Source organism: Bradysia coprophila, unplaced genomic scaffold (assembly GCF_014529535.1).
Source record: "Bradysia coprophila strain Holo2 unplaced genomic scaffold, BU_Bcop_v1 contig_232, whole genome shotgun sequence".
NCBI lineage: Eukaryota > Metazoa > Arthropoda > Insecta > Diptera > Sciaridae > Bradysia > Bradysia coprophila.
This window is the reverse complement of record NW_023503493.1, coordinates 2,306,031-2,446,807: the sequence shown is the minus strand read 5'-3', so window position 1 is coordinate 2,446,807 and position 140,777 is coordinate 2,306,031. Positions and strand designations below refer to the sequence as shown.

The 140,777-nt window shown below is 38.1% G+C and overlaps 13 protein-coding genes and 7 long non-coding RNA genes across 23 annotated transcripts; 11 read left to right on the top strand and 9 right to left on the bottom strand.

Moving 5' to 3' along the window:
- Positions 1–5,734: 5,734 nt before the first annotated feature.
- Positions 5,735–7,724, top strand: LOC119075890. Its single transcript, XM_037182462.1, has 7 exons — positions 5,735–5,768; positions 5,899–6,253; positions 6,313–6,824; positions 6,885–6,984; positions 7,043–7,132; positions 7,195–7,350; positions 7,411–7,724. Exons 2-7 carry the CDS (start codon positions 5,948–5,950, stop codon positions 7,459–7,461), a joined length of 1,215 nt encoding a protein of 404 aa, XP_037038357.1. The 5' UTR covers positions 5,735–5,768; positions 5,899–5,947; the 3' UTR covers positions 7,462–7,724.
- A 4,728-nt stretch (positions 7,725–12,452) lies between these two features.
- LOC119075912 lies at positions 12,453–17,374 on the top strand. 2 transcript variants are annotated; one of them, XM_037182496.1, is made up of 4 exons: positions 12,453–12,559; positions 12,625–12,774; positions 14,334–14,525; positions 14,594–14,801. In XM_037182496.1, the coding sequence occupies exons 1-4, from the start codon at positions 12,515–12,517 to the stop codon at positions 14,741–14,743; spliced, it is 537 nt and encodes a 178-aa protein (XP_037038391.1). In that variant the 5' UTR covers positions 12,453–12,514; the 3' UTR covers positions 14,744–14,801. The 2 variants fall into 2 exon arrangements, with proteins under 2 accessions (XP_037038391.1, XP_037038392.1); XM_037182497.1 differs by lacking the exons at positions 12,453–12,559; positions 12,625–12,774; positions 14,334–14,525; positions 14,594–14,801 and adding exons at positions 15,080–15,173; positions 15,389–15,538; positions 16,721–16,912; positions 17,180–17,374.
- A 1,958-nt stretch (positions 17,375–19,332) lies between these two features.
- Positions 19,333–21,209, top strand: LOC119075913. The gene is made up of 5 exons (XM_037182498.1): positions 19,333–19,459; positions 19,645–19,794; positions 20,495–20,686; positions 20,744–20,913; positions 21,174–21,209. The coding sequence occupies exons 1-4, from the start codon at positions 19,415–19,417 to the stop codon at positions 20,891–20,893; spliced, it is 537 nt and encodes a 178-aa protein (XP_037038393.1). The 5' UTR covers positions 19,333–19,414; the 3' UTR covers positions 20,894–20,913; positions 21,174–21,209.
- A 2,873-nt stretch (positions 21,210–24,082) lies between these two features.
- Positions 24,083–30,060, top strand: LOC119075916 (putative riboflavin kinase). The gene is made up of 3 exons (XM_037182502.1): positions 24,083–24,289; positions 24,368–24,519; positions 29,781–30,060. Exons 1-3 carry the CDS (start codon positions 24,202–24,204, stop codon positions 29,988–29,990), a joined length of 450 nt encoding a protein of 149 aa, XP_037038397.1. The 5' UTR covers positions 24,083–24,201; the 3' UTR covers positions 29,991–30,060.
- On the bottom strand, positions 26,180–34,335 carry LOC119075927. The gene is made up of 3 exons (XR_005087498.1): positions 34,325–34,335; positions 32,990–32,993; positions 26,180–26,591 (listed from the first exon to the last, which is right to left on the bottom strand). It is a non-coding gene; the product is annotated as an uncharacterized LOC119075927 (long non-coding RNA).
- Positions 30,129–31,688, bottom strand: LOC119075891 (transcription initiation factor TFIID subunit 7). The gene is made up of 3 exons (XM_037182463.1): positions 31,517–31,688; positions 30,518–31,450; positions 30,129–30,449 (listed from the first exon to the last, which is right to left on the bottom strand). Exons 1-3 carry the CDS (start codon positions 31,586–31,588, stop codon positions 30,240–30,242), a joined length of 1,215 nt encoding a protein of 404 aa, XP_037038358.1. The 5' UTR covers positions 31,589–31,688; the 3' UTR covers positions 30,129–30,239.
- Positions 34,336–38,878: 4,543 nt separating the features above from the next.
- On the bottom strand, positions 38,879–39,906 carry LOC119075932. The gene is made up of 3 exons (XR_005087503.1): positions 39,824–39,906; positions 39,116–39,293; positions 38,879–39,055 (listed from the first exon to the last, which is right to left on the bottom strand). It is a non-coding gene; the product is annotated as an uncharacterized LOC119075932 (long non-coding RNA).
- Positions 39,907–42,402: 2,496 nt separating this feature from the next.
- On the top strand, positions 42,403–49,359 carry LOC119075921. The gene is made up of 2 exons (XR_005087492.1): positions 42,403–42,536; positions 48,986–49,359. It is a non-coding gene; the product is annotated as an uncharacterized LOC119075921 (long non-coding RNA).
- LOC119075933 lies at positions 46,685–47,600 on the bottom strand. Its single transcript, XR_005087504.1, has 3 exons — positions 47,518–47,600; positions 46,833–47,010; positions 46,685–46,772 (listed from the first exon to the last, which is right to left on the bottom strand). It is a non-coding gene; the product is annotated as an uncharacterized LOC119075933 (long non-coding RNA).
- Positions 49,360–52,231: 2,872 nt separating the features above from the next.
- Positions 52,232–55,511, top strand: LOC119075872 (ATP-dependent RNA helicase DDX54). Its single transcript, XM_037182434.1, has 9 exons — positions 52,232–52,388; positions 52,513–52,716; positions 52,786–53,134; positions 53,193–53,536; positions 53,652–53,862; positions 53,948–54,147; positions 54,215–54,451; positions 54,517–55,135; positions 55,203–55,511. Exons 1-9 carry the CDS (start codon positions 52,386–52,388, stop codon positions 55,430–55,432), a joined length of 2,397 nt encoding a protein of 798 aa, XP_037038329.1. The 5' UTR covers positions 52,232–52,385; the 3' UTR covers positions 55,433–55,511.
- Positions 55,512–56,871: 1,360 nt separating this feature from the next.
- LOC119075928 lies at positions 56,872–85,752 on the bottom strand. The gene is made up of 5 exons (XR_005087499.1): positions 85,639–85,752; positions 74,055–74,059; positions 71,490–71,498; positions 64,896–64,898; positions 56,872–56,900 (listed from the first exon to the last, which is right to left on the bottom strand). It is a non-coding gene; the product is annotated as an uncharacterized LOC119075928 (long non-coding RNA).
- On the top strand, positions 67,801–68,351 carry LOC119075922. The gene is made up of 2 exons (XR_005087493.1): positions 67,801–67,911; positions 67,995–68,351. It is a non-coding gene; the product is annotated as an uncharacterized LOC119075922 (long non-coding RNA).
- On the top strand, positions 83,045–83,513 carry LOC119075920. Its single transcript, XR_005087491.1, has 2 exons — positions 83,045–83,149; positions 83,233–83,513. It is a non-coding gene; the product is annotated as an uncharacterized LOC119075920 (long non-coding RNA).
- Positions 85,753–89,101: 3,349 nt separating the features above from the next.
- On the bottom strand, positions 89,102–92,997 carry LOC119075898 (dual specificity protein phosphatase MPK-4). The gene is made up of 7 exons (XM_037182474.1): positions 92,829–92,997; positions 92,593–92,724; positions 92,425–92,524; positions 92,258–92,344; positions 90,033–90,102; positions 89,894–89,972; positions 89,102–89,816 (listed from the first exon to the last, which is right to left on the bottom strand). Exons 1-7 carry the CDS (start codon positions 92,953–92,955, stop codon positions 89,302–89,304), a joined length of 1,110 nt encoding a protein of 369 aa, XP_037038369.1. The 5' UTR covers positions 92,956–92,997; the 3' UTR covers positions 89,102–89,301.
- A 2,107-nt stretch (positions 92,998–95,104) lies between these two features.
- LOC119075882 (annexin B11-like) lies at positions 95,105–97,464 on the top strand. 2 transcript variants are annotated; one of them, XM_037182449.1, is made up of 5 exons: positions 95,105–95,284; positions 95,804–95,911; positions 96,044–96,289; positions 96,366–97,272; positions 97,342–97,464. In XM_037182449.1, exons 1-5 carry the CDS (start codon positions 95,273–95,275, stop codon positions 97,383–97,385), a joined length of 1,317 nt encoding a protein of 438 aa, XP_037038344.1. In that variant the 5' UTR covers positions 95,105–95,272; the 3' UTR covers positions 97,386–97,464. The 2 variants fall into 2 exon arrangements, with proteins under 2 accessions (XP_037038344.1, XP_037038343.1); XM_037182448.1 differs by having other exon boundaries at positions 95,804–96,289.
- Positions 97,465–100,457: 2,993 nt separating this feature from the next.
- LOC119075864 (serine/threonine-protein kinase ATM) lies at positions 100,458–111,001 on the top strand. The gene is made up of 19 exons (XM_037182422.1): positions 100,458–100,629; positions 100,786–101,297; positions 101,359–101,582; positions 101,641–101,958; positions 102,019–103,503; positions 103,917–104,547; positions 104,610–104,884; positions 104,943–106,508; positions 106,842–106,970; positions 107,031–107,306; positions 107,370–107,864; positions 107,926–108,228; positions 108,298–109,093; positions 109,156–109,350; positions 109,416–109,580; positions 109,651–110,033; positions 110,099–110,357; positions 110,425–110,697; positions 110,754–111,001. Exons 2-19 carry the CDS (start codon positions 100,793–100,795, stop codon positions 110,945–110,947), a joined length of 8,472 nt encoding a protein of 2,823 aa, XP_037038317.1. The 5' UTR covers positions 100,458–100,629; positions 100,786–100,792; the 3' UTR covers positions 110,948–111,001.
- Positions 111,002–115,485: 4,484 nt separating this feature from the next.
- LOC119075915 lies at positions 115,486–116,490 on the top strand. The gene is made up of 4 exons (XM_037182501.1): positions 115,486–115,834; positions 115,911–116,033; positions 116,105–116,236; positions 116,303–116,490. Exons 1-4 carry the CDS (start codon positions 115,703–115,705, stop codon positions 116,390–116,392), a joined length of 477 nt encoding a protein of 158 aa, XP_037038396.1. The 5' UTR covers positions 115,486–115,702; the 3' UTR covers positions 116,393–116,490.
- A 2,934-nt stretch (positions 116,491–119,424) lies between these two features.
- Positions 119,425–121,290, bottom strand: LOC119075881 (zinc finger protein OZF-like). The gene is made up of 3 exons (XM_037182447.1): positions 119,916–121,290; positions 119,749–119,853; positions 119,425–119,694 (listed from the first exon to the last, which is right to left on the bottom strand). Exons 1-3 carry the CDS (start codon positions 121,063–121,065, stop codon positions 119,477–119,479), a joined length of 1,473 nt encoding a protein of 490 aa, XP_037038342.1. The 5' UTR covers positions 121,066–121,290; the 3' UTR covers positions 119,425–119,476.
- Positions 121,291–128,222: 6,932 nt separating this feature from the next.
- LOC119077179 (cytochrome P450 6A1-like) lies at positions 128,223–128,975 on the bottom strand. Its single transcript, XM_037184361.1, has one exon. The coding sequence runs from the start codon at positions 128,973–128,975 to the stop codon at positions 128,223–128,225; it is 753 nt and encodes a 250-aa protein (XP_037040256.1).
- A 1,387-nt stretch (positions 128,976–130,362) lies between these two features.
- LOC119075880 (probable cytochrome P450 6a14) lies at positions 130,363–133,054 on the bottom strand. 2 transcript variants are annotated; one of them, XM_037182446.1, is made up of 7 exons: positions 132,652–133,054; positions 132,353–132,583; positions 131,405–131,745; positions 131,148–131,340; positions 130,843–131,077; positions 130,517–130,734; positions 130,364–130,486 (listed from the first exon to the last, which is right to left on the bottom strand). In XM_037182446.1, the coding sequence occupies exons 1-6, from the start codon at positions 132,971–132,973 to the stop codon at positions 130,548–130,550; spliced, it is 1,509 nt and encodes a 502-aa protein (XP_037038341.1). In that variant the 5' UTR covers positions 132,974–133,054; the 3' UTR covers positions 130,364–130,486; positions 130,517–130,547. The 2 variants fall into 2 exon arrangements, with proteins under 2 accessions (XP_037038340.1, XP_037038341.1); XM_037182445.1 differs by having other exon boundaries at positions 130,363–130,734.
- Positions 133,055–140,777: the final 7,723 nt, after the last annotated feature.

The following is a 140,777-nucleotide window of genomic DNA, read 5'->3' as shown; positions in this document are numbered from 1 at the left end:
CCTAGTGGAAGTTAATATGTAATGATCCCCATGATGATGAGACTTTAGGGAGCTCCAGCTCCCAAGATATGGGTTGTATCCAACTTTTTAAAATTCCATTCTTATAACCAAAATTTCAGGAAAATCTATAGAAACGTTTAGGAGTTGCTGGATTCACTTTTCCTAACTTAACGTAGGCGATTTCTATTATCTAAAAAAACGAAATTTTGCTTATTTTCATATAAAAATCATGATTTTGAAATTCTTGGCCAAATCTTAACCGTTTGTCACGTGTGATAGCTCGTTGAACTCGTATGGATGCCCGAAATATCTAAGTTTAGAGGTCGTTGAAGTTAAAGTGTAGAAAAAAGTTTCTGTCCAAAAAAAATTAAAAACTTTTTTGGTAGTGGACTTGTGTCACTCCCGCTTACTAACGTGCGGGTATATCTTACAGCTACATGAAGTATACAACTCGAAATGTACTACCACTCGAAAAAGCTCTTGTATACGTACACGTCTCGTTATATACTTCATGTAACTGTAACATCAATCATTTTGTGCTGAAATGTAAAGGGAGTGAAAAACTAGCTAAATTTGATAGTCAAGATAGTTCGTAGTTTACTAACAAGACATGTTTACCGCTTAAAATCTGGTCATCGACAGATGAAATTTGACTAGTGGGTCCCGGACGACCATGTGTGCCACGTGGGTCCCGGACGACCATGTGTGCCGGTTCTCCAAAACGGAACTGAATACAGTTTCGTGTAGTACTCGTGTGCCTAAGCCAGAACATAAAGACAAAGTGGTGTCGCGAGTCTATTTAAGTTTTGCTCAACCACACGGTGGAATTCCTCAACACTAAAAATCGAATTAATCAAGTTATTGTATCTTGAACGAAAAACGGTTACCCACGCTTAACGTTTTTCTTAACTTTCCCACATATTCAATCATAGCGAACTTCATTTTTTACCCACATCCTTCGGTATTTTCTGGCGTAAGACCCTGACTTTCAAGGGAATAATATTTTCTACAACCAAGCTGATATTTATGTGCGCTCGAAGAACACAAGGACGAGTGGGAAAATGGCAAACTTGAATAACAATAACGTCATAAATACAGGTAAAATGAAAAATTGAGTGCTTTTCGTTATTCCATTCTATCGTCAATATTTCAAAAAGGTTTTAATTCATTTTAATTCATAAATTTATGCACGATGTTATCACCCGCGAAGCTAACACTCAATCAATTTGGACTTTATTATTTATTGCAATGAAATATTCAGTTAGGTATATACCATATGTCATGACGTAATATTGCTGCAACACGGTATTCAATTTAAATACAGTTAAATCTAACACATCTGTTGATAGCCAGTCTATCAGAAGTGTTCCTTAATCTCGCATCAAAGCATTAACTACGAGTACGAGTAATTCATAGATCGAAATAAGAAGGACTGAGGGGCTCTTTTGAAAAACAACCGACAGAAATCAGAAGAACAGACCTATTGTGATGAACCGACGCACTTCAAGCGAAAGTGATTATAGTGGAAAGTACTCTATTTTATATGAAATGGTATTTTTACGGTGGTTAACCGTTGTGTGACACACTGTCACGTTTCAGTGCCCTATTTAGAGTTTGACTCATGCTTAAAGTGCGTTGGATGAACAATCATTAATCAAAACTGGTCTCTTTTGACATTCATAAGTGATCAATTATAAATGTCAAAATAGACCAGTGTTATGATCAGTGCGAGAAAACCGAAAACCGAAAACCAGTTGATTATAACTTGCCTTTGGGTAATTGTAATTGAAGTTTTACGCATGTATTTTGGCAGATCACCCAAGGCAAGTTAAAATAACTGGTCTGAATTATATTTCCTTCCCTCAAATCATAGCACTCAATTGTTCATCGCAATAGGTCTGGTCCATCGTACTGTAAAAATGCTTTTGACAAGCCGGAAAAGAAAGAGAGCATCCACAGACCCATAACCTCAACGCTTTTGAGAACATTTCATTAATAATAGATTAAGTCCGTCATTTATACCTTCATCCATATCATCCAAAGAGAACCCTCAACCTAAACTCTGGGGAAAAAATGTAAATTATTTAGCTGCCGTTTAATTTTGTGTTTGTGTTTTGAGTAAACCAAGCTTGATTTGACTACGGACCTGAATTATCTAGTAGCTTTTGTGTTTTTCGGTGTTCATTTGAGTTCATTTTCATACAGTGTAAACAGCCTCGATGAAGCGGGTAACAGTGGCAGAGACGGAAATTTGCGACATGAGAAAATGCGACAAAGTGGTTCTGTCGTAAAATTTGGATTTTTTTTAGCGCAACATTTTTGAATGTGAAGTTTTTAGAATTGGATTTAATTGATTGAATGCAAAAAATAATCAACATATTCCTAAGTAATGCTCACTACAGCTCAAACCTTGTCTGAAACGATAAAATCTAATTTAAATCAGGTTGGTTTGAGGCTTTAAATTAGATTGGGTTGAGGTTTTTGTGCAAAATAATATTCAAAAAAATGTTCCTAGCTAACGCCCGTAATTGTTCATAGCTAATGCTCGCAACAGCACAAACCTGAACTGAGAAAATCTTATTTAAATCAATCACAGGAAATTTTTGGAGAACATTTAGCCTTGGATGTTTATGTTTATGAGAACATTGAACACGGATTTTAATTTTTTGGAGAACACTATACACGAAGTTTACTACAGAGTATGTTGTAAGCTTATTATTGATAATAAAATCACAAATTTTCATACTTTTGTACGAAGAAAACGAAAAATCATCACAATCAACCACATCAAAACAGAACATCTAATTTAGAATTTTCTCAACTGTCACTTTTTCGTTGAACCACTTTGTCGCAAAATGACGCAACGACAAAACGACTCTGCCACTGTTACCCGCTTCATCGAGGCTGTTTAATACAGTGTATTAGGTACCTTATTTGACATTGCAAAAATGAACCGCTACTGCCTGATTTATTTTACTCTGTCTGATGTGTCTAATGTGTAAAATGAGAAGTTTTAATTGTTTCTTGTATGGCGTTAGTGTTTAAGCTCAATATTTTGCAAAAAAAAATCAGTCAAACATCATGTCCAGAGCGATAGCGGAGGAGTTGACGCAGTCTAACCTACAAAAAAAGGACGAAGAATTTTTTTTGAGAGGCGTCAACTATGTATACTATACATTGTATAGCCGAACATTTTAGTTTCTTTCCTTTACCTATATCACCACAAACCCTATTCTTTCATATTTTCAAATACGAGCAAAACGAGCTATCACTCGACTATGTAGGTTTAAAATTACCGGAGATGCATCGTTTTGAAATTGGTCACTTTTCATACAAAATACACCAAATTGACTTTTTCCAAACAATCAAAATCTTTCAACTTACTCTGTATGTTTCTATCTATCTATCGACGGGCTATCTCGGAAAGTAGTCGGCCAATCTCCAAGAAACTTTGCAGGATCCTTAGTCAGGCCATTAGAACTTAAGTTTCATTCATCATTATCCCAGGCCATTTTGCGATGATAGTGTTGTGAAGTTGTTGGTAATTTGGTTGAAATGTCAAAATTCAAAAGTTTTTGAATATTATGGTTTACATGGTGGACAATTAGAAATATTTTGTCACTTTCGTGGTATGTTGGGCAGCTGGAATTATTTGGTCACTTTCGGGGTAGCTGATTTTCACTAAATCTTCAATTTTCGTAAAATTTTCGATTTTCGTCAAATTTTCAAATTTCCTCAAAATTCGTGAAATTTTGCCAAATTTTGTGAAATTTTGCCAAGTTTTTCGAAATTTTGTCAAGTTTTGTCAACTTCCAAAACGAGTGATATCCCAACAATATCTCTACGAGAAAAGTGTGACGCTGTCTTTGTAGTACAATTTCTAAAATGAATGATATCGCTTTCAGCTAATAAATTTTCTTATAGGTCTGTTCCTGAACATCTGCCCCTTTGCGACACAGTTTTTTTTTTTTAACTTTATGTTGTTTTCAGTCAATTTTTTTTTTGTTAAAAATTATTTGGCAGATGATGAGGAAAGCTAAGCCAGCTTGTTTGAACTAATTGGGTGTACAATTTAAAGCATCAACTCTAGCAATATCATTCATTTTAGAAATTGTACTACAAAGATTGCGTCACACTTTTCTCGTAGAGATTTTGTTGGGTTTCAATCCACGCCATTAGTCGTATAAATTTATACGTCAGAGAGAGCTTTTTTCTCCTTTGCTACGATCTGTCAGTTTTTCTATTTTACGATTTAGTATGGAAATGAAAGCTAAAATTGAGATATCTTTGCTGTTTTAAGTGATTTTTCATATTTTTTTGGACCAAAATGTTTTAAAGTGTGTTTGGAATCGATTGACATTAACAGATTGTGTGAAAATATTGTTTTCTATTTTATTATTTTGTTGATGTCAATCGTTTCCAAACACACTTTAGAACATTTTGGTCCAAAAAAATATGAAAAATCACTTAAAACAGCAAAGATATCTCAATTTTAGTTTTCATTTCCATACTAAATCGCAAAATAAAAAAACTGACAGATCATAACAAAGGAGAAAAAAGCTCTCTCGGACATACAAATTTATACGACTAATGGCGTGGATACTAGAACAAAGTGCCTGCTCATTTTCTCTGCACATATTTTCATATCTCTGTAGATGATTTTTGACATTTCAAATAACCTTGGAACATAACCATAGGTTTGTTTCAATGTCATTTCGAAATGTTTAATTTCATCCACAGAAGGGAACTTGACCTCAACTTTCAGGTTGACGAAAATTTTAACGAAAAATTTACAAAGAAATTTGCAAGGTAAATATAGTGAGGAGGTAATGCCATTCAGACGCGCGGCCTAGCGCATAAGTTCGGGGCCATTGATATTTTTTTTTAAATGGTTGACTACGATTTACTTGTATTTCATAAAAATATTTTCGCTATCTCACAACAGATGGCCCGACTTTCTATTCCATTTTTTGCTTTCAACGAAGGGATAAGATGGCGTTTGTATCGAACTTTCGTGCCACCGCACATCTGATTCGGTTATATATGACATTACCTCCTCACTATATTTACCTTGGAAATTTGTTGACGTTTAGGTTATGTTCATCTCTGTGGATGAAATCGTTGTCAAAGTTCGGGTTTACAGTTAATTGGAACAAACATATATGTACAGCTGGTTTTCCACTTATAAAAAAAGTACTACGTGTAAGAGACAACCCTGTTTTGTTTTTAAATTTTTGCTTTGTTTATTTGACAGCTCGCTCTCTCACTGAGTACTTTTTGTTGAGTGGAGTACACATTTTGACATATCACCCATCAAGCTCAGTTAAATCAACTGGTTTTTTCCCACTGTACGCTCTTTTGACACTGCTTAGGTTTGTTCCAAGTAACTGTAAATACGAATTTTCACTGGCCGAACGAACACGAGTTCATCCACAGAGATCGGTTTTCATATAAATTTTGATGAGGTGCTCTGGAAGAAATTTGACTTGACAATTCGTATGGCCTTGGAACAAACTTCCATTTTCAATGATTAATACTCAGAGAGATGCTAATATGACGACTGGACGTCGTGTCGACGAATATGTGTAATATCAGAGAAATGGAAGTTGGTACGCCTGCGGCGAGATATGAGCTGGTTTTTTAGACTAAATTCGATGTATTTTCCCCCGACCAAATTGAAAGTCATTCAATCTATTCGTTGAAACGACCCAGTCGTCATATTAGCATCTCTCTGTAAATACTCAATGTTCAAGAGCAAATTGGTGAACGTAAACTCCTATAGATCATCTTCAAGATTCGGTACTTTGAGACTTAGCCTCACTTATGTTTCGTTAAATGTTTCATTCATTTGTATGAGGTTTTATTTTAATGTGGATGACATTTCAAACGGCCTTGAAGATGATCTATACCTATTTGATTCTTAATATCTAAAGTGTATCGTTAGAATATGGATAAAACGAGAGATTTGGTTCAAGAAGTAAACTCAAAAAAGGTTGATGGCACAGCCAATAATACGAAATACGAAAGCGAAGCGCTGAAGCAAATTGTCAATTTGATTGACTTTTTCGGTAAAGTTTTGGGTTGGAAATGCAGCTACGATTGGACGAGTAAACGCAATCTACGGCATTGGCTTGCGACTGTACTTCTTTCATTCACATGGACACAGTTTGTTTACACCCAAATCAACCATTGTCTCAATGGTGAATACAAGCGAACTTTAGAAGTGTTTGCTGTGTACGGCGGGGGAATATCGGTAATTTAGCTGTAGTAAATGAAGCGAAAACCAAATTAAAATCGAACCACAAATTGCAGTGCACTCTAAGAGTCAGATGCTTCATAAAATTCAACAAGAATATGACGGCTCTACACAATTTCAGTTTCAAAATTACTCGACAAGCCGGTAGCTTGACCGAACAAATTGAAAAGCAGCAACGTCGAAATTTGAATTTGTACAAACTCATTTGTCTGGTAGAAGTGTCGTCGCTCTTAGTGTTCTCGTACAATCCGCTCAAATCCTTCATTCTTCGCGGAGAGTATCTGTCTCTTCTACCCATTGAGATTATCTTCATTGATCAGACGCAGTTGTCTGGATTCTTAATGGCGAATGCTTTCATGGCAGTGATGGGTGTGGTTCTAGTGTGGAAATCTATGTTTATAGCCATGAATTTTGTCGCATCAATATCGAATTACGCGATTCAAGTGGACCTTATCGAATTTGATATTAAGCAACTGGACGCGCTCTGGGAAAACACGAACACAAACAGTTTGTCGGAGCGACATTCGTTCCTCAGGAACATTTGTCAGAAATGTCAGGATAAGGATAAGTAACATATTGTTGAGAGTCTGGTCCCGAAGGTGGAGAGTAACACGTTCGTCATTTATAGTTTCCTTGCCGAAGTTAAGAACATCTTCGACGAAACAATTTTCTATTACTTTGCGGCACAATACATCTCTCAAATTATTTGCCTGTACGAAATCGAAATGGTAAGTCTTTTTAGCTAGACGGTTCAGAGTATGTCACATTTCTTTCGATGAATGATAGGAGAATTGGATTCCCGGCTATGGGATTGCGTATGGTATGTTTGTGGAAATGTTATTCCATTGTTGCTTTGGAACCAAGGTCACGATCGCAGTAAGTGGTTGATGATGTGCTAATTGATGTGAATTGTTTCTAACACGTCCAGTGTGGTTTAGAATGATCGGATGTACTACATCCTAGTTCAATCCAAGTGGTACACCTACGATCTGCATTCTCAGAAAATATTTTTGGACTTATTGAACTCCAATATGAATGCACAAGAATTGTGGATTGGACCGTTGGCACCGCTGTCAGTCACCACTGGAATTCAGGTACATTCTGAATAGTGTTTTGGTCTCAATTCATTTTCAAATTTATGGACACAATTGCAGATTGTCAAAAGCATCTACTCTTATTACACATTTTTGGCCGAAGCAGTTTAGTAGTCAGTAGTAGGCAGAGTTTTCGAATGATTACCACATCAATAATAAAATTAATTAAATTAATCTAAAAATATTGCAACTTACATATAAAGCACAAATTGATGTAGGAGGTGAGGAATAGTGATAAACACACTTTTGATCTGAAATTCGTTTCTAGAGCCGAGTACACCTAACAACCGCTTTAATTCACGAAACAAACATCAATTTGCTTCACCATTTTCAAAACCAAATCAAGTGACAGTCGCAATGAGACAAGATTCTCGTTTGCACCATGTGAAAAACCAGAGTTGAGAAAATAAGTATTTTCTCACCTGAATTGTCATCAGAACGAGAGAGAGAGAGAGAGAGAGACATAGAGCGTCAACAACACAATATCCTCTCACTGTAGTGGAGCAAACAAGGTTGCGGCAATTAATCAACAATCGACAAACTATCGAAAACCATGTGAAGAAGAAATTTTTGCTGCACGTCCGTAGTAAACAATGAAACTTAAAATTTATATTTTAATTGTTGGAAATAAAATGCAGATGAAAATACGATATTAATTTATTTTAAGATAAACGAAAAAAAAGACTGCTCAAATTGCACAGCCAGTAAAAAATCGATCTTTTCAAAAAACAGATGAAAAAAGAACTTAAGCAAAATGCAATACGAAACATTGAGATAAGTGTTTTCTAGATTCGTTTTCTAAACTTGCTTTCAGCGCGGCTCACAACGACCTAAACACTTCATTCCTTATTTTCTTGTTTCGTTACAGCTCACGAGACCTTACATTCAGGTTAATGTAAGAGTGAAGCTACCGTTTTCCTTTTAAACTTACGTTATGATTCGGTTTTCTTCCGTTTAAATTTAGTCAGTAACATTTAACCATTTTCCTAATAATAGTTGCCTCAATATCTGCCAATTGTGACGCAAATTTCTTTTTGTAAAATTTTCTCTCACAATTTTTTGTTGAACGGCGCACTCAGCGAAAAAAAAATGTGAAAAAAACGTTTCTTGACTAATCAGTCTGAATCCTAAAATCTAGAAATCAATCTTGGAACACCTCACCCATGTCGAAAGTAGCCCAAATCCATCAAAAATTCCGATAGAAGTTAGGAAGTGCCAGAGGAATCAGTTGTCATCTCAAAATTTAGGAATCAACCTTTGAACACCGCACTCATGTCGAAAATAACCCAAATCTATCAAAAAATCCGATGGAAGTTAGGAAGTGCCAGAGGAATCATCTCTCATCCCAAAATTTAGGAACCAACCTCGGAACGCCTCACTTATATCGAAAATAACCCAAATCCATCGAAAAATCCGATGGAAGTTAGGAAGTGCCAGAGGAATCAGTTGTCATCTCAAAATCTAGAAACCAATCTTGGAACACCTCACCCATGTCGAAAATAGCCCAAATCCATCAAAAAATTCCGATAGAAGTTAGGAAGTGCCAGAGGAATCAGTTGTCATCTCAAAATCTAGAAACCAATCTTGGAACACCTCACCCATGTCGAAAATAGCCCAAATCTAACAAAAAATCCGATGGAAGTTAGGAAGTGCCAGAGGAATCATCTCTCATCCCAAAATTTAGGAACCAACCTTGGAATATGTCACTCATGTCGAAAAAAACCCAAATCCATCAAAAAATCCGATGAAAGTTAGGAAGTGCCAGAGAAATGATCTGTAATATCAAAATTTAGGAACCAACCTTGGAACATCACGCTCATGTCGAAAATAACCTAAATCCATTAAAAAATCCGGTGGAAGTAAAGAAGTGGCAGAGGAATTAGTTGTCATCCCAAAATTTAGGAACCAACCTTGGAACAGGTCCTCACTGTCGAAAATGATCCAAATCCCTCAAAGAATCCGAAGGAAGTTAGGTAGTGCCAGAAGAATCATCTGTCATCCCAAAATTTAGTAGCCAACCTAGTGGAATTTTATACGTAATGATCCCCACAATTTCCAACAATAAACACATCTCAAAACAATACACACCTTTCACCACATGACTATCCATATCAAGCACCAAAATATACAACACACTCAAATTTGCTTTTACATGGCGATGGCGCTTGTATGGAGACTTTGGGGAGCTCCAGCTCCCAAGATATGGGTTTTATATAACTTTTGAAAATTCTTATTTTTGGGACTTTTTTAGCATAGAACCAAAATTTCAGGAAAATCTGTAGAAACGTTTAGGAGTTGCTGGATCCACTTCTCCATAGGAACTACCTAACTATAACGTAGGCGATTTGCATTATCTGAAAATTCGAGATTTTGCTTATTTTCAAAATGGCTAGAAACACTCAAGGGTGTGTATACTGTTCTACTTAGTCCGTAATTTTGGTAGAGTAAACGCCGTTGTACAACCGCAGTCACCAGCTTCTATTCTGACGATACCACACCACCTTTCACAGGCGGCAAGCACATCAACAGTTTTACTATTTACTTCAATATTCTGAGATCAATTTCAAATCTTGTACTTCAATTGTTTTTTTTTACAAGCTTTATGCTATAATATAAGACGGCATTAGTCACAACTTGTCGGTTTTTCTTGGAATCGTTATCGTTACGCTGTCCGTAACAGGTTCAAAGCTGTTACGATTTGTCAATTGTTTTTCGTGTTTAACGTTCATTCAATGTGCAAGACTCGAAATGTTGATTGATGATTCCGATAAACTGATGAATTAAGTATTCACGTGTTAGATCAAATCAAAATTTATTTATTTTTTTGCTTTTCTTTTCTTTGATTTATTGAAACATTTATATCGCGCACTCATAGCTTTTCTGAAACATTTGATTCGAATTAGGAGATATGGCTTATAATTACTGTTATCGTTTCGAGTGTTTCATTACGACCAGCGATTTTTCACACTCTACCAGTATATTGTCCGATACTGATATGCGGAATGACGAATCGGAGCTGAATATTTTCGTCTTCTTTTGTTGGCCAGAAGTTATTGGAGGAATGGATTTCTAAGAGTTGTCATGTTGTGATGTATGCCAATGCACAGCACACCCCTAAACAACAGGATTTTTCACTAGCAACAATCGAGTTCAACTCATATTGTACCAAAATGATACTGAATTCCGACGCTGCTTAATGCCAGAACGTGACCAGGAAGATTTTGAATAGACTTTTCGAAGAGGTAAGTAAATAAATGAAGAAATTGAATCATGCATGACTCCTCATTGAATCCAAAGTGTGTAACGGAACTCAAGTTTTCGATGGTATTCGAATGCAGCGCAAAAGTTCATTTCATTGTATCACGTACGATTTCAACAGACTTTTGGTAGCGTTGGTTGAAATACTTTTGCAACATTCGAGCTGCACTTATTTTTCCCCGAAACGTGGTTTAAGTTTTGTGATTCGCTGAAGATTGGCATTACCTACCTTCAGTGTTGAAACAAGAACAAAATCGTTATTCTCTTGACTGAAAATCAGGGTCCTACGTCTAAAAATTACTAGAAAACGTTTGTCACAAAATGTTCACTCGACAATGATTGAAATTGCATGAATATATACGATCGAAAACCTTGAATGCATGAAAATGTTTGTCGCACTTAGTCAATTTCTTGAGTAATTTCCAACGAATTTCCAAAAACGTTTTTTTATTCAACGGGGGAATTAGATTCCTTGGACAAAGTTCGTTAATGGAAAATACCGGAGCAACAATCTAGGAGTTATTCCGAAAAGAATTTATCGATTACGACCAGAGCGGAGCGAGTTCCCGCACGTTACACAATTTATCATTCATGGACAACTTTTCAGCTGAAAAAGAATGAATAGTTTATGAGAAAGTAAGACCATTCTAAGATACTAGTAGGAACCGTAGCCTCTAGGGGCTATCTATATGAACGCACTTCGTTCAAACTTTCTCATTAAGAGGTGAGAAATTAAATGACTTCTGAAAGCCAATTCCTACTACGGTTATTTTTGACAATTAATTTTTCATACCTCCGTATTTCCGGTTTCAAACGCGTATTCCCATCAAACACATAATTCCCTCAAACACCCAATCCCGTCAAACACGTGATCTCTTGAAACACCGAATATCGCCAAACACATAATCTCGTCAAACAAGTAAAAACGTTAAAATCCAAAACGGCCGCCAAAAAATCCAAAAAAAAATATTCTGCCACGTGCAAAGGTATCCCGTGGGTCCAGAGATAATCCGAAAAACGTATTTGAAACAGCCAATTCCAACTTCTCAACTTATTCATGAATGTGGCCGTCTTCTACTTTAAAAACTGTAAGACTTTGCCGAAGAAACCAATGTTCCATCCATCTCCTGTAGGTCAAGAGATAATTCCAAAAACATAATTGAAACAGTGATGTTCAACTGCTCCACATTTTTCACGCCACCTACATCGATCCAACGCATAAAAAATCAAATTTTTACGCGCAACAATGAAATGTGATCACAACAGTATTCACAAGTTGTGACCGGCTAATAGAGAGATAGAGAAACAGATAAGCAGACATACATTGGGCGTTTATAATTACTAACTTTCCTAACACTTGTAACAATCTACTTGGAAATTCAGTCAGTCAAAAGACCTGACCCAATCAAAAGGACGGACCTTAGTATCTTCGACTTCTTTTGGTTATTGTTTTGCCACAAATCTTGTACTTCATTTGTTATTTCATTCATAAGACCTCATTAATCATAGGTCATTAATATTGTTTGTAACTACAATTTTAATCATAAATTCTAGCGGTTTATCACCTCTTGAATTTTGCTTATCTTACCAGAAACGGAACAGTGAGATGAGAAAAAGTAGAAATAAAGTTTGCTTACTATCAGCCAGGCTTCGCATACATTTATATTCAAAAATAACTGAAACGATAGCGACCGTAATCAGGACAATCTGCAAAATGCAAACATGCAAAATGATGTCGGAGATTTTTTTGCAGTTCTGCTAATTGGAGTAATTATTGAAGAAGTTCGGTCTCACAACAATATCTCATGCAATGTTTGCACAGTAAATTGTAGTCTTACCTAATAAGCATCTCGTGCACAGACGATTACAAAACTCACTGACGAAGTAAATTTCCGGGTAATTTTCGATGAGAACTTTGCTGTCAATCGCCCTTTGTATTGTTGGTGCACAGGTGAAATGTTTTACGATAAAAATTAAAATTGCATGACTTACAGCAGTGAAAAATCCGTTTTCAAGGCATGGTGGACGGAATTCGAGCTGGCTGGCGTGGACAATTCAAAGGAAGGAATATTTAAATCAGATCTGAAAGTTACGCGATTCAATAGAACGACATACACGTTGCATGGCAATCTGCAATTCACCGACAATATGGAGCAGAATTATGACGTAAATTTTGATTAATTGACTAAAATTGACCGGGATATTCAAAGTTTTTCGATTTCATGTTAAATACTCAGACAAAACAACCATGTAAGAGGTTTTGAAAGCTGTTAAAGTCTTTTGATTTCGATTCGACGTGAAATTTCGTATTTTCAGTTATCACCAACGCAATTCAAGCATGAGTGGTACTCTAAGTTGAAACGGGTCAGTGTATCGAACAAATTTTGGCACCGAAAAAAAATCTGGAAACATTTTTCATACAAAATAGTACTCTATTTGACAGCTGTCACTCGAAGCACTTTTGCTTGAAGTGCGTTGCTAGCACTCAGAGAAGCCTTATGACTGAATATGGGATCGAAAATTATGTTGCGTTTTCCATTGTAATCGGATAATCACCACAGGATACACAATGAAAATCGTAGCATAATTGTCCATACCATCAACACAAAATTTCTCATGTGGCTTCTGCCTAAGATATCCTCCCGTTTAGCCTCTGTTTTTCCGCCGGGCAATTCCGATTTGGTTCTATTACTTCTACTCCGCCGACGGTGGGTATGAAGGCAATAAGTTCGGTATTCTTCGGAAAGCTCTTCAATGCAATACTACATTGATGCATGGAAAGATGGAGATTACGACCCGGAATTGCGAAAATAACTGTTTTCACGGCCACGTTCTGCAGATAACAGAGCAGAGACGTTTAAATCTTTATTGGTTTGGTTCGGTTATTAAGAGATAAGAGCTCTTCTCCGTTCTACCTACTCCGTGCGTCTTACAGTGTTATTCTATGTTCTTTCGTCTCTTGCTTTGTTTTTCGTAATATAAATTTCAGTGTTTGTTTGTCTCGTTATGGGAGCCCAGACGGAAAGTCCTAGAGACTTAAAACTTGGCGTAACAACTTCGGAAGAAAAATTAGGAAGAACGCGAGAATTTTCATTTTCATGCGTTATTTGACGCATGAATTTTTCGCCTGTCACTGTGGATGCATTCTTTAAACGGAGTGAAAACCTATGATGAGTAAAATGACTTTTGACGCGTCGAAAGTTTTGTTTTTGTGAAAAAAAGTCTACTTTCGACGCGAGAGAACGGTTTTGACACTTGAATCATTTAAAAAAAAAAAGATTTTTGACTAAAAACACACGAGTGTCAAAACTTGTTTCTGCAGCATCAAATTTATTTTGGTTTCTTGTCTGTACCATGCGCCGTAAGTGTGCCTAAAATTTGAATTTCAAGTGAACGATTCGATGAAAAAGTGAACGGAAAAGTAAATTTCAACGCATCCTTGTATGAAAATGACGCTGCGTTAGGAAGTATTACGCACTTTCCATTTTAAATTTCGACCGCACTAACGGCGTCAATCACAGAGGAATTCAAATTAAATGAACCAATAATGTCCTTCCTGTAATGGATCATTTTAGCAGTGATCAAACTGCCATATAATGGTCAACTTTCGCAAACGGGAATCCGTAAAATTATTTTCCATGGCAGAACTGAAATTGGTCCAATTTCTCGAAATTCTACACATTTCTCAACAAAATATTCTCAAAAATTCAATGTTTTCTTAACAGTGCGAGGCTAAAAGTTTCTACAGCCGACAAGGCAATAATCAGTTCACTCTTTTGCCGTACAAAATTAAACGAGACAATTGTTGTCAATTCTTCGATTCAGGCTACTTTCGATTAATGGAAAAAGAGCTGGTGGGGTATTCGAATCTACCGAAACGAGAGAAAGGCGTTTTTCTTTGTTATACGTATAAGAAGGTAATTCACGAGAATGATAGACGGGAGTCAGTGAAGAAGTCCACGTAATAATTCTACCATTTTTATAGGGAGTCTATACGCTCAAACCTGATCCGGTCGACAAAAATATATTCGTTAAATACGTTGATCCTGGCACGTACAGAGCAGATATAATCCTTTACAGTAAAGGATCTGCGAAAATTTCGTCAATAATTAGCATCTATTTGAAATTGTACTAAAAATCGTAGAGAAATTGAACGCAAAAGCCCCAGAATATATCAAATTATTGGAATAAAATTTTGTTTTTAAAGTTCCGTGCAGAACAATAGAGTGTTCCAGTTCGAAGAATTAGCACAGTTTTCGAACAGATTAATGTTGTCTCTCATTGATTTAAATAAAAGATTGACACGATATACTGTAATCAGGAACATGCAAAATGATGTCGGAGATTCTTTTGTAGTTAAGTTAATTGAAGTAATTATGAAAAAAGTGCGGTCTCGCTACAATATCTCATGCAATATTTGCACAGTAAATTAGAGTCTTCCCTACATTTATATCTCGTGCACAGACGATTGCAACCCACTGGCGAATTAAATTGTAGAATTAAACGTCCGTGTAATTTCGATGAAAGCTTTGCTATCAATTGCCCTTTGTATTGTTGGTGCACAGGTGAAGTGTTTTTCGATAAAAGTTAATTCACGTCATAAGTGCGCCAAAAATTTAAATGTTTACAACTGACAGTTGAACAAAATAACGCTAACGTCATATAATAAATGTCAAAAATTAAGGGTTAAAATGATCCGCTATGCTGTATGTTTGAAAATAGAAGACGTACTTACGGCGTGATTTGCACGGCTTATAACAGAGAGAAATTCATTTTAAAGGCATGGTGGACGGAATTCGAGCTGACTGGCGTAGACAATTCAGAAGAAGGAATATTTAAAACTGACCTGAAAGTTACCCGATTCAATAAAACGACATACACGATAAGTGGGGTCCTCGAATTCACCGACAATATGGAGCACAATTATGACGTAAACTTTGATTAATTAACTAAAATAGGTTTGTTCCAAGTATCTGTAAACACGAATTTTCACTGGCCGAACAAACACGATTTTATCCACAGAGCTCGGTTTTCATACAAATATTTATGAGGTTATGTCTCTCTGGATGAAATTTGACAATTCGTATGGCCTTGGAACAGACCGATATATTGGGATATTAAAATTTCTTAGATTTCTTGCAACACAAAATATTCATGACATTGTGTGTGAGTGATGCAGAAGCACATTGAACTGACTGACGCGATATTACATACCATCTACTGGAAAATAGTTTCGCGCGCTTCTTTTAAATTTTTTAAATGGTCAATTACTTCTTTCGGGTCAGCCTGAAGTTTTTACTTGAAATGTAATAGATTTTTGTAAGTTTCTATTACATTTCTAGTACATTTGCCCTAATGTCAGCGATCTATTTTTTGTGAACTAATTTCACCGCTTTGACATTTCACCATAGTGAAGTTATTTCACGTGAAAATAGAGCGCAAAGAATGAAGTACTGAAAAAAATTGTGGCACCTCAACAAGCCAAACGACTTTTCCTATTGTCAACCTAACACAACCCTTAAACCATAATACACAGATCGCGAAAAATGCGTGAAAAATAAGACCCATGCAAAATATGACATAAAATGTGTGAGTTATCTAACAAACATTTTGCAAGCCCGGTGTAAACACCTGATGTCTACACTGTGCTTGCAAAGTATTTGAAGTTTGGCTCATACATTTTGTGTCATATTTTACAAGCATTTTGCAGCGCCAGATTTTGAATGCATTTTTCACGAACTGTCTGCTCATCTTTATCATGGCGTATTGAGGGTAAAGTCAAGTTTGTATTTGAGGAGGTTACGCCAATCGCCATTATTATACTGTGCTCGTGTCGCAAAAAAAAACATGGCGGCTGTCGGTAACTCTAACTGCATTTCAGCACGAAATTTCAAATGAACCGAAATTGCGCATCAACTTTGTATGAAAATTACAGCAAAGTTCAGTGGATTTTTGCGATAACGAACCCAGTGATCGGCGTAACCTCCTCGGAAAAAATAAGGTAAATCATGTTGCACACCCGAAAAAGTATTTTCCATGCAAAAGCTGGGTTAAAATTCAATGTTTACCCTTCTCGAGGAAATATTCTCAGAAATTCACGTTTTCTTCACAGTGCGAGGCTAAAAGTTACGTTAGCCGGCAAGGCAATAATCAGTTCACCCTTTTGCCGTACAAAATCTCACGAGATAACTGCTGTCAATTTTTCGATTCGCCCTATTTTCGATTAATCGAAAAGGAGCTGGCTGGTAATTCTGATCTACCGAAACGAGAGAACGGCGTTTTTCTATGTCATACATTTGCAAAGGTAATTCGCGGGCTGAGAATATTCTCATCGCGTCCCAATATAATTATTGCTTATATTAGGAGGTTACGTCGATAGCTGGAAACGTTTTCGCAAAAATCCATTGAACTGTAATTTTCATACGAAATTATAGCGCAATTTCAGTTCACTTGAAATTTTTTACTGTTATGCAGTTATAGTTACCGACAGCCGCCATTTTTTCATGGTGATCGGCGTTACCTCCCCATATACAACCCTGTTCGATGTCATTAATAATTCTGCAATTTTTAGGGAGTTTATACACTCAGGCCTGACCCGTTCGACAAAAATATATTCGTCAAATACGTTGATCCTGGGACGTACAGAGGAGATATAACGTTTTTCAATAAAGGATCTACTAAAATTTCGTCAGTGATGAGAGTCTATTTGAAATTGTACTAAAAATCTTAGTGAAATTGAACGCAAAATCCGCTGAATATATCAAATTATTGGAATAAAAATTGGTTTTTGAATCTTAGAACAGAATAGAGTAAGGAATCTAATCTCGCATTATTCGTTCGTCAAGCGAGTCGCCACCTTATTCTAAACAGAAATAGGCTTGCCCCTCATACAAATATTTTGTTCGACCGCTGAAGCAAAAGTAAATACGAAATGTGTGACAGTTGAAGAGAGTACCATAAATTTTTTGTACTCGAAAATCGGCGCCAGCATCGATTTATTTGGATCATTTTTCAAATTCTGTTTGACGTTCGTTTGGCATACAAATTGCATACAAAATTGGTTTTATTCTCAACCTTCTCTACCATAGGAGCCAGAGCCAACTGTCATTCACATGTTCCTTCAATCTCGCCACAGACGTACCAACTTATAAGTCGATATATCATTTCTCTGATGCCTATGCATACGTAATATGCTTCCAAACCTTAATAGGACCCTAATTGCCCTGAAAGTACAAGCAATCACCTTTCTAATGACACGCCATACGACCGTGTACCTCGACAAATTTCTGTCAGAAAAGCGTAAGTTTTCAGTCTTTTTTCGGTTGAAAACTTCAACTGTACATATCTCAGTGTGGATGAATTTTAAACCCAATAAGACCCTATTTGTCCCGGAAGTTCATGCAATTACCTTTCTAATGTAACTGGAGAAATTTTTGTAAGAAAAGTGCAAGTCTTCGGTTTTTGATGACCTCTTACTAGGCACACAAGCTTCGAAGAATTATTTTGAAAGTGGTTTTGGCTTCTGGGGTCGAATGCCTTACTGGGCACATATAAAACATTCCAATAGAAAATGTGTCCGATTTCGGTCTTCTCGTTTTTTAGAAGAATCCCTCGCATTGATTCATTATACTCCCTGAAACCAAAGTATATAAACACTGAAGGTACAGCAGAACCTCAGGGAATAGCAAGAAGTATATATCCCGACTTTCGGGTGAATATAAGATTTAAAATGTTGCATCTGTCAAGGCTGTAAACTTTGGGCCCTTGTTCAGTATAAAATTTTCTGCGTTGAGTATTTGTTTCTTCCAAGCAACGGTTAAGCCGAACAAAACGAACCGATGTCATCCATAGAACCATAACCACAACGTATTTTTCTTTGTTATTTTGACGATTGTTACTATTGTTGAGGTTATGGCTCTGTGGATGACGGTTTGACATTTCATTTCACCTTTGAAGAAACCTTTTGAACTAAGTGTTGAGTATTGAGATGCAACCTTCACCCGAAAGTGGGGATCTGCGGTACCTTCACTGTTTTTATACATTGCCTGAAACCCTGTGCTTCCACCTATGTAACAATCACACACTAATCGAGCTAACCCTAATCTATAGAGTGTTCCGAACCAAAGTTAGTTTTGACACAGCCTTTTCTTGTAATAGAGTCGCCGTTCCGCGCTCTTTTTTAAAGCAATATCGACGTCACACGAAAAAGACAAATTTTAAACTTTATTTCATTTTTGCACACCAAAATGACGGAGCAACACACAAAAAAACACAGTCACAAATTATTGACTTTCGAACACCGAAATAGTGACAGGAGTCGTAATATTTTCAACACAAAAAATGACATCGCTGCTCATACTTCATTTGATTTATTTTTAAAAGTGTAAAATTTTCTATGACAGAATACACTGTACACTTTTACCACCTTAATTATTGTCCTAGTTTGGTTGCTAGAGTTGCTAGAGTTGCTAGAGAGGGTATTGGATAATGACAACATGACAAAAATGAATTCACCAGAACGTCGGAATCCAAAATAACTCTGATTCGCTGAGGGCTTGCATTACGTTCAGTGTTTATATACTTTGTATTAACCAAGAATGAATGAACTGTCACGATTGCGCCTGCAATCAGGACAATCTGAAACATGCAAAATGATGTCGATGATTTTTTTTCAATTGAGGCAATTAGAGTCTCGCAACAATATTGTACATTAAACAAGGTTCTTCGAAACATTTATATCTCGTGCACAGACGATTGCTCACCACTGAAGAATTACACTGCAGAAGTAAATTTCTGCGCAATTTCGATGAAAAATTTGCTATCAATTGTCCTTTGTGTTGTTGGTGTGCAGGTGAAATGTTTTACGATAACTGTGCAGTTAGACAACGACACATGGAAAACGTATAGTGTCGAAATTGACATTAGAATAAAAGAATTCTGACGATTTTGACACTCAACGTCGCCCATACATCGCTCTCTAAATGGCCAGTAAGAGTTAATTGCACGACTTTTAACAGCGAAAAATTCATTTTAAAGGCATGGTGGACGGAATTCGAGCTGGCTGGAGTGGACAATTCAGAAGAAGGAATATTAAAATCAGATCTGAAAGTTACGCGATTCAATAAAACGACATACACGTTAGGTGGGATCATCGAAATAACTGACAATTTGGAGCAGGACTATGACGTAAATTTTGTTTCATTTACTAAAATTGACTGGGATATTCAAATTTAATTGATTCCAAGTATGATGATCATATAGAAGGCTTAAGATACTCTTCCTCCTCTGTTTGTCCGATTTAGTTTGATTGAGGCACCGACTATCCTCTGCATGCACTACTTTTCTCAAAAAATCCAACGAAAGTTTAACTTTTCGTCCCTGAGTTGCGAAATAGTAATTTATACCATCGAGTGTTAAATGCTTTCTTAGGCACTAGATATGTATGTATAGATTGCAGACCGTTTATTATCATCGAGTTGCAGGCAATATTATTCTCAAAGAAAGCCAACGAAAGTTTTAGTTTTCGTCAACGAGTTGAGAACAATATCGATTTAACGTTTATGTCGTCAAATAAAAGTTTTGTTGTCTTGCGGCCAGAAAATGCCTCATTACTGTCAAAACCGTTTTTTTTTTCAAGACAGGAATTTTTTTTGTTGAAGCGTGTTGCCTTCGTCTCGAAATACAACCTTCACACACCTCTCAACAAAACAGTTAAAAAAAACAAGAATATTTGTATTGTAATGGATCGTTGTCGTATATTGCAAATTGCTATGTAATGGTCAACTTTCGCATGGTATGGACAATAAAAGCATTTTCCATTCCAAAGCTCGGCTAAATTTCACATTTCTCGAGGAAATATTCTCAAAAATTAAAATTTTCTTAACAGTGCGAGGCTAAAAGTGCCGTCAGCCGACAAGGCAATAATCAGTTCACTTTTTTGCCGTACAAAATCTCGCGAGATAACTGCTGTCAATTTTTCGATTCGCTCTATTTTCGATTGCTCGAAAAGGAGCTAGCTGAGTATTCTGATCTACCGAAGCGAGAGAACGGCATTTCTCTATGTAACACGTATAAGAAGGTTAATTGATGTGAATGATAGTGCAGAAGTCATGTAATAATTCTACCATTTTTATAGGGAGTCTATACGCTCAAACCCGATCCGGTCGACAAAAATATATTCGTTAAATACGTTGATCCTGGCACGTACAGAGGTGATATAATGTTTTTTCGAAAAGGATCTGCTGAAATTTCGTCAATAGTTAGTGTCTATTTGAAATTGTACTAAACACCGGCGTAGTGTAACTGGTCATTTTGAGAGCGACGTATGGGCGATGTATAATGTCAAAATTGACAGAATTCTTTTGTTCTAATGTCAATTTTGACACTATGCCCATTCGCCCATACGTCGCTCTCTAAATGGCCAGTAACTCCAAAGCTGTATACTTGGGGAAGAGTTTATCTACGGTGAAGTTGTCAAATTTTAGAATCGAAAATGTATGAAACTGTCAAATTTTGTGTGTGCCACCCATGTATCTGCATGACCTCCCCAAGTATACAGCCTTGAGTAACTGAACAGAATATATCTGAATATTGGAATAGAATTTTGTTTTTTAATCTCTGAGCAGAACTATGTGTCAGCTGAACCGAGACACCCACTCGTGTCTTTTTGTGGTAATGACTAATGAGTTACAGCAAATTTTCTTTCGCTTTCGTCGTAAATTCGATGTGTTCGTTCTGGACAAGATCCATAAGATCTTGTCTTTTTTGGTCTATAGTTTTCGATTGGCAACGCCATCTGTTATCAACTCTCTGTTGGAATTTAATTCCAGAGTAACAGTCACTGGTTTCTCAATAATAATGCATTCTGGTTAACATTAGAGCATGTCACGCAGTACTAGTTTATACTGAAAACTACACAAAAGCGACATCTTTATTTTCATAGCTGAATACGACCGTTTCGTGAAAGCTACAAAAGCACCATAGTCATGCTATAACCTTAACGTGTACAATAGGTGAAAAAGCATATTACGTAGATTGTTCCACTAAAAACGAAATCTCGAGTGCAAAAATGGCGATAAGTCAAGAGAAATGATAAGTTGGTACGACTGTGGCGAGATAGAAGAAACATGTGAATGACAGTTCGCTCCTATGGGAGAGACAGATGGAACATGTGAATGACAGTTCGCTCCTATGAGAGGGAACTGTATACAAAATTTGTTCCATTCTCTCCCACAGGAGCCAACTGTCATTCACATATTCTGTCTATCTCGCCACAGACGTTCCAACTTATCATGTCTCTGGATAAGTCCCAAGGTAGGTAAAGGGAATGTAGAGTTGAGTCGCACTTATTTGATCTGAAACTATACCATCAATTGCACACATCACTTCAGTTCGGCATGTTTTGAGTTTTTTCTGAAAAAAAATATTAAACTATCGTCGTCACATTGCGTGCAAGCAGACAGGCAGATTGAATTGTTTGATGGAATCAACGTATTTAAACAGTGATACATCGTTACAGTGTTTGCACCATTTGCTCTGAAAATTATGGTGAGGTGGACCGACTTTGATGAAAATGGGTATGAGTGGAGAATTTGAGTAGCGGGCTGAAAGGTGAGCTCGAAAATTTCCCGATTGAATAGAATACGGTGGAGAAGTGGAGCACTCCAATTCTATTTTTTTCTATTTTTTTATGGCTGAATTTTCTCCATATTATCATCATGAGGTGCGTATCTTCATCTGAGCGACCTTACCTTGTATAGGTTTGTTCCAAGGCTGTATGAATTGTCAAATTTGATCCATAGAACCATAACCTCAAAAATATTTGTGTGTAAATCTCGTAGGCGACGTTGCCATATTTGTATGAAACATCACGTAGGCGATGTTGCTATGGATCAAATCATCGTGGTTCGGGTTGTCAAAGTTCATGTTTACAGCTATTTGGAACAAACCTATACATCCCAGCACAACACTGCTTCTAGCATGAATTGAACATAGAAAATATTTGGAGACTGATGAAATCACAGTAGGGACTGCGTTTCTTTGTGAAGACAGATGACTTGTTTTTCGTTGGATAAGTTAAAAAGTAGAATACAAACAATCGTAGGCTGTAGCTGTGTTCAATGCTCATGCTAGGAGCAGTGCTGTAATTCCAGTCAACTAAATTTTGCAGTCTAACATAAAATTCACCGTGTAATGACGCACGTCAAGCGCGATAGTGATCATAGTCGACAGCTGTCAAATAAAGTACTATTTTGTGTGAAATGGTTTTTTACAGCGTTTTACAGTTTCAGTAACCCATTAAGAGTACCACTCATGTTTTCAGTGCGTTGACCATATACGATTCACGCCGTTAGTGCGGTCTAAATTCAAAATCTTCATCGGCGACTCGTTCACTTGACATTCAAATTTTCAGCACACTTACTGTGGATTTACATAGCAACGTAAAAGTGACAGATGCAAAAATTTTCTCATACGGCAACTCGAAATTTCATTCATAATTTTAATTTTATGAATGAAATTTCGGGTTGCAGTATTTAAAAAACATTGCATCTGTCACTTTTACGTTGCTATGTAAATCCACGGTTACGGCGTGAATATTAAATGACAGTTCACATTTGTGCTGCACAGTGAAACAGACATTTTTTTTTACTTTTAGCCTTGTCCACTATAGAAGCCCTCGGTTAACCTGAAGAGCCGACACAATTTTTCTCATTGCTTCATTCATTGCGCTCTATTTTCCGTTGATATAACTTCACTCTGGTAAAATATCAGTGAAATTTCATAGCAGTGAAGTTGGTTCACAAAAAAGTGGAGCGCTGATATTAGTAACAGAATTCCTTTAGTTTCCAAACAACACTTCCCTATGTGATCAAATCATAATAGCATGTCAGCACTACCATGTCACTTATCGCAAGCTTCTAAAAGAACAGGTTAAGATACTTCTGAGTTTATCACGAAGGCGGTGACACACACATTTTGACAAATAGATGTGTCATCCGCCTTCGTGAGTGTCTTAACCTGTTCTTTCAGAACCTTGCCTTCTCGTGCATTGTAACTGTGCCTTCAAACAGCGATGCGAAAGTGACAGATGAGAAATTTTTCTTTTGTCCTAATGTCAAAGAACAAAAGAAAAATTTCGCATCTGTCACTTTCGGTGGTTCTGTGTAATGCTTAATTTCTTCTTACTCCGTTTACGCTGCGTTTAGCTAAGCCACGCATCTTTTTTATTGTTTAAAATGTAAACGGAGCGTAAACGGCGTAAAACGAAATCAGGCATAAGCACAGTAACTCTATGAAAGCATTCTAAAGTGAATGCAAAAACGGGTGTAATGGTAGTGGTGGAAAAATTACTCGATTTTAGCATTTTAAATGAACCCCACAACTTTACGACTCCTCTGCATTCGCATTGATAAAGCAGTATTAATGTGGCAGATAGCAGATAACATACTCAAATGTCACGTGTGCCCTAGAATGCATCGAATGCATGCCAGATGTGTGTCAAGACTGTCATGCAAGTGAAATTAAAAAAACAAACATCACGTAGAGCACGTATCAATCGTTTGCCACTTTTTATACACAAAAAAGTAACAGAAAATGAGCAAAAAAAGTCTGCCACATTACGCAGCTGGCATAATAGTTAAAGGATTCGGTCGTGGCTCGAAAGAATTAGGAATTCCAACCGGTAATTTTGACGAATCATTGTTATGACATCACCAACCACAACATAATTTTTACCAATTTTCTAATGTGCCCCTTGAAGCCAATTACCCGCTTGACGTTGTGAAACAATTACCGATTGACATCGAGACTGGCATTTACTACGGTTGGGCTAATGTCGACAGCGGTGACGTACACAAAATGGTTATGAGCATCGGATGGAATCCCTTCTTTGAAAATAAAGAGAAGTCAATGGTAGGTCTAGGTGTTGGTTAAATGAGTTGTTCTTGGTCAAAGTTCATGTCTCGATGGAATTTTCATTTTTGATAGTTTTGCTGAAGCTTCAATTTGAGTTAATCCGAACGTGAAGATAAGATGTCATTCGAATTTTCTTATCTTGTGGTAATTGTACTGAAAATTCGACGACTTTCTGAAGAAATCGCGATCTCCACAAGAAATGACGAGTGGAAAGATACGACGACTTTCTGGAGCTCGCGGGGTTTTTCCAAAAAGTCGTCGTCACTCATGTCGTTGAATTTTACAATATTTGGAAGAGAAAGTTGAATGATCTCGACAATTATGTTTTATTTTCCATTGTAATCGGATATTCACCACAGATTATACACAATGGAAAGCGCAGCATAATTGTCGATCCCATCAATTCAAAATTGCTCATGTGTCTTCTGCCTAAGGAGTCAGTATTTTGACGCACAAGTCCATACTACAGAAATCCCAGGAAACGCAGCATAATTGTCGCTCCCATAATGCAACATTGCTCGTGTGTTTTCGGTTTAATGCAAATTCTCAGCTTATCACAAACAATACGGAACCCAAGTTTCGGGCATCATGTTTAATGTAGCGTTAACGATTTCTATAGATGGAATGTGGTGATAATAGCATAAGTGTTGGAAAATCGTTAGTGTGCTACAATAAAGTGAGCCTGCATTGCACTCGAATTCACCCGAAATTGAACTTGGGTTCCGTGTGTTTTGGTGCAGATTTGCCGTTTAAATACTTTGCGTTTACATATTGTGCTTGACGATGGGGCAAAAATTGAATGTTTCCGAGTCTGCATTTTTAGTGTGCTTCGATGGTAAAATGTATCGAAACGAAACTTGGTTTTGCTCGAGCAAAGCAAGCTTTGTTCGCGTGATTGTAATGTGAAAATTGGCGAATCGATAGTCGTCTTATAGGGCACTTCACGGAACCGTCAACTTCTGGGACAACTGGTTTTTCTTCCAAGTAAATTTAAACTTGGAAGAAATTTTTTTGTTTTTGTCAAGTTATGCTTAGTTTCCTCTTACCAAAAAAGTAGAGAGACAAAATTGAATTTTTTCAATTTTTGCTTTGTTTATTTGACAGCTCCCTAGTAAAAATAAAAGTCTCAAAAGCTCGAAAAGAGACGTCTCACATCTCACAATACAAAGGATTTGAGACTGTGAGACGTCTCTTTTCGAGCTTTTGAGACTTTTATTTTTACTCGGGCTCGCTCATTCACGGCTCTCTCACGGAGTACTTTTTGTTGAGTGGAATGGAAACTTTAGATTTGTCTTATCAAAATACCAAGTGTCCCAGAAGTTTACAGACCGAGAAGTTAGCTATTAGACAGTGTGACTGTAGAATAAACGCACTCTGAGAACAGAATTTAAATAAAAGGCCCCCACGACGTAGTGGTCCAAAATTCTCATATTTGTCTAAGTATAAGTTGGAATAGGTCACGCCACTCGATATTTGTGACGTCGGGGTCGGGAACTTCTGAACCTTCGGGGACTTTCGGACATTTTTATAAGAAAAGTCTGACTTGTCAAAGGCACAAAATGTTCGTCAAGTTGGATTTTTCTTGCGAGAAAAACCAAGTGTTCCGGAAAGTAACAGGGGCACGTACAGCAATTATTATTCGTCAAAAAAAGTGAAAAAGTGAGCAACTATTTGCTCGATTTCTCACTTTTTTCAACTATTTTCAGTCCGTTCACTCACTTTTTTCAAAACCACTTAAAACAGGTTGGAAACCATGTTAGATTTGTGAAATTGGCGCTCGAAACTCTCCTTTTTTTCTAGTCTTGAACAATATCATTTAGAAATGTTACCTCTGCAGTTAGTGCACGTAGAAACTTTGCGTCGACTCCAATCTACTTTTTGATTCCACCACGAGCTTGTGCCATTGGTTGAGTCATTCAAACAGAACGCACGCTTATTATGGTGGAGGGATCTGATCAGAGCTTCAAAGCTGTCAGGTGAGTTACAGGTAACCTGCAACTTTCATACAAATTTTCCTGGTAACTCTCCAGGTTTCAGATCAGGTATGGATTAAGTCTCAATGAAACAAACTGTTGCGCAGGCAACCGATTCCACTGGCTTTCTAAGTAATTTACAGTATCACACGTGCTGTTCTTCAAGTTTTTATTTATCAAAACACTCGTACATATGAAACTTAAATTTTCCTGGAACACAAACAGAGAATTGCCTGACAACTAAATAAAAAATCCACAAAGACAAAGTCTGTCTTACTCTTAGTATTCCAATGAAATCATGACAATATAAGTCTCGTGTGTGGTGCAACAGAAAATTAGAATCAATAAATCAAAATAGCACCACACAATGGTCTTACGTTAATATACTAAATGAAATGAGACGACCGTAATTATATGGAAAATAATTTACACTTAAAATACGCTGATGCGTCCGGTCGCTTAAACAAAATGTAATCGAATGATCGATAGAATGTCCAGTTTATACAAATAAAACGGTCAATGAATCGGGTAACACAAAATACAATCAAACAGATGATTCACTTTAGAACATTGCCGAAATGACGTCACTTTTGTTCAATGTTAGTCCAGGCATTTTCAACATTCTACCCCCCGTTAACAGATCCAGTCTGCTTAACAAACGTTTCGTTGAAAATGTCTAATCGATTGACCAATGACCATGTACCCGATAGCATATTGCACGACGACTTTGAAATTCACCGTCAGTGTGTCCACAAACGTTCGATAAACACTTGAAGGCGTTGATCAGCCAGTCCACCGAAATTTCATGAATGTCTGACAGCTCTTTCAGACACCGACGAGCAGCAATATGTGTGAATGATGTAGCAGTCACCATTGCGGTCGAATTTGTGTTCGTTGACTGAGTTCGATGAACATTAACCAAACTGCTTTCGAAGCTATGTCTAAGGTCAAATTCACCATCCAGAATTGAGTACTTGAAATGACGTTTCACCTTTTTGCGTCGAACCATTGGACCATGTGGCAAAATGAAATCGTGTCCCTTTGTTGCTTTTGGTACATCCTCAATGTACGCAACTGGTAATTCACGTTGCAATCCAATCTGACTAGATGAAACTTTATGTTCAGTCCAAGCACCTTGCAAATTCCAATAGGATACTCGTTGTCGTTGAAAAACATTTGCAATGACATTGAATGCAATGCGTACACAAATTGCACTGAGTAAACTCATCGGTGTCCACCTGCGGGCGAATATTTGCTGCACACGTTGTCCTTTACAGCAGAATCGAAAATTCCACATCGCCAATGTCGATCGACGAAAAATAATTGAAGAAATTGAGATTATGTCAGCAACCGTTGGCGCGTCCAAACAATGTAATGGATTATGTGATGCCGGTACGGTCGATGCCAACCATTCAGATACGATTGATGAATCGCACGATACAATCCAAGCGCACAATGAAAATATATTTCCTGGCCAAATACAGCAGCCGATATGTGATTAGCATGGATAAAAATCGTTGAATTTCTTCGCGTTCGTCGTTGATCTCTTGATGTTAGTGATGTTGTCCCACGATGTAAAGTGAGGTTATGTCTGACAACTATTATGCAAATTCTTTTGTTACAGCACCCATGTGCTTGATGAAATTATCTCCTCACCATAAGAGAAAATTTAAGAATGTTGCGCAGGCAACCGATTCCACTGGCTTTCTAAGTAATTTACAGTATCACACGTGCTGTTCTTCAAGTTTTTATTTATCAAAACACTCGTACATATGAAACTTAAATTTTCCTGGAACACAAACAGAGAATTGCCTGACAACTAAATAAAAAATCCACAAAGACAAAGTCTGTCTTACTCTTAGTATTCCAATGAAATCATGACAATATAAGTCTCGTGTGTGGTGCAACAGAAAATTAGAATCAATAAATCAAAATAGCACCACACAATGGTCTTACGTTAATATACTAAATGAAATGAGACGACCGTAATTATATGGAAAATAATTTACACTTAAAATACGCTGATGCGTCCGGTCGCTTAAACAAAATGTAATCGAATGATCGATAGAATGTCCAGTTTATACAAATAAAACGGTCAATGAATCGGGTAACACAAAATACAATCAAACAGATGATTCACTTTAGAACATTGCCGAAATGACGTCACTTTTGTTCAATGTTAGTCCAGGCATTTTCAACACAAACGTCAAATGAAAACAGCAGACACAAGATCAAGAGTTTAATGTTGAGCTCGAAAATAGTTAGTTTATTGAAATCCTGATGACGGAGGATGAAAGTCTGTTTGATTGACCATAAAAATTACACCAAAGCTTCTCACACGCAACCTCCATTAAAGTTCTGTAGCGCCGTAATTGTTCTATCAATTTCCAACAGAAATGTTTATTTTTTATGCATATCGGGTCCATAACGTCAACAGAAATCGGCACAAAAAATGGGGTTCTGCTTTTCAGTCAATTTTATCTGCCGATTTCTCTTGAACGTTACAAATTTTTCTCAAGCCTTCCTGACTGAGTCATAGGAAATGTAAGAAGTAAGATGGAGGTAACGGATGTCCTCAATGTCCTCCACATCTAAGTTTACGACAACATGCCGAAACCTGGATTCTTTCTGAATTTACAACCATTTTCATGATGATTCGAAAAGTGCTGATATCAAAGTTCTAGTTGAGTTTGACGAATTTAAATTTTTAGAAACTTACTTGCGGAATAACTTTGGCTTTGCGTAAAAACAGGGTACAAATTTCCCGAAAACACACTTTTTTACCTACTTTTAGATCAGAAAATCAACTATTTCTAGCAACCATTTTCGTGACTTATGCTCACTTTTCGACTTTTTCACTTTAAATTCTCCGTGGAATCCCTGCATTTTTGACAGTTTTATCGCAGACATGAGGATAGGAGACAGATGGATAGTGAACTTTGCTAGAGGGAAGCAACAGGAGCGAATGGTGGGACAGGCTTGATTTGCCGTTGGAGCGTGGAACGGACGAGGGCGAATTATGAGCGAATAAAGGAAAATGATAGGAAAATATGATGAAATGAATGAGGCGAATGAATATAAAAAAGGGACGAATGACTGGAGAATATGAACGAATGGCGAATGATGGGCCAGGATTTTTCGTTGTTTTTTCCTTCTCGAAACTTTGACAGTAGTTACTGAACGAGAAGCAATTGCCGTTCGTTCAATTCCGCAAAATCGATTCAAACAACTCCACCCCGGCAAATTGATTAATTGATTAATCGTTCCAATCGTTTCGATTTCCAGGAGACTCACATCATGTATCCGTACAACAAAGACCTGTACGGCCAGGTTCTGAAAGTGTGCATTTGCGGCTACATTCGACCGGAAAAGAATTTCGATTCGCTGGAGTCGTTGATCAGCACCATAAACGGTGACATCGAACAGGCAAATATGGCCTTGGAACGGGATGAATTTAAGGAACTGAAGGAATCGAATTTCTTCAGGAACAGTTGACGGTCGACGGGCTGGCAGTTAGATGATACGATTGTGGAGGTTCGAATTTAGACTAGCAACAAAATGGTGATTTATCTTATCGAATGTCGGTACGGCCGGCGTAACAGGTTCTCGGTTGGTTTACTTAAATTAATTTTTTTTTTACTTAGTTTCGTTCCACTTGTTCAGAGTTTAATTTTGTGTTTTTTATGGATTTTTATTGAATAAAAAGGCGGCGCAGACGCCGTCGATTTCCAAAGAAAGAAAAACCTATTGCAACATTGACTGGTACTCCTGCATTTCCATTTCACGGTCCAGAATCTGACTCAAAATGTTGTCCAACGAATCCTGTAGCCGTTGCCGCAACGCCTGATTCTCAATCGATAGAATTTCCTGTTCCTTCGTTATGCGTTGATTGCGGAGATCGTTCAATTGTCGTCTCAGATCGCTGATGCGTTCGTTTATGCTCTCCTGCGACAACTGTAATCGGAACGTTTTTTAGTGTGAGTGAAACCCTTGCACTCCATGCCGGGAGCCAATACACAAACCTGTGGCACCATATCGTTGTCATTATCGTCCGATTCGGGTCGCTCGTTATCATAAAATTGGCTGCGATGACGACTAGACGATGCTTCACCGTCACCGCCCCTAGACAACGGACTGCTGAACATTGCGTCCGTGAATTCGGTTTCCATTTTCATTTGACTGCTACCGCCCTGCATCGAATAGTCGCTCATCCGGCTGTCATCGGCTGACAGTCGACTGTCGTCCAAATCGACGTTGATATTGTTGTGATGGTCGTCCTCATCGGACGACGATAAATCTTCGCCGAATATGTCGATGTCCCGAGGCATCTGGCTGGAATCATTGCCACGATCGCCCGATCGATCTTTGTTGCCTTTGGACTTTTTGACCTTTTCCGTCGCACCCATGGACATCATTGGATCCTGGGCGTCCATGTCGCCCATAAACTGTTGAATGGATTTGTCATGGTCGTCCTCCTCGGTGATCACGTCCCATTTGCAATTGACGGCCTCGTTGTCGGCCCGGAGCAGTCGTTTAACTTCCTTCTCGATTTCCGGCGCCTCCACAAATTTCTTCTTTAACGTTTTGCGGAACCGTCGCTTTCGCAGGTTCTTGCACGGCGGTGTTATGCCGTGCGGCCACAGAAACTTCTTGTCGACCTTGTTCGGATCTTTCTTTTTGTTTTTGTTCGGCGACTCCTCTTCGACGGTGGGGAGATCGGGCTCCTCTTTGCATATGATCATTTGACAGATGTCGGCTGTCTTGTAGAAGCTTTTGTTGTCAATGGTCTTCAGCGATTCGATAATCGACGGTAGATCGACCACTTTGGCGTGCAGGTGCCAATGGTCCAATCGAACTTCGCCGTAACGAAGATCGTTCTCGAGTTTCACCGACAGCCGATCCTTCAAATTGTTCGCTCCTTCGCGTACCGCCTCTCTAAGCACTTTGGCTGGTTCCTGCAGAACGTAAAATTGAACGAGAAATCGGAACACAAATCGCATGAAATGCGAACAGAATAATACCTCGGGTAATCTGAGGATTACTTGGGTTTCAAGCTCAACGCCATCATCACGTTTCACCTCGACTGGTTTCATAGTTGTCGGTGTTTTTTGGCCTACTTTCAGATAGTTTGTTTGAATGTAAAATTGTTAAACAAACCGCAGCTGAATTTATGATGCTTCAAATGTCAACAGTGTCAACACGACAGTTTTCTGTTTATAATTTTTGTTGAAAGGATCTTAGCAGTGCCATATGGTCAGTGTTGAAAGTCAATGTCGGTAAGGTAGTAAATCAGGTAGTTGAACACGCGGTAAAGATCGAAAGTCTGTGCCAATGCCTTTCGAATATGTTAGTAGTGCCTAGGTGGAATATGGACGAGGGGAGGCCATGCACTATTCCATTAGATTAAATTTTTTGATGATTTTACCAAAAAAATTCCAGCATCAACATGAGAGGGATTCTTCTGAGAAACAGAAGACCGAAATCGGACACATTTTCCAGTGGAATTTTTTATAAATTTTTTCTTCGAAGCTTGTGTGGCTGGTAAGAGGTCATCAAAAACCGAAAACTTGCACTCTTCTTACAAAAATTTCTCCAGTTACACGAGCCGTACAGGGTCGTGTGGGGTGTCATTAGAAAGGTAATTGCATGTGCTTTCAGGGGAAGTAGCGTCTTACGAGAGTTTGATACCATCTACGCTTAAAGATTTCAACTTCTCATATTTCATCGTAGATGCTTTAAAACCCCCATAAGACCCTATTTGCCCTGAAAGTCCATGCAATAACCTTTCTAATGACACCTCACACGACCCTGTACGGCTCGTGTAACTTGGGAAATTTTTGTAAGAGTGCAAGTTTTCGGTTTTTCATCACCTCTTACCAGCCACACAAGCTTCGAAGAATTTGTAGTCTCTTTTTTATTTATCAATAAATGACAAGCAAAAAAAAGACTGCTCACAATGGCGCAGCCAGTAAAAAATCGATCTTTTCAAAAAATAAATTTTACAAATAAATAAAAATCAGCTCCTAATTAGCTCCTAATGTTCCCAAAATGCATGTCGCGTTCCCTCTTTGAATGGCAATTGAAATTTTCTGTAATAAATAATCTGTTGAACGTGGTTCCCCTGAAGCAGCCTTCATGATTGATCCCAATTTTTGAACAAATTTCATAGGTTCTGGCCCCATACAAGCTAAAGTTTCGAAAGCTAACGGAGTGAACAAATAATTTTCTTTCAAATGTTTGTAACGATTATGTTTAAATCTTTCCGGGCGCTAACGTATCCCTAATTGTTACATCCCATAGAATAGCTTTTCCATGACTCCAAGGAATTAAGGTCATACCATCTGGCCTTTTACCATCATCTCTACATATTCCTGGTGGTTGTATAATATTTGGAAATCCTGCTGAAGAGAATGCATGTGAGCAAACTTTGTTAACTTCATCATGTTCAGCTATTTTGGCTTTTGTTATCACCTTGCATGATAGACCATGTAAACCACCCTTTTTGACCATTTCGCCCTATTGACCCTATTGGCTCGATGGAACTACTTGCAGCCACTTTGAAGATTCTTTAGTTGATGACGCAAGGAGTCTTGCAGGTCTTGCACGAGCAACGGGTTCGCTAGATGCAAACATCTCGTCAAACTTACTGTTAATCCTTGGCAGATCCCAATTCTTTTGTTTCTTTTTCTTTTCATCATTCTCTGGAGCGAGATCTCGAAGAATTTCCTCAATTAACTCTAAAATATTTGAATCGATCGTTGGAAAATTGAATTTTCTCAAAATCTCATTTGATAACTAAAGCAGAATAGACAGAAGACAGATAAGCTGACACTGCAATATCTTCGACTTTCCTAATACCTAAGCCACCCAAAATCAAAGGGAGAGAAGCCTGATCCCAAGCAAAACCTGAAACCTTAACATTCGCAATGTCCCCGAGAGTTGATCGATAAATCTCGTCAACCTGCCTGAGACGATCTACTAGAAGATACGCTTTAGAAGAACGCAACAAATAATTGAACCTACAGCTACCCGCAAGGACTTCCTAAAGATACACAAAGCCGGGTGCACATCCATCAATTTCAAGCGATCACACATCATCTTGATATTCTCAACCTTCGATGAAAACATCCTTTCTAAACCTAACTCAAAAATAGGAAAGCCTAGAATCTCAAGAGAAGATTCATCAACCTGTCTAATCCCTGGCCGCAAAGATGAAATTTCATTTTCTTTATTTCTTCTAAGTACCAACCATTCAACCTCGACAGAAGAGAATGAGTCATCATCATAATACCAATACAGAAATCAGGGGGCCCTAACGGATCACCTTGTTGAAACCCAACTTAGGACAAACATCTTTCACTGCTCCTAACCTAAACTTCCTAAACAACATGTTGAAAGCTTCGAAGAATTTTTTGAAAGTGGTTTTGACTTCTGGAGTCGAATACCTTATTGGGCACATATACAAAATTCCAATAGAAAATGGGTCCGATTTCGGTCTTCTGTTTTTCAGAAGAATCCCTCTGACTAAAGTATATTTAATCCAAGGTTCTGAAAGAACAGGTTAAGACAACTCTGAGTTGATCACGAAGGCGGTGACGGCGGTGACATACAAATTGAGTCAACGGCTACGAAGTTTATATGAAAAGGGAAACTTAACAAAAACGAAATTCCGAATTTTCTTAAAAAACACTTTCTTCAAGTTCACCAAGGTTCTGAAAGAACAGGTTTAGGGAAGGGATTTCGGTAGATTTTTTCCACCGGTAGGTTTTTACAGAAATAGAAAACGTTGTCGAAACCAACGTAATTTTCTTGAAAAAATATCAATAAACGAATGAAAACGAATAACTTTGCCTTTACAATTTGGTAGAAGTACCTGGATTACAATATTTCGGTGCATAAGAGTGGTAGCCCTTTGCTAATTTCAAATGAAGTTACCCAAAATCTTAGTATGTCTGAAAATTTGCGTTGTGATATTGTAAATTTAAACAAAACGTAGATCTATTTCTAGCGTTCACTAAAACGTTTCGTCATTTTAGATTACAGAGGCGTTGCCATAGAAGTGATCTACTACTTCCAGTACACAGTTTCTTTTTTGTCCAAAAATTTCACAAGTATAAAAGCACACTAAAAATTTCGTCCCGAATACATAGCTGCGGAATGTAAGCGATTGTGGACTTTTTGGAAAAGTCGAAACCATTGATCTTTTTTAAACCAAGCGTCTCTAGAGCAGCGATTCAAAATGGAATTGTGTCAGATAAAACAGGTACATGTCGTAGCAACCGCCACCATTATTTAGTGCTGTTTTAAGCTTAGGCCTATCATTTAGTTTAGTGCTCATTCAGTGCTGTAAACTCGAGTTTGGGACTCGTTTGGGACTGGTTTGACTCAGTGACCAGAGAAAACCGAACTTGAAAGTATGACATATGGTACTTTTGGTATTTGACTCATTGCTGATAGTTGACACACTGCAATGTGCTCATTTAGTGCTGACAAATGCAACCGGTCTCGAGTTTGGTGCTGCCTGTTGAGCCGAGATATCATACTTTTTGTAAAAAAAGGCATGTCATTTTAGGGGTTTTGGCTCGAAATTGAATAAATTTTAATTTTATATATAGGGCTCAATAAAGTACTTATTTAGTGCTGGCGAATGAGCCACTTTCACTGTAATCTTGAAAAGTTAAATATCTCAGGTCAGATGGCAGCACCAAACTCGAGTGGAGGCTCATTCGCCAGCACTAAATAAGTACTTTATTGAGCCATATATATAAAATTAAAACATTCAATTTCGAGCCAAAACCCCTAAAATGACATGCTTTTTCCACAAAAAGTTTAATATCTTCGCTCAACAGACAGCACTGAAGTCGAGACCGGCCTCAATTAGTCAAATGCCAAAAGTGACATATGTCATGCCATACTTTCAAGTTCGGTTTTCTCTGGTCCCTAGAAGCACCAAACTCGAGTGATGGCTCATTCGACAGCACTAAACGAACACTAAATGATAGGCCTAAGCTTAAAACAGCACTAAATAATGGTGGCGGTTGCAACGACATGTACCTAAATTTAGGACCTTTTAAAGCCCACGAAATCAAATTTCAATCCGATATCAAAAAATTCTTTTGAAATGTCTCAACTCTAATGCATTTTCGTTTTTGATTTAAATTCCTTTAGATTGTAAGAGATTATTTGGAAGTGATGTACCCCACGCTCAACGCGTTCATGATTTCACTACGTGAAAAATTAGGTCGGCCTCAATTCTTAACCGTTCGTATTGTATTTATTGTACATGCAACTGTCAAGTAATAAGCAATATACGTGTTGCCAGCGGAGGTCGCAAGTATTTTCGTCATCAATCAATCAATCAAGAAAGTTCGTCTTATTATTGTTTCCATCAAAATACAACGACAGATTAGTGTCCATTGCCAATCATCTTCATTTTTCAATCGAATCGAAATTCTGGGAATATGATAGCATCTCACGAAGAAAAATAACACACTTTTGATAAGCCGTTGACACTTGAAAAATATGAAAATCACAATCTAAAGAGGCTATCGATGCTACTTTCACGTCATAGGGGATCGATAGATTATTTTATTTATTTTTTTTTGTATAAATAGAGACACTTTCTTCAGAGTGAATCATAATTGCGGATTCTTAAGTTCTGCTTGCACATACAAAAAACTTTAAATTTTCAAATTTAAAACAAACTATAAAGTGAAAAAATGGCTTTCAAAATGTGAGTATAAAATTCGAAAAAGTAAGCCTCAAGTGATTTAATACAGGCTTTAACATTTCAAATGTCTCACTGTCCTTTTTTTTTAAAGAATGCCATTGTGAATTCGCAATGACACAATGAAATTCTCAGAAACATTTGACAGTGAGACATTTGAAATGTTAAAGCCTGTAATTTTAAATTCAAAATAAAGAATTACTCTAAAACTTTAAAATCCACCCTACGACGGACAAAAGCACGTAGAGCCTAGTTTTGGTGATTTAAAATTATTGGAAATCGCCTCAATCGTTAACATTGACCAAAAATTAGAATTCCAATATATTTTGATAGCTTTCAGTAATATTGATAATTATTGGTTAAATATCCTTAAAATTTGTAAGATTTTCTTTATTTTTACCGAAAATTCATGATCATTTTACATGTGATGAGTATTTACATATTTTATAATTTGTAAACTTCATCTAGCTGATTGTTGGATGGGCGTGTTCCAAGAATGCTGGTAGCATTCCCCTGTTGAATGGCCAGAGAAATTTTGTTACACAAAAAATGTTTGGCGCGAATATCACCCGATTCTTAAAATTGATCCTTAAAATTTAATTTAGCATAAAATGGACACCTGACAGGCCCTTTCGTGTCACTTTAATTGAAGAAGTCGTGTAAAAAGGAAATAATTAGTTTTTTCCTTCAAGATCCAACCATAGCTGAGTGAGTCCACTAAATACTTTTGTTTTTCAATCCAGGTCAGGATATTTGGTATTGATGGTCGTTGCAGCGGTAGCGCTAACTAACGCTTCTCTGTCGTATAAAACATCTCTGAGAAACACTAATTCGGTCGCCGTTGGTGAAATCGGTGAAGAAAGGTCATTGACTTATTTGAACGAAGCAGAATTGAATGGACGATGCTGCACACTCAGCGGCGTAAGTTGTTTGTGTTCATTTTGGAATTATTTCTTTTGTTTTGAAAAACTATTTCCACAGTGTGAGGATTTATGTACCTGTACGGAACTGGTGTGTTATGCCAATAGCACACATTGTTGGTGTTGGTGAACGAACGGTTAAAAGTTGGCATCACAACTGGCAACGAGCTTTACCATTATTTTTTTTACATTTCTTTGTTTGATCAAATAAAATCTTCAGATAACCACACAACAGATTTTATTGTTATGTGTCCTGACTCAGCAAGCATTTTCTAATGACTAAATAGCATTAATAATAAGGTCTCAAGACCACGTCTTAACTGGAACATAACAAATTTTGTAAGATGGAATCAGTGAAAGGCTCAAAGTACTAGTGACCCTGAAACTGGCGTAAAAAAGTGTCTCTCGTATTTTTTTTGACTGAAAAACAAAGTTGTTGGAGCTACCAACAAGTGAGTTGTAAATAGGCAAGCAGGAAGAATAGTTTCATCAGTCGATCTTTGGCTGTTGAACAGTAAACATCTCCACCAACTTTCTATCAGTTTCGTAGTCAACTACCAAATTATCGAATTATAAATAGGCAAGCAGCCTAAATAATTTCATCAGTCGGTGTGCAGCTCTCAAACAGTTAACATCTCTACCACCTCTCTATCAGCATGGTAGTCAACTACCAGTTTGGTAGTCAACTACCAAAAATTCAAGATCTAAATAGGCAAGCAGGCAGAATAATTTTGTCAGTCAGTGCGCAGTTCTCGAATAGTAAACATCTCTGCCGAAAATTACGTTTGGTAGTCAATTATAATATTGGTAGTTAGCTCTCAGCTTACTTACTTACTTACTTAGGCGGGCACTACAACCTACTATTGGTTTTGGCCTCTTCCAGCAATCTTCTCCAATCGGACCTATTCCGCACCAACGTTCTCCAGTCGCTCACTCTTAGTACTTTTAGATCAGACTCAATTGCATCTTTCCATATCGATCTTGGTCTTCCTGGTCTGCGTCTTCCATCGGGATTTGTATTTAGCAGTTTCAGTGGTACACGTTCCTCGTTCATTCTTTGTACATGACATAAACTGAAGTTAGGTCTGGACAACCAGACTGCAGAAATAAGACGTAGGATCGGTCTTGCATGGGCAGCGTTCGGAAAACTCAGACTAATTTTCAAAAGCAAAATGAATAATAGTCTGAAACGCAAAGTTTTCGACACTTGTGTCCTTCCAGTGCTCACTTATGGAGCGGAAACGTTAACTTTAACGAAAGCATCCGAAGATAAATTGAGAGTGACGAATCAATGGATTCGACAACAAACCAGGGTCGTTGATGTCATGGAAAGAATAGCATCTCTGAAATGGAGCTGGGCGGGACATATTGCAAGAAGGACAGACGAACGTTGGACCAAAAAGATCATGAACTGGCGACCATATAAAAGACGAGCTATAGGTAGACCACCAGAGAGATGGACAAACGGAATTAAGAATATTGCAGGTACAAACTGGCAGCAAATGGCAATGGATTGTACGAAATGGAAAGAAGTTGGAGAGGCCTACATCCAGCAGTGGATAGAAACAGGCTGAAAAAGAAGAAGAGAAGAAGAAGACATGACCGAGCCATCTTAATCGATTGATTTTGATGAATTTGACTATATCAGGCTCCTTGTAAAGCTGATGCACCAAGCTTCCGATCCATATGCTACAACTTTTTCTAAAAGAAAAAAGACTAAAAATCTGTTGTGTGGTTATCTGAAGATTTTATTTGATCAAACAAAGAAATGATTTTTTTTAAAGAAATGTAAAAAAAATGGTAAAGCTCGTTGCCAGTTGTGATGCCAACTTTTAACCGTTCGTTCACCAACACCAACAATGTGTGCTATTGGCATAACACACCAGTTCCGTACAGGTACATAAATCCTCACACTGTGGAAATAGTTTTTCAAAACAAAAGAAATAATTCCAAAATGAACACAAACAACTTACGCCGCTGAGTGTGCAGCATCGTCCATTCAATTCTGCTTCGTTCAAATAAGTCAATGACCTTTCTTCACCGATTTCACCAACGGCGACCGAATTAGTGTTTCTCAGAGATGTTTTATACGACAGAGAAGCGTTAGTTAGCGCTATCGCTGCAACGACCATCAATACCAAATATCCTGACCTGGATTGAAAAACAAAAGTATTTAGTGGACTCACTCAGCTATGGTTGGATCTTGAAGGAAAAAACTAATTATTTCCTTTTTACACGACTTCTTCAATTAAAGTGACACGAAAGGGCCTGACAGGTGTCCATTTTATGCAAAATTAAATTTTAAGGATCAATTTTAAGGATATTTAACCAATAATTATCAATATTACTGAAAGCTATCAAAATATATTGGAATTTTAATTTTTGGTCAATGTTAACACTTGAGGCGATTTCCAATAATTTTAAATCACCAAAACTAGGCTCTACGTGCTTTTGTCCGTCGTAGGGTGGATTTTAAAGTTTTAGAGTAATTCTTTATTTTGAATTTAAAATTACAGGCTTTAACATTTCAAATGTCTCACTGTCAAATGTTTCTGAGAATTTCATTGTGTCATTGCGAATTCACAATGGCATTCTTTAAAAAAAAAGGACAGTGAGACATTTGAAATGTTAAAGCCTGTATTAAATCACTTGAGGCTTACTTTTTCGAATTGTATACTCACATTTTGAAAGCCATTTTTTCACTTTATAGTTTGTTTTAAATTTGAAAATTTAAAGTTTTTTGTATGTGCAAGCAGAACTTAAGAATCCGCAATTATGATTCACTCTGAAGAAAGTGTCTCTATTTATACAAAAAAAAAATAAATAAAATAATCTATCGATCCCCTATGACGTGAAAGTAGCATCGATAGCCTCTTTAGATTGTGATTTTCATATTTTTCAAGTGTGAACGGCTTATCAAAAGTGTGTTATTTTTCTTCGTGAGATGCTATCATATTCCTAGAATTTCGATTCGACTGAAAAATGAAGATGATTGGCAATGGACACTAATCTGTCGTTGTATTTTGATGGAAACAATAATAAGACGAACTTTCTTGATTGATGACGAAAATACTTGCGACCTCTGCTGGCAACACGTATATTGCTTATTACTGGACAGTTGCATGTACAATAAATACAATACGAACGGTTAAGAATTGAGGCCGCTTCCAAATAATCCCAAATAATCTTTTACAATCTAAAGGAATTTAAATCAAAAACGAAAATGCATTAGAGTTGGGACATTTCAAAAGAATTTTTTGATTTCGTGGGCTTTAAAAGGTCCTAGATTTAGGTACATGGCTCATTGGACAGCACTAAACGGGCACTAAATGATAGGCCTAAGCTTAAAACAGCACTAAATGGTGGCGGTTGCAACGACATGTACCCAGATAAAGCGCTTTCTTTCATTGAAAATTACATGAGATAAACTCTCTCGTTTATTTTTTGTAGGGAAAAAAAATGAAAACTCAGACCCAATTTGAATCTGTGTAGCTGCTTGATAGATGTCTTGATTTCATTGAATGTCGATCAATTTTGTAAATGATTCTTCAGATTAAATTCACAGATTTTAAATTTGAGAATAGGCTCAAGGCATTTAAACAACACGAAAATATAACAGGATGAAGGTACGCTTCGGTGTGACGCAAGTCCACTTTCAAAACTTAAAACAAAAAAAATGGGGAGCATATTTACAGCAACTTTTTGGCTTCCCCTCCTTAACTACAACGTATTCCAAACTTAGATATTTCCATACGAATTCAACGAGCTATCACACGATAAAGTTGGTTACGATTTGGATGAGAAATTTAATTTCAAAATTTTGGTTTTTGAATGAAAATAAGTACGTTTTTTCAGATAACTGAAATCGCCTACATTAGTTAGTTCCTATGGAAAAGAGGATCCAGCAACTCCTAAACGTTTCTATAGATTTTCCTGAAATTTCGGTTAGAGGCTAATAATGGCCCAAAAATAAGAATGGAATTTTCAAAAGTTGGAAAAAACCCATACTTTGGGAGCTGGAGCTCTCCAAAGTCTCCATACAAATGTGTGTGCGTTGTATATTTTGGTGCATGATATGGATGGTCATGTGGAGAAAGGTCTGTGTTGTTGTGGGATGTGTTTCTTGTTGGAAAATGTGGGGATCATTAAGTATTAACTTCCACTAGGTTGGTTCCTACATTTTGGGATGACAACTGATTCCTCTGGCACTACCTAACTTTCCATCGGATTTTTCGATGGATTGGGGTTATTTTCGATATAATTGAGGTGTTCGTAGGTTGGTTCCTAAATTTTGGGATGACAGATGATTCCTCTGGCACTTCCTATTTTGGTTATTTTCGATATAAGTGAGGTGTTCGTAGGTTGGTTCTTGGGATTCAGACTGATTTCTCTAGAATTTTTTTTAACTTACACAAGAATTTTTGATGTTGTCGACATGACATGCTTCCAAACTTAGTGATATCAGTCAAAACACCCTTTAAGGGTAAATGTGACGCAAGTTACTTATCTCCTTATCTTACCTACAAAATAACTGATATCGCTGAGGGTGACGCATTCTGCGCTTGTGCGCAAAAGGATTCTCAACAAACAATTGATCCAAAAAATTTGAGAAAGAAAATTTTACAAAAAGAAATTGCGGCACTATTGTTAGAAAAATGATTAAAATAGAGAAAAATACGTCATGAAAGAATGGAATTCTATGGGAAGAAACCCAAAAAAGTGCACATGGTCATTATGTTCTCAGCTCTAGAACTTAAGTATCCTGAAGGATTTCTGACGTTTTATTGGGTTCTTTTCTGGACTTTTGGAATTATTGAGATGGTTCCTAAAATTCTAGAGCTGAGAATGTCCACTTGAATGGTTATTCTCTACTTTCAGTAGAGTGACGATATATGTTCAATCTTCATGAAAATATAATTTATTTACATTATCATGTGATGGATGCATTAGTTGAGTTACGGTTTCTTTTCTCCGACCAAAGCAACCTGCCTTTTTTTAATTTAATTAAATTAGTGACTTTTTCGTTTTAAGACTTGAAATACTTGATCTAATTTCAAATATTTTAGTTGCGATTGAAATGAAGTGTTTATGACCCCAAAAAAACACCAATCTAATCTTCAAATATTCTGCATTAATTTTTTGCTTGATTGCATGGTACATTGTACCAGACTGAATAATGCCGGCTGATAGAAAGATAATTATTTTAACATTTTTAAGATAAAACGAATTGCGTTTTTGAAAATCAAACAGTAGTTATAAATGAAATGCACGAAATTTCCTTTCAGTTAGTCATAAAATTTTGGTAACTCGAGCGCCAGCTACAATATTAATTTAAGTTAAGAGACCAACGAGTACCTAAACATTAGAAAAATGTTGCGCTTCGATTCATTCAAGGTAACTTATAGGTATAGGTAACATTGAATGTTGTGAAAGTACTTCATTACATCAGGTACCAATTTGGTGATAAGAGCAACTTCCAGAGTGCGTTTAACAGTAACAAGCTTGTAACTGTCTTTTTGACAAGCAAAGAGTTTGTATGTGTACTACATTTGTCGACAAACAGTTATCAAACCATGCTGCTCCAAAAAACACGAGTTAGCGAACATCACAAAATAGACTTTTTCAGTTCGAAAAAAGACTGGACGGTCTGGAGTGATGAATTGACAGCTGACAGCTGTGATCGGTTCGCTTTTGATCACTTTCGTTCACTTTTTATTCAACGAAAGTGAACGGTAGTAATCAAAAACGAACCGATTACAGCTGTCAGTTCTTCACAGCAGACCATATAATCTTCTTTTTTTTCAACGAATTACTAATGTCAGAGGTCTATTTGTTTCTGAACTAACTTCACTGCAATGACGTTTCATGGAAAATCAGAGTGAAGTTATTTCACCTGAAAATAGAGCATGAAGAATGAAGTACTGAAAAAAAATTGTGGTGACTTTACCTATTAGCTTCCATACTATGCACGAGACTAAAAGCATCTCTTAACGAGTGGGAAAATTGGCTTGGCTCTTTTTTTTGCCTTGTGGTTAATTATGTTGTTTGTGCAGGACATAATAAGGAAGAAAATTTTCCATCAAAACAACATTAATTCAACATCAAAAAGTTTACTTTTTAGCTGGCAAAGGATTCGTTTCTTTGGTGACATACGTCAGTCACTAGGTAGGTGCAAAGGACAAAATATAGTAAGGGGAAAGTACCTCAGAAAAGGGATATGGTTGAAGACAAAACCTCTTCTGCTTGATTTGCGACGTCATAATTTTTTTGTCTCACGCAATTTATGAGTGTGTCTCCTTGGATATTAGGGAATGTCAGATTGTTCGAACAGAAACGGAATGTCCAACACAAACGGAAACAAAAACGATTTTTTTTTGGGACAATGTAGCTTTGCCAAAGAAAAATTCGCTTCTGTTTCCGTTTGTGTTGGACATTCCGTTTCTGTTCGAACAATCTGACGTTCCCTATTTATTAGGATTAGGAAACGTCAGAATTCCTGAACAGAAAATACAAACGGAAAGGGAATCTTTGACAGATTTATCGAAAAATAATTAAATTCTCACTGCCGTTAAACAAAATGCCGTTGTGTGCATGCGCTTCTCAGGATTCCAGTAAACTAATTGTTTTCTCAATCAGACCAATATTTTCCTAGAGATAAGACTTTGATACCATTAATACAAACTATTTCAAACACCGAGTTGTGGAAGCAGACCAAATGCGAGGAAATGAAGCCAATGATCAAACGAAGGAAGTGGATCTGGATCTTTCACACCATTCGGCGGCCTGCTGGAAGGCTGCTAGGACTTTCGCGCCGCGTCATTCACAATAATTGACAAAATGACACATTTTGTATAAGGAAGATGTCACTTTGTGAATGATTGTGAATGACACGGCGCGAAATTCCTCAACACCTGCTGGAAGCATCGCGAAAACCGCATTTGAATGGAACCCGCAGAGGACGCGAAAGAGGGGTAGACCGAAAACCACATGGAAGCGAACAGTCGTCAACGAAGCGAGGGAAGCCGAGAAAGGATGGACGGAAGTCACGGCATTCGCAATGAACCGAATACGATGGCGAAGTTCTGTGGACAACCTATGCTCCCTCGCGGAGTAAGGAAGCAGTGATGATGAATATAAATATCACTTTTGGAAATTCTTATCGCGACGTAGTTAATCATGCACTACACTTTTCTATCGCATTGACGAATATGAGAGAGCGAAATAGACAAAATATTGACTTACGCCTTGTTGTAATTTTTTCATCGATGTTGGTCCGATTGAGAAAACAATTAGTTTACCAAACTCCGAACACAATGGCAATCCTAGCAGTCGGAATTTAATTATTTTGCAGTGAATCTGTCAAACCTGCCCTTTCCGTTTGTGTTTCCGTTTGGAATTTCTGGTCTGAAAATCTGACGTTCCCTATTAATGTGTTCTATTTTACTGTCCACCACATGAGAAAGTTGATAAAAAAAATTCACGAAAAATAAATCAACGAGCCATCAGAACAGTCGGAGCGTTTGCTGCGACTGAGCCCCGTACAAACCCGTATATCTATTGCGTACGTGACCCTAGTGCGTCTGTCACCCTACTTTGACCGTAAGCCTATGCGCCGGTTAAATTAGTTAAAGTAAAATTATTATGTAATGTGTACATCTTAGAAATTGCGCATAGCGCAATTACGAAGCCCCGTACGACGTTCCTTTCAAATAAAACAAAAATTTCTAATAGCCCTAAAATGTTAATTTATTGAGTATAAATACACATAGGGCCTAGTATCGGCCTCAGTCCGAGGATCCAATTTTATTTTTTTCAACTACATTTTATTCGGCCTTTGATTACCTTCCAAATGAAACAAAAATTACGAAAAACGGATGAAATTTGCTCGAGTTATATGTAAAATACACATAGGGCCCTAGTAGCGGCCTTAGTCCAAGGACCCAAATTTATTTTTTTTTCAACTACATTCTATTCGGCCTTTGATTACCTTCCAAATGAAACAAAAATTACGAAAAACGGATGAAATTTGCTCGAGTTATATGTAAAATACACATAGGGCCCTAGTAGCGGCCTTAGTCCGAGGACCCAAATTTAATTTTTTTTCAACAACATTCTATTCGGCCTTTGATTACCTTCCAAATGACACAAAAATTACGAAAAACGAATGAAATTTACTCGAGTTCAATGTAAAATACACATAGGGCCCTAGTAGCGGCCTTAGTCCGAGGACCCAAATTTAATTTTTTTTCAACAACATTCTATTCGGCCTTTGATTACCTTCCAAATGAAACAAAAATTACGAAAAACGGATGAAATTTACTCGAGTTCTATGTAAAATACACATAGGGCCCTAGTAGCTTTTCACTTCTAAGGCCCAAACTCACGGTCCACTCACCCGATTTTAAAAAGTATTGTTCTGAGTATTGTTCTACATCTATGATTTCTCTTAGATCGTGTCTTTATTCAAAGAAATCGATGGTGTTGTACAGCGGCTAACTGTTCAACTTCAATTAGCAGCAAAAAATCATCACGGAAAAAAATTCAATTATTCGAAGCAAATTTAATGTTGAAAATTGGGTTCGAATATTTAAATATTTGTCACAAATATTTACAATATTTATGAGAAATAAATTCAAAATTATTTGTGACAAATATTTTAAATTATTTGTCACAATTTTTTTTAAATATTTATGACAAATAATTTTGAATTTATTTCTAATAAATAATTTAAATATTTGTTGCATAAAATATGTGTCACAAATATTTAAAATATTTATAACAAATAATTTAAAATTATTTTATATTTTATATATTTGTCACAAATAAATTGCAAATTTATTTGTTACAAATATTTACATATTTGTGCCAAATATTTATATATTTGTAGAAAATAATTGTTGACAATTTTTTTTCCCTGATGCTTATTCGTGTTTCCAATATCGTCACTTCAAGTGCTGATAAAACTTCTTGTAAAAAATTTGCTAAATGTGTGAAGCAGACGGTCTTTCTACAGATTTGAGTATTCAAAGACCATCGATTTGTTTGAATAGAAACACGATCTAAGAGAAATCATAGATGTAGAACAATACTCAGACTCAAAATAAATTTACATTTTTCCGTCCGCGAATTCTTCCTACGAAATCTAAGTTTCCTACTATTAAAATGATATCTGCCAAAAATGTAAGAAACTTAACATGCAAAAATATGTAGCTGTGGAAAAAATCATTCAAATTTCAAATCTTTTAATGCGCCGGGTAATTAAACGCATCCTTTACTATCTGACAGATTGAAATTTTGAAATGTCTCGAAATACTAAAAACTGTGCATTTCATTTTTGAACAGCCTGTACAACTTTTTCTCAAAGAAAAAAGACTAAAAATCTGTTGTGTGGTTATCTGAAGATTTTATTTGATTTGTAAAACAATGTCTCATGTACACTTAAAATTTTCAAAAATCAATAATAAAAAACTGTTATCAAACAAAGAAATGATTTTTTTTAAAGAAATGTAAAAAAATGGTAAAGCTCGTTGCCAGTTGTGATGCCAACTTTTAACCGTTCGTTCACCAACACCAACAATGTGTGCTATTGGCATAACACACCAGTTCCGTACAGGTACATAAATCCTCACACTGTGGAAATAGTTTTTCAAAACAAAAGAAATAATTCCAAAATGAACACAAACAACTTACGCCGCTGAGTGTGCAGCATCGTCCATTCAATTCTGCTTCGTTCAAATAAGTCAATGACCTTTCTTCACCGATTTCACCAACGGCGACCGAATTGGTGTTTCTCAGAGATGTTTTATACGACAGAGAAGCGTTAGTTAGCGCTATCGCTGCAACGACCATCAATACCAAATATCCTGACCTGGATTGAAAAACAAAAGTATTTAGTGGACTCACTCAGCTATGGTTGGATCTTGAAGGAAAAAACTAATTATTTCCTTTTTACACGACTTCTTCAATTAAAGTGACACGAAAGGGCCTGTCAGGTGTCCATTTTATGCAAAAATAAATTTTAAGGATATTTAACCAATAATTATCAATATTACTGAAAGCTATCAAAATATATTGGAATTCTAATTTTTGGTCAATGTTAACGATTGAGGCGATTTCCAATAATTTTAAATTAGCTCTACGTGCTTTTGTCCGTCGTAGGGTGGATTTTAAAGTTTTAGAGTAATTCTTTATTTTGAATTTAAAATTACAGGCTTTAACATTTCAAATGTCTCACTGTCAAATGTTTCTGAGAATTTCATTGTGTCATTGCGAATTCACAATGGCATTCTTTAAAAAAAAAGGACAGTGGGACATTTGAAATGTTAAAGCCTGTATTAAATCACTTGAGGCTTACTTTTTCGAATTTTATACTCACATTTTGAAAGCCATTTTTTCACTTTATAGTTTGTTTTAAATTTGAAAATTTAAAGTTTTTTGTATGTGCAAGCAGAACTTAAGAATCCGCAATTATGATTCACTCTGAAGAAAGTGTCTCTATTTATACAAAAAAAAATAAATAAAATAATCTATCGATCCCCTATGACGTGAAAGTAGCATCGATAGCCTCTTTAGATTGTGATTTTCATATTTTTCAAGTGTCAACGGCTTATCAAAAGTGTGTTATTTTTCTTCGTGAGATGCTATCATATTCCCAGAATTTCGATTCGACTGAAAAATGAAGATGATTGGCAATGGACACTAATCTGTCGTTGTATTTTGATGGAAACAATAATAAGACGAACTTTCTTGATTGATTGATTGATGACGAAAATACTTGCGACCTCCGCTGGCAACACGTATATTGCTTATTACTTGACAGTTGCATGTACAATAAATGCAATACGAACGGTTAAGAATTGAGGCCGCTTCCAAATAATCCCAAATAATCTTTTACAATCTAAAGGAATTTAAATCAAAAACGAAAATGCATTAGAGTTGGGACATTTCAAAAGAATTTTTTGATTTCGTGGGCTTTAAAAGGTCCTAGATTTAGGTACATGGATCATTGGACAGCACTAAACGGGCACTAAATGATAGGCCTAAGCTTAAAACAGCACTAAATGGTGGCGGTTGCAACGACATGTACCCAGATAAAGCGCTTTCTTTTATTGAAAATTACATGAGATAAACTCTCTCGTTTATTTTTTGTAGGAAAAAAAAAATGAAAAGCTAAGGCCCAAACTCACGGTCCACTCACCCGATTTTAAAAAACTTTTTTTTCCTGGATTGGTATTGACAATACCTATCATTTGCCGTGTCATTTACATTTCCATCGTTTATTTTGCCATAAATATCACCAAAAGACCTTAAATCACTTAGGTGGCCCTAACTCACGAAGGGCCGACCCGAATATGCCCATCTTCGAACTTAGCCTCACTATTTCGACTATCTTTCAGGGGAAAAAAATTTTTTGAAATCGGATTTGATTTACTCAAGATATCGACGTGACAGACAGACGGACAGACGGCCCAAATTTTTATTGCGGATTCGTCATCTATGAACATAGGCAAACACTTTGCCCTTACCGTCTGCTTCGAATTCCATCAATTACACACGGCATCGTAATCCTATAAGCCCCTTCGTACTTCGTACGGGGCTAAAAATATTCCACATGATTCAAAGATCAATTTCACAGGGGGTAAACTGTTTTTTACCAATGTTCAACTTTCGCATAGAGGCAGTGAATTTATTATCTTTGTTCACGACCGATCCAGTGCTCAAATTCACACAATTGAACAGTTGTGATGTTATAATACTTGATGACCTGCGTTTAAAAGAAAACTTCTTATTTCTCGTACTGGAATGGTTTTTGCACATTATAATTAAATTTCCTTTTTTTGAAGATTGTCCTCATACAATTTGTTGCACTTGTGGCATTGCTTACCATAGTTCAAGGACAGCAAGGAGCATTTCTATCATTTTGTGATCATGCGGGTGGATCATGCCCTGCATGTCCTGAATGTGTTCACGTTGTCGCACCATTTGGAGTCTGTGAAAACACAACTTTTAATCAGACGATAATTTTCGTAAATGGTGGTATGTGTAACCTTTATACAATTTCGAACTGTGGACCTTGCGTCGTGGGCACTTGTATGGCTCTCGGTAATGAATATCAAGGAGCCTCATCGGCACCTTTTCGAAGCTATCTTTGTATTTGAAGCCTAGAAATTAATTGTTGAATGTTGTTGTGCTCGTGACAAATATAATGTACAAAATATTCAGAATTGCTAATTATAAACAGGAGATAATTAAATTAAAATTGGAGATTTACCATCTGGGTCTATGAATATTCTATTCTGATATTGAGTCATGCCCGCCAGGGCCTATTTTAAGGAAATTAAATTTCCAAAAATTCTCAAATTATTCCATCACTTTTCGTCATTTCATCTAAAAACACAACAGATTGCATCGTAAATGTTGTTTTTACTGCATTTTTAGTTGTTTCTCATGTCTTTGAGCTTAACTGATTACTTCGGAATGAGATCTAACAGAAAACAAAATTTGGAAATCTTAAGAATTTTTGTGAAATTTGTGAAATTTTGGGAAATTAAATTCCTTAAAATAGACCCTGATGCCCGCACGTTATTAAGCTGGCGTCCACTACCAAAAATGTTTTAGATTTTTTTTTTGTGGACGTCGGTGCAAATTTACGTAGAAACTTTTTGACTCCATCCCCACTACCTTCACCTACTTCCAAAGTATTTGGGCATCTAGGCATCCATACGAGTTTCATGTTTCAAAATCTTCTGGAAGAAGTTGATCAACTTTTTCGACAAACTTTGGAAAATATTTGCAACATTAAAATGACCCCGAAAGTTTGGAGACAAACATCGTTACCTTATTCATTGGCTGGAATTGGCATAAGAAAACTTGAAGATTTGGCGATTCCCGCATATCTTTCTTCAATTTTTCAATCAAAAAATTTATCAAATGTTTATTAGGTCAATTGAATTTGGACATCGTTGACACTGAAATTAAAAAACTGATCGATGATCTGCCGTCCAGCCTGGTATACCAGACACAGAAGCAAAACGTGAAAACCAAACAAATTGGGATTACCCGAATATGAAATTAATTTTCGAAACATTGTTGAGCAATGCTGACCAAACAGATAGAGCGCGCTTACTTGCATCATCCAAAAACGAATCGTCAAAGTGGTTGCAAGTGATACCGTCGTCTGAGTTGGGACTACTTTTGAACAACAATACAGCTCGAATTGCGATTGCCATACGTTTGGGAGGGAAAGTATGCGAAAAACACACTTGCCGATGTGGAAAAACTGTCGAAGAAAACGGCCACCACGGTTTATCATGCATTAGGAGCGCTGGCAGAATTCCGAGACATGTAGGATTCAATAAAAAAACCTTGAATGCCTTATCTAAAATCGATTTCCCGAGCATGCTAGAACCGCCTGGAATAAGCAGATCGGACGGAAAGCGCGTTGACGGTGTAACCATCACTCCATGGGAACGAGGAAAATCTTTGATTTGGGATGCTACAGTTAGCGACACCGTTGCTCCATCATACCTGGCCCAATCAGCGAAAATCGCTGCCTCGGTCGCAGATCAATCAGAACGTCATAAACATAATCACTACATGGCATTAAAACGTGACTACATATTCACTCCTATCGCTTTCGAAACGTTCGGGCCAATGGGAGAGGACACTAAGAAATTCATAAATAAAATCGGAAAACTGTTGCAACAAAAAACTGGAGAAAAGCGCTCGACAAATTTCTTGATACAACAATATTCAATAGAAATTCAGAGAGGAAACTGTGCATCAATTTTGAAAACGTTTGAAAATGACGATGCTAATGCCGTTTCAAACATATTTGATTTGCTGTAAATCTAAAAACTAATTAGAATAATTTCTTTATAAAATAATTGAAAATACAAAAGACAATAATCTCGTATGGAGCTGTCACACGTTACAGTAGCTTACGATTTGGCTGAGATATTGAATTTCAAAATTTTGGTTTTTGTATGAAAATTAGCAAAATTTCCTTTTTTAATATAACTGAAACCGCTAACGTTAGTTAGTTCCTATGGAAAAGAGGATCCAGCAACTCCTAAACGTTTCTATAGATTTTCCTGAAATTTTGGCTATGGGCTGATAATGGTCCAAAAATAAGAATGGAATGTTCAAAAGTTGGAAAAAACACATACCTTGGGAGCTGGAGCTCTTCAAAGTCTTCATACAAATGCCAATTTGTATTTGTGTGTGTAGGTGTGTGTGTGTAGGTGTGTGTGTGTAGGTGTGTGTGTGTAGGTGTGTGTTGTATATTTTGGTGCATGATATGGATGGTAATGTGGAGAAAGGTACGTATTGTTTTGGGATTTTTTTCTTGTTAGAAATTCCATGGATTATTAAGTATAAACTTCCACTAGGTTGGCTCCTAAATTTTGGGATGACAGATGATTCCTCTGGCACTTCCTAACTTCCATCGGATTTCTTGATAGATTTGCGTTATTTTCGACATGACTGAGTTGTTCCAAGGCTGGTTCCATCCAGAGATTCTATTTTTTCGTCGCTCAGTGAACGCGCAGAGTAAATGAAACTAAATTTTGACAACCCTTACTTCAGTACAAACAAATTTTATTGTAACTGACACCTTTATTGACACTTGTCACAGACGAGTTAGTTCTTCACGATCAAAATCGGTCGTGAAGAATATAGCCACAAAGTTAACTTTGACAGAAATAACTGAGCGAGAAAAGCTAACGTCCTTCATTCGTTTCAATGTAACACTCACTTATACGAAATTGCAATGGTCCGTTGCCAATTCGCAACGTTAAAAATATCAAATGTCCTGTACGCGCTCTTGTTTTTCGTTAAGAGGCAACTGTCAAAGTTCATTATCTGTCTTTTCTACCAATGTCTGCACAACAACAATCATCACGAGAGGAGAATTTTCTCAAAAATCTGCCGTATTATCATCAGATGTGGCTGCAAGTTTACAGCCCTGAGTAGATCATCCCCTAGCAACTCAAAAAGCATGTCAGTCACAGTTTACCCAAAAATTATTTCAAAATTGCGCGTCGCACGGATTTTGTAGTCTACAGCGCCATCTATGAAATGCCACACGATACTACACTACTTTGACAGAAGAACTTGTGCTCCATCAAATCGCACATTGTTTTCTGTTTTGATTCGGCACACCGTACATATTCAAAGGCTATCCCAAACGTGTATGCCTTCCACAGTTCAATTCAATTCGACATTCGCTGAAAGTATTTGAAAATGGTAAGTGTCGAGCAGTGACCGTGTCAACCATCGTTGACACATCTTTTCAATTGTTCCAAAAAAAATCTCCGTGTAAATGTCACATTTAACCTCACATTCCTACACTGACTGCGGTCATCTACAGGGAAAATCAAATACGGAGGATGGACTGCAAGGCTTTGGCCATCCGGCCGACCATCACGATGACGATGTCAATCATGGACGATTCACCAAAAAGCCCAGAGGCAAGAAAAACAGCGGCGGTTTCCAGGCAATGGGCTTGAGCTTTGATGTGCTCAAAGGCATTACGCGACGAGGATACAAAATTCCGACACCCATTCAACGGAAGGTATGTACAGCCAGTGTTCCTTTCGCGTACTAAACTCCACCCACACACAACCGTCTGTCCATCCGACAGACAATTCCGTTAATTCTGGAAGGTCGCGATGTGGTTGCCATGGCCAAAACGGGTTCCGGTAAAACCGCTTGCTTTCTCATTCCACTGTTCGAGAAACTGAAGAGTCGTAACGCATCCACCGGTGCAAGAGCATTGATCCTGTCGCCGACCAGGGAGCTTGCCATTCAAACATTCAAATTCTTCAAAGATCTGGGAAAGTTCATGGACCTGAAAGTGGCGCTGGTGCTCGGTGGCGATCCGATGAGTGCACAGTTTTCGGCCATTCATACATCGCCCGATGTAATCGTGGCAACGCCCGGACGATTCTTGCATTTGTGCGTGGAAATGGACTTGAAGCTCAATTCGATTGGTAAGTCTATCGAGGTTCGGCGGGTCGAGTACATTTGAACATTGTTTTCGTTCTGCAGAGTATGTCGTCTTCGACGAGGCTGATCGTTTGTTCGAAATGGGTTTCGGCGAGCAATTGAACGAAACGTTGAATCGTCTGCCCGACTCCAAGCAAATGGTCATGTTCTCTGCCACACTACCCAAACTGTTGGTGGATTTCGCTCGGGCCGGACTTGGCGATCCAGTTTTGATTCGTTTGGACGTCGAGTCCAAACTGCCGGATGGATTGACACTGAAATTCGTACATTGTCGACCGGACGAGAGATATTCGGCATTGGTGTCGCTGCTGAAGTACGTTATACCGAGCGAAGCTCAGACCGTAGTCTTTGCAGGCACTCAGCATCACGTCGAGCTGATTTCATACGTAAGTACTGAGACCAAGGAATTGCTGCTAAAGATTCCCAAGAATCCGTCTCTGCCACTGTTCTCCTAGCATCGATTGTTGCATCGATAGTAACAGTTTCTCTTTCATTCTTAAGCTGCTGACCGAGGCCAACATTAGCAACACCCTCATCTATTCCACAATGGATCCATCGGCTCGTAAGATCAACTCGGCCAAGTTCCAGTACAAAAAAGTGTCCGTTCTCATTGTAACGGATGTGGCCGCTCGTGGTATTGACATACCGAGTCTGGACTATGTCGTCAACGTTCACTTCCCCGGCAAACCGAAGTTATTCGTTCATCGAGTGGGTGAGTTGCGCTACTGCTATTTTCCTCGACTACTTTAGTCCTTGTCGTCTCTAAAGTTCCCGTATTGATTTGAATGGATTTTAAGGTCGTTGTGCGAGGGCTGGTCGTCAGGGCACAGCTTATTCGATATTCTCAACGGACGACGAGGCGCATTTGCTGGACTTGCATTTGTTCCTGAATCGACCGTTCAACATAAATGATCGGTCGTCAATTGGAATCGTACCGCAAGACATTTTGGAAGAGGAACACTCACTGGTCATGGGCTTCCTAGCCAATCAGCATATTGTAAGCGAATCGCCTTTCTCATCGCCACGGAACGACAAATCAAAAAATTAAATTTTCTTTTCCCAAGGCTGGAGTCCTCCGTACCAGCACGAATGCGTACAAAAAATATCTGAGCACCAGACCGGCAGCATCGGTGGATGCAAACAAACGAGTGAAGAACATTCGATTCTTTGCGCTGCTGTCGCTGGAAGACTTCCAAGAGATCACCGGTAATACGAAAGGCAATCCATTCGATGGGGACGAGAAAAAGTTCGATGTGAAGGGTGACCTGATAGCTAAAATGAAGCGATATCGACCGTCTGGGGTAAGTAGAAATGCTGGCTGTTCTGTGTCCAGTCCAATGTAAATTTTGCCCTGCTCTCCTTCCAGACGGTGTTCGAACTGAATCCGCAACAAAAGTCCATTCAATTCGAAATCATGAAAAACAAACGTGCCGCCCATGCCGACATCATCGAACGCTTCCAGAAGAAGAGCCTCGAAATCGAACTGGAAAACGAATCGAATTTCCTGACCACAACAGCGAACCCATTGCCCGCACCATCCGACAACGACATTAAGTCATCGTTCGACCAAGTGATCACATCGAAGAAACGCGCCAACACGGACAGTTTGTACGACCGGAAAAAGGTGAAGAAAATCAAGCGATCCGCTCGGCCGCCGGTCAAGGACGAAAATTACATTCCGTACGAGTCGTCGGATAAGCACACCGAAGACGGTCTGGCGATAAATTCGTTCGAACAGCAAGCACAGAAAGCCGAATTCAGCTTGACGGATAAGGCGGAGGAAGTGAAATTCAAACCGGGCGCCAAGAAGTGGTGTCGCATTCGAAAGAAAATGGTTCCGGTGCAAGATCCACGCGCTGGTAAAATTCGTACCGAGTCTGGTATTTGGATACCGGCGACATACAAAACGGGACGTTATGCTGATTGGAAGGAGAAGACAAAGATCGAAGAGCAGGTGCACAAGGAGTTCGAAGACGATGAAAGCTGTAAGCGAATCTGCGTTACATGTCCCGAAACCACAATTCCATTTTTTAAAAATTTCTCTTTCCCCAGTTACTCCGGCCGCAACACATCCGTCAACTCGATGGGGACGGCATATGGCCAAGCAGGATTTGAAGAAACGGTTGAACAACAAGGACAAGGAATTGAAGAATCCGGAACAGATTGTGCGTCAACGGATGCGTTTGGAGCACATCAAGCGAAAAGAGACGATAAACAAAGTGAAAAAAGATGCCAACAGGAAGAAGCATGCAAAACAGCAGAAGAGTCGTTCGAAGAAGTGATTTAACGTTGACCGTGAAATTTGTAGCTTTTGTTTCGGGGAGAGAAAATAAACGGAAAAGGAAGTGGAGTTTGGATTTTCGCTCAAGTTTTTTCAGTTTCTTTCTCTCTCCTCTCTGGACACTAACGTTTCGATCGTCTTTTATAATGCAGACCTTCAGTTGATATGAAATACGACAGTTACTTGTCGTCGATGGACATGGATGGCAATAGTTGAAGTTAGGAAGAACGAATCAATTGGTTCACCAAAAACCAACTTCATAAATGGTTCTGACCTACATTGCTCATTCTCAAAAACACCGAAAGCCAGGTCTTATTTTCAACAGGCCATAAAAAAGTGATTTTTTGAGACGCGGCAACTATATATAGGCGAGAATTTAAGTTTCTTTCCTTTGGCCTGTATCACCACAAATCCTATTCTATCTTATTCGCGCTTCAAATACGAGCAAAACGAGCGATCACTCGACTATGTAACTTTAAAATTGCCGGAGATACATCGTTTTGAAGTTGGTCATTTTGATAGAAAATGCACGAAATTGGCTTTTCCCAAACAATCAAAATCTTTCAACTCTCTATCGACGGACGATCTCGGAAACTAGTCAGCCAATCTCCATGAAATTTTGCAGGAACCTCAGGGTGGGCATAAAAATGAAATTATGATACGCTATTACCCCAGGAAAAACCAGAATTTTGTTTTATTGGCCTCGAAGTGGTTTCTGAGTGTGGTTTTCGAGGGTCGGGAACGCGTTTTCGGCTGTAGCTTAGCTGTATTGAAACCTACAGAGGCGTGCAACCCATCAAATGAAAGGTATTCGTAACACGATTCGAACAAAAAAATAATTAAAAATTTTTTCGCAGATTCGCTTGAGCTAGAGTGATTAGAGTGACCAAATTTGATAGATGCTATTCGCAGGCGCCTGCGAATAGTCTTTACATTCTAGAAAGTGCTATTCGCAGGCGCCTGCGAATAGTTACAGTATTACTGAAAATGCTATTCGCAGGCGCCGGCGAATAGCTCCATCACATCTAGTATTCTCGGCAATTCGATACTTGTGTGCCTGCGAATAACGTCTTTATAATAATGGATCTATTCTCACATAATCGTTTATGGCAAGAATACAGTAATATAAGCAGTTCTTTTGTGATCGGTTGTAAGTGCAAATGATACATGGTCGGGAGCTGAAATCATTGTTGAACGAAACAGCCCGCGGGTCACCTTCCTTGACCACGCCTGACCGATTAATTAAAAATATTTTTTCATATGAGTCTAAATGTGATGTACATGTGTTCACGTCTCATCTGGCTTGACTGATAGGACTTGAAACAGATTGTTTCTGGATTGATCTGATCTGGAAAAAGTGGAAAGTCAACTGAATTTGTTCCGAATCTGATAATTTTAGATCGGATTTTTCAGATTCAGTTTGAACTAAAATCTGAAGTGATCTGTTTAACTAAACATTTTAATTGAAACTTTCCCAAAAATGTCAGATCAATCTGAACCTGAAACTGATCTGATCATTTCAGATTGAATATATATTCAGATTTTAAGATTTCAGTAATTCAGTTTAGGTTAAAAAATTTCACATCAGGTCAGACTTTGTGGCCATTCTGTACAAGGAAATTGAAGCCATTTTGATAGCTACAATACTTTGTAGTAATTCTGTCTGTATAAGGAAATCCAGTTGTTTTATTTGCCATAGTGCCGTGAGGTCTGTACAAGGAAAATCCATTTCTTTTGATAGCCACTTTGTGGAAATTCTGTATCAGGAAAATCCAATCGCTTCAACAGCTACAGTACTTTGTGACCATTATGTCCAAGTAAATCCAGTTGTTTTAGTAGCCGCATTGTGGCTATTTTGTACAAGGAAAATACAATAGACCGTGTGCGATTTTGAGAAAAAAGTTTCATAGTTCAATAAAAAGAAGATTTACCATGAAAACAATAGAAAAAAATGTTAAACATTTTTTATAAAAATTATTGAAAAATATTATTGCCATCCCACTTATTAGAATCTTAGTAAGAATCCAATTAGAATGAATTAGAATGTATCGAGATATCATTTTAGGCTTATTCAAATTACAGATTTTAAAGTGAAATATAAAATCAAGAAAACATCTTTCAGATTTTCTGTTCACACTTTTGTTCTGCAGAATAATAATCTACATCAATTAAAAATAAGTTATTTTCATGCTTCGGGCCGAAAATGGGGGAAATTTTTCAAATTTTCTTGGATTTTCGGCTCTTTGCATGAAAATTCCCATGTGTACCTGTTTGGGACGGTTGATATATCACTTTGTTCGGCCTACAATCCACGAAATTGTCTAAAATCAATCGTCCAAAACAGTTACAAAAATGACTATTATACTTCACACGGTCTATTGTTAGAATTTTTTAGAAACCCTGGCACCAATTTTTCATTTCAAATTTCACCTTCAAAATCACTCTACATTCCAAATTTACATCTTAACACTCAGAATTTCGCACATTAGAAGACTTTTCTCATACGTACTGCTATAGTCCGTTGCTAAAGCGCAACGATAAAAATACCGAAAATTCTAATTACATCGGGATGTATGTACATTTATATTAAAAATATTTGTTTTAGATCAGTGAAAGTTGCCTGCAGGCTCGTTTGTTCACCAATGAGTTGCACCCACGTACGGTGTTATTTCTGTAGGGACGGTCTCTACCAGAGACACGTATGCAGATAATTGACCGACACCAATTACCACCAACGTTTAACATGAACGTTAAAACACCACCCTGGCCGTTCTTCTTTACACAGTACACTTGGACTGTTTCCTTTACTTTTCATGCCTTGGGCAAAAATTACGGAATTTTTCTCGTAATTTGGGCCCTCGGCATGAAAAGTTGTATACGCATCTGTTGTGGACGGTTTATTTTAGGCACTTTCGCTTGTCGCCCTCACTTCGTTCGGGCTACAACTCGCGAAATTGCCTAAAATATACCGTCCACAACAGATACGTAAATAACTATCGGACGTTATAAACCACCCAGGCCGTCCGTCTTATTGTACAGTTCACTTGGACTGTTCTGTTACTATAGACGTTGTACACCGCCCCGGCCGTCCGTTCTACTTTTACTAACTACTATCTGGTGGGATATTCTCCCCAGCTCTCAAGCGCCAGATGAACTATTTCAAATTTCTACTGAGTACTTCACTTTTAGAGTTCAGAATGTTTTATTTGCTCTACAGAGCCTTGTATCTAAACCTATTACAAAGCATTCTAGGTTGAAATTGATTTAAAAGACTCCTAGACTCGATATAAATTTAGAGTTATTTCAAAGTGTACAGTGATTCGATATTCCGTACAGTGATTTCTTAGCATAAAGTGTTTACAAACTTAACATACGGTCGTTCGAAAAATGGTCAATAAATAGTTTGTCATAGCTTGCTAGTGAAGGTGGTCCGCGTCGGCTGATTGGTTCTATAATGACATCAGTTCACCACCCCCTATCATTTGCGGTCATAATCAATCTCACAGCAATTGTTTCTATGAACTACGATGAGGTTTGTGATGGTGCCTGCGAATAGCATTTTCAATACTAATTTGACTATTCGCCGGCGCCTACGAATAGCATTTTCTAGAATGTAAAGACTATTCGCAGGCGCCTGTAAATAGTCACTTCGTTTCTTGAATGGTGGCAGTTAGAGAGTTACTTTCGTCAAATTTTCGATTTTCGTCAAATTTTCTGAATTTCGTCAGATTTTGGAATTTCGTCAAATTTTGGATTTTTGGATAAAACTGTAAACTGTTATAAAAAGCAGTGTTGACTACACTTCTAAAACGACTGATATCCCAACAAAAATCTCTTCGAGAAAAGTGTGACGCAGTCTTTGAAATACAATTTCTAAAATGAATGATATCGCTAGAGTTGACGCTTTCAGCTTCGTTACGCAAAAATTAAATTTTACACCCAATTAGTTCAAACAAGCTGGCTTAGGTTTTCTTATCATCTGTCAAATAATTTTTACAAAAAAAAAATTTAGACTGGAAACAACCAAAATTTTACCAAAAAAATCTGCGTCCCAAAGTGGCAGATTTTCAGGAACAGAACAGCAAGAAAATTTATCTGCTACATGCGACGCAGATTTTTTTGGTAAAATTTTGGTTGTTTCCAGTCTAAATTTTTTTTAAAAATCAGAATTTTGAAGAATTAATTAGTTAATTTTCGGAACAATTTCCCTCATATATAAATGTACGTACAGCCATTTTGTTGTGATGTCAATAGTGTTGTGATGATTGTTGTGAAGTTGGTTGTGGTTTGGTCGTTTCAAAATTCAAACTTTTTGAAATTATGGCTGCAATTTGGAATACTTTAGAAAAATTTGGTTACTTTCGGGGTATGTTGGGCAGCTGGAAAAATTAGGTCACTTTCAAAGAGTTGATTTTCACCAAATTTTTCGATTTTCGTTAAATTTTCAATTTTCGTCAAATTTTCAATTTTCTTCAAATTTTCGTCAAATTTTCAATTTTGTTTAAATTTTCGATTTTTGTCAAATTTTCAAATTTCTTCGAGTTTTCCATTTTTGCACGGGCTGTATACTATGAACTGCACATTTAAAAAATAAATAATAGCATTAAAAGTGTCAGGCCCGTGGATTTTCGTCAAATTTTCCAATTCCGTCAAATTTTCAATTTTCGACAAATTTTCAATTTTCGTTAAAACTTCAATTTTTGTCAAATTTTCGATTTTCGTTAAATTATCAAAAAAAAATGACTAAAAACAACGAAAATTTTACCAAAAAAAATCTGCAAAGTGGCAGATGTTCAGGAACAGACCAGCAAGAAAATTTATCTGCAACACATCTGGGAGAAAAAATTAAAATTAAAATTAAAAATTATTTGGCAGATGATGAGTAAAACTAAGCCAGCTTCTTTGAACTAATTGGACGAACAATTTAATTTTTACGTAACGAAGCTGAAAGCGTCAACTCTAGCGATATCTTTTATTTTAGAAATTGTGCTACAAAGACGATGTGCGGTGGCACGAAAGTTCGATACAAACGCCATCTCATCCATTCATTGAAAGCAAAATATGGAATAGAAAGTTGGGCCATCTGTTGTGAGATAGTGAAAATATTTTTGTGAAATAAAAATAAATCGTAGTCAACCATTTAAAAAAAAGATGTCATTGGCATCGAACCGCGTGTTAGGCCGCGCGTCTGAATGGCATTACCTCCTCACTATATTTACCTTGGTTTTTTCCAACTTTTGAAAATTCCATTCTTATTTTTGGGTCAATATTAGCCTCTAACCAAAATTTTAGGAAAATCTATAGAAACGTTCAAAAGTTGCTGGATCCAATTTTCCATTGGAACTAACTAACGTAGGCGATCGAAGTTATCTGTAAAAACGAAATTTTGCTTATTTTCATACAAAAACCAAAATTTTGACGTTTAATATCTCAGCAAAATCGTAAGCTAATATAACGTGTGACAGCTCGTTGCACTCGTATGGATTCCTAGATTCATAGCATCTGAACCAAGCAGTAGAACAGATTTTCCAGGAAGGGCCTGCGTATGCAACCCTACTGTGTTGTCATTATAAAAGATCAGAGTTGCCGGTGCACTATATTTTGGACACACATGCTCTAGTTATTGACAGTATATTGGTTTCGATAAATAAATGTTTCATCCGAGGTTTCATCCAATTGTTTATTGACAAATTTTCATTAAATAATAATATTTGACAATTATTTGTGCGAACTTCTATAAATCTGTCTATGTTTTAAAGTGAACTAAAAATTTTAAACTTGTGACACTTTAGAGGCTCTCATTAAATTTATACTTGTGGCCGTTCAAAAAATGTTGTTTATTTTGTGGATAAATCAGTTCTAGTGCTTGGTTCAGTGCTATACTAGATTCTAAATATCTAAGTATATGGTGCCACCACAAGCAGACAATAAGACAATCAAAAATTAAACTGAATTCGTTGTGGGACGTGTGTAGGATATGTAAAAGTAAAGCATCATACAATCCCGTAGTCATAATGTAATTGGGTGACTAAAAACGATTTCAATTCAATTTTTATTTCTACTGGGGTATTTGCCATAGCAACGAACAAAAAAACCTTTTAGCTACGCATACAATATAACTTGCAGCTTTTTGATAAAAACAGAATCCGAACACAAAACAACTGGAGTAAATATACTTAGATATAAGAACTGGTATTTAGACAGAAAATGTTTTTTGTTTAATTTGAGCTTGAATTGACAAAAATTTTAGCGGAGCTGATTCACACCATTAGGGTGACAAAGATTTACACATCGCTGTGAATTTTAGCTCCGTCATGTTGCACACGTATTGAATTCGTTTTCGTCAAGTTACATCTAGCGGTGAATTTGGAACGATTTAGCGACGTTATGTTGCACACATATAAAATTCGTTTGCGTCAAGTTGTATTTAGTGGTGAATTGGAAGGATTTAGGGCCGTCATGTTGCACAAGTCTAAGTTAGACAACATACGAAAATGAATTCACCTGAAAGTTTGGATCCGTAATTTCTCTGATCCGCTGAGGGTCTGCATTACCTTCAGTGTTTATATACTTTGGGTGTAACACCACATGCAGATAATGAGAACTAACCACTTGTTGTATGTCAATGGTGCCAATCGACGATATCAAAAATGAAACTGAATTCGTTGGTTCAATTGAATGTGGGACGTGTGTAGGATGTAAAAGTAAAGCATCCTACAATCCCGTAGTCATAATGTAATTGGCTGACTGTAAAGGATTGCAATTCAATTTTTATTTCTACGAGGGTATGGAGAATAGAATGAACTATGCATTTAAGTTTACTGGACAGAACGTCCGTTTATTAACACGCCCAAAATATAGCTCAACTAACTTAACAACCTCTACGTTTTCGCGTTCGGGACATGAACAATATGCGTTGACCGACATAATGTTTACGCACACTCATCGTTTGTGTAAAGAGGCCAACCCAGTTATTCGTAACTGTGTTGCACTCTTTACACGTCGACTTGTTGTATTCATAACCAATGGTTTCGTTATTTGGGTAAAAGTGTTTATATGACCCAGTAAACTGAGACCACATTTCACCATATCCCACAAGGGTATTTGCCATAGCAACACACGAAAAAACATTTTAGCTGCGCATCCAATATAACTTGCAGCTTTTTGATAAAAACAGAATTCGAACACAAAACAACTGGAGTAAATAGACTTAGATATAAAAACTGGTATTTATGCCACAGAAAATGTTTTTTGTTTAAATTGAGCTTGAATTAACACAAATTTTAGCGGAGCTGATTCACACCATTAGGGTGACAAAGATTTACACATCGCTTTGGTACTTATTATACTGTGAGCGTAAAAAAAGACTGCTCGCTTACGGCATGCCGCGGCACAGTCAGTAAAAGAAAACATAGCTAACGCCGACCCGTACGAAACACCTATTCGTATCAAAAGCCTTTAATGTGAAACTCTTCATTTCTCTTACTTCATTTTCTTCTCTGCTGAAAAACTATTCTCCCTTTAAAATCACTTACATTATCCACTCTTTGCCTTGTTATCATATACAATTAAATTGCCGGAGGCAATATAGACAGCCCTGTACGAAGTCAAATTTCATAAATTCCTATTTAAACAGCTATATACCGCTATATTTACCTATATTTCACTGTAAATAAACATTTCACAGAGGAATATGCTATTATATAGCTCTATATGCATGTATATAGCTCAATATAGCTGTATATAGGTATATATAGATGTCCATATATGGAATCCCTGAAACCCCTCACACTTAACACATTATTTCCATGTTAACAGAAACTCTCTAAGCATCATTTTTCCCAAGATACTTCAATTTTACTAAAATCCAATATGGCCGCCGGCAGCCATTTTGTTAGGAAACCGAAAATAGTACCGACGCTTTACATTCGTTAATACCTTTTAAACAAAAAAAATCATGAAATTCGGTCAAAATTTACTCGAGATATTGACAAAATACTCCACGTTCACTGTACGGCCGAGTAGCCAGATAAGAGCTCACTCCAAGAGACCTAGCTCACGCTCCGGAGAACATAATTTCATAAACTTTTTTTTCCCTGATTGGTACGGTCAATACCTATCTAATAAAGCTAAAACAGACGAAATATGTTCAAATGTGGCCGACCTACAAGCAAAAATTGCTTGCCGCCCTGTGCCTGTTTCACACCAAGGGGTCTAACTCACGAGTCGGTCATCCGATTTCCATAAACTTTTTTTTGTCGATCGGTATTGTAAATACCTTTTATTTGACGTATCACTTACGAGTTTAACGTTTAAATGTCCGGAGATATCTTCGAAAAACCGTAAAGCACTTATTGGGCCACAGCTCGGGAGGGGTCGATCCAAAATCACTCATCTTCGAACTTAGCCTGTCTTTTGACATTACCAAACGGGGAAAAAAAGAATTTTCAAAATCGGATGCGTTTTACTCAAGTTATCGTCCAGACAGACAGACGGACGGACGGACAGACGGACATTTTTTTTCTTGCTGATTTGGCATCTCTGGACAACCACAATAGGTTTCCCCTTACTCAGGGAGTCCAATTCGACGTGTTACAAACGTATGCGTAAACCTATAAGACCCCAGTACTTCGTACGGGTCTAAAAAGATTTTTTCAATCAACACATATTACAATAAGTAAAAATCATCTGCTCTATTCCTTCCTAAAGTTCCGCGAATACATGCTGCGTTGCCCCTTTGTATAGCAATAGTCTGCAACAAGTAGTTTTCTTTAAGGCGTATGTAATGATTTTCACCCAAAACCACTTACAGTGGAGGTGTTACACAAGTCCTGTTATCCACTTACAAAAGAACTGATGTCGGTGGAGGTGACGCTTACAGCTTCGACTCGCAAAAAAAGCAAAAAATTTACCGAAAAAATTGGCAGATGACTCGGCTTTTTCCGTTTTTCCTTTGTTTCAGGACGTATTTTTCCCTATTTTACCAATTTTCTTACCTTTTCTCAACATCTGCCAGTTGTGACGCAAAAAAAAATTTCGGTTAAAATGGTCATAGTTCCAAAATAAACGACTTTTTAGGAAAACCCTGAAACACGCGTCGAATCCAAAACTCTATGACTTTGCCATTGAATAGAACTTTCTATCTGCTGTACTTTCCGAAATATGAGTCTAATAGCTCACAATTAAAACGCTCATAGCTCCCAAATGAGTGATTTTTGGGATAAACAGTGAAACATGCGTCAACTAGAATACTAAACTCTATAAATTTGTCTTTAAAACGAACCAAAATTGAGGAATGGCTGACATAGCTCAACACGCTCTTAGCTCCGAAATTATAAGCTTTTGTAAAAATTCCTTCAAATTAGTTTCTTAGAATTACGTACGTCCTTGACATACACTGAAAATTTCGGCCAAATCCAAGGTAAATAAATGAGCGGAGGCAATACTCTCTCTAGCATCCAAACTCTCTCAAAAAATCGATGTAGGGGGGAAAATAAGTTTGAGAAACGCTGATTTTTAATATGACTTAAAACCAACAACACGAGCGAACAAAGTAGCAGTGATCCATAAACGTATCTACCACCTTAATAATTGTAGTTTGGTTGCTAGGGAGAGTATTGGCGGAGGAAATGCCATTTAGACGCGGGGCCTAGCACAATAGTTCGATGCTAATAACACCTTTTTGTCAAATGGTTGACTATGATTTACTTGTGTTTCACAAAAAAGTGTTGTGCCTATCACAAAACAGATGGCCCAGGTTTCAAAGCAATTTTGTGTTTTTAAAGAAGTGGAGAGATGGCAGTTATAGCTAACTTTCATGCCACTGCACATCTGATTCGGTTATGTATGACATTACCTTCCGCCCATATATTTACCTTGGCCAAATCCACCGGTAAATTCAAAAGTTTCGTTGTCACAAAGTGACAAAGTAAGTGACAGAATAACAGAGGTTGGTAAAATTCATCAATTTCAAAACGTGTGAAAATCCATTTCTTCAAACAAAATTCCAAGTTTTGAAAATTAATATCTCGGCCAAATCTTAACCTTTCGTGGCGTGTGATAGCTCGTTGGACTCGTATGGACGCCCAGATTGCGAATAAAATACTTTAGGCGTAGTAGGAGCGAATGGGGAAAAGTCAAAAAGTTCGTCCTACGGAATTTTTTTTCTTCAAATTTTTCAGTGTGAACGAACTTGCGACTCGGCCCTTCACTAACCGCTTTATCCGCAATATACCCTGCTTTTTTAGCGCATTTACACAAACTTTTATGTCAAAAATGAACTGCCATTTGAGTACTAAATTTTAAATCCTGTGGATGGATTTCTAACGTGGATGCCATTTCAAACGGCCTTGTGTAGAAACGTGTAGAAAATCGGTTCGACGTCGAAATCTAGAGAGGCATTTTTCGTTGATTTACCAATAAATATACAATTGAATACAAACGATTGGGACGGGAGCCGTTAAAAATTATCGATAGTATCAATCGAAATAAATTATCGATAATCGAATCGATTAATCATATCGTTATCAATAATTTGATAATTATCGAAATATCGAAATATGATCATGTACCGATATATCGGAATATATCGATAAATATCGGATTTTCGGACCGAAATATCGATCTATCGAATTATCGACATCTTGATACAGTTTGTTCAAAAATGAAATGCACAGTTTTTAGTATTTCGAGACAGTTGACAATTTCAATCTGTCAGATAGTAAAGGATGCGTTTAATTAACCGGCGCATTAACAGATTTGAAATTTGAATGGTTTTTTTCCACAGCTTCAGATTTTTGCATGTTAAGTTTCTTACATTTTTTGCAAATAGCATTTTAATAGTAGGAAACTTAGATTTCGTCAGAAGAATTTGCGAACGGAAAAATATAAATTTATTTTTAGTCTGAGTATTTTTCGACATCTATAATTTGTCTTAGATCGTGTCTTTATTCAAAGAAATCGATGGTGTTGTACAGCGGCTAACTGTTAAAACCCAGCCACCATTGAGAATTTTAAATAAATCGATACAATCCAATCCACAATACATTCCATAACTTTTAACAGTTGTCAAAAATACTATAGCTGCATATATTAGCGACTCTTTTTCAAATACCGAATAAATTTGCTTCAAGACAAGTTCAATTTTTGCATTGATCAACTAGTTTTGGTGATCTTTCTAGTAATTATTACGCACTACATGGGAATCATAGAGTTGAATTAACCTATAATTAACACACATTTAATAGTTGCTTTTGTTAAATATTCAATGCACAAAACCTATTCTACAAAACCAGTCCACTGAGCCAACATACATGTTCTATTGAAATTTCAATTGTCAAAATAATATCGAAGCCATTGATTTATGATGACGAGAAGGTACATTCATCTCTCAGAAATTTTACTTTTACATTTCTTTTATTGTTTTGTTTATTTTTTTGTGTTTTTACGAAATCCTTTTCATTATTCATGATAACTCAAAGTAAATACAAAAACATAAAAAGTAATGAAAAAGTAAAATTTCTGCGAGATGAATGTTCCTTCTCGGCATCATAAATCAATGGCTTCGATGTCATTTTGACAATTGCCATTCCAATAGAAATGTATGTTGACCGAATGAACTGGTTTTGTAGAATAAGTTTTGTGCATTGAATAACAAAAGCAACTATTAAATGTGTGTAAAGTAGAATTTAATTCAACTCTATTCCCATGTACTGGGATTTATAATTGTTGACAAATTTTTTTTCCCTGATGCTTATTCGTGTTTCCAATATCGTCACTTCAAGTGCTGATAAAACTTCTTGTAAAAAATTTGCTAAATGTATGAAGCAGACGGTCTTTCTACAGATTTGAGTATTCAAAGACCATCGATTTGTTTGAATAGAAACACGATCTAAGAGAAATCATAGATGTAGAACAATACTCAGACTCAAAATAAATTTACATTTTTCCGTCCGCGAATTCTTCCTACGAAATCTAAGTTTCCTACTATTAAAATGCTATCTGCCAAAAATGTAAGAAACTTAACATGCAAAAATATGTAGCTGTGGAAAAAATCATTCAAATTTCAAATCTTTTAATTCGCCGGGTAATTAAACGCATCCTTTACTATCTGACAGATTGCAATTTTGAAATGTCTCGAAATACTAAAAACTGTGCATTTCATTTTTGAACAAACAGTAATTATCAAAATATCAATAATTATCGTTTATCGATATATTTTTTTGATAATTTTCGATAAAAAAAAGTCGATAATTATCGATAATCATTATCATTATCGCCCATAGCTAACAAACGGCCACCCTACTTACCGTTCTTGTTTTCCCATCTGTTCACAAGTAAAGAACAACATTGCAGTATTTAAACAACTGATAAGATTTTAAAAAACATCTATAAAAAGGTCTTAAAGCAGTCAATTCAATCATTCGTTCTAAAACTTACTGAAAGTATAAGAAAAGTGTCTTCTTTCCTGTTCTGCAAAAGGTGATGCAATTTCTATTTTAAATTCTGACAAATTCTGACACAGACAAAGTTAATAAAGTTTTACTTTTCCAATTTCGTATCAGATTGCCGCAATGAAATTCCTTTTACTGTTCACCGTTGTCATTATCCTACTGTTTGATAATGTTTGCCGCTCGAGTGGTGAACAGCCAGTGGAAAATTTTTCTCCTGCACGAGTAAGAGTACGCCGTTCTGAAGAGTGGGCGGAATGCATGGCTATTTGTACACCAGGTTGCCTAATACCAAATTGCAATGATTGGTGCCTCGGCGTCTGCTGTAGAGACTTTACTGCACCTGCATGTGCTACAATCGGTCAAACAAAGTAGGGGTCCGTATGTTCTTGCGGATTTGCGCTACCTTCAGGGTTTATATACTTTGGTTAAATGTATGTGATGGTTGAAATAAAATAAATTTTGATGAGACCCCATGTTATTTTTGGTAAATCAACTATTTATCGAACGCCGTACTCTGAAACTATTCCGTGTTTGATGATAAAGAGCGTCACAATTATCATGTCCGGAGCGATAGCGGAGGACTTGACGCAGTCTAACCCCCCAAAAAAAGAACGAAGAAATTTTTTTTGAGACGCGGCAACCTTGGCAGCAACTATATATAGCCGAAAATTTGAGTTTCTACCCTTTGGTCTATATCGTCACAAAACCTATTCTACCATATTCTCCCTTCAAATACGAGCAAAACGAGCTATCACTTGACTATGTAGGTTTAAAATTGCCGGAGATACAGTGAACGACATCTCAAAAGTCTCATATCTTATGATTTCCACGTTTTCAATGAATTCCACACAGCTCACACTCTGTATCAGTATGATCCGCTGTGGTTGCCAAGGTTGTATATTATTAGGAGGTTGCGCCAACAGCCTTTTTTCGTGGTGACAATAAATAAAAAAAAGGACGCTGGTTAACGCAAAAAAGAAGTGACAGCTGCGAAGAATTCACCTTAATACAAATAATACCACAGTTGCGGTCATTTCTTTTTCTCATTTACTGTGACAGTGAATCGCGCAACCATCTAATTAAAAATCTAATAGCGGTAATTTATTTAGTTTCATTAGACGTCACACGACAATTCTATAGGTTTATTCCGAGGTCATATGATTGTCGAATTTCATCCATAGATATACAACCTCATCAATATGAAAACCGATCTCTATGGGTGAAATCGTGCTCGTTCGGCCAGAAAAAAAATTGTGTTTAAAGTTATTTGGAACAAAGCTATTTTGTCATTATGAATTTTCAAAGAAAGCAGAACGAAATGTAAAAATTGTGTTGTTTCAGAAATTGACAAATCTTATGGATGGTGCAAATGAAATCTTTTAATGACTGTCACTATGAAAATGTTGTGAAATTTTTGTCAGATAAGTTAGAGATGCATTTATTTAAAGTATAGTTTCCACTTAAGAAGAGCACTCCGTTTAGCCTTCGTTTACATGATAGTTGTAAAATAGAACAAAGCTACTGTCACGTAAACGGAGTAAAAAATTGAAATAAATTCAATTTCCACTCCGTTTGCGTGACAGTTCTTTTGTTCACGATACACGACCAAATGAAAATTTTGTTCGAAAGACTTAAACAGTTGAATCATCACATGGCATTCTAAGGAGAAGATAATATGCGCTGTGCCTGCTTATATGTTTCAATTTTTCTGCCAGATTCTTTAATTCAATTGTTTTCTTTTCCAGACAGATTTTCGACGCGGCTTCGGTAAGGGGACTTCCCAACAAGAATTCGTTTTCGATTTTCATAATTTGAATTCCTTCAGCAATTGAATCAAAATGTACGTACAAATCATTTCGAATTTTTTCCGATTCCCGAGTACAAAACCCACCGAAAAAAGACGTAGAACGATCCATATTATATCATATTGTAAAATATTCTTATTCCTAATAATGCTGTTGAGAATGTAAAACACTCTACTTAACATTGAGAATCTTAAAATGAAATAAGAACGTGAAATAAGTTCTAACATGGAACAGTCATCAAATATTCGTCGTAACGAACACTCGAATCTTGTCACAAAAAATCTTTAAACATGTACAAACGATATTTAGAGCCAGATGATGATAGTCCTCTTACAAAATATATGGCGAAGGTTTTAATATAATAAATTTTAATGAAATGAACCGTGAAACTGGAAATTTTATTTTATTAGAAAATAAAAAGAGAAACCACCAAGCCCAGCTTCAGAATGCAACGTCGAAATATTGATCAATTGAATAGTAACAATTCTGCAAATCCAGGTTAAAAAAGCAAGTTTTCATCGATCAATCGATTTTTAATTTGTGACTTATTATTTTGAAGATACAACGAACGGGGCTGCGTTTGTAGATGGAGGAACAAAAAATGTTGAACTTATGAATGAGGACAATATTGAAGTTGAAGTATTGAATGATGAGACTGATGACATTTTTCATGCTATTTCTGATCAGCTGATTCATCCGAAACTGGAATGCAAAACGGCAGACGCTATAACTATGATCCTTGCATATTTCCTTCAACACCATCTGACTTGGGTCGCCCTCGAAGATCTTTTAAAACTATTTCACAATATACTGGGTGATGATTCCAATTTACCGAGAACAAAATACCTATTTAAAAAGTGCTTTGGTCCAAATCAGCGCACTCCATCAATCCATTTCTACTGCAAAAAATGCATGGTGTACATTGATACTTACGAAAATTTAAAATCAGTTCAAGACAACAGAAATGAAACCGATGGAAGTCCTGATATTTGTGCTGTATGTGAAACTGAATATTCGCTAAAGAAAATGAATGATGGTCACTTTTTTATGGAACTGCCTCTAAGAGAACAGATCGAAAAAAAAATTTATGGAGATATTGGAATTTTGAATTACCATCCAAATTCAGAGGCAGGTGATATTGCAGACATTTTTGATGGCGAAGTGTACAAATCCTTGCGAAAGAAAGTTGGCGACGTTCCGTTGGTTACATTAACAATGAATACAGATGGCGTCAGAGTATTTAAATCAAAACGAAAAGCAAGTTTATGGCCAATACAATGGATAATTAATGAGGTCCCACCGTCTAAAAGATACAAGCAAGAAAACATACTATTATCAGGAATATGGTTTGGATCAGATCCCTGTTTTGAGCTGTATTTCAAGCCACTAATTAAGGAAATGAATGATCTCGACGAAAGAAAAATTGTTGTCAAAACGAGCGATTCAATTAAAACTGTGACCGTTCGTGTCTTACTCTTCACTGCTGACTTACCTGCGAAAAGTAAAGTTTTAAAATTTAAGCAATTTAATGGAGAGTTCGGATGTTCCTATTGTCATCATCCGGGATTTATGGTAGGGAGTTCCACATCGAGCAAATACACAGAATCAGATGAGGAACATACTCAAAGGACACATTCAGGCACGTTATCACTAATCAACTTACTTATATCGACGGGACAAGCTGGCTTGGGTGTAGTAGGAATTTCACCGATGTTTGGATTCAAAGAATTTGATTTAATAAGAGGCACCGTCATAGACTATCTGCATTGTGTCCTCGAAGGTATACCAAACTTACAGATACAACACATTTCTCTGTATAATATAAACCTTTCGCCATAGGTGTTGTAAAACTACTATTGTGTCTATGGTTCGACTCTAATAATCACAGAGAAAAGTACTACATCACACCCCGAGGAGCGGAGATAGTCAATAAAAATTTGGGAAATATCGCACCCATCAAAACGTTTTCAATAAAACCGAGATCAATTGAAGAAAAAGAATATTGGAAAGCGCACGAACTTAAGTACTGGTTACTTTATTATGCAGTTCCATGCCTTAACGGAATTTTAAAGTCAGTATACTTGAACCATTTTACACTATTTTCGGAGGCAATATTTATATTTTTAAAATCAAAAATCACAAAACTCGAGCGAAACAAAGCAACGAAAAACTTATTTACTTTTGTTGCTCAATTTGAAAAACTGTACGGAGAAGAGAATATGATGCATAACGTCCACTTACTCAAACACGTTCCGAAATGTGTAGAAGATTGTGGCCCTCTCTGGGCCTATTCGAATTTTAACTTTGAAAGTAACAACGGGTCACTTGTGAAACATGTTAACGGGACGACAGATGTTGAACATCAAATTGTTTCAAAATATGAGTTCAACAATTCACTTAATCGTTTGAGAAACATATGCGAATCTACTTCATCAACCTTCAATTACATTGAGAGAATGAAAAGCATGAGAATTAAAAAGAGCGAAAAAATAGGTAGAGTCCTTACGTTTTTGTTATGTATACCTTGCAACAGCTGGTTTTGCTTCACCTGAGCTAACAATGGAATAGGGACCAGCTGAAGTAAAACCAACTGTTGCTAGTTATGAATATCAAAAAATAGCTTTAAAAACACAAGTTCCCTTATAGGTCAAATTACTTTGTTTGGAAGCCCTCACAAACACAAGCTGACGCCAATTGAGAGGTCATTACTCCAGCTGGAAAACTTAGATTATGTTGAAGCTTATTATAAGTTATTTTACGGCAATGACATCTTCCTTAGTGCAAGCTACAAAAAAGCTAAACAAACGGATGACACTATGGTCATGTTAAAAGATGAACGTGTGGGTAAAATAAGTCTAATTTTTAAGGAAAACGAGGCAGTATTTCTGCTTGTCAAAATTCTGGACATTGAACCAGTACCACACTTTCCTTCGCATATCAAAAAGGTCAGCATAAAGAATGAGCCTGTTTTTGAAAAGGTTCTTGCCGAAAATATAGAACAGAAACTTATACTCATTTCAACTTTGAAAGAAACTTTTATAACAAGTCTGCCCAACAAGTACGAATGTGACTAGGACTCTATCAATATTTTCGAGAATAAAACTGTTTCTTGTAAAAGTGTGGTACTCTTTGTGAGTAGTCCTTGACTTTTGAAAAATCGTAGTTTTTTTAGATTGCGAATACATTATCAAAAAGAATGGACGACGAATGTAAGTTCTTGTTTTTAAAATGAGTCGAAATTGACCTCATTTTTGAAATTAAATAGTACAGAAATACGCAGTGGTAGAACTGAAGTACGACCAAGGAAAAGTTTTCACTGTTCGAAGAAAATGGATATTACACCCGAAACCCCAATACAGTAAAACTGAAGATGTGTTCTGCTATTGGTCTAACAACCTTGAAGATTCTCCAGAAGAATTGATGAAATGTGAATACTCAAAAACCTTTACTGGAGAACCAGCTCTGTTCAAAGTTTTTGTCGTGAAACTGGCAGGTGAGATTTTGATAAACAAAATCGTAAAATGTTTTTCAACTCGGAAAATTTAACACGATAAAACCAACCTCCATCTGCTACCATTGCATTGACTCCGTATTAACAAAGGTCCTGTCCGACATCCCGAAACTTCGTTTGTCCTTTGACATTCAAAGGAACTTTGGGTGAGCTCTTGCTTCAGTTAATTGATTTGTGTTTTTTGTGTTTACGACCTTTATTAGCAATGCTTACGCATTGCCTTCAAAAATTGAATTCTAATTTTTAGAATTCGCTAAATGTTTCCACTTGCTAGGATACCAAGTCTTGTTAGTATCCTATTTGTATATTTAGGAAACTTTCCAGATCTAATCGCTTATTTTATTTTGATACGAATTTATTTTTCTACGAGTAACATCTTTTGATGTTACTTTTTAGTGAATTTTACAAAAAATGACTTTAGAAATTATCGGTGGTAGACCAAATAGCAGAACCAAAAATGAGGAAGAAATTTGAGTCTGAACTATATAATTAGATGAGTCAAAGTAGAAAATTATAGGGACCGTGTTTAATAAGTAACACATCGCCTAATTCAGCCGAACAAACAAAAACAAACTATGGAAATAAACTTTCTGCTCTGTATGTTCAGCTGTACTGTTTAGGTACTGTGCGTAACTTATGTTCGTTGATTATTTTTGGGATATTATTTGGTTTTCATCAACTATAATCAATGCATCTTGTTGGGCAAAGAAATACCTCTCTACTTCTTATTACATCTTTTGAATTATTCACATTTATGTTGAAGATTTACCGATCTTGTTGCCGAAACATGTAAAATTCATACTCCATTCCTTATTTTCCCATTATTTAGCGAAACGATGAATTTGTGTCGAATACGGCCTCTGGACAAGTTGATGTACTATGAGCCCTTTTAAAAGTAAAACCACTCTTCATGTAGTTTTCATTGGTTTTCATTAAATTAAGCAGAAACCACAAAACAAAGTTAAATTTGTAAACAAATGTCTGTGTCGAACTGGTCGAACTTCAGCAATATTTCTGTTGACAACGTTGCCAACCGCTCAAATGTCAAACCATATCGATATGATCCGCCATTTTTAGCATTATCTTTGATTTTTGGTGGCATTTTTAAATTATCACATTAAATTCATAGACTCGTTGGCCGAAGCCGAAAAATACATGCAAGGACGCTTGAAATCTGTGTCCTACAAATTTCGAGAGCCAGGAAATACTGATGAGGAAATAAGAAAGATGGAAGCGAGGCACAGAAAATCGGTCAATAAAGAATTGAAGTTACTGAAAACACAGGCACACACATTGAACGTAGATTACTTGATCGACGAAGTCAAATTACAGACTCCATCTTCATCTATCCCGGTTTCACAAGCAACAATTAATATTGTAATACCTGAAGATGACAACAGTAGTGAAGTTGAGGTGAGATCTTTGTACATCTTAGAATTTAACATCAAATAGTTAAGCTTACATTCCAAAATTTCTAAAGGAAATCGAACCACCTAAACCTAAAAAACATAAGAAAAGCAAGTCGGTCGCAGTACCTTCAAAGAAAATCAAATATACGAATCAGAACGAAGCACAAAAAGATGAACTTTCGTGTAGACCGATTCTCGCCACAGAAACTTCGAACGATAAAACGTTTCAGCTGTCCACCACATCTAGGGTTATATCTAATGGGGTAGAATTTGTTATGTCTGATATCCCGAAAGAAGGAATAGAACAGGTAAAGTCGTGGTTTATAGTTCAAAGATCACAAAAATTAATTAAATGAAAATCTGGAAGGAATTGAATAATGAAAATGATATTGGCTCGGATCGTTCACCGAAAACAGTCGCGAACGATTTTAAATCAGAATCTTATAAAACGGTGCAAAACATAGAAGTTTATGCAAACACGGCAGATGAAAATACACTATCCGCAGATGATTCGATTAGTGTGGATAATTTTCAACCACAATCTTCAACGTCTGTAATCACTTTGCGTCATTTGGAATATGTATCCGATCAAGAAAAAAATGTTACGGAGGAGAAGGTATTATTTCGATAACGTATTTACAATGGTCAGTTAATACAAAGCGATATCACCAGAATGATATTGTGGAAACACTTTCAAACTCATTACAATTTGGTTCGTTCTCAAATCAAATATCACCCCTGTGCGAAATACCTTCTACCTCTTTCGGTATGGAATTTAATGAGTTGTGTAATTCCATTATGGCTGGCACCTATGAGTATCCTCAGTACAATCCAATGGAAGAAAGTCATGCTCAGGTATAAAAAAATACAACGATCGTTTCGGTGCATTAAAATATCAATAATGAATTAGCAAGAGGAAGACGAGCAGTCACTGTTCATCGTATCCAAAACCACAAATAATACGAAATCGTCAGTCTCTGTAGCTCCTCCAGATACAAGTGAAGGAACCGTGCATAACAATACCATGAAACAAGTTTACCCTTGCGAGAGTATAAAATCTTTTATGTTTTTTACGGTTAATTTTTGAGTTTTTGTGTAAACAATATTTATCAAGGTGGGGCAAACGTTGTCGTTATAAATTTGGATGAGCTTACCACGAAATATAATGACGCACTGACGGAAGTAATCAATTTAAAATCCGAAAACGAGAGCTTAAAAACAGAGTTGTCTAAGGCGGATCGTCGTAATAAACTTCTACAAGATTACCTAGTGGCAGTCGATGAACGAGTTCCGGAAATCCTATTCGTAGAAAAGGTTGCAGATTCTTTATATTTCCTTATTTATTTATTTACACAAATACTTTAAACGGCATAGGACGGAGGGAGAATGTACAGAGATAACATTTTCCTAACGAAAAAACAATGCGCCGTTTTAGATAAGGCCAAATCCGATAACGAATATATCAATAACTTATTGGTTTGCGTTTTTGGGCGGGAGGTCTTAACGACGCACACACTCTCTGGAAAACGAGGCAAAAATAAGAAAGACTTGAATGGGCAACCAACAGCTCCATTAGATAAGCGCCGTCTAGCTCTCATTTATGGTAATTCTATTTTAGATCTTTAATGAAGAAAGATCCATCAACTTTATCATATTTAGATATCATGGATGCTCGCGCTGTTGCAAACAAAACTAAGAAACTTACCAAAACGGAGATCAATGCTGTTATTACAAAAAAAATTTCGAATTTAACTACCTACGCGGAAAAATCTGTCCAGGAAAATTAAAAATTTTATGTATAAAATACACCCAAAAAGCTTCAATAAATACCTATTCAATGAAAGTATCAGTGTACATAGCTTTTCGAATTATTTTTTAACAAAATTGTTGTCAAACTCAAATGGCGCATGATGGTAGTATCCAACTCCTTCCAGTTTGGACTCTCAGAATGAGCTCTTTTTGGTCATTGCATTTTCTTCGAAAACGTGGATAAGTGAGGAGAAGACAAACATAAATATTGAAGATGAATAGCATATCTATAGAGTTGTACCAATACCCTCTCTAGCAACCAAATGTCGAATGTAGAATAGTGTTTGTAGAATACAAAGAAATAAGGTGTGAATTTGACACAGAGAGCTGAGAGTTTGTTTGCTAGAGATTGGTTGTACTCTATGAGATGTAGTTATTGCAGTTATCCCGTTTGTCTCGATTCATTGATTTTTACTTATATGAAGATCTGCTGAAATGAACACCTATGTAAATACCAACCTTATTCATTCATTCAATCTCACAATGTAGTCTACCAGTGACTTTTTGGGATGTTTACTGCAGTTCAATCTATCTATTTTCTCATTACTTAAGTAAGTATGCATGATAGACTGACAGCTTTACATACAGCAGAAAATACTAGCTTAGGATTCAGTATGAAATATTTGAAAAAAGTATAAAAAGTATACGTAATTTTTGGGTGTTATTTATCACTCGGGTCTGTTCCCAGAACTGACATTTCGCACTTCGAATGGTTCAATTTTAAGCCGATTTCATTTGCTTTGCTTATAATCTCTTGAAGTGCTTTCGAAACGGAATCAGGTGTACCGGCGATTGTTCCATCGTCAAGATACCATATATTCAGGTCCAATTCTTTTAGGGATGAAATAATATTCTGAAGAACAAGGCAAAACAGTTCTGGTCCAAGTGGATCACCTTGCTGGACTCCTCTTTGGTATAAGATAACATGTTCTCTGTAATATACGTTTGTGGGGACTCGATAGCACTGTTCAACAAACTTGTATATTTCTGGTATCGTTGATTTCACCTTTTGTAACAATGCGTCTCTTCTCAGTTCATTGAATGCATTCTTCACGTCGATTTTTATAAACACTCGAACGGACGTATGTTTCGATCCATAATAAATGCGTGCTGCATGCCAGCTTCTGCGCCATTCCTAATTCCTACTCCTAGTTGGTGTGGTAGGAACAGATTGGATAATACCGAGGCCACTCTTCGACATGCAATTTTTGCTGAAATACGTCTCCAAGTATTTCCAACTGCGATTGGTCTAATCACTCCATCTTTCTTTTGCAAAGCTGTTAATGACGCTTCATATATGTACGGACAAATCAATCTCGTCACCTCGATGTACCCACAATTATCAGATGAGACAATGACATCCGACTACAGTCGTGCTTTGGAGAAGTGGTTTAGTCATTCTGATGAAATTCCTATCCATATGTGGAACCAAAGATCTTGGGATAACTTGCTAATTTCTCAAAAAATTAGTTAGATAAAGCAAGATTCTTAGCATCAACAGTAAAGGAATCGTATTCTTGGTTGACAACCCTCCCATCGAAATCAATTGGTACGTTACTAAAAGTTTCGAATTTCGATCACATTGAGAGTTGGTACAGGTATTTGTAGTCGTCACAAGTGTGTGTGTGGTGAGTTTGTGAGTGAAGATGGAACCCATGGGTTAAGTTGTCTTTATAGTGCAGGCAGATTTTCTCGTCATTCTGAATTTAATAATATAAAACATCGCTCACCAGCGAATTTTCCATCGATGAGAGAACCACCTGGAATGTTCAGAGATGATAAGAAAAGAGTGGACAGAGTCACATTGATACCATGGTGTAATGGTCAACTGTTGGTCTGGGATGCGACATGTTCTGACACCTTAGCGCCGTCATACCTGCGTCTTAGTTCAAAAAAGGTTGGTTCAGTGGCAAGAAAAGCAGCAGACGTCAAGCTAAACCGTTACAAAGAATAGGTATTGTTTTACAGCGCTCAAATGCAGCTTGTGTTATGGGAACGTTTAGGGAAAATGAATTCGAACGGTTGGACGAGATTTTTTATATACTGTGATTGATTTGTTGATTAATTTGTTCTCTTAGCTAAGTTTCTAGTTAAGCCTTTCTCCTGTTTTCCTGAATCAGGCCAGTTTCCATGGTTCTGGATAAATAGAATTGGGAAATTTCTGTTAAGTATAGAAGCCACTCCATGGGTGGAATTTGTATCATAATTGGATACAAATTTTAGGATGTTGAAAAAAAACAATAAAAAACTTGCCATTAAAAAAACTGGGTACATCTGCATATTTATTGATACGTCAAAATCACAATATGAGGCAATAAATGAAAATGATTTCGTCAATTTTGTCATTTTTGTATCTCGCAATAATAATGCATTCTGATTGCACCGAAAAAAAAACTAATTGACCGTGACGGAATGAGAACAATATTGCGCACCCTCTTTTATGAACTTATCACACCTTCAATATGATGAGGTTCCGCTGGATTTTAATTTTGATCAGTGATTGAATAAGTGAAATGATATAGGGTGAGCTTAGACCGGTACCTGGTGATTTTTTCAAATATTCAAGAGGGTAGGTTATTTTGTTTTTGTGATTCTGACTATTTGCGCTTCAGCTGTACAATGAACGAAATCGCCGAAGTAACTCAAATTTTCTTTGTTGAAAGAGGAGTATAATGAGGAGCAGTAGTAGTATTTGGAGGAGCAGGAGGAGTATGACTTTTCTATTAGACAACTTTAGAAGTACGAGAAGGTCCAGGTAAAGAGGAGCTAAGGGAATAAATGTGAAGCAGAAGGAATAAATGAGGAGCAAGAGGAGTGTATGAGGAGCAGGAGGAGTGAATGAGGAGCAGGAGGAGTGAATGACGAGCACAAGCGGGTAGAGTATGATGAGAAACAGAAGAAATTTTATTAAATAAAGTTGAAGATTCCCAGGAAACTGAAAAGAAAACACAAGGTTTATTTTTGATACATTTATTTCCAGTCAGATGTGTACGGATTACAGTGAATAATTGAAAATAGTTTATTTCTTGTACAGCTTCAAATGTAAGTTTTCTGCAATATCCACGTTTCCATTCAACGGTTTGCCACCGTCCAAATGCGTTTTGACTTTTAAAATAACTTTTACTGCTCTTGCTATCTCGCTCGTATCCATACGCACTGTACTTGTGGTTGATAGATCGTTGAATAAACTCATGAGAAATGGTGCAGTGCATCCAATTTTTGGCAAGCGAATAACACGCGACTTTTAGTCACTTTGAGAGTAGACTCTTATCTTGTTTTCTTATCTACTTCAGCCGCAACTCGATCGGTGACTTGTACTTTGTTTCTTATTTTTCATTATTGTTAAAATGAAGCGGATGCATGGACATTGAAGCTTTGTCTTTTTCATTTTATTTTTCACAAATTTTGATTTTATTTTCAAAATTGGTTTTGTTATTGTATGCGCTCTACGGTAGGGAGGGTAAACCTTTTGTAAAAATCAAGCAAACAAATGAAACCAAAAAGAAGAACAATAATCAACATTTTAATGAAATAACAAATTCAAACCTCAACCCACCGGCTCACGCACAGATCCATTCACACATTCGTTCACTTTTGCACAAAAACTCACAACAGTAAACTTCACAAACACTCTCACTAAAACTGAAAATCAAACAAACGGAAAATACTGACACTAACACTAACAAAAGCAATGGCCACTAATCTGAAAAAACAAAAAAACAAAAAGGAACATTAGAACTAACGAAAAACAAAAATCAAAGAGAAGATCACCTAAGCACTTCACCAACACTGGGAGAAGTGTTAGCACGGCCCACAGCGCAATTCCTCGGTGTCTTCTTCTTTTCGAATTAAATGGTCAGTAGTGCTTGTTATCTGGAAAAACGAAATTTTGCTCATTGTCGTACAAAAACCAGAATTTTGAAATTCAATATCACAGCCAAATCGTAAGCACTATAACGTGTGATAGCTCGGTGAACTCGTTCGGATTCCTAGATTTAACCACAAGCAGATAATGAGAACTAACCCCTTGTTGCATGTCAATGGTGCCAATCGACAAAATCAAAAATGAAACTGAATTCGTTGGTTCAATTGAATGTGGGACGTGTGTAGGATGTAAAAGTAAAGCATCCTACAATCCCGTAGTCATAATGTAATTGGGTGACTGTAAACGATTTCAATTCAATTTTTATTTCTACTGGGGTATTTGCCATAGCAACGAACAAAAAAACCTTTTAGCTATGCATACAATATAACTTGCAGCTTTTTGATAAAAACAGAATCCGAACACAAAACAACTGGAGTAAATAGACTTAGATATAAGAACTGGTATTTAGAAAGAAAATGTTTTTTGTTTAAATTGAGCTTGAATTAACAAAAATTTTAGCGGAGCTGATTCACACGATTTACCATTAGGGTGACAAAGATTTACACATCGCTTTGGTACTTATTATACTGTGAACGATGTATAGGCTGGATATCAGCAACACAACACTCCGAAATTTGTATTTATTCCCTTGACTGTAAGTCATGGGTGTTAGAGAAGAAAATACACCGCACGTAACACGTTCACTGTGACTAAAAATGTATGGAAATATGATGAAAAAACGTTAAATGTTAAAATTTTGTGCCCTTAGTTAACACGATAACTGGAGCAAAGCTCAACCGATTTTCAAAAAAATGTTTGGTGTAGAATGGAATGTATTCCTGAGGTTAGGTTCTACGATAGATTATGTTGGTCCAATGAACAAGCTGATGTTGCTAACAGAATTGTTGTATCTATTTCAATAGTATTTTTCTTGTTATGTGACTTTGCCTTGTAAACAAAACCGAATAAATAGAACAGAAATCAACGAGTGTGAAGTTTGCGGCCAAATCGCAGCGAGGGCCGCAATTCACACGAATTTAAATTTTATTGAAAACGTACGTCATTTTTTATCAAAGCGAAAAAAGACAGCTCGCTTACGGCACAGTCAGTAAAAAAAACAACGATTTTTTCAATCAACATTTTATTACAATAAATAACAATCATCTGCTCTATTCCTTCCCAAATCTTTGTCAATAAATTTCTTTGTTTCAGGACCCATGCAAACTAATGACTCAAAAGCAAGGGGGGGGGGGGGGTAAACAAATAGCTTTCTTTAAGGCGTATGTAATGATTATCGCCCAAAACCACTTACAGTGGAGGTGTAACACCACAAGCAGATAATGAGAACTAACCACTTGTTGTATGTCAATGGTGCCAATCGACAAAATCAAAAATGAAACTGAATTCGTTGGTTCAAATGAATGCAGGACGTGTGTAGGATGTAAAAGTAAAGCATCCTACAATCCCGTAGTCATAATGTAATTGGCTGACTGTAAAGGATTGCAATTCAATTTTTATTTCTACGAGGGTATGGAGAATAGAATGAACTATGCATTTAAGTTTACTGGACAGAACGTCCGTTTATTAACACGCCCAAAATATAGCTCAACTAACTTAACAACCTCTACGTTTTCGCGTTCGGGACATGAACAATATGCGTTGACCGACATAATGTTTACGCACACTCATCGTTTGTGTAAAGAGGTCAACCCAGTTATTCGTAACTGTGTTGCACTCTTTACATGTCGACTTGTTGTATTCATAACCAATGGTTTCGTTATTTGGGTAAAAGTGTTTATATGACCCAGTAAACTGAGACCACATTTCACCATATCCCACAAGGGTATTTGCCACAGCAACAAACGAAAAAACATTTTAGCTGCGCATCCAATATAACTTGCAGCTTTTTGATAAAAACAGAATTCGAACACAAAACAACTGGAGTAAATAGACTTAGATATAAGAACTGGTATTTATGCCACAGAAAATGTTTTTTGTTTAAATTGAGCTTGAATTAACAAAAATTTTAGCGGAGCTGATTCACACCATTAGGGTGACAAAGATTTACACATCGCTTTGGTACTTATTATACTGTGAGCGTAAAAAAAGACTGCTCGCTTACGGCACAGTCAGTAAAAGAAAAAAGATTTTTTCAATCAACAAATATTACAATAAATAACAATCATCTGCTTTATTCCTTCCTAAAGTTATACATGCTGCGTTGCCCCTTTGTATAGCAATAGTCTGCAACAAGTAGTTTTCTTTAAGGCGTATGTAATGATTTTCGCCCAAAACCACTCACAGTGGAGGTGTGACACAAGTCCTGTTATCCACTTACAAAAGAACTGATGTCGGTGGAGGTGACGCTTACAGCTTCGACTCGCAAAAAAAGCAAAAATTTTACCGAAAATTTTTTTGCGTCACAAAGTGGCAGATGACTCGGCTTTTTCCGTTTTTCCTTTGTTTCAGGACGTATTTTCCCCTATTTTAACAATTTTCTTACCTTTCCTCAACATCTGCCACTTGTGACGCAATTATTTTTTTGTTCTAGAACTTTTGTCGGTAAATTCATCAATTTCTTCAAACAAATTTTCAAGTTTTGAAAATTAATATCTCGGCCAAATTTTAACCTTTCGTGGCGTGTGATAGCTCGTTGAACTCGTACAATTGAATACAGACGGACACCCTAATCACCGTTCTTGTTTTCCCAGCTTTTCACAAGTAAAGAACAACATTGCAGTATTTAAACAACTGATAAGATTTTAAAAAAACATCTATAAAAAGGTCTTAAAGCAGTCAATTCAATCATTCGTTCTAAAACATTCTGAAAGTGTAAGAAAAGTGTCTTCTTCCTATAAAAGCAAAAGGTGATGCAATTTCTATTTTAAATTCTGACAAACTCTGACACAGACAAAGTTAATAAAGTTTTACTTTTCCAATTTCGTATCAGATTGCCGCAATGAAATTCCTTTTACTGTTCACCGTTGTCATTATCCTACTGTTTGATAATGTATGCCGCTCGAGTGGTGAAGAGCCAGTGGAAAGTTTATCTCCAGCACGAGTAAGAGTACGCCGTTATGCAGATTGGGCGGGTTGCATGGCTATTTGTACACCAGGTTGTGCAATACCAAATTGCAATCAATGGTGTACTCGCGTCTGCTGTAAAGAGTATACTTCGCCTCAATGTTAAATGTATGTGGGATGGTTGAAATAAAATAAATTTTGCTCTGAGGTCCCATGTTATCAAATGGTAAATCAATTTTATTATCGAAATGAACGAGGAATTAAATCTTAAAGCAGCAATCTAAGAAATTGGAGTTGTGAAAATTAGACAACCACAAGCCCCGTACTCTGTTCTAACTATTCCGTATGATTCCGTGTTTTGATGATAAAGAGTGTAAGTATATTTAATCGTAAGCCCTTCTAAGTTAACTGTCACAATTATATCAATCAAAAACACTCAAAGAGTAAAAGTGACGCAAGTCCCTGGGCATACTTCCAAAACAAGTGATATCGCTGTAGGTGACGCGTTCGGCGCTTGTACGCAAAAATTGTCAAAGCAAAAATAAGGCCAACAAATTTTCTTCACAGTTCTTTGGATGTTAACCAGGTACAGGGCGGCGAAGCAGTTTTTGCTTGTAGGTCGGCCAAATTTGAACGGATGTCGACTGTTTTTGCTTTATTAGAAAGGTATTGACCGTACCAATTAGGGAAAAAAAGTTTATAGAATTTGGCTGATGAGACAACATGCAAGAATGAGGTTATGTGCACATCAATTAACAATGATGGTTTCTGCTTTGCAGTGCGTCGGGACATACACCCTTGAATAGAACAGGAGTGGACCAACACAATAATTTAAAAATAAATAACATTCAACGTATAAGACTGTTTAGATGAACAACGTCAACAGAAATCTCAAATGTGAATGTATTGGTGGAAGCTCTACGTAAATCATTACGCAAATGTATCTTATACACATTGATGTCGGGACCGCTTTTCGTAGTGTGAATTTCCTCTCTCGATATAATTACTCTAAGGTTGAAGCAGGCATCCCCAATAACGTTGTTATTACCCGAAATGAATCCGGTTACTCGAATAACGTTATTCAAAAATCACGAAATAATTTCGATTAATTTATCACAAATGCAATAGCAGATTACACCAAAGATCTTTTCCAAGGGCTGGAAAAATACAAACTCAAACTCATAGACACAATTAATCGATCTCTGTGGGTCGGGGATCCATTTTTGTATGGAAAAATTGAAGTTCAGAGCACTCTCCTGTACATTGTTCCTTTTTAGTATCTGATCAATAGTATCCAAGGGTGTCACTCGATCCAAGCCGAGTTGGGTCGCTCAATGGCGAAATGTGTCACAAATGACTAAAATCGGTGGAAATCGTCAGTTCTACAAAATTACGTGTGGAAGGAGAAGAGTCGTTTGGATCTTATCAGTACGATCCCACAAAAATGGTTTTTGGATATATATTTGTCTAGGCGATTTACCTGCTGCTATTTCTAGTTAGGGGGTAGAACGTTAAAATTCTCTGAGCACGGGGCGACGATTCTCGAAACATACGTAACTTTAAGAATTCATAACTTGGCATTTAACTTTACGATCAAAATTTTGACCGTTTGGTCTGTAGCTTTCGTAACTCGACTTACGAAGATTTTATTTGAACTTCGATTTGAATAAGTGTGGTAACTGAAGCTTGTATCACGGATTGTATCAAATAGTTGTGCGAATTTAGGCGTGGAAAGTATCGAATAACCGTCATTTTTTGGAATTTTATCAATTTCTACAAGAAATATTGCATTTTTCAAAGTAAATGGCTGAGCGAGCGTTTCTGTAACAACAAAAGGTAAATAAGTTCTGTTTTCCGGAAAGTGTTCATTCTCAAGCTCTCAGTTTTTTTTATTAGAATATTTATTGGCCTCGAAGTGGTTTCTAAGTGTGGTTTTCGAGGGTCGGGAACGCGTTTTCGGCTGTAGCTCTATTCACTATTAATCGAGAATTGAAAGTCGAGTAAAGCAAGGTTGTGTCGATCTCAAAGAATTCCAGAAAATCGCTTGAGACAAAACGGTACCCCGTAATGCATTTCTTAGCTAAATTTCTCTTTTAAAATTAAATGGTAAAATGTGATGCAGTTTGCGTTTCAGATAGATTCGGCAGCAGATCCACGAGCACACATCCTTCAGATTTTACAGATGTTACAGATCGAAAGCGAACATATCAGCGAAATTACCGAAATTGGTTCAAATTTGATTGATGCTGTACACAGTCACAAACGATATATCGAAATTTGTCGTCATTGATCTAATTTGCCGAATTCAGATCACATTGCGCAATAACATGACATGACATAATAGTGGGATAGACAGGAATTACGTAGACGAAATCGAGAAGCAAAAGTAAACTCAGTGTAATATACATTCGAGGCACACACACTTACACATTCCAATTATTTTGACAAATGGTGAAACTGATGTTGCAGACTTATCGAAATCATTTTTAAACACTTTAAACACAAATTATTTCATTAGCTGCTACTATCAATTACACATTAACTGTTCACTGCCTAATTACACAAATTTCCCGAAGTTTTAATACGAAGACGATGCGTGACTACTGAACGTGAAAGTTTATAAATTCAGCCAACCGATCGTCAAGATTTCTAAAAAAATAATTCGATCGAAAAGGAGAAAATCACAAAATTAGTTCAATTTTGGGAACAATGCGAGATTGTTTACATGAAATATAAATTTTTGTTCGATAAATACTTAATTTTATAAGAAAGAAATGCTTTAGACCAATTTCGAAGAAAGAATGAAAATGAAAATCGCCCAAAACTACTTACAGTGGAGGTGTGACGCAAGTCCTGTTATCCACTTACAAAAGAAGTGATATCGGTGTAGGTGACGCTTACAGATTCGACACGCAAAAAGGTATACGTCACAAATGGCAGCTGATGAGGAAAGTACGCGAAAGTTTTATCAACAAAAATCTTACCAGAAAAATTTTAGGAAGAAAATTATAATAAAAAAGTTTGCGTCACAAGGGGCAGATGTTGAGGAAGGAAAATTTTTAAAATTGTGAAATACATTCCTTCAAAAAATGGAATTCAAACGGAAGAAAGCCGAAATCGTTATGTCCTCCGCTACATACAAAGTTTGACATTCGACCAAACCTTGTGTTGACGCAAGGCTGTATACTTTGGGGAGGTCACGCAGATACAGATACGCGGGTTACACACCACAGTTGATGATAAAAGGCATATATGATATGTTGAGCAAAAATGTGGACTGAAAGAACATGTTTTAGCCCATGTCTATGTGCAGTGCCGGACTGGCCCTATGGGCGTTCGGGCGATTCCCGAAGGGCTTTTTGATTTTTGTATGAAGAAATGGCAACGATGGGCCTTTTGAAAAATTTCCTCATATAACGCCCGAAGGGCTTTTTTGAGCAGGTCCGCCACTGTCTATGAGGGAAAGTCTGGCTCACCTACGCCGGCCTTGAATTGTCGTTGAATCGTCTGTTCAAAAATTCAGAATTTTTGTACTGGGAATATACTGAGGAGCCAAGAGTCATACAATCTTCGTTGAAAGAAAAATCGACCAAATTTCGTACATTGAATTAACATTTTTATTAATCATTCTGAATTAGTTAACAATTTTTTTTAAATATTTTTCATTGTTAAACAGGACATCAAGAGCTTTTTTTACACAGAAAAAAGCACCGCGTACAAAACATGCATGCCATTTTTGTAATTTTAGAATTAAAATTTTTGTGTTTTGATTTTTAAAGATTTTGATTATGAGTCAACAGTGTGAGTGGATTATATGAACTATACAAAAAGAGTGGAAAATTTCCGTTTTTTAAACACAAACTTTGTTCAGTTCAGACTTCACGGAAACAACACTTTGTTCATTTACAAGAAAATCCAACTTGACGAAATATTTTTTAGTTTTGTCAAGTTAGATTTTTCTGATAAAAATACCAAGTGTCCCGGCAGCTGACAGTTCTGCAAAGTGTCTGACTGGTAAAAGTTTTCATCTAGTTGGTAACAATAGAATCAGATCTGTGTTGATCTAAATTTAAATTGAATGTGAGTCGTCTTAAATGTGTACTTTAAAAATATGATGTGTTTGCACTGTACATAGACCCATATAGTCGAAACAGATAGTAACGAAATACTGTAGATGCTATTATAGCATTTGCGACACATTCACCAAATTGGTAAACCTTCCTCTATGAAACATGTCTCACAAATCAGAAAAGATTTTATTTCCTGCCCCGTGCGAAAGTTGACCATTACCCATCAGTTTGCTTGCTTCAAAAATGAGCCGTTACATGAAGGAATATTTTCGATTCATTTTACGTGAATTTCTTTGTCATATTCCACTTTCGCGTGAGGCAAACAATGTGCCAAAATATGTTGGACGTTGCGAAAGTATAATTCATTAAATGAGGTAACAATTTTGTGAGTATTTGGCCTGTTCAACAAGAGTAATTGTTTAGGTCATTCCTTTGGCTCGGATATACAAATTTTACACTTGTTGAAAAGACAGTTGTGCGAAGCTTTGTTGCTAAAAAAACACGTGAGTGAGTTGGCTTTTATCACAAAATTGATACTTCATGTAATAAACTGTCTTTCGCAGCATCCGATCTACTCCTAATTTGGTCACGTAAAGACGACGTACATTTATCGTCGAAACTGTTATTTTGCACTTCTGTACAGCGCACTGATATGGTCCTCTCTGAAGAGACGATACTCGCATCACAGTCCATAGTTGATGGTGGAAGAAACCTGGTAATATCATTGATAAGAGTTCTGGGAAGCCCGTCCTATGCCCCTTTAAAAATTATGTCTCGAAGAAGCTTGTTCAGTGTATGGGAAATCCTTCCCTGTTTATCAGAAAAATAATTAATTTCTATTGTAACTCACTTGTTTAGTGGTCACCATAGGCCATGTTTAACCAAAAAATGAATTGTCGACTTTTAAGTGTTTTTCTTACCAAGAGATGGCGCTAATGCTAAACTGTATGATAAAGTGGCTTCAAACTTCATGAATTTTTTATGCATGAAGATTGCAAGTTACTTGACAATGAAATTGAAATTTGGAAATAAAATTTTTGTTTTACGCGCCCTGACGAGATTTGAACCCCAGACCTCGTCAGGGCGCGTAAAACAAAAATTTTATTTCCAAATTTCAATTTCATTGTCAAGTAACTTGCAATCTTCATGCATAAAAAATTATTTCAATGTTCGGAACACCACCGAAGCAATACAACATTCAAAATAAAAATTCATGAATTTTGGTCAAGTTTTCCGTCATTTTTGACGCAAATACCTGAACGTCCGCAGCGCTCTACTATGGAGAAATGAAGAAATCACTCCGTAACCTGACTGACTGCAGTTTTTCTAAGATTAGAAATGAAGAAATCACTCCGTAACCTGACTGACTGCAGTTTTTCTAAGATTTTACCAAAAATTCTTGTTGGACAATTTTTATGGAATGACTCAAGTAGGAACACTTTCGATTTTCTCAGCCTTTTACAGACGGTAAGCATATCAGTAGTTTAACTCTTAGATCTATTACTTCATTAGATCAAAACAGTGTCAAGAGATTAATTTGAAATCTTTTACTTCATTTGTTTAAAACATTCTTTTTGCTGTAAACGACCGCATTAATCAGAGCCTGTCTTTTATAACTGATTGCACCCATCCGTATTCAACTACTACAATCGTGTCGTTCATGTCAGGTCTGTCAGAGAGTTTTTAATGGAAGCATCGCTCACTTGAACGAAACACACCCTGTTCAACATCCAACATGCTTTTAATTATTTGAACACATCACCGCGCGATAAACATTTAATTTGTTGTACAATTTTAAGCGTATTTAGAATGGTCTGTTATTACATTTGTATATAATGGAAGCCAATTGCCCACTTTCTCCAAACAGAGAAAGCAGCGCCTTACAGTCTAAAAATGATTTCAGTCGGCGGGTCGACGACGCAACTCTAAACGGTAATCTGAACATTCTGCACCGATCGACTAAGCTCCACTTTCGATGGCACCAAATAGAATGCCGGCGATACCTGAGTACCGCACGGACAATTTATCCCCATCGTCCAACTGAAACTGCCCAACTTACTCTGACACTTGGGACAATGCAATTTGCCATTCGTTTGTCGCAGTATCCCGTCCATCCAGGCTAGCGGCTCGATGAAATAGACGTCCTTGCAGTAATCCATTTCCACATCCGACGATCGATCACTGCTCAACGAATTCTCCTTCAGTTTGTCGCTGATTTCGTCTATCATAACACCGGTATGCTCATCAGCGTACGCATCTAACTTTGCACACTCCCTCGGTCGTTGATTCGGCGACACCGGTTTGTGAGTGATGACATTGCTTTTCGATGCGACAATGCGACGACACTTTTTGCATCGATAGACAATCGGCTCGGGATTGGTTTGAATCAGACCCGGGTCTTGTTTCACTAAGTCCATGCAGGATTGGGGTAGAATTTTGGCTGCAATAGACGGATGAGATTCATTTACAATGTGAAATCCATTCACTTTAAAGACAAGATGAGACTGTCACACTCACCCTTTCGAACTTTGTCAGCGGCCAATCGTAGACGATAGGTTTTGTACTGTTCGTGGTGAATGTCAATTGTCCATTTCATCTAGAAGTGGAAAGTTGAAAAATTAGAGAACGAAGCTTGGGGCAACTCTGCTTGGCATACCTTATAGAACAGCCTCAGTTGTTGTACGAAACCAGGATTCGGTCCAACGAATCGACGCTTTGACTTTACTCTGAAATAGAGAGTAGGATAATGAACTAGCGAGCAGAGTGCGGTAAATTCGATCAGAAAAGTTCCAATGGTACACTTTGGATGTGATACTCGCAAACTTATTCGTGTGTTTTTTGAGCAACAAGCGTCGGTAATTGCCTTTTCAACAAGTGTAGAGTTTGGATAACGTAGCCGGATTCGGCTAGGATATCCAATATCCACTTGTCGAAAAGGCAGTTACCGAAGTAAGTTGCTCCAAAACAAACGAGTAAGTTTGTCAGTAACACAAAGTTGTCTACGATTTAATGAATTGAGTAGCATCATCCAGTCTGTCCCATGTGAAGGTTGATTATCACCAAGGAATTCACGTAAAATGAACCGAAGTCAATCGTCATGTTTAACATCCTGGAACACCTCACTTATATCGAAAATAACCAAAATCCATCGAAAAATCCGACGGAAGTTAAGTAGTGACAGAGGAATCTGTCATCCCAAAATTTAGGAACCAACCTTGAAACACCTCACACATATCGAAAATAACCCAAATCCATCAAAAAATCCGACGGAAGTTAGGAAGTGCCAGAGGAATCAGTTGTCATCCGAAAATTTAGGAACCAACCTTGGCACACCTCACTCACGTCGAAATAACCGATGAAAGTTAGAAAGTGCCAGAGAAATCATCTCTCATCCCCAAATCTAGAAAATAACCCAAATCCATCAAAAAAGTCCGATGGAAGTTAGGAAGTGCCAGAGGAATCAGTTGTCATCCGAAAATTTAGGAACCAACCTTGAAACACCTCACTAATGTCGAAAATATCTTAAATCCATCAAAAAATCCGACGGAAGTTAGGAAGTTCCAGAGGAATCATGTGTCATCCCAAACTTTAGGAACCAACCTTGGCACACCTCACTCACGTCGAAATAACCGATGAAAGTTAGAAAGTGCCAGAGAAATCATCTCTCATCCCCAAATCTAGAAAATAACCCAAATCCATCAAAAAAGTCCGATGGAAGTTAGGAAGTGCCAGAGGAATCAGTTGTCATCCGAAAATTTAGGAACCAACCTTGAAACACCTCACTAATGTCGAAAATATCTTAAATCCATCAAAAAATCCGACGGAAGTTAGGAAGTTCCAGAGGAATCATCTGTCATCCCAAACTTTAGGAACCAACCTTGGCACACCTCACTCACGTAGAAAATAACCCAAATCCATCGAAATAACCGATGGAAGTTAGGAAGTGCCAGAGGAATCATCTGTCATCCCAAAATTTGGAAACCAACCTTGGAACACCTCACTAATGTCGAAAATATCCCAAATACATCAAAAAATCCGACGGAAGTTAGGAAGTGCCAGAGGAATCATGTGTCATCCCAAACTTTAGGAACCAACCTTGGCACACCTCACTCACGTAGAAATAACCGATGGAAGTTAGGAAGTGCCAGAGAAATCATCTCTCATCCCCAAATCTAGAAAATAACCCAAATCCATCAAAAAAGTCCGATGGAAGTTAAGTAGTGCCAGAGGAATCATCTGTCATCCCAAAATTTAGGAACCAACCTTGAAACACCTCACTAATGTCGAAAATATCCCAAATCCATCAAAAAATCCGACGGAAGTTAGGAAGTTCCAGAGGAATCATCTGTCATCCCAAACTTTAGGAACCAACCTTGGCACACCTCACTCACGTAGAAAATAACCCAAATCCATCGAAATAACCGATGGAAGTTAGGAAGTGCCAGAGGAATCATCTGTCATCCCAAAATTTAGGAACCAACCTTTGAACACCTCACTCATGTCGAAAATAACCCTAATCCATAAAAAAATCCGATGGAAGTTAGGAAGTGCCAGAGGAATCATCTCTCATCCCAAACTTTAGGAACCAACCTTGGCACACCTCACTCACGTAGAAAATAACCCAAATCCATCGAAATAACCGATGGAAGTTAGGAAGTGCCAGAGGAATCATCTCTCATCCTAAAATTTAGGAACCAACCTTGGAACACCTCACTCATGTCGAAGATAACCCAAATCCATCGAAAAGTCCAATGGAAGTTAGGTAGTGCTCATGTAATGGATTATTTTCCCATGGGGCAAACTGCTACGGAATGGTCAACTTTCGCATGGGGAAGGCAATAAAATGGTTTTTTTTAAACCGACAAAGTCAAGTGATTTTACCTTTCGAACGCCGGTGAGAAGGATATTTTGTATTTCCTCATTATGTAGGCAATAACGACGGCCGCACTTCTGCTAACTCCGAAATAGCTAAAAAAAAAACGGAGAGCGAATTTCGAATAATTCCGAAGAAATGGTAGCTTCTACTCAATGGTAACGACAACACTTACCAGTGAACGAGGACTCGCTTGTTATTGAGCAGAGAATTTTCAATAAACTCAATGCAATCATCGAAATGACTGAGTAAGTCTTCTTTGGCAACATCGGAAACTAAACACGGAAAAATCGATGAATTTATTTACCTCAACAAACACATTAACCCCACAGTCATTCATTACCTTGAATATACTTATTGGTCAATGTGGAGATTTGTAGAACGTGTGAAGGTAATGGACATGAATCAACGGTCAAAATGTGAGTGATGTCATGGGCCTGCAGTGATCCCTTATCGGTAGCAGCCGTTACATTGCCTGTAAAACATAATTTCACCATTCAACACTCTGTCGTGAGATGTAAACAAAACAACATTCTTTTGTCCGACTAAAAACTCCGATTGCTCAGTCACTAGACTAACCTAGATACAATCCCTTTTCGATCTGATCGATGCTAACTGGTCCTCCGTCGAAATCTTCACGACTTAAGTGACTTGTGGTGGCTTTTTTCGGATTTTGGCGACTATCGCAATGTTCTTGTTGAGCCATTTTGGTTTTCTTCTTTTTATTTGTTTTCGTTGGTCGATGTCAACATGTGCCATACGACTTTCGATTTCTTGCAAAGCATTTTTGTAACGATGAGGGGTAAGTCATCTGACAAACAACGTCAATAACTATCTGTTCTACTACTTCATTTGATCTGAGCATTTTGAGAGATTGATTTCGAATCTTAAAAGTTCCTGATCATCTGCCACTTTGCGACTCAGATTTTTTTGGTTAAATTTTGGTTGTTTTCAGCCACATTTTTTTGGTAAAAATTATTTGGAAGATGATAATGAAAGCTAAGCCGTTTGAATTAATTGGACGAACAATTTAATTTTTGCGTAACGAAGCGGAAAGCGTCAACTCTAGCGAAAGCATTCATTTTAGAAATTGTACTACAAAGACTGCGTCACACTTTTCACGAAGAGATTTTGTTGGGATGTCAGTCGTTTTAGAGGTTTAGTCAACACTGCTTTTTAGAACAGTTCTAATTCTAATTCGTTAGCACTGTTCTGTCAAAACAATTGTTTTGTAAAATGATTGAATAGCCAAATATTTTGGCTTTTTTTGCGGTCAGATTAGTTTGGCAACCATCATTATATGTATATCCCCGACCCCAACTTTCATTCATTAAAATGATCCCCACAACTTACCTTACAACGTATCGCAAGTTTTTTTTTGAACCTGCGCCGATGCCTTAAAGTGACCAAATATTTCCAGCTACCCAACATACCCCGAAAGTGATCAAATTTTTCTAATTTCCCACCATGTAAACTATTATTTTCAAAAACTTTGAATTTTGATATTTCTACCAAATTACAACCAACTTCACAACAATCATCACAACACTTTCAACACAAAATGGCTGTACATTTTAATATGAGAGCAATTGTTCCGAATATTAATTAATTCCACAAAATTCTGAGTTTTATGGCCTGACTAATGGCCTGACTAAGGTTCCTACAAAGTTTCATGGAGATAGACACCTCAATCTTTCCTCAAATCCAGATGACACAACAAAAAAAAACTGCTAGAAATGCTACTTTTCCCTGAGTTCTAGCTTTGGGATGCATTTGGGAAGACTTAGACCCAGTCATATAGTTGCATATCATTCAAAGGTATCATAATCTTGTAATTTCTTGAGTAAAAATCGTTGACTTCGTTCGAAACGCTTATTAATTCCCACAAATTTCTTAAAAAAACTTGTGAGCAAATTGCTGGTGTTTCTTAGAGCTGTTGCGCCCGATTCTTTGATATGTCAGAGCTCAGCCAGCCATCGTTGGTAGGGTAGGAAATTACCTTTCCGAAAAGCCCCCACACATCAAAATTGAATAAGAAATGGCCAGGTAAGTGAGCGGTTTTTTGGGCCACTTTTCCTGGAATCCTTAATAGTCCGGGCAGTTCTGGTCCCTTGACAAAAAAGTTGTTCTTTGAGTTTTAGGTATTGAACTAAAGTTTCCGAAACCTTTGAGACCAATGAAAAATATTTCAATTTGAAGGAGATATCCGACTTTTAAGTTTAATAGTAAGACCGGTTTTAGCCGGTTCGTGAGGGAAGAAAAAAGGGAAGAAAAAAATTTAGTTCGAAACTTTGGCCCCTGCAGTCAAAATACATTAAAACTCGCCAGAGAACGAGACGACTTTCTCTGACATAGCAGCTCAGACTATAATGGGACCTTGTTAACTCATTTGTTTTCAATTTTTACTAAAAACAAAAAAAATGCTCAACTTTGAGATTAGCCTGTGATTAACATGATTAACACATTGTTAATCAGAGTGGTTTTCCCCTCGTTTATCACCAGAGTGAAAACATTGAAAGAGAATAACAAAAACAGCTGATTCGACACTCACTACAGTTGTCACACCATCAAAATGTACCAGATGCTAAGGGGCCATTGTACCAAACTCTTTATCATTTTGACAATTTTATGTCTTTTTAGGAGGTGGTGGAAAAGTTGTTATTTTTCTCATTATTTTCATACCAAAGCGTTAATTTTTCCATTGAATTACTTGATAAGAAGCGAACCACTTTTTTTAGAAGCATACGTTAAGTAACCATTCGAGGAAGAAGTATGTCCGCTCAACTTAATGTGTGCGTTCCCCCTGTCATCTAGTCCATCTAAATAAGCGAATGTCTGTACCAAATGCCTGATTGTATATCCACCCAGATATGTCATTGAACATAACTTTTTTGTTGACTGATCTGTTTCTTTCGGTAATCTCTAATCTCTAAAGCCTTTCAAGTGCTTTATCAATACCAATTTAGTGAATTGCCTTTTTTGCATTCTCGTTAGTCACTTTGAAGCAAATTTATTTTCGAAAGATGTATCCAAATGTAAGTACACCAAATTCTATCCCAATGTCCATTATGCATCCATACGATCTGTACTGTACAGTGTTTAAGGAGGGGTAGCGCTTACAGACCAGAATCTCAAGGTCACGCTAGAGATGTATGGACACACTTGTTGAGTCACACAGCCCTGCCCATAAATTTTAATCAATTAACCTGTCACAGACGGCAAGCATATTTACTTACTATTCAAACCATTTGATAGAAAATTTTCAGAAATTCATTTCAAAAATCTTTTACTTCATTTGTTTTGAACATAATTTTTTGCTATATAAGGCCTTATTAGTCAGATCTTGTCGTTAATTATTGCTGTCGTTGTCGATAAAAGATGACAGCTGTTTGTAGAAGGTTAATTCAAACGCATTTTAAAATGAGAAAATGGAAATTCACATTTTCGGCTAAGATTATCTTTGAACTGGGCTTCCTCTTCTTAAACACTTTATTCGAACGAACATCATTACTTCGCCAGAAAATATATTTCTCTGAACTCCCATTTATCACCAGAATCAGGCTCCTTATCCTGGGCAAATGCCTTTGTATCCAGGACAGGGTCAAATGCCTTCGTATCCAGGACAGAATCAAATGCCTTCGTATCCAGGACAGGGTCAAATGTCTTCGTATCCAGGACAGAATCAAATGCCTCCGTATCCAGGACAGGGTCAAGTGCCTTCGTATCCAGGACAGAATCAAATGCCTTCGTATCCAGGACAGAATCAAATGCCTTCGTATCCAGGACAGAATCAAATACCTCCGTATCCAGGACAGGGTCAAACGATGCCTTCGTATCCCAGCCAAAATCAAATGCCATCGTATCCAGGTCAAAGTATGCCAAATTGTTATCCTCCGATGCCACAACCACAATATTCACCATCGCAACATGGTGGATATCCACCAATGCCAAACAATCCTGACACCATTGAACGAGTCAACTACTCTGTACAACAATCGGGAGTCAATTATAATCCGCATCAGCCGACATCGGTGCCAATGGTAAGCGAAATCAATACACGATCCGGTTCGAATCGGAATTTTAACTTCGTCTTCATGTCTCAAATGTCCATTTCAGTCACGGCCAACACTCACCTTAGCTCCACAATTCGATGCATCGAATGACGCTGCAACTTTACGGAAGGCAATGAAAGGATTCGGCACCGATGAAGATGCCATAATCAGTGTATTATGCCGTCGTCCGTGCGTTCAACGATTGGAAATCGTCAAGGCCTACAAGACTGCATACGGAAAGGATTTGTTGACGGATATTAAGAAGGAGACCAGTGGCAATTTCCAACGTTTGCTACTCGCTCTCCTAACGCCAATGATCCAATACTATTGTCAGGAGCTGAGTGAAGCGATGCGGGGTGAAGGAACGGATGAAGATGCCCTAATTGAAATACTGTGCGGTGGTCTACCGAACCGAATACTTCACATGATAACCGCTGAATACAAACGATTGTACGGTAGCCATTTGGAGGATTCATTGAAAAGTGAGACCAGCTTCAGTTTCAAACGATTGCTGGTCTCCTGTTCAACCGGCAATCGTGACGAGTCGACGGTTACCGACATTAATGCAGCCCGCGGAGACGCTCAATTGCTGGTGAATGCTGGAACGGCACGATGGGGAACGGATGAGAGTGAATTCAATCGTATTCTCTGTACGAGAAACTTTGCCCAATTGAAGTTGATTGCGGCAGAGTACGAAAAGTTGACGGGTAATACGTTGGAGAAGGACATCAAGAAGGAATTCAGTGGCGACGTAGAAGATGGTATGCTGGCAATTCTACGATGTGCATTGGATCGCTCGCAATACTTTGCAAAGTGTTTGCATAAGGCAGTTGCCGGATTGGGCACGGATGATCGTGCGTTGATTCGGCTGTGTGTAACGCGCTGTGAAATTGACATGATGGACATCAAGGAAGAATACGAGAGGAAGTACAAGGAGTCATTGAAAGCGGCAGTTAAGGGTGATACTTCGGGTAAAATAAATTGCTTGTTTTTCGTTTCATTTCTGTTCTTAAACCAATTTTTTTCTATTTTGTTTCCAGGTCATTACAGACACGGTCTGTATGCATTGATTGGCGAATACTGATCTGGCTGAAAATGGTTGTCAAATTTATAAAAAAAATCTTTTTTAATCTCTCTCTCTCTCTCTCTCAAAGAGTTTCTTTAAAAAAAACGTTAAAATTTCAAAATACTCTCAGTGTCTTTTACAACACTTTAAGTGCCCACTCCACTCTACAAAAAGTACTCCGTGAGAGAGCCGTGAGAGAGCGAGCTGTCAAATAAAGACAAAATTGACAAAATTCAATTTTGTATCTCACACGGAGCACTTTTTTGGTAAGAGGGGACTAAGCATTATCGTTTCAGTGTTTTACAATATAAAGGAGGTGCGGCCTTAATTATACGGTGTTTAAGTAGAGCGAGATGGAAAATCAACTCGGGGTCTGCTGTCATCGATAATATAAAAGAATCTGACAGCAGACCCCGAGATGGAACAATAGGTTGTCGTTTCGCCATCTCTCTCACTTAAACACTCTTGACGGAGTGACGTGTGAGTGAGTTGTGTAGTGATTGGTTTTAACTTGAGTTGTCTGAGTGGAAAATAGTTATTTACAATTTGTAAGTTGCAATAGACGAAAAGTTGAAAAGTCTAGTAGGGCTTACTAGCTGTATTTTGGTGCATTTTGGTATAAAACCGTGAATTTCTTACCATGGATAAATATGCATTTGGGGATTCCAAAACGATTAGGAGACTTTGAAAAAGTGACTTCTAGTGCCATCTACATCCGGTTGAAGTTTTCGATGCAGAGGTAACTTTGACGAATTTCTGTGTAGCGGCAATCGAAGCTACAGAGGTGATATTGGGCTTGAATACATATTCGTGTGAAATTGATCCGAGACTGGGCACATTTGATGCCGTTCCATATTTCTTACCTTTTGACATTGTCTACCCACCGAAAATAATTAAAACAAAATTCGTAGTGGTCGTCGCAAATTATTTTGTGGGAAAATGATTCTCTCAGACCTCCAATTTTATAGCAAACAAACAGTACCTAAACGTTCGATCGCATCGTGTTATAATGTACTATACTCATGCGTCACTTCGTTTCTATTTAGAGTGTATTTTATTATTGCACTAAATGTTACAGTGTGACTCAACACTTCGTTCTAAAAAATAAATTCGATGTTGAAAGAATAAAAATATTTATTGCCAAAATTATACGCTTTGTTGTGCCACGTTATGCTGAATGAAAATGGTTCCAATAAAATTTTATTTTAAAATCTAACAAAAGTTTTTGAACTTGTCATACAATGCAGGTCACCGTCACAGCCGAAATCAATGAAAACATGGGAACCGTTCAATGCTTCAGAGTCAATAAAAGAATTTTTTAATAATTTGTAATTATTTTTGGAACCCATTTTCAGGTCGTTGACAAAAAACATTTGAGGTGTTTTAATGCAAGAACTTTTATCATGGCCGGAGCGATAACGGAGGACTTGACGCAGTCTTTCTCCCCAAAAAAATACGGATTTTTTTTTAAAGACGCGTCAAGTATGCTTAGCCGAACATTTTTGTTTCTACCCTTTGATCTGTATCACCACAAAACCTATTTCTTCATATTCTCGCTTTGAATACGAACAACATGAGCTATCACTCGACTATGTAGGTTTAAAATTGCCGGAGATACATCGTTTTGAAATTGGTCACTTTTCATACTTCTTCTTTCTTCTTCTTCTTTTCATACTAAATGCACCAAATTGACTTTTCCCAAATAATCAAAATCTTTCAACTTCTGTATGTTTCTGTTTCACGGTTGGTTTGAAACGAGATTAAATAGGGACCGCCGACCACCAATAATTTTTTTTCACATTTATAATGAGTGATGGACAAGAACATCACACAGGAAAAAATTAGCCCGAACCGCTGAGCCGTTTCTGAGAACCAGTGGATGCGCTACCACAAGCAGTCAGACACAGCCTGATCACAAATTTTAATGGGGATCGGTAGAGGGAACAATTCTAATATCTTCTGTGTAAAAAATATTGCTTTCGGTCATTTGCTCTCGGAGCAATAACTGTTGAAAGTCAAAATTTCACCATTTTCGAAGAGTAATATATCCCTGACAAAGTGACCGACCCAGCCAGTTATTTCATTCGTTAATTCATTCATTTGTATGTGATTTTATTAACGTGGATGGCATTTCCTAACGTGGATGATTCAATTTTTTGCTTTTAACAAAAAGATGAGATGCCGTTTGTATCGAACTTTCGTGCCACCGTACATCTGATTCGGTTATATATGACATTACTTCCACACTATATATACCTTGGTTGTTTTATAGGCTACGTCGGTGTTAACCAGAGTTCATCGATGTCGTCGCTATCCGGCCTTAAGAGGTTAAATTTACGGTTTTTCCTTTAAGATAAATGAACTCTAGTTTGGGTAGAAGACTTACATTTTGAAAGATTAGGTTTTTTACAAGATAGACGAGAAAATGGTGATTTTCGTCCATCCACTGAAATTTCGGAAGCCTTTGGTGTAAAAAACCTCGGAGAAAAGGTTGGAAATTACATTTTCTCGGGTGACACCCTCGAAATGTAATTTCCAACTTTTCTTCCCTCCTTGAAAAAAAACCTTATTCTAAAACGAAATCTGGATCACTCTCGTCAAATCGCATATTGGCTGCATATCTTCTGAGTGATGTCAGTTCAAATCTTGAAAATGTTACAAATTTTCCCACTTTTGCTTAAAATTACCAAAAAATGTTAAAAGATGAGTCTGAGCGATGACAGTTCAAATGTAAATCCTGAGAATGAGAGGCAATTTTTGGAAAAATGTTGTCCCATTTTTTTAAACCAATTTTCCCGCTTTTGCTCAACATTTTTCCTATTTTTGCTTGATTGTTCACATCGATAAGCGTAGCTAGAGTAAATGTCCCACTCGAAAAGAACCTCTCCGTCTCGTCGCTGTTTACTCGAAAAACGTGCTTAAACAATACAATAAGAGTCTACGTGTCTCATAACATGCGCTCTGTTGTTTAAACCCATATGTCAAGTAAACGTAAAGTTGACAGCTTCTTGATTCAAGTGTGTACTGGCCCTAAATGTCGCTACCGTCGCTACATAACATATGGTTTTTGTTGTTGTTTCTGTCTGTCAAAACTCGCGCTCATAATTTCCAACTATTTCACCGATTTGTTTGTTTTGATGTTAACGATTGCAATAAATTGTTTTGTTATTTTCGTGCCGACATTCGGTTATGATTAGATTTGTGCACACCAAAGTGCTGAATTCTCGTGAATCTTATGCTGTCGTCTCGACACGAATGGAAGGTTCGTAGATTCCTTCTCTTCATTTTCAACTCTGCTATCGGCAACGACAAGCAAAATTACTTATGACCTGTGACTGACCGTCCGGCACAATACGTATTGCGCCAAATGAAAGGCCGTCCAAACCTAACCCTATTTCTTGCCCCATTCCCTTTCCAGACCGACAATGCTTTCGCAAAGCCAACAAACCATTCTCAACCAAACGCTCATGTCAATCGATTTCGAACTACGTTCCGACAAACAGACCATCCGTGACAAAGCCCTCGGCAAAATCCAACACATTCTCGTTCATCGCACCGACGACCTCACCGAACTACTGTCAAATTCCGGCTCGAATGCGGACATCACTTGGTCACGGCTGTTCGACACCGCACACGAAAGTATTGTCGATGCAGCCGGTCTATTGGCTGCGACCCAGGATCAACGGAAACTGTCGACGCTCAAGGGTAAGGTCGGCGATAAGATCAACATCGTGCAGAGAATTGTCGCGCTGAGCTGTCAGGATCGGGTGATTCGAATCGGTCCGAAGTCAGTGCTGCAGAAGGCGTTTCAATGCTTTCGTCATCGGACTATGGTGGAGTATTTCGGCGACTGCTACTTGCAGATCGTCACGAAACATGTGCTGAACGCCAAGATGGACTTAAGTGAAATCAAACCGGATGAATGGAGAGGTAAGCGCAGGCTGTCGATTTTTTTTGTCAAATTCTTCTCTTTAACCCGTTACGCCAACAGAACTCCTGTCCCGATGTTTTCAAATCTACGACCACGAATTCTTCACCCAAAAGCTGATTCTATTGCAATGCATCAGCGCCACCATCGACATTGGGCTGTCCTATGGACCGTTGGTTCTCGAACTGCCCCAATACATACCGAAACTTCGCCAAATAGCCAACGATGAACACAAATCCAATGCAGCCAATGAGGTGTACGGGATTGTGTACAGTTTCTGCAAGAACGTAAGACCCATGTCCCCATGTCCGTGAACATCTGATTCCATTCGATATTCCATTCCAGTTGGCTGCTGATTACCGTTTTGCCATTTGTGACCTCACCGAAAACGTCCTGTCGTCCATCATCAAAAGCTACACAAAAGTCGCCGACGACACAAAGGTTTTGATCGCCAAACTACTGCACATCAGCCTGACCGTTCACAATCCGGAGGTGAATGGAAAGACATTCGAATATGCGGCCGGCAAAGCTTCGTGGAATCTGCACATTCGCAACATGTTTCATCTCGTGCAGAACGAGATTTTGCGACTGAGAAACAATCGCTCGGCGAATGCTGTGATCTGTGAACATTTCGTGCTGTTCGCAGCGAAACTGTGCTCGGTGGTGAGTATGCTAGGGGAGAGTGAAGAAGGACTTTCAAATCACTGACCTTGTTCTCCACAGGCATTTTGGGACTCGTCTGTATGGGAGACATCCTCTTCGGAACAGCCGAGCAAACGTCGAAAACAGAACGAAAAGCTGCAGGGAATTATGGACCTCGTAGAAATACGACCAAAGGTATTCTGCTGGCGCTGGCTGACCATATTGGCTCAATTGTTGACCGATCACCCGTGCCACTTGACCGACGAGGACTTTCAACCACTACTGCAGCAACTGTTCGACTTCCAATCAACCATCGAGTTTCCTGTTCAAACTCAAACTCTTCGACACATTGCTGAAGTTCTACTCGCAAGAGAATCGGATCTCAGCACATCACCGCTGATCAACCGGGAATTCTGTGACGGAATTTGGTACAAAATCGCACAAAATGCGTCACGTTCATCGGTAACGAATCGGCCGAACTTGATCGAAAACACAAAGCTGTTGCGTACGCTGATCACCTACAAGCAACTGCCCGTTCCATTCATTCAGTCGACCTACGAAACCTACTTGACGTCGTCCGTTCCACGCTCCAACCAAAGTATTCTGCTGCTGATCGCAATCTTTCGAAACGCCGGCATCGATTCATTGGATCGGTCGGAGCAGTTGCGTCACGATACACTCAACTGGTTGCACACCACGTCCATGGCAATTGAATTGAAAAACATCAGCAGTTCGGATGTGATTGACGAGCGACTGAAGGCGGAACTCAGCGTTTTGTGCCTGTTCACCAAAGTTGATTCGTCCAAAATGCAACGAACTGAATCCGACACTCCGTCGGAACACAAATCCCATGTTGATGACATCGAGACCAAGATCCTGTACCGATGTCTAAAGAAAATGATTTTCACCGAATCGACCGACGAACCGAAACCACACGACCCGGAACGGTTGCCGCAACCGAATCAGATACGGTCCATCGTGAACGAGAGTCACTTGAGGAAATTCGAATCAATGCTGGCCGACATTCAAATCACTGACAATCCCTTCGACGATGTCATCAATGTCGTGTCGTCGCTCCGTCTGTTCGTGCTGATATTGAACGAATTGATCGCCTACAAAGCCCTGGACCAGAAGTCACTGGACGCGTCTTTTTTCACAAAGAAAATCCAATTCAAAGTCGAACAATTGGATCTGTGCATGATACGACTGGCGACCGGTCGCTACGAAAGCAAAGAGAAAATGGAAATCATCGAGAAATTGCTGGAGATCCTGAATGACACCGTGCATCCATTGCTGGCACAGATGATAAAGGCTCATTCGCTGAACTCGATTGTCAGCTGGCTGGGTCATATCGTCAACGAACAAGAGGAGAGAAATTCACGGTGTCTCATGTTGAAGGGCTACAGTCAGTTGACATTCGAACAGAAGATCCGGTACCGCGCATTTTCCCTGCTGTGCTATTTGAGCGATGGCACTAGTGGACGTGAGGCTTTCGAGGTCATCAATGAACACGAATTCAATTTGCTGTCGAACGGTGACTTGTGCATTGTACTGCATTTGATTGAGGTAAGGAACGTCGAGTGTGGCGTGTGACAAAAAAACGGAATGACCGGAAGTAGGTAAATGATAGGAAGTGGTGAACTGACGGGAAGTGGTGAACTGACGGGAAGTGGTGAACTGACTGGAAGTGGTGAACTGACTGGAAGTGGTGAACTGACTGGAAGTGGTGAACTGACTGGAAGTGGTGAACTGACTGGAAGTGGTGAACTGACTGGAAGTGGTGAACTGACCGGAAGTGGTGAACTGACTGGAAGTGGTGAAATGGCCGGAAGTGGTGAAATGGCCGGAAGTGGTGAAATGACAGTAAATAGGGAAATGATTGGAAGTAGGGAACTGACCGGAAATAGGGAAATGACTAGAAGTGGTGAAATAACCGGAACCAGAATTTAATCCTAAAATTCTCTTTGAATCGTTTCCAGTCCATGGCCCATCGCCCGAAACAACTGACCCAAGCCGAATGGTTGTCCCGGCATCTGAAGCAACTGTGCATGCTACACCACAAATCGAGTCCAATCAGCGAACGAATAATCGACAGCCTTCCCATCATCGTCGAGTGCATCAATCCATTCGACAACATGACCGACGAGATGATCTCGATCGTTCGCGATTTTCTGATCAAAATCAAAAAGAATCGGTACAGTCCGCGCATCGGGGTGAAAATGTTACGGCACCTGAAACGCATAGCTCGAAGCTATGCTCACCGCTTCGGTTCCGATGAGTTTGAGAATTTGTTCGCACAGATGAAAGACTTCTTGAAGTATCCTTTGTACGACATGCAATTTGCCGCCGTCGGTTCGTTGATTCGTATCTTCGATAAGCATTGGATCGGTGATGCGGCATCGTCGGTAGACTTGAAGTTGTTCCAGAGGAAACTTTTCGATTTTCTGTTCGCTGAAGAGGATGGAACTGTGGAAGACCTGGACGAACGAGATCGTCACATCTGTGTACGGGGTCAACTGATTGCCGGACTCATAAGCAGCAGCTATGTGTTGCGCAAGGAGAGTTGGTTTTTGCTGATCGAACTCGCGTTCAAGCATCAATTGACTGCAGGTACGAGTTGAACATTGTGCTCAAGTTCTTGGATCTCTCAATTCTTTCATCTCTCAATTCAGAATCCATTCGTCCCATTGTGTCAACCTTGTGTCAGCACCATAAAATGGATCATGATATGCTGGTCAACGAGAATATTTCGTATCTCGTCGGCGAATGGTTGATCCGACACCATCGACTGGTAGAGTTTCCGTGGCACTTCACGACATTGAAATCGCAAAATGATTTCTTCCGAGCGAATGTGAATGCAACGACCATCTGTGTGCTACGACATCAACCGAATGCACTTGGCGATTTTGCTACTGCAATGGGCAGGGACAAGGATTCGTTGGTGGAGGTACATCCTCATCAGACTCTTAGTCAGGGAAAACTAAAACATTTTGTCAAATTTTCAGGCGGTGCTTCCAGATTGCTTGGCCTATCTCACTCCCATACTAGCTGGCTGTGACGACATATCCGACAGGTACAAGGAAAATGGAACGGAAATGCATCGGATACTTGGAGAATCCTTCGGTGACTTGACTGACATTCTACGCAAACAGTTTCTCACCGTCACCGAGAATCTGCTCTCGAACCTGTGGGACCCCAACAAATTCACCGAATTTTTCCACTTGGAAATCGATTATGCGCCCGAGAGCCACAACATCGACATGAATGTCTTCACAAAATCGTTGGAGTACCTGCAGCACATCTCCGATTCGTCCAACAAAAACGTGCACCTCATTATCGACTTCTGTGCGAATCGACCGTTGCAAATCTACAATTTTCTGCTGTTCAAACGACTGCAGCTTCAGAACACGAACTATGTGGACGAGCAGCTCATACACCTGTTTCAGTACTGCGTTGTCGTTGACAAAGTGGCCGCATTTTTCGTCAGCGATGCAGCTCGGCCACAGTCCAAAAAGACCATTTTGATCCACAAGAAGGCTAGTCTGCTGCGGGACATCATTTACTTCATTGGCAACCTGTTGATCGGAGATGTGGCGGTTAAATTGAAATTGGCTGCCTGTCGATACCTCCGGATGTTTGCCAGTCAAATATTGCCTTCGTGCGCTCAGATTTTCATAAAATTCCTAAATTACTCCGTATCCAGTCTGATACCATTGGTGCAGCACAACGACCGGTTGCTGAGCGAATCGGCATTGGAATGCATCAGATTTCTGGTGATGGAACAGACGGATGCGCTGGCCAGTGAAATTGCACTGTTGGACAATTTCCCGGATGGTGATGAATTCAGCCAGCTGAGACGAGTCCATTCGGACATCAAATATGCGGGACGATCGTTTTCGTTGACCGACGAAATTGATTATTTCCTGAAGGTGGATCACCGCAAGATCGAAGGACTGGCCGCACTCAAGGAACAGTTGTCCTCCAAGAAGAACGAACTGATTGGCATGTACAATCAACTGCAGCATGTCCACGGATTTGCCGAGGATTGTGAAAAAAGTCTAATTCACCGGCTGGTCTTCACACTGCTACAATTCGTCCAAGGATCGGACGAGGCGAAAGCAGTCGAAGCGGCAAAATGTTTGGGAGAACTGGGACCATCCGATCTGTCGTCGATCGTTCTAAAACCGGATCATCAACGGCACACGTACCAGTTTGCTGCCACTTTCGACAAAGCCACCGAAGACCTGTGCACGGCCGCATTCACCGAACTGAATCGTTTGATGTTGCATCGGGACGCTAAGGTGCTGAAGGCCGCATCGACATCGTTGATTTTCCTGCTGAAATCGGAGATCGGTAAACATTTGCTGGACGACTTTCCGTATCTGCATCTGTTCCAAGTGCCATCGACACAGAAGCGAAAAGTCTACAACGTACCAGGAACGGGACTGGATTTGGAAACGATTATGTTGGACGAAGCAGACTCGAGTCATTCGGTTTGGTTGAAGCGATTGACCAAAGTTTTGTTCGATCTGTTGGGTGACAAACACCTGCAAGAAGTGGCTGCGTTGCAGGTAGATACTGTCTTGGTTTTCTTTCACTAGACACCGATAAATTCGAGGGGTCAACGACTTCAAACTAATTCATGAAAGTCTGTGACCTGTCGGATTCCCTGGAAGTCGATGATATGTCGGATTCCCTGGAAGTCGATGATCCGTCGGATTCACTCGAAGTTGATGATCCGTCGGGTTCCCCGGAAGTCGATGATCCGTCGGCTTCCTTGGAAGTCGATGATCCGTCGGATTCCTTGGAAGTCGATGATCAGTCGGATTCCCTGGAAGTCGATGATCAGTCGGATTCTATGGAAGCCGCTGACCCATCAGATAAATCATTATTTCATTTCACAGAGTTCCTTTGCGGAGACGATGCTGCCACTGCTCATAAAAATGGTTCTCGTAACCGAACACGATGAGAACAAAATTTCTCTGCAAACAGCTGTGTTAACATTTTTCCAGAAGCACCACGAGACTCTGAAGGTATGATTGCCGACCTGACTGTAGCACCCGGACGACGACAAATAATTCTTTGAATTGCAGGAACCGCACAGCCCGAAAGACAAGGCGATTTACCTCAACAAAGCGGTCATCAAGTCCATGATAACCGTTGCCGAATGCATTCGTATCAACAATCTGAACACGATGAATAAGATCACGCTGGAGTACATGCACATTGCCCGGGCCGCACAATATTGCGAGGCCTACTTCACATCGATCATGTACGCCGAACTGTGGGCATTACAGATTGAAGCCTCGTCGCCGTACACTCTTGCACAGATCAAATCGGACGGGAGTTTACAAGAAATCATGAAAACGGTAAGCCTGGTAACAGAACTGTCGAACAACATTCTCTCTAACCGATTCGGTTCATCTCCCAAGGCCTACATTTCGATTGGTGACATGGATGCGGTTTCCTCGTTTTTGGATCTAATCGGGTCGCCTCAAACGTACCTTCAACTGACGAACGCTTACGATCAGATCTCACTGGAAATGGACGTGAAATTGGTGAACTCACCGGACACTGTTCACGAATTCGCCGATCATTTGGCCCAGTCGGGACTGTGTGCCCTGGCCAATTCGTTGTCGCAAAAATTCAATCGGAAATTTGAGTGTGCCTGGCGATTGGGCGATTGGAATGTGTTGGCTGGTACAACGGAATCGAACGACTTCCAGCAAGAGTTCGAGCGGCACCATTATTTCGCCCTGAAATGCCTGCAAACGACTAAAGACGAGAAGGGTGTCAAAGATGCGTTGAAGACGGCTCGGTCGGCGATCATATCGGCATTGAAACATTTGTCTTTGGAGTGCACCAACAACATTTACCATCATCTGGAACGGTTGACCTTGTTGCAACAGATTGACGACTTCTGTCAGGTGAATATTGAATGTTCACCGAAAGGTCAGTGTCATTCTAATGGTGTCCCTTCACCGACAGGTACAATTCGAGAAACCGGACGCGACCGTTCCGAACATTTTCATCAAATGGAAGCATCAGGATGGAATCCAGTTCACCGACTTCAAGTACAGGGAACCCATACTGGCACAACGCATCAGCATTGTGAAATCGGCTGGCGTTCGAGCCGGCCGTAAATTGAACAGTTTGTTCGGCGAACAGCAGGACGTTGTTCAGACCATGCTGTTGAATTTGGCCAGCGAATGTCGAGTGGAGGGCAACCGAAACCTTGCGATCAGATATTTGGCCCAGTTAAGATCCGTGTGTACGAGTGACGTGTCGACGGTAACATTTTTCATTTTTGTTTCTCGGTTAATTAGGTGTGTTGGGCTGACGTTCCTTTTGTTAAAACAGGCCAAGATGCTGCTGGAAGACGCTCAACTGTACTGGAGCATCGGCAAGCACTTACTGTCCGAGAGGATTCTGAGTAGTCTGCTGAAGGGTGGCGACATTGAGTCTCACTTCACCCATGTGATCAGTCGACGTTTGCTGGGTGAATATAAGGCGGAGAGCTATTCGGACAGTGTGGAAACGTTGATCGAGAAGAATTTCCAGTATTCGTTGGACATGCTAAGCAAGCTGAAGGAGAACCGTTCGGCCTGCGTTGACAAAGGCTACAGCGGTGAATTTATCGACAAATTTATCGGCGACAATCAGGTGAAAGCCTACGAAGCGATGGCCAAGTACTCGGATCGGGAGTACAATCAGATCTGCGTGCACATGAAGTCGAACGAATTCGGCACGAAGAAGCAAACGCTGGCCAAGAATATGGAAACGTTGGCGGAGAACGGACAGATCAAGGCGAGCATGTCCAGCGACACGAAACGTGCGCTCACCATCATGAATGCCAATGTGAACATCGACAAGAAGGAAGTGCAAACCATCGAAACGGAGAAGTCGAAATTTCTCCTGCTGGCGATCACGAATTACGTGAAAATCTGCTATCTAATCGACGACTTCGACGACCGGACGGTGTTTCGCATCATTTCGCTTTGGTTTGCCAATCGAACCAATGCAAAGGTTACGGCACTTCTGCGCTCGGAATTGCCGAAAATCGCCACATACAAATTCGTACCGGCACTGCCACAAATATCGGCACGAATAGCCAACGGAGACGAGATTTTTCATCGTTTGATTGGTGACGTCATGGGTGAGTCAGAGAAATATTGAACGGTCAACACGACCATTTCACACCTTTCCAATCAATTACAGTGCGATGCGCCACTGACCATCCGCAGCAGACACTTTACCAATTGTTGGCACTGAGCAATGCTTACGCTGACGATCCAGCTACTCATAAAGCAACCAAAGAACCACGGGTGCTGGGCGCTGCCAAAATTCTGGACAAATTGAAGAAAGACACGAAACTGAGGGAAGTCGTGGCACAAATGGAACGAATGTGTTCAAGTAAGTTCGCATCGATCATGTACCACCGGGGACTGTGCGTCAAAAATTCTAAACATTTCTCCCAGCGCTCATCACTTTGGCAAACGTTAAGATGGTCGGCGACAGAGGGAAGGAACACATTTCGTCCCGAGATCTCACTGCATTCCATGCACTGTCCCAACTGAATCTGGTGCACTGTCCAACCCTGACTCTACCGGTATCGAAGGACGGACAATACGGCGATTTGATCAGTATGAGAACCGTGACTGCCCGGTCGTCTTGCTTTCCGATCTCTAATTTTCCATCCTTTCCATCCGTTAGCCGTTCACAGTTGGGCCAAGAAACACGAACTCTGCGGTGGCATAAATGCTCCGGTCAAAATCGCTTGTATTTGTTCGAACGGACGAACGTACGATCAACTGCTGAAGGGAAAGGATGATTTGAGACAAGATGCGGTGATGCAACAGGTGTTCACCATCATGAACAATATGCTGCGATCGAACAAAGAGACGCGCAAACGTAAACTGCACATCCGAACGTACAAAATCGTGCCGCTTTCTCAGCGATCTGGCATACTGGAATGGTGTGCGAACACCATCACCATGAACGATTATCTGACGTCCAGCAATCCACGAAAATTGGGCGCACATCAGAGATATTTCCCGAACGACTTGGTACCGCAGAAGTGTCGATCGATCATATCGGTGAGTAATAGGTCGTCGTAGTCGAGACACCGCTATAATCAAATGTTTCCCTTTTCACTGAGCAGACCTACCGAACGCAGAAGAAAAGCATCGGCGAAAAATCGTCCGAATTCAAACGGATCTGCGAGCAGTTCCATCCGGTGTTTCACAATTACTTTTTCGAAAAATTCCCCCGACCCGGCATGTGGTTCGAACGTCGATTGGCCTACACCAACAGCGTTGCCATCACATCGATGATCGGCTACATTCTGGGCATCGGTGATCGACACATCAGCAACATTCTGATCGATCAAACGACCGCCGAATTGATTCACATCGACTTCGGTTCGTCTCATAATCCCGGAAACCTCTTCGTTGACTCGACGTCGTTAACCTATATCTCTTCCACCAGGCATAGCATTCGAACAATCCCGTGTCCTGCCGACACCCGAAAAAGTTCCGTTCCGATTGACCCGGGACATCGTTGCCGGATTCGGTGTAAGCGGCGTTGATGGAGTGTTCCGGAAATCGTGCGAGAAAACCATGGACGTTCTTCGGCACAACAAATCGACAATTGTTACGATACTTGAAGTGCTGCTGTACGATCCGCTGCATATGTGGACATTGACCCGCAAAGAGGCGTCAAAACGACAGGATGAGGTTCATGCTTGGGCGTCGGAAGAAGGTAAACAGACTGTCAGGTTTAGGTTTGTGACACCCTCTGATCGAGTTAATTTTCAGAGGCCACTGGTGATAAGAAAAACGCGATGGCAGAGAGAGCCCTATTGAGATTACGGGCCAAATTGAATGGACAGGAAGAAGGTTTGTTGACTCAGCAGTTGACCACTGAGGGTCAGGTGGACATGTTGATAAAACAAGCGATGAATCCGTTAAACTGGTGCCAGATGTTCGAAGGATGGCAGGCATATGTTTAAGCTCTGTGTTAAGTTTGTTGATTCTCTCTAATAAAATTTAGTTTACGGAAGTCACGGCTTTAAAACCCGTTCCGTAACTCCTCATACAGTCCTTTGTTCGTAAGCTGTGAAAGCTGCCTACACCACTAAAGACTCGTACCTCAATACAAACACCAAAAACAATTGAAGAAAACAGCGCGCACTCTTGGTCTTCCCTTCCATCCCATCATAACCAGCGAATTCAATCGTTCTGTTTAAAACTCGATAAGAACAGAGCTGAGGATAAAAACTCCGCCGCACCTGTATTCAACAAAAATTATTTTTTTTGGTCATAAACCATCAGATAAAAACGAAATCCTCCCATTGTTTGAGAAGACACGCTGGAATATAGAATCACTGGAATTCATATCCCCAAATCATCATTTGGTTTTTTTCAATTGGGTACCGTCAGTTTGGTACCCTACTGAATGACAAATTGTTCGAGTTCAGAACAGGTCGACACTATAAATCGTTTGCGCATACATCTAGCGAATTATAGCGAAAATACAGTTGACGATTACAGCAAAGAAAAATGTTGTATACGAGTTGACTGTATGCACACACACACATTTCTATCATACCTATTGTTGGTTATGTGACTATATCGAATACAACACAACATTCGTTTGGCATATGTGCGTTTTGATGTGGAGTGAATTTTATGAATGAATTTAATGTGATGTAATCCAACACAACAGAACAGTGATGTTTTCGTATTTAAATGCGAAACGCTTGCAGCGGAGGTTTTGTTGGTTTTGTTGTATTTTGCATTCATCATTCCATCACGTAAAGTTTTCTTGTCTTATTCATTTAACTAAGAAGTGAAGGAATGACGTGTGCAATGTAAGACGAGATGAAGAATGTTGTTGTTTGTTGGGATTGTGTTTTGATGAATTTTGTGTGATTTCTGTGGGGAAATATTACAAATTGTCTTAACGTTGATTATTGCATGTGCAGTATTGGAAATGTATTTTAAAGTCAGATCCGGATTTGTATTGTTGCAACAGAATGTGTGCCAGCCAAAAGTATTTGAGGAATAATGGATTTGAGGGGGTAATTCCTGGATATGATAGTCATCAATGTTCTACGCATTAGTCAGAGTCTATTGATTTTCTATTGATGGGATCGACAAAATTGCTGCATTTACCACCAGCATAATCCGATATTCACCACAGGCTACCCAATGTAAATCGCAGCATAATTGTCAATCCCATCAACGCAAAATCGGTCGTGTGCTTTCGGCTTTAGGTTTTGCCTTTGCTGTTGAGGATCAAAGTTTATATAAACACTGAAGGTAAAATGCATATCTGTCGAGGGGTAACTCACTTCTAGATTAAATGGATTAAATGGATTAAATGGTATTAAATGGATTAAATGGATTAAATGGATTTAATGGATTAAATGGAATAAAAATTGTATTAAATGGATTAAATAGGAAAAAAGTTCATTTTACCAAATACTGTAAAAGTCTTAAAAATTGTTGATTTTGATCGAACCACGTACTACAACTCATACTACAATGTTAAAAAGCGAAAAAATCCACTTTTAGGAGTTTTTGGTGTAAAGTGGATTAAATGGATTAAATGGATTAAATAAATTTAATACCATTTTTCACAAAAAAATTTTTCCTATACCTCACGAGTACTTAAACGAGCTGGGGATCGTGCAAATCTATTTTTCGCAATTACTTTACAAATTTTTCAGGTCGGCAGCCTAATTATTTCGGTAAAACTAAAAAAATTTTTTTGGATTAAATGGATTTAATGGATTTAATGGATTAAATGGATTAAATGGAAGTGCGTCACCCCTCGATATCTGTGCATGCATAGTCACATTTAGCTTGGTGTGGCGCTAACGGTTTCTATAGAATTGATGGAATTGAGGTACACGAAACGTGGTCGTGTGGGGTGTCATTAGAAAAGTAATTGCATGTAATTTCAGGGCAAATAGGTCTTATGGGGGTTTGGAAGCATTAACCATTAACGATGAATTATGAGAAGTTGAAGTGTTTAAGTGCTCATAATTCGTCATAGATGCTTCCAAATCCTAATAAGACACTATTTGCTCTGAAAGTACAAGCAATTACCTTTCTAATGACATCCCACACGACTACAACAGCTTAGTAATTTAATATTACCAGACCAGCAATACAACAGTCAGACATGCATACATATGGAAACTTACACTGGAAAATGCGTTCGAGTTCAGTTGGCTGTTTTTCAAAATAATCCCTAAAAAGAATTTTTAGATGTCGACGTCTTAGCAAAGAATGTTAGTGGAGTTACAGTGGAGGAACAGATAAGTCCTTTAAAGCAACCTTTCAACTGCCTAGAGAAACACCGACCACCTTCCTGTTTAGTTGTAACTTGGTGCCTGTTCACCAACTGGCCACCGAAGAAAGAGTAGTTCATTTGCATCGGATGCTCAATTCACTCACGAAACATGGATTTGACATTAGATTGAACAGAGATATTTCTTCGCGAGTGACTAGACGACTAAGTCGAGTGCATATCGCCAATGATCATCCTTCAATCATGAATTCCATCAGAGCCGAAGTGAAGTTTAACCTGTTACATACGGCAAGCATATTATTATTAGGTGACCCGATTCAGGTCCATTACTTCTATCGATCAAAGTATTTTTAATATATCGATTTCAAATCTTGTACTTCATTTTTTTAAACATGCAACATATTTAACATATTATATAAAGGTCTATATTACCCAGAGCTTGTCATTATTTTTGTCGTTGAGCAGATGAATGTAACAGGTTAAACAAATGAGTGAAAGGGAGGACTTTTGTTCAATTTCTCCTTTTGTTTTTATTAATTGAAGTTGCTTCTGTATTTGTTCTTTGTCTTTTATATTTTGTATCGTCAAAGATGATTAACAGAACGTTGCACTAGCATTTCAACACTGTGAAAATTCTATTCTGTTTTTGTGTGTAGTCTGCCTCAACGTGTTAACCCAGCGTTAGTGAAGTGAGGTGATCTTCTCTTTCTGTTAGAATTTCTGTCTTTTGATGAGCTTTTGTTTTTCAGATTAGTGACCATAATTTTCCTTAGTGTCAGTGTAAATTATTTAGTTTTCAGTTTTGTTTTGTAAGGTGAAGTGTTTGTCGAAAGTGTCCTCTGAAGTAAGTTTTTGTGCAAGAATGAATGGATTGATACATTGATGGCAAAGTTTACCCACCCTACCGTAGAACGCATATAAATTGAAAAACTGCCACACATTGACTTCCCTGACGAGTTCCCCAATGGGTTTATCTGGTTTGTCTTCACTTGATTTGACTATGACAAAGAATTGGCCCTTATTGTCGTCTTTTAAAGTTTATGTTCAATCAATCTGATCAAACATTGTGGGTGTTGTGAAAATCTCAGTTTAAAAAGTAATTTGGTGTCGATTGTGCAATTTAGTGTTCAATTCCTTAATGTTATGTGCCTAGAAATTCCCTGCAATATGTTTCGTGCTAATTCAGTCGGTAAAATGTGAAGAAAACATACAAAAAAATGTTGCGATTCAGGTAAACAAAAATTCTTAACATGTGTGTTGTGAAGTTAGTTGTAAGTGACACCACAAAACTGAAATTGTTTTGACCAAAGCTTTGTTTTGACCGTAAATGACCCTAAATTTAAAAAAACGATTTTTTGGCGGAAATGCTCTTGATTTGAATATGTGCATGTTTCCGGTAAAATAAAATAGTGATAAAGTCACCACTTTAGACGACCTTTAAAATGCCATCATTAGTTAAAGTTGATTGGCATAGTCTATTCTGCGTTGATTGGATCGCCAATTATGCTGCGTGTTTCATTGTAATCATGAGGGCACTTCAGACTAAACAATGACAAACGTAGCATAACTGTCAATTACATCAACGCAGAATTTCCCGTGTGTTTTCCACTTTAAATTTGGTTATGTGGCTCTGGAAACGATGATTTTTTTTGGTGAAATATGAGCTAAGATTGCAGCGGTTACTCTTAGTGAATCCAACCGGTAAAAAATGTGAATGAAATTTACCGGTAACTTGTACACCAATCCGCTGGATTCAATGGTATGATTGCTATCACAGGGTGAATGCCGATTAAATACTAGTAAATTGGTCTCACACAATATGTGACCGCCAGGGCTCGAATGCCCTTTTCAACTTATTTTTCTTAGCACGATTTTCAATGAACGACTCAACCTATTAAATTGATGCCGAAAGACATTATACCGTTTGTGGACGACACTGAGCTCGGTGCGTAATGCCTGTGCTCAACCATCAATCATTTATCAATAATTAAATTTTGAAAAACATTTTTGTAGGGAGGTCCAGACCATTATTAGTTACGCTAAATGCGACACTGTCTCTCCTCTCTCACCATGTATGACAATCTATTAGTTCAACGAAGTGTAGCCTAGTTATCCACATCAAATATTATGAAAGACATGCATGTTTAACTGGATCGTCGACTCGCAGACTGAATCACTTTACTCGATTTCATAACACACTCTGACCACCAGTAGTGTACACATAATCACTGAATGTTTACGATATGTTATGGTCGCAAATTATACCACCAGACCAGATTTCACTGCATTATTTCGTTGATTGCTCAAGGTGAATTCGGTTGTTGGTTTGGTATATCTCGCATAATTGAACGGAGAAAGTGAACTGTTGAATATTTGTCATTCTATCGCAGCGGATCGTTGGTTGGTTTTCGCATCTTGTTTAATTTTGTCGCTTTATCTCATTGCAATGTTGACGAATAATCTGGTGCTGCTGCTGTTAAATATTTATTTAGTGACTTGTGCACCTGCGGCTCAACGAGATGATCGATCTGCTCGAGGTTCAAGTGATCAAATTGCTCAAGGTTCAAACATAAGCGGAGTAAGTGTTCCGAACTGGGCGGAAGTGATGATGTTATAGCGGCTTGGTGTAATTAATTTTTATCTGTACCGTTCAGTCTGTAGCTTTATTCAAGCCAGTGATTCATCGGGAAGATGCTCGTTTGGAAGAGGAGGGAATACCGTCTAAGGTTTTGTCCGTTTACGACAATTCACAGTTGAAAGTTGGCGATTTTTTAAATGTAAATCTCTGTCGAATTTCTCGTTTACATTACCGGATGTTGAACTAAAAAAAAATCTTTTGTTTTTGTAGCCACAACCAATAGTCGATACAATTCAGGAGCATGAGAAGTATGGCAATACTGGTGATAAATTCTATCCCGTTGGCCGTGCCATTGTAAATGGCTATGAGGGATTTTCCAATGTTCTGAATAAACTGTTAGACGTAAGGATTGGCGTTTGAAATGTTTCACAGACAATTTACGGTTTACAATTTTGATCATATTTTCAGTCACCGATCGAAGTGGCGAAAACTATTTCCCGTGGAATTACGGACTCGTTAAATAATGTCGGCGGGAAAATTGTCGGATTAAATCGATGATGACGCTGAGGATTGTAATTTTTTTTGTAAATTTTTTTCGAATGAATTTGGCGGTTTTGTGTGTGTGGAAATGTGAAGCAATAAATTCTTTGGTCGAATGTGTTCTTGTTCATAGACTCGCCCTAATGTATACATTCCACAACTTCATCCCCAACTTTTTTTTCTTCAAGTTTGAAGTACTAGATTTGACATATACTTACTTTCATCCCGAAGCGTAAACTATCTGAAGTACTACACAGACTGCGTCACACCTCTTCTCGTAGAGATTTGGTTGGGATATCACTCGTTTTGGAAGTTTTAGGGCGAAATTTTTTTGATAAAAATCGAAAATTTTATGAAATTTTAAAAAATTTAGCAAAATTTCACGAAATTTGAGAAAATGTGAAAATTTGACAAAAATCAAAAATTTGACGAAAATCCAAAATTTGACGAAAATCCAAAATTTGACAAAAGAATTAATTCCACAAAATTCTGATTTTTCCTGGTTAATGATGAATGAAACTTAAGTTCTAATGGCCTGACTAAGGTTGCTGCAAAGTTTCATGGAGATTGGCTGCGGATTTTCCGAGATCGACCATCGATAGATAGACAGATAGATAGATTTGATTGAATGGAGAATGCCATTTTTCGTGTATTTGTACTGAAAATGACGACTTGGAAGACGCAATATCTCCGGTTCCCGATCACTTTGGTAGGTGTGTGATAGCTCATTTTCTTTGTATTTCAAGTGAGAATATTTTTAAAATAATTTGGTTATGATGTTGGACATTTTGGCGAAAGTAGAATTCTCGCCTATGCATAGTTAGACTGCGTGAAGTTCTTCGCTATCGCTCCGGACATGATTTGTGTTGGGCAATGAAAGGGCAATGAGAAATGTGGAACTGAGTTTCCAGAAGTAGGGATGGGAGGCGTTCAAAATTATCGATAATCGATTAATCATATCGTTATCGATAATTTAATAATTATCGATAATTATCAAAATATCGAAATTCGATAATTATCAAAATATCGATATTTTGATATTTATATGAAAATTCATGATAATATACCGATATATCGGAATATATCGACAAATATCGGATTTTCTCACCGAAATATCGATATATCGAATTATCGATATCTTGATAATTATCAAAATATCAATAATTATCGATTATCGATATTTTTTTGATAATTTTCGATAAAAAAAGTCGATAATTATCGATTATCGATAATTGATAATTATCGATAATCATTTTCATTATCGCCCATGCCTATCCAGAAGCTCATTGGACCGTTCTAACGATCCATTATAGTCTGTCAATATATGTATGTTTCTATCTATCTATCTATCTATCGACGGGCTATCTCGGAAAGTAGTCAGCCAATCTCCATGAAATTTTGCAGGAGGCTCAGGTTGGACATAAAAATGAAAATGTGATACGCCATTATCCCAGTAAAAATCAGAATTTTGTTTTATTGGCCTCGAAGTGGCTTCTCAGTGTGGTTTTTGAGGGTCGGGAACGCATTTTCGGCTGTACCCCAGTTGTATTGAAACCTTCAGAGGCGTGCGACACATCAAATAAAACGTATTCGCCACACGAGTCGAATAATTAGAACAATCGATGCCGATCCAGTTGAGCTATAGTGGTCAGAGTGACCAAATTTTGAGCTACTCGAGCGGATGAAAGGTTGAAAGGGCCAATATTTCTTGGGTTATGAGAAATAGAGAGTTACTTTCTTCGGCAAAGTCTCAGAGTTTTACGAGTGGAGCATCGTGTTTTATGTGAAAAATGTCAAAAAGTGGAAATGATTGGGTCAATTAGGGTTTTATAGGTATTTCTTGAATGGTGACAGAAAGAGACTTATTTTCTTCGGCAAATTAGTAGGGAAAATTGTGGCGATCATTTTGATGAATAGAACGTGGTGTCGCCGAGGCGAGGAAAAGGTTCAAAATGGCGACTGAAATTTTCACCAAAATTTTTTATTGGCTAAATCGGTAGGTGTTCACTCGGGCATCATTTTGATGAATAGAATGTGGGGTCTCCAAGACAAGGAAGAGGTTTAAAATGGCGGCCGAAATTTGCATAAAAAAATTTATTGGCTATATCGATCAATCTTCACTCGAGTATCATTTTGATGAATAGATTGCGGTCGAAATTTCAGGTTAAGAGCCCAAAACTTCTAAAATGAATGATATCCCAACAAAAATCTCTGTAGCGTCAACTCTAGCGATATCATTCATTTTAGAAATTTTATTTCAAAGACTGCGTCACACTTTTCTCGAAGAGATTTTTTTTAGGGCACTTAAAGATAGATGAGAAATTGAAAATTTCGTCGTAGAGTGACCTTGCCACAAACAAAATGTCGTAGCAGACACTTGTTGTGAGGATGGTATGGCAAGTGTGGTATCGTTGTAAAGCCTAAACTGCAGGCTGATCAAGCATTATTGTTTTGATGCAAGAATGGTCTACCTGTGTATCACAGAGGAGTTCAAGTTTCGCCATGGATGGCTAAAATAAACTTTTTCAAATATTGTACAAGCCAGACAAATTTTGTAAAATCCATTCTCGACGTTTTATAGAGCATGGAACCCGCTACCAATATCGCCATTCAAAGAGTTTCAAACTCTCGTAATCTTGGACATATCACCATTTTAAGATGTCGAATTTTCGACTTTAGCTGGCTGTAGCTACGTGGTCAGGTTGTCGAGGGAAGCCATTTTAACACGAATTAGCTTAGAATTAGTCCCTCTATCCGTTGCTATAACAATCTGTATTGAAATTGACTCGTCGATCCCGCACAGCCTCGAGTGCCGGTTCTCTGAAACGGCTGGATGGATCCGCGAACTGAATGTGCTTCCTTATAGTACTCGAGTCCCTCAATAAGAACATGAAGCAAAATCAGAGGTGGTGTCGCGACTCCATTTAAGTTTTGTTCAACCCCACCGTGAATTGTGCGAATAGCCTTCTCGATAGAATAGATTTACGGGATAGTGTCACTTCATTGTTCAAAAGGGATGTTTACAAATTGAAATGAAAATCGATTCGTTCAACAATCACAAATATACTCAAAACACATTGACCAACAATTAGCTTCAACTGCTCACGAACCATCCGTTTGTTCGATTGCGTTCACAGCCGCAGCCACAAAGTCCTTACTTTCGTAGTGCTCGTATTCGTGCTTCTTCATTTCGGCCTTCAATCGAAACTTTATCGGACACAGCTGACACTGGTACGTATTTTCGCCAACATGCAATCGTAGATGCTTGTTCAGTTGGGCACACTGGCGGAATCCTCTGTCGCAGTATTTGCAGATGAATGCTGTGGATGTGAAACGGTGAGCGTGTGAATTGTAAAATGAAAATTTTCTCTTACGTTTCTCGCCGGTATGGCTCAGATGGTGTCGTTTGAGATGTGAGCGCCGGTAAAATCGCTTCGAACATTTGTCACATTCGTACGGACGTTCGCCGGTATGGATTTCTGGAGAGAAAACATTCAATGAACCAAGTGACAGAGCACTCAGATTTCGCACAGTAACTCACTCATGTGTCCCTTCATTGCCGATCTGGTGGAAAAAGACGTTCCACAGGTTTCGCAAACGTGTTTCCGTTCCTGCTTGTGAATTGTCATGTGATAGGTCAACGCCACTTTCCATTTGAATCGACTCGGACACAGCGCGCACCCGAACGGTTTGTCCGAGCTGTGGATCTTCTGGTGACTGGCCAACAGTGAATTATTTTTGAACGTTTTGCCGCATTCCGAGCACAGGTAGGTCGTATGCAGCGCCCGTATGTGTCCCTTCAACTGAACCTCGGTCGTAAATGTTTCGCTGCAAGTGTTGCACGTGTGTGTGGTCTTCTTCCGGTTGAGATGGTTGTGCATGTGAATACGTAGCTGAGCGCTCAGCACGAATTTCCGTGGACATTGATCGCACTGATGATGTGTCAGTTCGTCTTTGTGCGACCGTTGGTAATGGTGTTGCAAATCACGTAACGCTGTGAACGTAGCCGGACAACGGTCGCAGTTCGTGCTGGTGTGCTTGTAGAAGTGTTTCATCAGATTTTTGCGGCTGGAAAATTGCTTCTGGCAATCGGAACACGTCCAGAGCTTGTCGGGTGCGTGATAATTGGTCAGATGTATTCGCAGACGAGCGACCCGTCGAAACGGCAGCTTACATTGGTAACACTCGTAACGTCTCCGTCTGCTCCGTTCCGGTGCCACTTGCGGTTTCACATCCTTCTTGATGTGTTTTCTCTCTCGGTCATCGGTTTCATCACAGTCATCACGCACCACATCATCAACAGCTGCACAGTCGATGAAATAACTCGGCTTAATGTCACTTTCCGATTCGGTCACCTCAACCTTTTGCTCCAGTCCGTCCGCGACCAGGTGAAGGTCCAGCATTTCCTTGAATTTCCTTTCGCTGCCATTGTACGTTAAGCGAAAGTTGTGGACGTTAATCAAACTCGATGTACAGTCGAGACAGATGCTCAGCGGAAAACCATTGTCTCGGGCAACGGGCCGCTGTAGACATTCCTCTAGAATGTCGACGAAATACTGTCCCTCGTGGATCGATGTCAACAGATTGTTCATGCAATCGTCATCAGTCTGCTCGGTTGCACATATTCGACATAGCATTTGGGGCAGAATGCATTCGGCTTTGATTGTGTTTTGTATGGACATTTGAGACATGGTTGTACGAACGGGCTGAACGTGTTGATAAAATTGTTTATTTTCGAATCCAACGATTGACTTCACTGTCTCATGATCAAACTCAATTCGTGCCAACAACGACCATACGATGTGCAGAAAAGGAGTTGCGGTATTTGTTCAACTTGGAAATTATTTTGACTCAACAATTTGCAACCAAAAACATACCAAAACACTGTGCAACACAATGAAATGTCATTCGATGACAGTTTGACAGTACCAAGGTATTCAAACGTAACAGGTAACGTTTATCGTCGAACAGTTTGGTTTTGGAGTGGGAACATTATTGTCGTTCGTTCGAATGATGCAGCGTCGGTATTCGGTGCTCCAAACACGTATACTTCGGTGGATATTACAAGAATCTGATGAATTTGATAAGCGAGTTATATGACTCGAGTGAAATTAACCCAAATAGCTCTCAGAAAGGTTCTGAAAGGTTAGGACAGCCACGAAGGTGGGTGACACCGAAATTGATAAACGCACTCAGTATAAATTGTATGTGAAAGCAACTTGAAGAAAATGTTTTTTTTAGGAAAAATCGGAATTTTGTTTTTGTTAAGTTGCCTTTTTCATATAAACTGCGCAGCCGTTGACGCAATTCGTGTTTCACCGCCTTCGTGTTCAACTCAGAGTGTGTTGTCACTGTTACTGTGTGTTGTTTTGGGATGTGTTTCTTGTTGGTAATTGTGGGGATCATTAAGTATTCACTTCCACTAGGTTGGTCCCTAAAATTTGGGATGATTCCTATGGCACTTCCTAACTTCGGATTTTTCGATGGATTTGGGTTATTTTCGATATAAGTCAGGTGTTGCAAGTTGGTTCTTAAATTTTGGGATGAAAGATGATTCCTCTAGCACTTCCTAACTTCGAACGGTTTTTTTGATTGATTTGGGTTATAGTCGACATGAGTGAGGTGTTCGAAGGTTGGTTCCTAAATTTTTGGATGACAGATGATTCCTTTGGCACTATCTAACTTCCATCGGTTTTATTGATGGATTTGGGGCATTTTCGACATGAGTTAGGTGTCCCAAGGTTTGTTCCTAAATTTTGACAGATCATTCCTCTGGCACTTCCATCGGAATTTTCGATCGATTTGGGTTATTTTCGATAAAAGTGAGGTGTTTCAAGATTGGTTTCTAGATTTTAAGATTCAGACAGATTTCTATAGTATATCGTTTCTTTCTGTTTTTCTTTCTGATTTCTATAGAGCTTTTCAATTTCCATAATGTGTTTTGATGTTGTCAAAATGACATACTAACAAACATGGTGATATCAGTGAAAAAACCCCTAAAGGGTAAATGTGACGCAAGTCCTTAATCTTACTGACAAAATAGCAGATATCGCAAAAGTTCTATCAACAAAAAATTACATCAAAAAATTTGTGAAAGAAAATTTTACAAAAAGAAATTTTCGTGGCAGATGTTGAGAAAACTATTGTTATGAAAATGGATCAAAGATGCACTGAAAGAATTCAAACGGAAGAAAACCGAATCATCTGCCACTTGTGACCCAAATTTCTTTTTGTAAAATTTTCTTTCACAAATTTTTTGGGGTAATTTTTTGTTGATAGAACTTTTGCGTAACCCTAAGCGATGTCAGCTATTTTGTAAGTAAGATGAAGGAATTGCGTCACATTTGTCCTTGAAGGGTGTTTTGACTGATTCAAAAATTACCTCGTTAGTTAGCCCACATAATTGTGGTATGCGATCGCACTGCCAGTGGTCAAAATTTTGATCTATTGACACTTTATGTGTAAGCTGGTAACACTATTACCAAAGACCACGATACGTCAAAAATTTATGGAAAAATGAGATGAAAACTCGTGATCTTTGCTTTTTCATAGAAAAATGACGCTCTTTACAGTGCAGCTCATGTGCCAATTCCACTGAAAATACCGTGTCCAATCATTCAGATTTTTTCTACGAAAATATCGAAAAAATTTCCCAGTGAAAGTTCTACACGTTCTACATCAGCAACAAAGTGTCAATAAATAGATTACTTATTTTACTCTGGTAACCCAGAAAAGTAGTACATTGTCTCAAGCGCGAAAATATTCAAAGATTTTGAGACGAAGCAAGTCAATTTTGATCAGATTTTGTTGTATATAAATTGTGGATTTGAGCACTATTTCACAGGACCCTCAATGACTGACGCTGTAGCGAAGTCGGGAGGTAAACATACATACATGCAATAGTGAACGTCCGGATGGGGCTATTGCAATAAAGACGCTTCGATATTCTCATCTAACGCAAAACAATTTATCTAATAACCTCGCTAAAAACAGGAGCCATGTTCTGTATGCATATTGCATTGCTACCATAATAGACCTTTTAAGTTGAAAAAAGGACTAGATGGTCTGGAGGGATGAATTGACAGTTGACAGCTGTGATCGGTTCGCTTTTGGTCACTATCGTTCACTTTTCACTTTTATTCAACGAAAGTGCACACAATCAATGAAAAGCGAACCGATTGCAGCTGTCAGCTGTCAATTCATCCCTCCAGACCATCTAGTCTTTTTATCAACTTAAAAGGTCTATCCAGACATCACAATTTGTGATCGGAACAGGTCAGGTTTGACTGAACCAGCTTTCAACTTACTCGGTATGTTTATGTCCATCTATCGATGGTCGATCTCCATGAAACTTTGCAGGAACCTTAGTCAGGCCATTAGAACTTAAGTTTCATTCATCGTTATCCCAGAAAAAATCAGAATTTTGTGGAATTAATTAATTAATTTTCGGAAAAATTTCTCTCATATAAAAATGTGCAGCCATTTTGCGATGATTATTGTTGTGATTATTGTTGTGAAGTTGGTTGTAATTCGGTCGAAATGTCAAAATTCAAAGTTTTTGAATATTATTGTTTTCATGGCGAGGAGTTGGAAGAATTTTGATCACTTACGGGGTATGTTGGACAACTGGAAATATTTGGACTTTTTCGGTGATTTTCACCAAATTGTCAATTTTTGTCAAATTTTCGAATTTCGTAAAATTTATTGTCCTGAAATTTCGACGACATGAGTATCGGCGACTTCCTGAAGAAACGGCGAGTAGTCGCCGTTTCTTCAGGAAGTCGATGTTTCTTCAGGAAGTCACCGTTTCTTCAGGAACTCGCCGTTTCTTCTCGTCGTTTCTTCAGAAAGTCACAGTTTCTTCAGGATGTCGCCGTTTTATGTAAAAAGCGCTGACTTTCTGTGAAAACGATGACTTCCTGAAGAAACAACGAGAAGAAACGGTGAATTCATAAGAAATAACAAGTTTCTGAAGAAACGGCGACGGAAGGTTCTAATCGTTTTTTCAGGAACTCACCATTTCTTCTCATCGTTTCTTCGGGAAGTCAACGTTTCTTCATAAGGCCAAAAACCAAATTCTATCGTCTCTATATATGAAGTAGAAATTCTATCGTCTCTATACAGAAAGTCGATAATAAGCGATTTGGCGGTATCTTTTTGGCAGTAACTTTTTGGTTGTTGAATAGTCTTGCTGTAATAATCTTTCTGTATTGAATACCAACCATAAGGAAGTAATCCCTTTACGAATTTTCATTGTACATAAACAGCGTTTTAACACGCCGAGCGATCCGGCCCATTGCCCCGGAGCGAAGCGGAGGGCCGCAATGCGAGCCGGGCGCCGGAACGGTGTCGGTAACTTAGGAGTTAATTTTTTTTCTCTCGCATCGTGTCATAATTAGTCACATAAAAGTGTTTTAAGACACCGAGCGATATGTTTCTGTGTTGTACTTGAGTTTTTTGATTTCTCCATATAAAAATGTATGTAAAATTAAGAAAAAGGCAGTAAAGCACAAAACAGAAAATGTGTCGGTTTTCAAAATTCAAAGCGTGTATATATAAAAAATGACACAGACTATTTATGACACGATGCGAGAGAAAAAAAATTAACTCCTAAGTTACCGACACCGTTCCGGCGCCCGGCTCGCATTGCGGCCCTCCGCTTCGCTCCGGGGCAATGGGCCGGATCGCTCGGCGTGTTAAAACGCTTTTTATGTGCAATGAATTACACAGACTATTTATGACACGATGCGAGAGAAAAAAAATTAACTCCTAAGTTACCGACACCGTTCCGGCGCCCGGCTCGCATTGCGGCCCTCCGCTTCGCTCCGGGGCAATGGGCCGGATCGCTCGGCGTATTAAAACGCTTTTTATGTGCAATGAAAATTGGTTTTCATGTTGTAAAAAGATGAATTCTGTAGTGATGAACTAAACTCCTTTACGTTACATTTCGTAAAAGGATGAATTCCATAGGAACCAACAAAACGCCTTTACGGCGAGACGAAAATTAGAGTTGATTTGGGATCTCAATGTCAGCTGAATTAGTAATCTTGAGTTGAGATTGTCAACTGAAGAATTTCTTGAAATCGAAATTTCATCTCAAATCAAGAATAAGCCACTGTACGTAGATTTTATTCATTTGAAATAAAATACAAAGCTTTTTATTTTATTTGTTTTAGTTGCTTGCAATCAGAGATTGAACGGTGAGATGCGTTGCTTCTGAAAGTCGTTGTTTCTTCTCGTCGTTTCTTCAGGAAGTCGACGGTTTCGAAGAAACGGTGACTTTCTGAAAAAATGGTGACATGTAATGACGACTCTTCAGATTTTCTGATGAAACGGTGAGAAGAAACGGTGACTTCCTAAAGAAACGGTGACATCCTATAGAAATGGTGACTACCGGAAGAAACGATAACTTCCTGAAGAAACGACGAGAAGAAACGGCGATTATAGTGGCCGGTTCTTCTCGTCGTTTCTTCAGGAAGTCACCATTTCTTCTCGTTGTTTTTTCAGTAAGTCACCGTTTCTTCAGGATGTCACCGATACTCATGTCGTCGAAATTTCAGGACAATGTAAAATTTTCGATTTTCGTCAAATTTTTTACCTAAAACTTCCAAAACAAGTGATATCCCAACAAAATCTATACGAGAAAAGTGGGACACAGTCTTTGTAGTCAAATTTCTAAACTGAATGATATCGCTAGAGTTGACGCTTTCCGCTTCGTTACGCAAAAATTTAATACAGTGTTTAAGGAGAGCGATTTTTGACCACTTTGTTTTAACTGGTCTCGGGGTCACACGTCAAATTAAGAGAAATCACATACAAATTTAAACTGGGCTCAACTCTCAATTTCTTTTTTCATTGATGAATATTTGACAGCTGACCTCGAGAACAATTAAATTTAACTGGTTTTCGCTCTCCTTAAACACTGTATTGTACGCCCAATTAGTTCAAACAAGCTGGCTTAGTTTTCCTCATCATCTGCCAAATAATTAAAAAAGAAAATTGACTGAAAATAACGAAAATTTTACCAAATAAAAACATGCGTCGCATGTTGAGGAACAGATCTAAAAGAAAATTTATCTGTCACATGTGACGCAGATTTTTTTGGTAAAATTTACGTTGTTTTCAGTAATTTTCTTTTTAAATTATTTGGCAGATGATGAGGAAAACTAAGCCAGCTAGTTTGAACTAATTGGACGAACAATTTAATTTTTGCGTAACGAAGCGGAAAACGTCAACTCTAGCGATTACATTCATTTTAGAAATTGTACTACAAAGACTGCGTCACACTTTTCTCGTACAGATTTTTGTTGGGATATTCTACTAACCCATTCCATGAGTCTCATCTTTATCTTTTGTATAAACTGTATTGGATTGAAAAGAAAAAAAACTCGTTGGAACTGTGAGACATTGGTTCGGAAATTTAGATCTAGAGACACGGACTTACACCCTACGGGTATCGTCCATTCATAGTAAACTAATTCTTACCGCACTTCGTCTTCTGATTAATAAATAAATCTTTCGTAGATTAGATAACGACTCTACTAACCGACAATACAAATCAGGAAGAAATCTTTTTAGCCCCGTACGAAGTACGAAGGGGCTTATAGGATTACGATGCCGTGTGTAATTGATGGAATTCGAAGAAGACGGTAAGGGCAAAGTGTTTGCCTATGTTCATAGATGACGAATCCGCAATAAAAATTTGGGCCGTCTGTCCGTCTGTCCGTCTGTCTGTCACGTCGATATCTTGAGTAAATCAAATCCGATTTCACAAATTTTTTTTTCCCCTGAAAGATAGTCAAAATAGTGAGGCTAAGTTCGAAGATGGGCATATTCGGGTCGGCCCTTCGTGAGTTAGGGCCACCTAAGTGATTTAAGGTCTTTTGGAGATATTTATGGCAAAATAAACTATGGAAATGTAAATGACACGGCAAATGATAGGTATTGTCAATACCAATCCAGGAAACAAAAGTTTTTTAAAATCGGGTGAGTGGACCGTGAGTTAGGGCCTCAGAAGTGAAAAGCTACTAGGGCCCTATGTGTATTTTACATAGAACTCAAGTAAATTTAATCCGTTTTTCGTAATTTTTGTTTCATTTGGAAGGTAATCGAACGCCGAATAGAAAGTTGTTGAAAAAAAATTAAATTTGGGTCCTTGGACTAAGGCCACTACTAGGGCCCTATGTGTATTTTACATTGAACTCGAGTAAATTTCATTCGTTTTTCGTAATTTTTGTGTCATTTGGAAGGTAATCAAAGGCCGAATAGAATGTTGTTGCAAAAAAAATAAATTTGGGTCCTCGGACTAAGGCCGCTACTAGGGCCCTATGCGTATTTTACATACAACTCGAGTAAATTTCATTCGTTTTTCGTAATTTTTGTGTCATTTGGAAGGTAATCAAAGGCCGAATAGAATGTTGTTGAAAAAAAAAAAAAAATTGGGTCCTCGGACTAAGGCCGCTACTAGGGCCCTATGCGTATTTTACATACAACTCGAGTAAATTTCATTCGTTTTTCGTAATTTTTGTGTCATTTGGAAGGTAATCAAAGGCCGAATAGAATAGAATGGACCGAGGCCGATACTAGGCCCTATGTGTATTTATACTCAATAAATTAAAATTTTAGGGCTATTTGAAATTTTTGTTTTATTTGAAAGGAACGTCGTACGGGGCTTCGTAATTGCGCTATGCGCAATTTCTAAGATGTACACATTAACTACTTTAACCGGCGCATAGGCTTACGGTCAAAGTAGGGTGACAGACGCACTAGGGTCACGTACGCAATAGATATACGGGTTTGTACGGGGCTCAGTCGCAGCAAACGCTCCGACTGTTCTGATGGCTCGTTTTTATCTAGCAGTTGCACGTAGCACCACACTTGTCTTTGGTGCCAATATGAATTGATCCGGATCGAATTTCATTTCTGTATGCATCATACTTCGATCGACAAGTTCATATCTGAATTTCCGCAAAATGGCTGCAAGACCAAAAATGTTTTCGCGATCATTGATGCAATCGTTTTCAATTCCGAAAGCTACCGACGAAATAACGTTGGTTGTGAACCGTGCAAACAGGTCCCTCGACTCGAATTCAAATTGTTTTGTATTCTCCGTTTTATTCACCAAATAATCTTGCAATGTCTTTGCACAATCTCTGATGATGGGATACATGCCCTTCAACTTGCCAGATGTGAAGATTGGCGACAATTTCCCTCTCAGGTCTCTCCATTTCTGTCCACCTAACAAGACAAGATGTGCACCTAGAGGATCAATTTCTGTGTCGACGAATAGTCCACGATCATGGAAGCTCGTAAAGTCCTTAATCATCACTTCCTGAACGACCTCAGGGTCATTTACAATTAGCGACGGTCGGTACGAAAAGTACAATCCATGGATTTTGTTGTGCTTGAATCGATTGTAGAAATCGTTGAACGTCTCTCCGATGGAGATTTTACTTCCGAAAAATTGATTGGCTATGTCGCCGAACAAAAATGTTGGCGCATCGTGTTGTGGCACACCCAACCGTTTCCAATAGTTTAAGTAATACTGATTCACATAGTAAATTACAGCTACTAAAAGCACCGCTAACAACCAGAACACCATGTCGACTATCTGAGAACTATTAGCGACTGATGTCAAAAAGAAACGTAGCAAACAATGTAAAGCGAAAAAGTTTCATTGAGATTTTGTCACTCAAAAAAAATAATCTTGCGTAAAAACATGCCATGTGTTTGACCCAACATAATGGGCTTATTCGTTACAAGTAGTCGTGATAACAGATTTTTGTGTTTTATTCTAAAAATAAGTATATGTAGCAAAGTAATCCGTAGGAAACAGAATACATAACCCCCAACGCACTCCAAGCAATAGTGCTTCGATTGACACCTGCCAAATGTGCCAAAAGTATGAAATTTTATCCCTACTCTTTTCTTGTCCGTTCATTCATAAACAGATTCATTACGTCACACCGATATCTTTTCATCGTATATATACAGTTCAATTTACCGACCAACGACCACACTGATGCAATAAAACGTTGTCTACTTCCAAGCAGATAAACGGACTTTTTGCGGAATGAAAACTGCCAATTGTTCAAGGTTTTTGTTGGTTTTATTTTTAAACTTATCTGTCGTAAATTAAGTACCTTATCACTAACAGGAGCCACTTGTCTTAATAAATATTTATGAATTTTTTTCAAAAAATTGAATGAGTCGATTATCTTAATCCGATAATGGAGATGGACGTCTTTAAGTGTAGACCATAATAACAGCAATCGATAAATTTATAAAATGCAACATTACAACGCTGATGGATATCAACTTTTTGTTTTGTTTTCATTCACCAGCCAAATTTCTAATCAATGAAAGTGAAATCAACAAAAAACGTTCATTGATTAAACGTAAATGTTTATGGCCACTCCTCATTCCATAAATTACACGTTTTCGAGAGTCTTATCCATAATAACAAATAAATCTTAGATTAAGCATTTTAACAATCAGTCGTTATATAAGTAACGTAACAAAAAAAATGCGAGGGGGGAAATCACTAGTAGAATTAATGGGAGTGGAATGTAATATGGAACTTGTGGATGCCGACTTAATGGATTTTTGTGAATTAAATGGAACGTAACTAGACTTACGGGAGGTAGCCGTATGTGGGAGATAGTGGAATAAAGTGGATTGTGCGGAAGGTATTTGAAAAAAGTGGATTGTATGAAAGGTAAGGGAAGAAAATGTAATGTATGGAAGGTAGTGGAATGTGTGAAATGTAGTGAAATGTGTGTAAAGTAGTGGAATGTATTGAAGGTACCGGAATGTGCTGAAGGTAGGTAAAGAAAGTGGAATTTACGGGAGGTAGTGGAATGTGTGAAAGGTAGGTAAAGAAAGTGGAATGTATGTAAGTGGAATTTGTGGAATGTAGTGGAATTAACGGAAGGTAGTGGAATCTAGTGACGGTAACCGAATGTGTGGAAGGTAGGTAAAGAAAGTGGAATGAATCGATGGAAGTGGATTTTATGGAATGTAGTGGAATTAATGATAGGTCCTCTTTACATTCATCTAGTGCCAATTACACAAATTGAAACTGTTGAACAGTTTTTTCAACCAAAATGATTTGCCCCTAGCAATCTCCTTTTCCATGCACCGTCCCAACATAAATATCGTTTCGCCAATCGTCTCAGTTCGCAATGTTCTTAACATTCAACCACAAATCATGTTCGATTGACAATACCAAATTACCCGGTGCAAATCGGATCGGCCTGATTGTTCTATCGCACAGAGAGAATTCGAAATTTTTCAGCAATGTCACCAGACCAATTCTTATCTGCATCATTCCGAATCGGACGCCAGCACAATTGCGCGGTCTGTGTTTACAACCGTAAACAGAAAGAACGAAGGGGAGAGAAGAGACCAAAAGGTTAATAATGCAAATGGCATTGATTTGGATAAATGGATGCGAACGTATTACATACCCGTCGCCGAATGGCATAAATGTTTGGGGATGTCGTTTTTTCACTTCTTCGGGCTCAAATCTGTCCGGATTGTATTCGTCTGGATTGGTATAGTAATCGGTGTCATGATGAATGGCATACACGGGGACAATGACTAATGACTCTTTGGGCATTACAATGTCTGTGCCGGGTATCGGATATTCTTTATTCACATTTGTTCGGATCAGATTGCCAGGTGGATATTTTCGTAGCGATTCTGTTTCGAAGACAAGAGATTGAAAATTCGATTTTGTTTCCTTTTAAATTGTAATTTGCTGTGGTCTTACCATGTATGCACTGTCCTAAGTAATTCATTGACATCATTGCCTCGTACGTGAATTGCCCATCGTGCTTTGCTAAGACCGTGTGTATCTCTTGTCGTGCACGCTCTTGCAGATCTTTGTTGATGGACAATTCGTACAGGATGAAGGACAAAGTGGTCGAGGCCGTTTCAAATCCGGCAATAAAGAAGACGAAAGCCTTTTCGATCGTAAAAACCGCTCGGTTAAGACTGATAGTCGACGGAAATGAAATTTTAAATTACCTGAGCAGCGATTTCATTCAGCGAAAGTTTACCCACATCAGCCCCATCCAGGGTACCATGATTTTTCAACTGAATCAACAGATCCATAAAGTCACTCCGTTTGATATTGTTTTTCTCGCGGTACTCGACCGTTTCCTTAACAATGCCCAAGAAAAAGGTGGAAACATCTTTCTCGACGGCTCGCATTCGTAGGGTGATAGCCAGATGCTTGAACGCCGATTTGAAAAAGTGTTTCAGCATGCCACTGGTTGAACCATGGTCGAACACTCTTTTCCCCATTGTTCGGAATTCGGCATTCGGATCGGTCAGCGAATTACAATTGATACCGAATGCACAGGTGCCTGTGATGGAAGTACACACTTAGCCTCATTGTGTAACTTGAAGCCATAATCGGTTGAATGAACAGATAGAATGAACCGAGTGAATGAATTGGGTGAACGAACAGAGCGAATGAATTGTGTGAATGAACCAAGTGGATGAATCGTGTGAATGAACAGAGAGAATGAATCGTGTGGTTGAACATAGAGAATGAATCGATTGGATGAACAGAGTGAATGAATCGTACGAATTAGTCGTAAGAATGAACTGAGTGAATGAATCGTACGAATGAACAGGTAGAATGAATCATGTGGATGAATCGTGGGAATGAATTTTTTGAATGAATTGTGTGATTGAATCATGAAAATAAACAGAAGGAATGAATTGTATGAATGAACAGTGTGAATCAACAGAGTGAATGAATCGCGTGAATGAACAGAGTGAATGAATCGTGTGAATGAACAGAGTAAATGAATCGTGTGAATGAACAGAGTGAATGAATCGTGTGAATGAACAGAGTGAATGAACCGTGTGAATCAACAGAGTGAATGAATCGCGTGAATGAACAGAGTGAATGAATCGTTTGAATGAACCGTGTGTACTGCAATTAAATTCATCAAAAACAATCACCTATCACATCTGTAGTGAAGCGACTCAGCACATCCTTCAATTCGAAATTTTCATTGCCATCGACCATGCCAGCCAAACATTTTTGAAAATTATCAGCCACATCAACAATCGTTTGGAACATAAATTTCATGCGTCCGGACGTAAAGGTCGGCGTCAATTTCGCCCGTAGCACTTTCCATCTGGCAAAATCGACGGAAAACAAATGTGCCGAAATCGGATCGTCCCGTTCATCTGCACGAAACAAGCGAGTGGATTTTATCTCATCCACTCTGGAAGAGGGTGCGTAATGGAAAACTTACTGAAATACAATCCACGGTCTTGGAAATAGTTGAAGTCTTTGATCAGAATGGTTTTGACGAATTCCAAATCCAGTGCCAGAATAACTGGTTTTGTGAACAGATAAATACCAGCGAACGGACCACTTCCCTTCAGCTGTTTGTAAAATGTATGGGTCAACTGTGACGAGTGAAGTATTCGTCCGACACCTTTAATGTTGCCGTACGGCAAATGGGGCTCAATGTACGGTATGTTGTGCTTTTTCCAGAATGAATATTTGACCATTGAGTAATAGTAGATGGTGGTCACCAGAGCTACCAGAAGTGTTAGCACTATCGCAATCATATCGAGGAAATTAGAGGAGAATATTGACAACGTCTCGTGTAGCCTACAATCGAATTACGACTAAATTCCCAACACCAAGGTCCATTGTTATTTGCTTCGTTTATCGGCATGAAGATTGCACGTTATCATACCATATATCGAGAGGTGTAGAAAAGACGTCATGCTTCGATTTTCATTCATTCATTGCCAGAGCACTCACCAATTTTGTAAGGTGTTATCAGATCCACCTGAATTATACGCTAAATCAGCAACAAACATGCCGAGAATAGTCTAGCCGAAAATCTGATTGGGCTTCGCTAGTTACATTGGTTTGCGAATTTTCCGTTGGTCTATAAAGATCCCACCGTTTTTTTAGTACTTCATTATTTGCGACACATAAAGTGTCATACGTCATAGCACAAAAGAATGTACTAGAAATGTACTAGATTGTGCTTTTCAGCAGGTAAATGCGGATTGGAAAGTAATCCACAAATGAAACAGATTTTGTTCCATTCTAGTACATTTCTTCATAGCATTACTAATAAATGTCGACGCTCTGTTTTTTTGTTAACCAACTTTGCTGCTATGAAATTTCATTGATGTTCATCAGAAAATTGCCCGTTCGGAGGTTTCCTATTGACGAGATATATAAAGAAAATGTTCTACAAACAGTGGGTCGTTAAACTTTTTCGTCTTTTTACAAGAAAATCGTCCAACTGTAATAGGCAACGTCAGATTGTTCGAACAGAAACGGAATGTCCAACAAAAATGATTTTTCTTTGGACACACTCATAAATTGCGAGAGTCAAAAAAATTATGACGTCGAAAATCAAGCAGAAGAGGTTTTGGTCTTCAACCATTACCGTTTTCTGAGGTACTTTCCCCTTACTATATTTTATCCTTTGCACCTAGTGACTGACGTATGTCACCAAAGAAACGAATCCTTTGTCAGCTAAAAACTAAACTTTTTGATGTTGAATTAAAGTTGTTTTGATGGAAAATTTTCTTCCTCATTATGTCCTGCACAAACAACATAATTAACCACAAGGCAAAAAAAAAACAAGAAAAAGAAACAGTTCCGAGAAATACCGTTTAACATTGCAAACAAATTAATTTTCCCACTCGTCAAGAGATGTTTTCAGACTCGTGCACAGTATGGAAGCTAATAGGTAACCACACTTTTTTCGAGTACTTCATTCTTTGTGCTGTAGGTGAAACAACTTCACTCTGATAAATTTCCATGAAACGTCACTGCAGTGAAGTTAGTTCAGAAAAAAATAGACCTCTGCTACAGAGAAATGATAAGTTGGTACGCCTGTGGCGAGATAGAAGGAACATTGGAATGACAGTTGGCTGCTATGGGAGAGAATGTGAGAGAGTTACATACAAATACTCTCACATTCTCTCTCATAGAAGCCAACTGTCATTTCAATGTTCCTTCTATCTCGCCACAGGCGTACCAACTTATCATTTATCTGGCCAAATCACATGAAAACTTTCTGCCGTGAAGTGACAGTTTTGACATTTTGTGTATTATTGTGAATCACTCCGGCGGGAGATTCCTAGCAGCCGTTGTTTCACTGCAGATGTGATAGGTGATTGTTTTTCATGAATTAATTGCAGTGCACACGGTTGATTCAAACGATTCATTCAAGAGATTAACTTACTCGGTTGATTCAAACGATTCATTTTCAAGATTCTTTCAATCGATTCATTCACACAATTCATTCTTTCTGTTCATTCTATCGGTTTATTCTCACGATTCATTCACATGATTCATTCACTCGGTTCATTCATATGATTCATTCACTCGGTTCATTTATACGATTCATTCTATCGGTTCATTCACTAGGTTCATTCATACGATTCATTCACTCGGTTCATTCATACAATTCATTCACACGATTCATTCAAACGATTCATTCTCAAGATTCTTTCAATCGATTCATTCACACGATTCATCCAAACAATTCATTCTCAATATTCTTTCTATCGATTGTGACGAAATGTTTCTACGTCAAAAATGTGAATGACAAAACTGTCACTTAACGACAAAAAGATTTGATGTGGTTTGGCTCCTTAGTTGAAAAAGTGACTGGATGGTCTGCTTACTGCTGTCAGTTCAGCCTCCCATACCATCTAGTCTTTTTTCGAACTTAAAAGGTCTATTTTATGACCAAATGTACGAGAAATGTAATAGAAATATACGAAAATCTATTACATTTGAGCTTAAGTTTCTAAGCATCATTTCCCTCTCCGTTTGTGTCAGCGGCATAGTATCGTTGTCCGAGTGAATATGTCCTGAAGTGGTATGAAGTTCAATTTTCGCTTAAAACTGAAAACTCTTTATTTGACGTCTTTTTTGACCATATCTTAACTTTTAAGAAATTTGTTTTCCAATATTCGAACGTCAAAAAATGCAGAAATTTACTACAGATGGCGCTGACTTCTTCGCGTAGTTATCAAATTTCTAATATTAAAATTCATTTGTCATTTACTGAGTGTAGATCGATACACAATTTTTTGGCATAGAAACCCCTGTGTAATTAACCTTAAACAGACAGCCAACATATTATCTCGAATAATCGAATCTATTACTTCCTTCTGTCCACCGTATTTTCACAAAACCAACTCCACCTGTTCAACCTCACTTAAAATAATTAAAATCTCCGTTCCCAACGAAAAGTTTTCTTTGTTTCGATATAATTTACTTTTCGAAAATATTTAACTCAATTTGCCATTTGCCACCCAAACAGCAATACATGTCAGCCAGCATTACGCCAACGGCATGAACGAAAAGAAATTTGAGAAGGTACAAATGGTAACAAAAGTAAACGGGAAACTTACAACCAACAAAAAATTTTGCTCTAAAAAATCTCTACCCCGTTTATTTGATCAGACGTGACTGTAATCATTAATTTTACTTAACATGGTTTTCCATTACCAAACAATACACCGTATACTGATGTACCGCTTACGGTTATACTTATGTGTTGTAATAATATAATAAAACAGTCTGAGAGTTATGTATGTTCGGCAGACGACTGAACTTGAAACGGAAATGGCTTTCGTAAGCGAATTGTTAAAGTTTTGCACAAAGTTTGAGTTAAATAAATTTGCGTGTTATAGCGGGTGGAAAATGCCACCTTACTTCCCGTGTCATTGGAAGGGGCACAAAAATTGGACATAGTCAGATCAAAGAAACGACGTGAGTAGAAGTCAGATTGTCATTGAGTTTAGCCTTGCCGTGGGATATTTACACTTAACATCCAAACAAAATCGTCGAAACAGTTACGTAGTCTACTATTAACACGTAAAAGTATTTTATGAAAGGAAATCGGAAGTTGTTTGTTGTTTGCTTCCATAAACTTAGCGCGGTATTGTTAAATTTTCAAAATATAGGAAATATTTTCAGCTTTGACGGAAAAATAATTTTAACAATTTGGTTTAAATGAAGGCATCACACTGAAATGCCACAAAGAAAATTACAATTTTCATACGCGCCGTGTGATTTACCTTATTTTCTGCACTCAAATGCCGTGAGAAGATGGCGTTTTGTTGACGCTCTCTCTCTCTCTCTATGTCTCTTTCTCTTTTTCTCTAATGACAGTTGCTTCTCCCCTGGGGTGATTTGACGGGCAGAAGTAATCAATTACAACTATTGTTGGCATTTCGTATTTTCTTCACTTGGTAAACAAATATCTATTTTTGTATGTCCGATGTGATTCACCTTATTTTCTCCAACCGCTGTCAAAACGTCATCCATAGATAATCAAAAAAAAAATTATTCTTGACGAAATGTTGAGGTTACGGCTCTGTGGGTGGATGCTCTCGTTCGTTATCGACTTGCCAAAAATCATTTTCACAGTACGATGGAAGAGACCTATTTCATTAGACGAATGACATTTCTAGTAAGAAAACGAAAAGTGCAGCTCTGTCTCTCCCATTGGGAGAAAATAGAGCTTTTCTCATTCAAACTGTCACTTTGTTTATGTTTTCAAAAAAAGTTTAGAGAATTTGATGTTTTTTGTTCCTTGAAGAAAATCGGTAAATCCCCCACGAACTACGTTGTGTTCACCTCTGGAAGAAATAGAAAATTCCAACTCGAGCGAAATTGCGACCAGTGCGAAGCGAGTTGAAATTTCCAATTTTCTTCCCTCGGTACACAAATAACTCTTGTTCATGCCCCCATGAACAACGTTGTGTTCACCTCTGGAAGAAATAGAAAATTCCAACTCGAGCGAAATTGCTACCAGAGCGAAGCGAGTTGAAATTTTCTATTATCTCCCCTCGGTACACAAATAACTCTTGTTCGACTAAAGTCAATCTGAAATTTTTAGCTGCTTATCTAAACAAAAACAGGGAAAAAAATTCCGTAGAAGTATCTTAGCAGTTTACTTGTAGAAAAGGGAGGGAAAAACTTATTGCGATTTAAAACATTCAACAACAACTATACCATATAAGCAGTCTATACCGTCTATACAATGAGTTACCTGTCGCGTATATACAAAAAAAAAATCTCTTCCCATTTCCACTTTTATGACGAGAACAAACCACAGAAAGCCCATTGTAAACATTCTGTTCCACATAATCGGAGAAAAATTTTCGCATTTTTATGCTGTGTGATGTAAATGGTTGTAATACATTCGCGTAATGATTATTTCCAGATGCCATCAGTAGGAATGTTATCTGGTTGTTGAGGATTTTAACATTTTTGTGTATACAAAGGTATAGCGGAATAATGGGATCGAGTGTTAGCATAGCGTGGCGGTGTATGAGGTATGAGAGTTAATATTTTTATTGATATTTTTCGAATGGGAAAAAGTTCTTTAAACTTTTGAATAGAAAAATAGAAAAATGTTTGAAGAACGGGGATTTTCTTTTTAATATCCAACCGAGAAAGTTGGAAGATGGGTCGTCAATATTCTTATAGGTTTCAATAGAGGTGGCGGCACGTAGAAAGAATTTATTGTAATCCGAACAGGAAAATGTTATCAGAAGTCAGAATGTTGACAGCACTGATGGTGTTCTATTCTGAGAATCGAATACGATACACATAGTAGGTAGTCTTTCTTTGGGTTTGGTATGCTTTTAAATGAAAAAAAAAAACAATCCTTGATCAGGATCAGTTTTCTTATTTACATAATAGAGAGAATTTTTGTAAGCAGAGTGAAGTTTGTCACTATAGCAAAGTTCGCAGTCAGATCGAAGTTTGAAGCCAGAACAAAGTTTGTAGCTATAGAAAAGTTTGCAGCAAAATAGATGTTTGAAGCCAGAGCATAGTTTACATAGAGATATAAGTTTGCAGTCAGAGTGACGTTTGCAGACAGAGTGAAGTTTGTAGCTAGAGTGAAGTTTGCATCTAGAGTGAAGTTTGCAGCCAGAACGAAGTTTGCAGTCAGATAGATGTTTGAAACCAGAACAAAGTTTGTAGCTAGAGAAAAGTTGTAGCCAGAGTGAAGTTTGTAGCTAGAGTGAAGTTTGTCACTATAGCAAAGTTTGCAGTCAGATCGAAGTTTGAAGCCAGAACAAAGTTTGTAGCAAAATAGATGTTTGAAGCCAGAGCATAGTTTACATATAGATATAAGTTTGCAGCCAGAGTGAAGTTTGTAGCTATAGTGAAGTTTGCATCTAGAGTGAGGTTTGCAGCCAGAATAAAGTTTGCAGCTAGAAGAAAGTTTGCAGTCAGCAAGATGTTTGAAACCATAACAAAATTTGTAGCTAGAGTGACGTTTGCAGCCAGAGTAGAGTTTGTAGCTAGAGTGAAGTTTGTCACTATAGCAAAGTTTGCAGTCAGATCGAAGTTTGAAGCAAGAACAAAGTTTGCAGGTGGAGAAAAGTTTGCAGCAAAATATATGTTTGAAGCCAGAACAAAGTTTACAGCTAGAGAAAAGTTTGCAGCCAGAGTGAAGTTTGTCACTATAGCAAAGTTTATGGACATAGTTAAGTTTGCAACAATATAAAAGTTTGCAGTCAGATCGAAGTTTGAAGCCAGAGCAAAGTTTGCAGTCATAGAGAAATTTGTAGTCATAGACAAGTTTGCATTCAAAAAGAAGTCTGCAGTGAGAGCTGAGCGAATGCTGCAAATCATTCGAGTTGGAATTTTGTAAAGGCTGATAGATGTAAGCAATCAAAACATGAACGTGTTATCAATCCACCTGTTAAACAATGGACTTTTTATGATACGTTTGTTGCTTAACTTCATTAATGCACATGCGTTTACCGTGCTTAACCGTCTTCACAGTAATTATATCTCTCCGTTCTCCATATATATGTTCCTAGTGCCTTGGATGGCGTTGATATATCGATAATGATAAGTATAATATTTACACAAATTTTAACCTCCCCGTGTACCAATGACAACTCTAAAATTAGCTTTTATCTTCGAATATGGATTCCAGATGAGGTGGAGAGGGGTACATTAAAATTGGATCTTTGATGTTTAAAATACACACTGAATGTGTAGCCAGGGTAAGCTTTAATTAGCGTTACAACTTTGGTGAAACATTAATTACATTTTCTAGCGTTAATTTTCCTTCATTAGCAGTGAAACTAGATTGGCCTTTAAAATGTTCGCTTTTCCTCCTATGCCTGCCTTTTCAACTCTGATTTGATTTTTATTCGCTCTGGAACGATATCATTATATACGAATCTTGTGCACTGTTATCTTGTTGCGAAAGTAATCGAATTACCTAAATTCGATTCCTTAGCAGTGAAACGTAACACCGTATGTATGTATGGGAGATCTTTCATCTTTCAATTCAATTTATTGTTCTAACAATTACGTACGATTGTGCCGTTGTGATGGCTATGAGTGTCACTGTGTCGCATTAATAAAACGAAGTTTTATCGAAGGCGTTGAATGCCAATTCGATGCATCGCAATTATTTTGAACTTCGTATCATTTTGTGGTGAGGGATTCTTTTGAAAAACAGCCTGCCGATATCGGACACATTTTCCAGTGGATTTTTTGATATATGGCTAGATATATATTGGTCACAAGAAGCCAAAACCACTTTCGAAAAAAATCGTCGAAGTTTGTGTGGCTAGCGGAAAGCGATCAAAAACCGAAAACGGGAAACATGAACTTTTCTTATGGAATTTACTTCAGTTACACGAAACATACAAGGTCGTGTGGGGTAATTGCATGTAGTTTCACGGCAAATAGGGTTTAAAATTCGTCCACACTGAAACATGTTGAAAGTGAGGGTAAAAATGTGATTACTTCAGCGAACTTCTAACGGTTCCTGTGCATCCGAAAAAAAACGGAGACATTGTTTCTGTTAATTGCTACTTACCTTTCTAACGACACCAAACATGCATGAGTAGTGTCTCGATGAATGTGGTTTTAAGGTGTAAATTTGAAGTCTACTTCCGCCACTCGAAAATTTCCTTGAACAGACAAAATTAGATCAAAATTGTACATTTTGTTACGAGTGATGAAAAGTTGAATTTTTCGGTTCGGACAAGCTTACGACGTGTACCGAAAATTCAGCTGTCATCTTGAGTCACAAACGACGATTTTTGTGCTTGAAAACTGAAATGAGACGAAACCACAACACCATTAACATAGAAATCACTCTACAGCCGTTTCAACAACAAAACATGCACACTTGATCGCGGCCGGAAAAATATATATGAAAATCCATTTTCGGCCGGAGGGAACGTCGAGAAAGTACTTTCTTGGCCGCAAATACCTCTCTCTGAGAAGTACAGAAAAATTGAATTGAAAATGTAGTTTTTTGCTGCAATTTCAGCTGCTCATTCACTTTTTCGAAGTCAGTGCTGTCGAAGTCAGTAAATCAACGAACGCAAATTAAGCAAG

What these genes read in the sequence shown, in the direction of transcription:
- LOC119075890 (XM_037182462.1), top strand. Translation starts at nt 5,948, where the DNA reads ATGGATAAAACGAGAGATTTGGTTCAAGAAGTAAACTCAAAAAAGGTT. An exon ending in TGTACGGCGGGGGAATATCG is followed by an intron (nt 6,254 to 6,312) that starts GTAATTTAGCTG and finishes CACAAATTGCAG; the next exon opens with TGCACTCTAAGAGTCAGATG. An exon ending in CAGTCACCACTGGAATTCAG is followed by an intron (nt 7,351 to 7,410) that starts GTACATTCTGAA and finishes ACACAATTGCAG; the next exon opens with ATTGTCAAAAGCATCTACTC.
- LOC119075912 (XM_037182497.1), top strand. Translation starts at nt 15,129, where the DNA reads ATGAAAGCTTTGCTATCAATTGCCCTTTGTATTGTTGGTGCACAG. An exon ending in TTTGTATTGTTGGTGCACAG is followed by an intron (nt 15,174 to 15,388) that starts GTGAAGTGTTTT and finishes TTCATTTTAAAG; the next exon opens with GCATGGTGGACGGAATTCGA. An exon ending in TATGTCATACATTTGCAAAG is followed by an intron (nt 16,913 to 17,179) that starts GTAATTCGCGGG and finishes TGCAATTTTTAG; the next exon opens with GGAGTTTATACACTCAGGCC.
- LOC119075913 (XM_037182498.1), top strand. Translation starts at nt 19,415, where the DNA reads ATGAAAAATTTGCTATCAATTGTCCTTTGTGTTGTTGGTGTGCAG. An exon ending in TTTGTGTTGTTGGTGTGCAG is followed by an intron (nt 19,460 to 19,644) that starts GTGAAATGTTTT and finishes TTCATTTTAAAG; the next exon opens with GCATGGTGGACGGAATTCGA. An exon ending in TATGTAACACGTATAAGAAG is followed by an intron (nt 20,687 to 20,743) that starts GTTAATTGATGT and finishes CCATTTTTATAG; the next exon opens with GGAGTCTATACGCTCAAACC.
- LOC119075916 (XM_037182502.1), top strand. Translation starts at nt 24,202, where the DNA reads ATGAGCAAAAAAAGTCTGCCACATTACGCAGCTGGCATAATAGTTAAA. An exon ending in AGAATTAGGAATTCCAACCG is followed by an intron (nt 24,290 to 24,367) that starts GTAATTTTGACG and finishes TGCCCCTTGAAG; the next exon opens with CCAATTACCCGCTTGACGTT. An exon ending in AAAATAAAGAGAAGTCAATG is followed by an intron (nt 24,520 to 29,780) that starts GTAGGTCTAGGT and finishes TTCGATTTCCAG; the next exon opens with GAGACTCACATCATGTATCC.
- LOC119075891 (XM_037182463.1), bottom strand. Translation starts at nt 31,588, where the DNA reads ATGAAACCAGTCGAGGTGAAACGTGATGATGGCGTTGAGCTTGAAACC. An exon ending in TAATCCTCAGATTACCCGAG is followed by an intron (nt 31,451 to 31,516) that starts GTATTATTCTGT and finishes TACGTTCTGCAG; the next exon opens with GAACCAGCCAAAGTGCTTAG. An exon ending in ACAACGATATGGTGCCACAG is followed by an intron (nt 30,450 to 30,517) that starts GTTTGTGTATTG and finishes TTCCGATTACAG; the next exon opens with TTGTCGCAGGAGAGCATAAA.
- LOC119075872 (XM_037182434.1), top strand. An exon ending in CTTGAAGCTCAATTCGATTG is followed by an intron (nt 53,135 to 53,192) that starts GTAAGTCTATCG and finishes TTCGTTCTGCAG; the next exon opens with AGTATGTCGTCTTCGACGAG. An exon ending in AGCGATATCGACCGTCTGGG is followed by an intron (nt 54,452 to 54,516) that starts GTAAGTAGAAAT and finishes CTCTCCTTCCAG; the next exon opens with ACGGTGTTCGAACTGAATCC.
- LOC119075898 (XM_037182474.1), bottom strand. Translation starts at nt 92,955, where the DNA reads ATGGCTCAACAAGAACATTGCGATAGTCGCCAAAATCCGAAAAAAGCC. An exon ending in TTCTCACCGGCGTTCGAAAG is followed by an intron (nt 90,103 to 92,257) that starts GTAAAATCACTT and finishes TCTCTATTTCAG; the next exon opens with AGTAAAGTCAAAGCGTCGAT. An exon ending in CGCTGACAAAGTTCGAAAGG is followed by an intron (nt 89,817 to 89,893) that starts GTGAGTGTGACA and finishes CGTCTATTGCAG; the next exon opens with CCAAAATTCTACCCCAATCC.
- LOC119075882 (XM_037182448.1), top strand. An exon ending in AGCCGACATCGGTGCCAATG is followed by an intron (nt 96,290 to 96,365) that starts GTAAGCGAAATC and finishes TGTCCATTTCAG; the next exon opens with TCACGGCCAACACTCACCTT. An exon ending in AGTTAAGGGTGATACTTCGG is followed by an intron (nt 97,273 to 97,341) that starts GTAAAATAAATT and finishes TTTTGTTTCCAG; the next exon opens with GTCATTACAGACACGGTCTG.
- LOC119075864 (XM_037182422.1), top strand. Translation starts at nt 100,793, where the DNA reads ATGCTTTCGCAAAGCCAACAAACCATTCTCAACCAAACGCTCATGTCA. An exon ending in TGTACAGTTTCTGCAAGAAC is followed by an intron (nt 101,583 to 101,640) that starts GTAAGACCCATG and finishes ATTCCATTCCAG; the next exon opens with TTGGCTGCTGATTACCGTTT. An exon ending in AAGAAGTGGCTGCGTTGCAG is followed by an intron (nt 106,509 to 106,841) that starts GTAGATACTGTC and finishes TTCATTTCACAG; the next exon opens with AGTTCCTTTGCGGAGACGAT.
- LOC119075915 (XM_037182501.1), top strand. Translation starts at nt 115,703, where the DNA reads ATGTTGACGAATAATCTGGTGCTGCTGCTGTTAAATATTTATTTAGTG. An exon ending in AAGTTGGCGATTTTTTAAAT is followed by an intron (nt 116,034 to 116,104) that starts GTAAATCTCTGT and finishes TTGTTTTTGTAG; the next exon opens with CCACAACCAATAGTCGATAC. An exon ending in TTCTGAATAAACTGTTAGAC is followed by an intron (nt 116,237 to 116,302) that starts GTAAGGATTGGC and finishes TCATATTTTCAG; the next exon opens with TCACCGATCGAAGTGGCGAA.
- LOC119075881 (XM_037182447.1), bottom strand. Translation starts at nt 121,065, where the DNA reads ATGTCTCAAATGTCCATACAAAACACAATCAAAGCCGAATGCATTCTG. An exon ending in GGCAATGAAGGGACACATGA is followed by an intron (nt 119,854 to 119,915) that starts GTGAGTTACTGT and finishes TTTTCTCTCCAG; the next exon opens with AAATCCATACCGGCGAACGT. An exon ending in GAGCCATACCGGCGAGAAAC is followed by an intron (nt 119,695 to 119,748) that starts GTAAGAGAAAAT and finishes TCACATCCACAG; the next exon opens with CATTCATCTGCAAATACTGC.
- LOC119077179 (XM_037184361.1), bottom strand. Translation starts at nt 128,975, where the DNA reads ATGGTGTTCTGGTTGTTAGCGGTGCTTTTAGTAGCTGTAATTTACTAT.
- LOC119075880 (XM_037182445.1), bottom strand. Translation starts at nt 132,973, where the DNA reads ATGATTGCGATAGTGCTAACACTTCTGGTAGCTCTGGTGACCACCATC. An exon ending in CTTCACTACAGATGTGATAG is followed by an intron (nt 131,746 to 132,352) that starts GTGATTGTTTTT and finishes CTTCCATCACAG; the next exon opens with GCACCTGTGCATTCGGTATC. An exon ending in CTTAGGACAGTGCATACATG is followed by an intron (nt 131,078 to 131,147) that starts GTAAGACCACAG and finishes TCTTCGAAACAG; the next exon opens with AATCGCTACGAAAATATCCA.